Raw genomic sequence first — 118,611 nt, 5'->3', positions numbered from 1 at the left:
ACTGACATGCCGCAATTTATTTCCGCTCATGTTTTCACACGGAGAAATCGCGTCTGTGTGCATAGGATTGCGTTTTGTAATGCAATCCTATGCGGGCGGGCACGGGCGGAAATCCTCCGGGAAATCCGGCCGTGGAATTTCTGCCCGTGTGCAGATTTTCCGCCCGTGCCCGCCTGTATAGGATTGCGTAACAAAAGGCAATCCTATGCAGACGGCCGCGATTTGTCCACGTGAAAATACACACGGAAAACAAATCGCGGCATGTCCTATTGCTGTGCGGGTCTTGCAGAGGCCCGCACAGAAATGTCACTTCCGGCGCCCCGGCTCTGCTCTGCGCATGCGCTGGCTGGCAGCCGGGACATTAGAGAGCAGGAGCCGTGGGAGCAGGTGACAGACGCACCGCTCCCTGCAGGGGCTCAGGTCGGGTCCCGCTGCGAGAATTCTCGCAGGAGATCCGACCCGTCCGTCTGCAGGCGGCCTAAATCAGTAAAAAAAGCAGATTATAAAACCAATGAGTTACAATGGTTTCCTTCCCGTCTGCAATGTTTTCACTCATGCAATGTTGAGAGGCATGCTCTGTCTTTCTGTGTTTCGCCTTTTTTTAAATCTCCCATGTATCTCTATGGAGCCTGCGTTTTATCGCATCACAATGCAAGAACGCGTTGCGATGCGATTTTACCTTAAAAATTCCCATTGACTTTTGCACTTTAAAAACTGCGATTTTTATCGCGGCAGCAGCTATACGATGCAAAATTATTCTCTAAAAAAAAGCATCGCTGACGCTCAAAAATTGCAGCGAATAAAGACGCGATTTCGCTGCAATTTTCTCACTGAAAAAATGCGTAGTCCTGAGAATTAGCCCCGCCCCTGTCCCGCCTCTCCCCATTGCAAATAGTGCAGAGGGGCAGAGAGGGGGCGGTAGCTCAGTTCCTGCTCCTGGCTCTTCCATCCTCCCCCTCTGCAGATGAGGACGACGTATATCGGCTCGGCGTGAAAATCGAGCCGATATACGTTCGTGTGAATGCAGCCTGACAGCAGTGCTGCTCACGCTCTTCATTAGAGGAGTGGAGAGCTCTTTCACCTCCTTTCACAAATACAGAATCACTGAAAAAGGGAATATACAAAAAAAAAAAAGCACAGAAGGCGGCCGTGTACTCACTAGTGTACTAATACAAGAGGTCAGGTAGAAGCACCACATCCTTCAACATGCAGACAGCCAAACTACTAAATGGGGGGAGCATTGCACAGATGCGGGGTACTAATGAACAACCACTCACACACCTTCCTTCTGCTGAAGCTGCTTAGTACTATACTTGCACATAGATAAAAGATTCCAAAGGTGTCAGGCCAAATAGCATGTATAGTGCACCACATAGGCTTACAAGCAGAGGCGTAGCTTGAAGCTTCTGGGCCCCAATGCAAAATCTGTAACAGGGCCACCAATTATAATGCTTTATTCATAGTACTGGGATCCCTATATGGAGAAGAGAGGCATTGTGGGCCTCCTAAGGCCTCATGTCCACGGGCATAATTAAATTGCAGAATCCATGTGGGTCACCCGCATTTCAATATGTCCATAGACTATCATTTTTTTTGTCAGCGTGCGGATTGCATGCGGGGAAAAAACGCAGCATGCTCCATTATTCTGCGGATCCCGCAAGACGGCATCCATTGAAGTCAATGTAAGCCGTCCGGACTGCAGCACGCCCGCAGCTGACACTGCAGACGTGTCGCAGATCCGCAGGAGATTTTAAAGAAGGAAAAAGGCGTGGCGCATGTGCGCGGCATGCCAGCCGGCGTCCCGAGCGCATCCGCCATTGGTAAGTATATGGCTGCTCTCTGTGATTCCTTTCACAAATGCAGTCTTATATTATGGAAATCTACATAAGACCAGAACAGCGGCGCCTGAAACAATGTGACTAATTCACATAACTCCTTCTGTAAGACATGTAAAGTGGAGAGTATAGCACATAGAATAATATTGAGGTTCAATTATTAGTATAGTCAGTTCCAACATCCTTGAACTGCTTCAGAACTTCTTTCAGGGTATACTGTGTCCTTGACATGATGTCTACAAAGACAAAACATAAAACTTGTGATCCCTAAGATGTACCAACAGACCAGAAATCTATGGTACTGTCGGTACATCTTAGGGACCACAAGTTTTATGTACTATGGTGTGCACTTCACTGAGCACTGTACAAGTCGTGAGCACTTCAAATGCATTTATTATATAATATGTTACATATACTAACCTGGAGAAATCCTTCCAAGCTCTACGACACTGGTCTCAAATATACTAAACTGCTATTTATATGCTAGTAATGGGCTACTTGCAGTCCAGGGACCACATGTGGGACCTTGCTCCTATTTTCCATCCATGTATTGTAGAGTGTCTTTGCTGTGTTTAACCCTTTCCAATCCACTGTCTGACATCTGAAGACATTCTGATTGAAGGCTGTACATCTCCGATGTCAGAGGACGTCCGGCGGGGTATTCTTACTGTACATTACTGGTCTCTCTGTTGTCGGGGGCCTCTCCGGCATGTCACATATCGCAGTACTGGCTCTAGCCAGCAGGTGGCGCCACTGTATAATGGCAGAAAGAGAAAGCCCCCTAGGAAACCCTGAATCCAAAATTGGATTGCAAAGGGTTAAAAATATATACAGTCATTTTCTGACCCTAGAAGGTAACATTTTTAATTATCTGTCATGATTGTTTTAGCAACAGAACCTCCACCTATCCTCATATGCATAGTTACTTTGCTTGATAACATTCACACAACTGTTTCTGCATTTTCCATAGCTTTACATGGAGTTGGGAGCATGCATCTGTAGTCACTTCTCCAATGCAAGCAGGGGACAATGGCACATCTGAGGTGCCATACTGTACGTGATTTGCAAATTATTAAACATTCTTAACGGCCTGATTTATGATGATTTTTTCACGCCAACTAAAGAGTGCTGGGTGGTCAGCGCTCTCCTAACTGGCTTTATTACAAGTGCTGATTTATGTTTTTCATTGTTCACATTGTCGCTGCTAGGTGGGGGCATGCTAGAATCGGGTGGATGCTGGCTGAGGGGTAAAGAAGTTTTACTATACTGGCAGAAGCTCTTAGGCTAGGGCCAGCTAGCCAGTAAAAGCTGAAAACAAAGCTGTCTGCTGTCTCTTAAACTTGTTTTTTCTTCATAACTGCCGCACTCTCTTGGACCCTCCAGACTGACCACCACTAGCATAGGTAAACAAAAAATAGACCAGGTAGTCATTTGGTTTCATTCTTTTACTTGATTTCACTTTATGTTATAGCCACTTAAAGAGTAACCACCACCACCCCCTTTTTTTTTTTACAAACTTTTGACATGTCAGAAAGACATGTCAAAAGTCCTGATCAGTGGGGGTCCCGCTGCTGAGACCCTGCTGATCACTGAAGGCCTCTTTCACACGGGCTACAAAATCTCGCTACAAAGTGCATGCATGTGACATACATGCGTTTTGTAGTCCGTGTAAAAGAGGCCATACACTCTTGTCATTGCTTGCCGCCTCCTCTTGGCAACTGAAGGCAGGTTTATAGACATCTTCTGCAGATCTCTATGTTCTCATCTTCACCTGCTGAAAGGACACTTGAATGGGCATTGAGCTTGGGCGAGTATACAGTTCCCTCGATTCAGCGATCAATGGGGTCTCGGCAGCAGAACCCCCACCGATCGAAACTTTTGATATGTCACTCTGACATGTCAAAAGTTTGTATAACATGCAGTTACTCTTTAAGAATGTTTGTTTTTATCCAGCTCTTTGTAGCCAGGGTTGTGTGTAGCATTTGCAAGGCAAACGTCAGCAGATCAATCACAGCTGCACACTGGCACAGTATTTTACTCCCATACCATTAAGCTTTAATGTTAGCCTACCACCACTTGCCTGGCAGGAAGGCTGACTGTATGCCACCTTACTAAGTTCGGATTCACATGACCATATTTACTTTCTAGTGGTTCATTCACAAGTATGTATTTTGTGTGCACAATCCTGTTACGCAAAAAAATATACAGCCAGTTCTGTTTTCCTGTGTATTTGCGCAGGAAAATAGAATATATGAAGCAAATTACACTAATTGGTTGTGTATACAATGAAAAACGCAGAGGCGCACAAAAACACACTAGATGCGTAAATACAAGGGTAAATGCGCATATGCTAGTGTGAATCCGGTCTAAGGGCTCTTTCACACAAATGTAGCAATTTTCGTTCAGCCGTGTCACTGCAACGGTGCAACCGAAAATCATGTAAACGGGCGCACAAATCTGCTGTTTGTGCGCCCGATCAGACGACTTGGGTCTGGCGCACATACGCCGAGGCCATAATGCCGTCGGGCGGGAGGAGACAGTTTAGCTCTGCTAAACTGCTTCCTCTGTCCCACCCGCTCCCATTGCTGGCAACCGACGAGGGGTGGAAAGGGGGTGGGAGTTTAGCAGACACACGCTGCTAAACTCCGTCCCACCTCCCTTCTCCGCAGCTACCATAGACTTCCATAGGAGTCTATGGAAGCCGCCGCCATATTCAGGCCAGAAGATAGGCCAGAAGATAGTTTGTGAACTATTACCGTGGGAATATGCCCATCTGAACTGATGCATTGTAAACCGATGCATCGGATGGCCAGCATATTTCGTACGGGCGTGAAAGCACGGCCAATATATGCTAATGTGAATGAAGCCTGAGGGTGCTCAACCTGACCATATACAGTAGGAGTGGTGCTGCAGGAAAGGCCAAGGTAGAAACAATCTCAGGTCGGCTTCACACGGGCATCAAAATCTCACGAGATTTGTACTTTTTGAGATGCACAAATATGAATCCCATTCTTTTGAACGAGGTTATGCACATGAGCAATGTTGTACTGCATAGCATTGGGATGCTATGCGGGAAACAAATCGCAGCATGTTCTATCTGGCTGCATAATCTTGCATTGTAGCGCCCACTGTTCACTACGGGGCCGGCGGCAGCAGCGCCAGCCCTAATGAAAGCAATGGTAGAAACTCTGTGATCCTCGTGCTGCGGCTACAACATTTGTGTCCGAGGATCCCTGCATCCCCAAAGTGATTCAATGCTGTTTTGCCATGAAAATGTCTTGCATCCCTGGTGATTACACATGGTGGGGAGCGCTATATGGGGCGGGTTTACGGCCTCATATGGTGCTCGCCTGTGTGAAGTTACCCTAAGTGAATGGGGAAGAAGATATCTGTGGTGTGAGAGAGTGTAACCAGCAGGGCCTACTAAGAAGGAGAGACAGCAATTCTGAGTACAATGGAACGTGTCTTATATCTTGTTGGATACGTTTAGGCTTGAACTTTTTGTTTCTTTCCTTTTATGAGGCCGAACTAGAGGTTCAAATGTAAGGGATATACAGTATGTTTCTATTGAATTGGAACTCTTCACATTTAACTATACAGAAATAAGTAAAACATCTGACCTATGCTACAAGATTACAAACCGTAGCATCATCCCTCGGATCGGCCGTATACATTTGTCACGATGCTCTATTAGCTGCATAATTAATGTCAGTTCATTACTGAGAACCATCCACATGGAATTCATTCACACCTGTCTGCAGTATCCTTGGGAGCTCCATGTCCTCTAAGTCCACAATAACATCCATAATGATTAAACTCTTTCAGGGGTTCAATGTGAAGAATGGCACATTTGATTAAACCGTGGAACTGCCAGACTGCCTGATCGTGAGGAGAGGTACAGGCGCAGGGCACTAGGCAAAATCAAAACATGTCACTGAAGAAGTAAAAAGACTTTTCTTTGAGATTTTTTTTATTGCTAATGACTGCTAAAGCCGACACGATCCAGAGCTGGCAGAGATATTGCTATGAGGGCCAAATGTTGAAGCTACCCCAGGGCTCTAACTGATCATTTATCATTTGACATGGCCATTTAAAAATATATAAAGGAAAATTTCAAACATTGCCGTATTATAATCCTACAACATCACAAACAGATCACAGAAAGAGGGCACATCAATTTAAAGAAAAAACACTGACAGTGGCCATACAGCATTCAGACAGGCAAATTGCTATACAAAGTTGCTTGCACGGGTGCAAAATACTGATGAACAACCATTCATGCTGCTACTTCCACATAGATAAGGCATATACAGGGTGCCAGTCCCACCAATATGTTTAGGGCACTATAAAAGCTTACGGTCTATTAAAGGGGTTTTCTAGGCAGCGCTCACTGTCAGTGCCTGGATACACATGGGTTGGAGCGGAAGCCGCTGCTCTGACCCCTGGAGCTTTTAATTGCAGGTGCAGCTCTCAATGAAATCTATGGGAACTGCACCTGCAATTACAAGCTCAGGCCACTACACGGGGTTCGGAGCATCGGTTCCACTCTGGCCCCTGTGTAACCAACAGTGACAGTGGGCACTGCCTGGAAAACTCCTTTAATGACACGCCATACGATAAAGCACAGCAATTTGCTTGTCTGTATGCTGTTGGAAAGTGGTGCTATACCTGCTTTTGTATCTTTATATTAGTATACCGCTAACTATTGCCACTGGCAGTGATTTTTTTTTTTTGCACCTGTGTAAGGTCCTCCATATAGCAATTTTCCTGTCTGCATGCTGTTAGGAATTTGTGCTATACTACCCTTCAATCTTTGTCAGTACACCAATAAGTGCAGCAGCTGGCAGGGGTTTTGTTGGTTCTACAACATCATACAATTACTGTAGTTGTATGGTAGTTTAATGCCATCTGTTGGCCATAGTGTTACTCTTGTAGTTCTTACTAGAATGTATACTGTTGGGCTGGCTAAGGTGACTTTTTTCAGCTGAAATATTTTTGGGGTGACAAAATGATAGATTTCCCCCATAACATGCATGCATGTGGAATGGAGGAATGATTACAGATACCTCTAGTGCCACTAATGACCACCTAACTCATTATCCCCCAATATCTGTTAAAAGTCAGTCAGCCTTAGGGGTCTTTCACACAAGTGTTGCGATTTTCTGCCGCCTGCATCGCAGCCAAAAATAATAATAATCTTTATCTGTATAGCGTCAACTTATCCTGCAGCGCTTTCAAGCACAGACGAACACTGACAATACAACAATTACATGTGATATACCATCAATTTGAAACAAATGGGGTGAGGGTGATACAGGAGGTACAAGGATAGAGGGAGGGGGTGAGATGAGGCATGGGGGAACATAGGCGGTACAGGAATTACATGGGGAAATCAGTTATTAGGAAGCAAACGGGGTGGAGGCGGTAAGGAGGTGCAGGGGTAGAGGTCGTATGCAATAAGCAGGGTGGAAGGTGTGGGGAGCCATAGGGAGGGGCGGGGGACTAGGTCAGGAGATTTGGTATGCCTCCCTGAAGAGATGCGTTTTTAAGGCGCGTTTGAAATTTCGTGTATTGGGAATTGTCCGGATGCCTTGGGGTAGAGCGTTCCAGAGGATGGGTGCTGCTCTGGTAAAGTCCTGGAGGTGGGCATGTGAGGTTTGTGTTAGAGGGGTGTTTATTATGAGTGTGTTAGCAGATCGGAGTGAGCGGGCTGGGTGATGTACGGACAGGAGGGAGCCGATGTACGGTGGCACGGTGCCATGGAGAGCTTTGTGGGTGATGGTAAGGAGTTTAAATTTAGTGCTGCAGTGGATGGGCAGCCAATGCAGCGACTGGCATAGTGCAGAGGCGTCTGAGAAACGTCTGGATAGAAAAATGAGCCTAGCTGCCGCGTTTAGTATGGATTAATGAGAGAAAGCTCCCGTTTTCTCACCAATTCAGACGGCAGGGCTGCTAAAGTTTCTCCCGCTCCCATTGCTGGCTGACACGGCAATAGAAGCTCTCATAGAAGCCTATAGGTGTAGTTGGCAAAGGGATGGGGAGGGACTTTAGTAGAGCTGGTCATGCTAATTTCCCTACCCTCTCTCCCCAGCCTATGGGGGCTGCCTGCAAGGGGAGAGGGAGAGTAACAATGCGACCCGCTGCTAAACTCACTCCCTCCCCCTCCCCTCCTCTGACGGCTCCCATAGGGGTCTATGGGAATAGGCTACGTATTCCGGCAAAAGGTATGACAAGTCCTATCTTTTCCAGCCCCGCGTAAAAGCAGCCATCTGGCATGCGCACCACATGCGCCATTTTTTCCAGACGGCTGATTTTAAATGGTGGAATCCCGCCTCCTCTCATTGCAAATAGTGCAGAGGGGTGGAGAGGAGGCAGAGAGGGGGCGGGAGCTCAGTACACTACTCCCTGGCTCTTCCAGCCTCGTCTCGATGCAGAGAGGGACGCCGTATATCGGCAGGGCGTGAATACCCGGCCAATATACGGTCGTCTGAATAAGCCCTTAGGCCGGCTTCACACGGCAGAGAAAATCATGCAAGATTTGTACATTGCAAGGCGCACAAAATTAGCGCAAATATGAACCCCATTCTTTTGAATTGGATCATATACATGAGCGATGTTTTCCTGCATGACACCTTGATGCTATGCTGGAAACAAATCGCAGTGTGTTCTATCATGCTGTGTGATCTTGCATCGGAGCCCCATTGTTTTCATTGGGGCCAGTGGCAGCATCGCACCATGTGCAAAGTGCACCCGATGCGAGATCTCCCATTAAAAACAATGGGAGAAACTCCACGATCCACCACCGCGATGGGGGATTCTCTGCATCCCCAAAGTGATGTGAAGCTGTTTTCACATGAAAACACCTCACATCCTCAGGGATTTCACATGGATGGTGAGCACAATATGACGGCGGGATTCAAAGTTAGGCTGGATTCACACAATCGACTTTGCACACACAATACACACAATATTCTATTTTGCCGCACATTTGAAACCAATTAGAACTGCATAATGACTACCCTGCAAGGCCTTGCATAACTAAGGGTGCCAAATTTAACCCCCTTATGCTAGTGATATTGGCTTTTGCACATCCCAAAATATCCCATGAACACCCACCCTGGCCAGAGATTTTACATAAAAGAATCCCAGGGGAACAAATCCACTTACAAACGTTCCCTGCATCAAGACAATTACTGCAAGGACTTTCTCCCCGGTTGTTTAGCCGTTCCTCTATCTGGTGCTGCTTGTCCATCTTCGGCCCAAGGTCTTTAGGGCCCTATGCTGGTCTCTCCCTTTTGGCAGCTCCCCAGCATTGGAAAACTACCGGCAGCACTACTCTTGCGGTGCGGACGGTCTCCACCACTTCAACGCATCTGTTGCTGCTTCTAAGCTGTATGTCTTCCTCTCAGGTCCTCCTCTGTGCTGCAACCCTACTGTGACGCAGCACAGACCCTTTTTTAGCAGGCACCTAAGAATTTTCCCCGGTGTTTTGGTCTAGAGATAGGGCCTAGCTTTGTTACTCTGACCCTATTGAGGGCGGCACTTATCACCGCTGACTCGCTAGCCGCAGCTGACTGCACTATATGTTCTGGTTAAAAAACAAAAATGAAACTAACGGAATCAAACAGAAATAAATGGAAATATTTCCCTGTTTTTTGTTTTTTTTTAAAAGCCATTGAAAACAATGATGAAAAAACTGAAAGTGCAATTTTATTTTTATTTCCGTTTTTTCTGCTCCACAAATGGAACAGTAAAACATTAATGATTAATGGCGGCTAACGCCAGTGTAAACGAGCCCTAACTGTACCATCCAGACTAGAAATGGCAACATTTCTTCACAATGAGGGCAAAAACTAACTAGTTTAGGATTAACTATAGCAAACAAAGAACAATAACTGGATAATTCCCAGCTGGTCAGCTCTTCTGGTCTCCCTGGGTGGCTGGGTGGTTTGGTGTGCCCAAAGCATCAGTCACAGCCTTATAAGACTAGAGCTATGATAAAGCATCAAGTGCAAGACTACACCCATGGGTATACGTTGCTGTATGCTGCCCCTGAGGATATTAGTTGTTATTCTTTAGGAAGTCACTGCTGGATGATGAAACATCTTGTGCCGCAGCTGTCAGCAAAGGACCATTTATGGCCGCTCTACTGCCCCTGATGGATGCAAAGAAAGCAGCAGCAGGTGGAGGCAAGGGAAATCCCTCCTAGGCTGCACCTTTATTGCCTTTTTTCCTAGAAGAGAGAGCAACCCAGTGCAAAGTCACAATGAGCACTAAATCATTGCTGTCCAGCCGCTCACACAGGCACTATAGCCAGCACTAAATTCATTCTACCCCAGATCAGATGGAAGGTGTAAGATTTTGGAGGACAGGCCCACATTTATGCATTAGCGAACAGTAAATGAGTTGTTTGCTTTCAAATGACGGCCAATTATTTTTTTGTTGTTTTTCATCAGAAGTCATTCAGTCCATCGTTGGTCTGTCAGGAAAATCTGGGAATGCCGGGGAATGGCTGAATGATTGCCATTTACAAAAAATGACGGAAAAACAACAAATGATGAATTTTAGTGAATGGAGCAGAAAAGCGGAACCCCGAGCGCAGATATAAAACCACCCTAAATTGTCCTTGCTTCCCCTATGACATCTGAATCTGCTGCACCAAATAACAAAATGACACAAAGTAGCAATGCAAATTTTTCTACTTTTGCTTCTGATTATTCTGTCTAGAATGAGACTCTAGGTTTGTGTATGAGATTTTAGAGCAACTCTAGGGCAGCTGCAGTACACACACAGCTGAGAAAATCACGCGAGGTTTGTGCATTGTGAGAAGCACCAATCTCACACAAATATAAACCCCCATGCTTTTGAATGGGTCATACACATGAGCAATTATTTTTCCCCCTGTGCCTAGCCGGGCACAGGGTCGGATTCCGGTGTGGGATCCCGCATCCGGAATTTGATCCGTCCTAAAAGTGTAAAGACTGTGTGATTTGCTGCTGATCTGCTGCAAATAAATGCTGAATAACAGTTCTTACTAATATTCTGATCTGGACCTCTTTCTGTGCTACCACCCATCTGGTGGAGAAAAGATTGTGGTCCTATGAGCTCAATACCCCCAATTTATTATATTAGTATTTCAGATGCAGGCAAAGAAAGTGGAGCATAGAGATATCGGGAAGGAGTGACATCCTGTGGAGTGTGGAATGTGCTGTTTTTCACTGACAAAGCTACATGTGAAAACTGCTGTGGACTGCAGAGATTTAAAGGGCCAGAAACCCTACAATTGTTGGTGAAAGACAAGTCTGCATTTTGAATACTAGATGGTCGCTGCTGTGGAGTTATTATGGAGGAACTCCTCAGGCAGATGAATGCCAAGCACTGAGAAATGAATGTTCGCATAAAGGAGGATGATGAGAAATTCCAGACTTGGTTGGACTGTACTAGTTACCAGAGGTAACAAACACCAATAGTAGGTGGCTGTTGCAAATGTGCAAAGATACATTTGTTAGAGGTGCAACAAGGCAAATGAATGTGAGTGCCTTCTGGCCAGGAGGCCAGTAAAGTGAAGTTGGGGAAAAGGGACTGTGAGTTGCTGGTGGCTGGATTCTGAATGCTAGTAGAATTGGATCCAAACCAGGAGGTTTTCAGAATCATGCCTGAAGTACTACCATTCATCAAAACAGGTCCTGAGACAAGTAAGACTGTGCTTATCAACTTTGGAACTGTGTGGCGTGAGCTCATTTAAATGTGAAGAAGTAAAAGTTGAGTATATATTGGGAATACACTCATTATTTTTGGCAGTTGTGGGAAGAGGATGTTCATGTAAAGCCTCCTACAAAGTCTTCTGTACAGTTGCCTGCCTAATCGGGAGAGGCAGGAGAGCCAATGGTGGTTGGAGTTCCACTGTCTAGTATGAGATCTGTGTTCAAGAGAGTTCATCAGTGTGTCCTGAGGAGGGGTGAGATCATTACAGGGACTAGTAAAAGGGTGCCGCATGGACTCAAAGATTCTGATGAACTTAATTTTGTGGGATGTGTCTATTGCAAAAGTGTATACTGAAAATCACACAAAAGGAAAGCATGATAATGTTTAATGCAAGGTCATGTGATAGGCACATGCTTTCTTTGCAAGATGGTGTAGTGGAGTTGGCTTCTGAAGGAGAACCCTTTGTATTTCCCAGACTTATGAGCCATACTAGCAACTGCAACCGCCTATGGCTAAACCATTGATAGTGTAGTATATGTGCTTATTTCCGGAACTGTAGAGCAAAAAAAAGAACCACATTTTACACGTCATTTTTCAAAACTCCCAAGAGTGCAAACAAGTTCTTCCTCGTTTATAAAGCCCCCCCTTCAAGTTATACTGTAGATTACTGATGATACTGTAGATCTTCTCTCAATCCTAATAACATTTTTTTTAAGTTAAATGGTCCATTAATTGGTGAATCCCCCTTTGAAACATTTCTCCCATTTGCCAAATTGAGTATACTCCAATTGAAAGACACAACTATCAAAAGGCGACATTTGTAAAACTTCCGATAGACATTTTCAATGAAAATGGCCTGTAGACTTGAGGTTATTTTAGACTAACAGTATTCATTGTTATAATATGTATCCTGAATCATGTCTCACTTAAGGGAAATATACCAGAAGAGGAAGGAGGATTTAAATGAAGACAATGGAGCAAGAAAGAAGTTGGCCATCAACCATCTGCAGTTCATGGAGGACGATCAATGAATGGCTGAACAACAAAAAAAATATATATATTAAAAAACAGGAAGGGGTCAAAAAGTAATATGGAGCACCATATGGTACCGTTAAAACTTGTCCCACAAAACTATCACACCGTTGAGGCTGGGGAAAAAAATGTTAGGGATTTTGAATGTGACAATAAAAAAAAGACCTATCTCTTGTTGAAAAAAGGTGTGAGAATTTACTAAAATGTAGCATATTTATTTATTTTATTGACATAATTGTTCTGACCCGCAGAATGAATTTAACGTATTTATACCACACAGTGAACGCTGTAAGGCTTTATTCACACATAGGTATATCGACTGTGCTTTTACGCCAAGTCGATATACGCAGCCCATCTGATGCATTGGTTTACAATACATCAGTTCAGATGGGCGTATTCCCATGGCATAATAGTGCTCGGCCAGCCAAGATAGCGCATACAAGCGCATATTGGCCGGGCGCTTTTACATCGGCCAGGAAAGATTGTTCTTCCTGGCCAGAATACGGTGGCAGCTCCATAGACTCCTATGGGAGCCAATGGTAGCTGCCAGAGAAGGGAGGTGGGAGGGAGTTTAGCAGCGTGTTTGCTAAACTCCCACCCCTTCCTTCCTTCTCTCCGCCCCTTGCCGGCTGTTTGCAATGGGAAGGGGCGGGAGTTAGTTGCTAAGCTCCCACCCTGTCCCACCCCCTCCCATTGCTGGCAGCCGACAAGCAGCAGGGAGGAGGCTTAGCCCACTAGCTCTCGTCCCGTCCCCTTCCCTTGCCGAGAGCCAGCGAGGCAGTTTAGCAGGGCTAAACGGCAGATTTGTGCGCCCGTTCATACGACTTTCAGTCGCGTTGTGGCCGTGACACAGCCGATCGAAAATCACTACGTTCGTGTGATTGAACCTGGTTGTGCGCCTGTTCAGAAGGTCTGGGTCCGGTGCATATATGCCAAGCCCGGATTGCAGCCAGGTTGGGGAAGACAGTTCAGCTCTGCTAAACTGGCTCTCCCTTTCTGCCCCCTCGCAGGCTCTCTTTCCTGGCCAACGTAAAAGCGCCCAACTGAAATGCGCTATCTTGGCCAGCCGCACGCTTTTACGCCACAAGAATAGCCAATCTGAACTGATGCAATGTAAATCAATGCATCAGATAGGCAGCGTATATCAGCCGGGCGTGAAAGCGCGGCCAACATACGCTTTTGTGAATAAAGCCCAAAAGTGAGAGAATTGCAAATATTGTTAATCCTGCCTCTAGAAAACAAAATGAGGTGATCAAAATGTTCCCACAAATGAGAAATGAGGACTTGAGATCATCCTGCAAAAAAGACTCTGAAAAAGCTCCAATGAAGGAAAAATAAAAAATGTTATAACTCTTGGAATGCAGCGACACTAAGCAAATCTGTTTTCTTTAAGTGTTTTAAGTGTACAAAAAATAGCAAAACATAACCACCCCATCTGTATATCTGACACCTCAAATATTGTAGAATTGTAATTACATTTCTTCTTTCCACATTTCTGGTTGTATACATCCCAAGTTTACGTGCTACATTGTTCACCTTCTGAAGTTATTCACTTTTGCATTGCTTTGCTTGGTTATGTGTTTAGTGTTATATTACTTGTAACACTGTGGCCGCCTGCAGACGGGCGGAAATTCGCGGCAGGCTTTCCGCCGCTGGAAGCCTGCATAGGATTGCGTTAACAAACGCAATCCTATGCAGACGGCCGCGGTTTGGCCACGCGAAATCTCGCGCGGCAAACAAGCCACGGCATGCTATATTTCTGTGCGGGGCTCGCACAGAACCGTCACTCACCCGCCGCCGGCTCCATTCTGCGCATGCGCCGGCTGCCCGGCAGCCGGCCCATGAAAGAGCCAGGACCGCGGGGCGCGGGTGAGTACGCGCCGCTAACTGCAGGCGCTCGGGTCGGGTCCCGCGACGAGAATCCTCATTTACTGATCATTTACTTTCAGAGAGCCAGACTAGGCATCAGTGTAAAACACCAGTAAATCCTTTTCTGCACTGTAACTATTTTCACTCATCTCATGTTATAATGTCGTTGAAGAATGTCAAATCAATATTATGTTGTCAGAACCTTTTGTAGAAATGTAATGTTCAGGCTGCATGTACTTATTAACTTATCACAATATTTTATTTTTAGGTACCTGGCAATCAAATGAAGGATGAGCCATTTTACTGGGACATGCTCTGGGTATGCCCTGCGGTAGTGGAGTGATATGTAGTGGGTCCAGGAGCCGGGCCTGCTGCATAAACATAGGGTGCCGGCTGTCGTTGACAGCTGACACCCACTCCCAACACTCTAATCGCGTCTGTTAACCCTTCATATGCCACTGTCAATTCTGCAGCCTTTAAATGCCCCAATTGGAGTTCCAGGGTCCCAAATGACTCCCATGCAATGAGATTACAAGGTAATGTTCAGTTGTGATAGCAGCCCAGGGCCTTTTGAAGGCCCGCAGGGCTGCCATCTATTGCTGCCTATTAAGCCAGATTTATGGCCTGTATTAATACAATGTTAGTAGAAATACCATGTTCTGCAGTAGTATAAGTGATCAAATGTGAAAGATTTTTATTTGTGTAGAAAATCAAGGATATTAAAAGTTAAAAATTTATAGTAAATGAAAGCAAACAATATTTTTGGTATTGCTGTATCCATCGAAGTCTGATGTATCAAAATAATGCACTATTTATCGCACATGCTGAACATCTCTGGAAAAAAAACACAGTGCCAGAACTGCCTTTATACAACCCCATTTATAGAAATATAAAGTTAGGGCAGTCGAAAGATGGTGACAGATTTTTTTTTTTAAGTTTGGACAACATGGGGCCAGAGGATACTATACTATATGCATCTTTCACTGTTTAACAAATGTATGGTTTGATTGTTGCTGCCATTGACATGTATATGAATGCAAAAGTTAGTTGCAAGCAATTTCCATGAAAGATCTGTGGCGGGGCTATTCGCAATTATCGACAAAGCTATAAAGTGTTGTCGCTTCTTGCGAATTGTCGGTTGCAATGGCGACTATTTTGGTCACCATCTGGAGCCCTGCTTTAATAACTATACTTAATAGATATCCGTATAATTGAAAGGGGATGTATAGGTCTAATAGACTTTTGTAACTATAGATCCAGTTAAAACAACAAAACTATCAGTATTTACCCATCCTACCGATTCATGTGGGGACCTTCGAGACTTCTATTCTCCATATTGCAGGGGCTCCCAGCAGCAGTCAGAACTCCCATTCCCACCATCCAAAGGATAGGGGATAATAATTTTATATCTTGATACAAACCCTTTAACTTGTACGGGGGAAGGGGAGTATAGAGTAATTGGAAGAGTTTTTATGACTAAAATCAGGATAGACTCTACTATTTATATTGTAAATAACATGCCCAAAATAAAGGGCACAGGGCTTACGTTAGGTGTATAGTACACCAGATCTAAGTGTATACTTTGCTCCCATGAGAGATAAGACTGCCTGACAAGTCTGACAGCAGCTTATACCCCTCTCTCGTTTGTGAAGACCTATATGTTCGGGCAAGCATCTATTTTCACGTGGCAGTCAGGAGGAATTGATTGTTCAGATGACATTTTAAGTGTATGGCTGCTTTTATTGCAAACTGGCTTTAAGACCCTATTTCTTAACATCACTCTCTGAGCGATCATTTGATCACATTGTGTATGGTTAGCTGGAACTGGTTGTAGACTGGGACCTGTAGTGATGAGGTTGGGAAAATGTGGTACTTCACAACACCCAACGAAATCAACTCCACAATGGGATAAGCTCCTTCCTGTGGCTCCGTACCCCCTACTAACAGTCATCCTGAGAGGAGCTCCTGCTCTAGCGAAGCCTGCAGTGTTATTTTTCCATCCATAAAACGGAAATACTGCAGACAGGAAGATGTCATACAAAACAATCACTTTGCTTTGAAAGCATGGAAACTAAGGTCCTACTCAAGATGCTGACTCAATGAAGAGCCATACAGAACACTGTAGAGAAACAGGGAACTTTTGCAGTTAGGTAGCCAACATCCCTAAAATGTATGGCTAGTGCCTGAAGATATGTGAAGCAGTGGGTGTGGACCAATTGTGCTACAAACTAATTTGGCTTAGGGCGACTTCTAAATGCAGCATCGGGGGTCTCCTAGTATTCATCCTTTAACCCCATTAATCAGGATCTGATTCTTACTGCAGGAGCTCCCAATCTATTGCCCCAGAAATAGTTTAAGTATTGTAACAGCTGATAACATGGTCCAAAAACAAGCCGAGGTCAGGTAAGATGAAGTTAGGAAAACTGGGCAGAACAAGCATGGGTCAAAATAGAAGTTGATTAGAACAAGTGCACACCTTTTGTATACCAAATTGAACTAGTTGCTTAAAAGGGGTTTTCTCCCTTTTTTTTTTTTTTTACTATCGAGGACCTATCTTCCAGATAGATAAAATTGTGAACCCCACTGATCAGCAGATCCTCCAGCCTGCTGCCAGTGCAGCAGGCCGGACGTGTAATAGGCAGTTTTAGTGTTGGCGAAGCAGCTTATTACACTTCCGGCCCTGACCACTGATGTGGATGCCCAGCTCCGCTGGTCAGGTCTGTAAGTATAATAGACACCTTCATTCTCATTTATTTCAATGGGATTGAAGCCAGTTATGATGTAGTGAGAAATACAAGAGCTTTCATTCAATATTCAGTTCTTGATCCGATGGTCATATCAGCCATCTTTATATTAGATCACTCACATATCAGAACCTTTTCACTGAAGCTGTATGAAAAGTGCTCAAGAATAGTCTACACTCAATAAAAAATGGCTCATCTGACAGATCCCCTGGAACTTAAAAGTCTAGTTCAAAGCTCTAAACAATCCTTACATAATGGTGAACAGAATAAGACATATTATTACATTACATATAACACAACACAGCTAGTTCAATGAAAGCTTTCCTGTAAACGCAGGAAGCGTGCAAGCTCCAGGGTAAGCGATTACCAGCACTCAACTCCATTAGGCTGCAGGAAGTGGAAATCTGGTTTGTTCAAGCGAGCGGGCATAAGGAAATAGATTTTCTAGTATAGTGATGCAACTGACCATTATCTACTGAGCTGTAATATATTTCATGATGACAAGTTATAACTGACTTAGGTGCGTATTCTTCAATACATTATGCATCCTACACATTGCTGTGTAGCTCTCACCTGAGAATAAAACTGCAGTGTTTTGTTTTTTATGTCGAGGATAGAGATGAGCGAGCGTACTCGGCCATGCCCCTTCTTCGCCCGAGTACCGCGATTTTCGAGTACTTCCGTACTCGGGCGAAAAGATTCGGGGGGCGCCGTGGGTGAGTGGGGGGCTGCATCGGGGAGTGGGGGGGAGAGGGAGAGAGAGAGAGAGAGGGTTCCCCCCTATTCCCCGCTGCTACCCCCCGCACCGCCACGCCTCCCCCCTCCCCCCGCCGCCCCCCGAATCTTTTCACCCGAGTACTGAAGTACTCGAAAATAGCGGTACTCGATCGAGTAATTACTCGAAACGAGTACGTTCGCTCATCTCTAGTCGAGGACGATCTTTTCTCCAAAATGTTAGTACATGTCCTCGTCCTCTCCCGTCTAGACTACTGCAACATTCTCTCAGTGGCCTCCCTTACAATGTGCTTGTACCCCTCCAATCCATCCTCAACTCTTCTGCCCAACTTATTCACCTCTCCCCCTATTACTCTCCTGCCTCTCCCCTCTGCTAGTCCCTTCACTGGCCGCTTATTACCCAGAATATCCAGTTTACGTATTATCAGTGACCTACAAGGCTGTCCACAACATGTCCCCTCCTACATCTTTGACCTAATCTTCCAATACCTCGCCACTTGTAACCCCGGATCCTTGCAAGACCTCCTCCTCTACCCTCCCCTAGTGTGCTCCTCACATATTTGTCTCTAGTATTTCTCCCATACGTCACCTATACTCTGGAATTCGCTGCCGCAAAGCATGAGACTTTTTACCACCCGGGAAAGGTTGAAAAGAACCTGGTGCATGTAACGGCGGCATTAGTATGCTCCTATGAGCCTTTAACTTTAGCTTTTGGGGCTCATAGGAATCGGCAGACTAACTTTAAGTGAGAAGTAAGGAAAGGACGGTTATTGTTAAGGGCGTATGTACACGGTTGATTTCATGCGAGAAAGCTGCACACAAATCACACGTGAAAAGAACCAGGTATATTTACATGGGCGATTTTTCTCTTGCAGCATCGAGAAAAATCGCAGCATGTCCCATTTTGGGACAATTCTGTTCAAGAATTGCTCATTATTCCCTATGGGAACAAAAAAAAAAAAAATTGCATCACACTTGGATGTAAATGTAATTTTTATAAAAGTGCAATGCAATTTTTAATTTGTACTATTGGAACAAGGTGATCTTCGCACACGTGAAAACGGAAGTGAAAATCACAAACGCAGTAACGCTGCAATGTGTTTTATAAAAAATTGCAAAATATTGGTCCAAGTTGCTTGCTGTACATCCATTGACTTCGATGGGGAGCACCGCAGGAACAGAGGGCATCGGGCGGGTATGAAAAGCGGCTCCTCAAACTCCACCTTACCTAAACTATAAGTACTGTAACTTAGTTTACGGTGGGTGCCTATAGTTGGTGACAGTTTTTGCATTTAAACTAAATGTAGTTGTTACTCCTGTACAGTTAAGGGTAAGGTCCAGGATTGGACTGAGGGCTTAGTCACACGGGCGCCGATGCGCCTGTCTTCCTGCAGGATAAGACGGCCGCACTGCAGGTGCAGAGAAAGAGCACATGACTGGCTCATTTCTCGCTGACTAATGAATATACTTTGCATTTATTTGAGTGCTGGATTCTTTTTCTCATATTTTTATGGAGTGGGATCCTATCCATGTACCCCTGAGGCAGTGCCAATTCTGTACAGATGTTGTATTTATTTATGTTATGAAGTAGGTTCTGGTGCTGTATTTATGTTGAGCTTAGGCCTGGCTCACACGGGCACGCACGGATTCAGGTGCTGAATTCCACAGCCAAATCCGTGTATGCCCGCAGAAATAGAAATTTACAGGCAGCTTCTCACCTCTCTGGAACCAACATGGGTCTCCTCCATTGCGGTTAGATCTTCTTTCTTCAGCACGGCAGATGCGTCCGGGCACGCCAGCCGATGTGCCTGGGGGCATGCGCAGTGTCTTTGAAAAAAGAGCATGCTGCGATTTATTCCCACGCATGCCGGGAAAAAAAAAATCTCATCCGCATGCTAAAAAGCTGCTCTGCAGGGGCCTATGTATCCCTATGGGCAGCTTGATTAGCGGATCCCCCGTGCGGGTTCCACGAATCAAATCCGCCCCTGTGTGAGCCAGGCCTTAGTCGTGATGCTGTATTTGTTATGATGTTGGTTCTGGTGCTGTATTTATGTACCAAGCTGGACACTAGTACTGTATGTTATGAGTCTGCTTTTGGGACTGTATTTATGTTGTCAGCTTAGTTATGGTGCTGTATTTATGTTATGAGGTTGGTTCTGTTTTGTTTTTTTTATGTTGTGAACTTGGTTATAGTGCTTTGTTTATGTTATCAGATGGGTTCTGGTGCTGTATTTATATGCTAAGTTTGGCTCTGGTACTGTGAGTTTGGTTCTGGGGCTGTATTTATGTTAAGACCTAACTTGGTTCTGGGGCTGTATTTATGCTATGACATTGAATCATGAGGGAAAGAAGAGGAAGAATCAGGAGCCCCTCGTGTATTAGCTAGATATGTACATACAAATGCTATATTAGACAATAGTTTTTAGTGTTTTTGAGTAACTTTGTTTCAGTCTGCAAAAGTAAGATTAGCATACCATTATACTAGGATGATACACCACCAGTTTGGTATAGGTATGTTGGAATCACTTTGCACTTGCACTGGAAGGGTTTGCTTTCTTTTTTAATCTTTAAAAAATGATTTAGCAACCTACGAAAAGAAGGGGAAAAAAGAGTGTTTCATCTTCCTCCTCCTCGAATTTAATCCACTTTTTGTTTGAGATTTTACCCTACACTCTGTAATCACCGTCTGTGAGTGAACGGCTTTCAAACACCTACCACACATGGGGGGAAACTAATCAGCCAATACCTCATATTAATTATGACTTTTGCAGTGATGCTAGGAAAGTCCGGGGTGTCAGTCATCTGTGTGGTGCGATTAGAAGGTGCAGGACAGCCTGCCTAAACTAAAACATAGGTGTCACTAATGGACTGTAAACCTGCATGGTGCACTACATGTATCTGAGTGATAAGCCTTATTTGTGTGCAAGTCTAATGCTAGGTCGCCAACCCACACCCTGCAATGTGGTAGGTTTGTGAGTTGCTGTTCATCAGTATTTTGCACTTATGCTGTCTCTCCCATATAGCATTTTGCAAAGAGCCAATATTTTTCTATGAAGCTATATAAACATCAGTGTTTAGGCTTATTTAGATGAGCAGATATCGGCCGGCGTATTCACGGCCGGCTGATATACGCTACCATTTGAGCAGTCCCCCCCCCCCTCCTGGCTCTCTGCCCCTCTTCTCCACTCCAGCGTTTACAATGGGAGGGGCTAAGCTCTGCTCTGTTCCGCCCACTCCCATTGCTGGCTATGGACAAGGGGGCTGGAGCTCCGCCCACTCCCACTGCAAAACGCTAGGAGGGGAGGAGAGATGCAGAGAGCCGGTGAGGGGAAGTGGGGGACTGCTCAGATGGAAGTGTATATCGCCGGCCGATATACGCTTGTGTAAATAAGCCCTTTATGTGGATATAAACCAAATAGCCACTTTATTACAAACACCCACCTAGGCGCATGTTGGACCTTCTTTCATCTTCAAATCATCAGCAACTCTTCGTGACATAAGTTCCACTTGGTGTTGAAATCATTCAGCAGGAATTTTGGGACACGTGGACAAGATAATTTTTTGTAGGTATCACATATTAGAGGGTGGTACTAACATGCTCGGAACAGCAGGTACAATTCCTGTGGCTTGTGCCAATTTCTGACCCCCTATTATCATGGTGTAACAAAAATCTGGATTCATCTGCCTAGGCAATGGTTTTATACTGCTCAGTAATCCAAATTTTGCTTTCTTTTGCCCAGTGGAGACCTACCTTTCTGTTCTGTTAAGCAGAAATAGAATCCAAACTGATCATCTGCTGTTATAACCCATCCATGCTAAGGAACAATGAGTTTATGCTGTTCGCCAGGGTTATGTGTCCAACTTTCATATGGGGAAGCTCTGATCATAAAAGAGCTTTAACTCTCTGAACTGCAACTAAGAGCGAGGCCTTAAAGAAGTTATCCCACTTCTTGGTTTTGCTGGCTGAGACTCAGCCTGCAGTACCAACCCAGGCCACTGCACAAGTACAGAGCTGCTTGCTTCCTGAAGCAAAATAGCTAGAAGTGGCATAACCCCTTTAAAAGTGTATTTTACACAGGTCTATTAATTAGCAGAAATGTTCAGTTTCCCTGATTGGCCCATGTAAATGTGCAAATGATCAACCAACAAACTGGCAAGCACTTGTTTAGCAGCTGATCTGCATGTTCATGTGAGCACAAAAATGCTTCCTGGTTAATTGCACATCTCCCTTTGTCAATGGGGAGACGTGCAGCTGACCGATGATAGATGTACTAATGATGGTTTGTTCCTCATCTTATAGTTCTCTAGTCTAATGGAAAAGTTGTGATAAAAACACCTGCAGCCAAAGAACTTATGGAGTATAATATAAGCAATTTAAAAGGATTGTTCCATCAGGACAGCCTCTTTTCTAAATGCGGACCCTCTGGTTATCATCTGTTAAGGCCAGGGAATGCCGACGACTAAAGCACCTCCCCAATGCAAAAGGATAATCTAGCATCATAATCTATTAAAGTGAAAAGGCAGCCGTGTACGACACGGTCACATCAAGTCCTCTAAAGTAGAATGCTAACAGACAGAGTTCTGATCAGGGGGGCTCTCACTATGACCCTCATATATGAAAGAAAACCAATAAAAGCATTCCCTATGGTTTAATACACCCTAAATCTAAAATCTGAAAACCATGTACGACAAAGAACACAACGCAGAGTAAAAGTCATCATTTATTTTTTGTAACTATCTTAAAAAAAATTCCAGTTGCAGTAACAAACATTATTGCTTTGATCTTGCAATACAGCATTATACTTTTTCCCCTGTTCAAAATTAACTCTTTGGGCACAATTACACAATCTTTGCAGGAGGAGAGTTACAGGACACCAGCAATTTGGAATGCAATCTTATTGTTTCCTGCTTGAAGGAATGTACCGATATTTGAAGTATTTGAAGATACATGAAAGTATCCAAATTTTATATTCCTGCACATATGGTCAGGATAGATAAATATCAGACTCTGCCTAAATTACGTGGCTGAATCGACCAAGAGCAGATTAGCAGCACGATAACTTCTTTGTTTTCTTATATCCTGCCATTTAGTTTGGCTATATTAATAAAAATCCTCTGCAATGGTAAGATGTGTGGTACGGAAAGAGTTAATTTGTACTAAGGCTAATGCTGGGGCTCAGCGTTCTCCTGCACTGAATACACCCCAGCTTATTCCAGTGGACAGAACTCAGTTGTAGTAAAAAGTTTATAAAAAAAAAAACTGTCAATCCTTCCAGGTTTTGGGAAAATATTGCTAAAGTACGGACCCAAATTGGCGAAGGAGAAGCCGGGACCAGAGAAGACCTGGAGGTGGCAGAGCGATCAGTCTGCAATATTTACATATTTTACAGAGAAAAAAAATTCAACCCAGTTTTGAGAAAATTAAAATAATTTCTGTTCTACAAATAGTTTCTCATTTAGCAAAATATACATTTGTCTTGTTCTTGTGCATTGTCCACTCCATGTCATAAAAGCCGAAATTTACATAAAAAATATTTTTTTTTTTAGTTAAAAATAAACAAAACACATTCCCAGACAGCCGGACTTAAAATACTATCCCCTCCCTTCAGCATGTGGTATCAGAATTTCCCTGCATCCCACCAGAACAAAACTATCTAAAATCATGAGAAATGTTTTCCTGACATCTATCATGAAAACACAAACTAACAAAAAGAAGAGAAAAAACAAGACAGACATGAAATAAGAGAGAGAGAAAAAAATAAAAAAATAAATAAAATGTCCTGGGGAGAAGGGAAAGTTATGCAGGAGGCACCAGTTACTCCGCTTGAACACAAGGTGGCGTGTGGCCGTCTGACAATCTCAGAGGAGAGGGACAGAGTCACGGACATGAATAGCTTCCAAATTGGAACCTACAAACACAATATGACAATCCATTAGTTACCTGCATAATCATAATTATTTCTTAATGCCTATATTTTTGTGAGGACCTGTCACTGGATAGAATCAGTGGGGATGGCTGCAAGGCTCTGCTGACCCTTTTTTCTTTCCCATACTCTCCTTCAATTGCCTGGACGGGATCTTCTTAGGTCTGGCTCTCGACGCTATCAATGTGTCAAGTGCGCGGTCCTCACCTCTCATTCTCAATGGATGACATCAGACTGCCAATCGAAAGTGATGTCACTCATTGAGCGTTGGGGACCGCCTACTTATCACAATGAGAGAGCTGGGAGACAGAACTAAGAAAAGTCCATCTCAACAATGGTAAATGAGTATTAAAAAAAAATGTAGATGGGAGTTAAGGGGTCTTCAGCTGCAGAGCAATGCAGTTAACCCCTACTGACTTTATCCCAGGACAATAGTCCTTGTGGGGTACCATGATGGGGTCTATTTGACCCCAGACTTGTTCACTGCAGTCCTACACTTTGAAATTGGTACCACGTAAGAGTTAAATAGGCCCTAGGATAGCTTCACTGAGAGCAATGTGAATCGGCACTGCAGAATATGTTGGTAGTAAATGAGAAGTTACAAAAGACAAAAGTTTAAAGCTCTTACTAGAATGGAATTGTGGCCTGAAGCTGCAAGCTGCAAATCACGATGGCATCATTTTCTGAAATACACCGATTTGATTCTGCTTCTGTACACAGATCGCAGCGTTTGCTCGGGGACTACATGCTGCTTTATGTTGCATTTAGGAATAATGATAACAATTCCTATACATAGAAGAACACTACATCCACAGTCTTCTTTGCGGCTCTACTGAACCTTTAGATGTTTCTGATTTCATGCAGAGGTTTTATCTGTATGATTTCCTATAAATCCAACAGTAAAAAGACCGTACTCTAATAGGATGGCATATTATGGAGGCACCATACAGTTGGAAATGGGGTGCCTACAGAACGGTCGAGTATATGATGCCTATGGCAGTAACAGAATTTGGTACTCAACTCTGCCTTTACAACCCACAAATGTCTTGATTTCTGCACTAAGGAATAACTTTAAACATTTCAAATGTGGTACTTGTCTGTTACAAACTGTATAATTAGGGGGATATATATTATTTACTACAGTAAGGCACTGCTTACTTTTTGTCATCAGACTTATACATTCTTAGTATTTTCCGACATCATGCGGTTGCAGAGGGCATAGAGCGGGCAGAAGAGCCAAGACTGCTCCATACCCAGGGGATGCCGTCTGTGTTCGACAGCAGACAAAGGCTGCGATAAGAGCTAGCTCTTTAACCAAGCTGTTGACGGGAGAGAGGACACCCTTTGTTCCTCCATTGGCTCCCCTCAATTGTGGGGTACAGATGGGTTGCCATGACAGCCTACAGTCTAGTGAAGGCTCCTTGGCCTGCCATGGATTCCAGCCTATGGAGCCCTGCCTATTGCAGAGCTTAATAAGCAGCAGTCAAAAGTGCAATATACTGCAATACAGTAGTATCACAGTATATTGTATAAGCGATCAAGCCATCGCATGTCCCCTAAGAGGAGCTAAAAACATTTAAAAACTATAATAAATAAAAAAATATTAAGATCTAAAAAAAGCCCCTAAACAATAAAAAACACAATTGATATTAGTATGTCTATAGAAGTCCAAACTATTAAAACATTGCACTATTTACCCCAAGCTGTAATGATGAAATAGTTTCTTTGTCACCTCATTTCCCACATAAAACTGAATAAAAAGTAATCAAAAAGCTATATGCATCTCAAAACATCACCAATACAAAAAACACTAGTAAAGTTTAGTTCATTTTCCATTTAACCCAACATTTTTTAAAGTTTTTCAATACATTATATGGTACATTAAAGGGGTTATCTTACAAAAGATTTTTATGTTTGATGCAAGCACCCCAGATTAAGCTCTATTCTAAAGTGAGTGCAACTCTGGAATCCTTGGCGCTCTCATTGAAATTAATGGAGCGCAGTGCTTCCAGAACAGCTGGACCTGTGCTATCTTCATCTGGGGATCGACCGGGCAGCCGTTCTCGTGATCACTGGAGGTTCCAGTGGTCGGATCCCTACTAATCAGCTAGTTATCTCCTATCTCGTGAGACAATGTGGTGGAACTGCAATACCCCTTTAAGTTATGGCTGTTGAAAGAAAACGAATGAAAAAAACAAAAATGAAAAACCAAAAAATGGATGGTCTTGAAAGGGTTAAATGGAAAGCTGTTTACTGTATGCCACTGTATAGGAAAGTGCAGCAGATCATGCTTTTTATACAGTGGAAAAAAACACTATGCTGACATTTACTCTTTTGGCATCTGTTGGGTGAATGGGGCTCCATGGATATTTCAGGCCTGTGCACCGGGAGCTTTCTTGGCATATATGGTGTATGAAGTGTGAAAACATAAAATTAACAGAGCCTAAGCTGTGCTGATCTGTTCCTAAGTTACCAGCAGTTCCAAGTGGTTGTGAATGTTCTACAGAGTGCTTGCACTGCATAGGGAAACCAAAGGGATGGCTTATGTTTCACTGATGTGTGATACTAAATTGTTACAGTTGTCCCTGTTGCTCTCACCAAATATGCACAGAAATCTACTAAAGTTCTAGAAAAGTAACTAAAGTCTGAAATTAAAATTGCAAAAATTCGCTTCCAAGGTCAGGCAGCTTATTGTGTGGATTTCATAGAAAGTACTGGAGATGAATAAAACAAGGCAGTCTTCTTGGATTAGTTAAAGTGAACTTGTCATCATGTTGCGCTATTTGAGGGTGTCATAAAGTAGTAACAGGCAACCCGATTATAGTGGTGTGTCACTTACCTGTTTTCTTGCAGTTGTCTTTATAAAATCACTGTTTATCAGACAAACCAAGCGCCAAGTCCCCTTATTCATACGCAGCATGCTCCCCAACCTTCCCATGGTTGATTGACTGCATTATCCCTATACTGTGCATAGGGGGGAAACTGTCAATCAGTGACAGATGTACAGGGATGCTGGTAGCTCCCGACTATGAACGACTCCAGAGCGCACACATATTATTGAGAGGACTCCAGCACTTGCCTCTTGCTGCAGATGATGAACAGCGATTTTATGAAAACTGCTGCAAGAAAACAAGTGACACATCTCTATAATCAGGGTGTGTGTCACTACTTTATGCTGCCCTCAGATAGGGAATTCTATCTTTAGGTCCATGTTGACCTAAGGGACCTTTCACGGGGACATGAATATTCACCAGCAGCATTGCACAATATGCCTTCACTGAATTCCGCACAGATTTTGATGCGGAATTGCTGGCAGGATTCTGTTATTTTCAATTCTGCACCAAAATCTACATGTTAGCAGTGTGGATTTGGGGGCTGAATATTCTGCAGAAGAGCACAGTTGTGGAATATTCCATCCTATGGGAAAGGTCCCTTAAGCAGTAGCAGAACTTTAAACTAAATACTTCTACCAACCTCCACTGTGACCTGTGAATTCAGTGGTATCCATTAGTGAAAGCCGTGGCAATCAGAGGACCCTGAGAAAACAAAAGCCCTCGTTAATAAAGAAAAAGCAATTCTAGCACAGACTTGTACAAATGCTAGCAAGTACTTTCCTAAAATGTTGCTTTAAATAAAATGCACTTATTACTAGGTTTACTGAGGCTTCCGTTTCACATTTTAAGCATGCAATCCCAAGCTCCACCATGTTCACAGTCCAATTAAACGGTTTTGTTCTTTAGAGTGAAAACCAGTAGGAGGTTGTCAAAGTCAGTCCTCTAAATAGTACCAGCATGGTCTTGTTACAATATATCAGTATGAATCTTAATTAATATTCTGCAACCTTGAAAACACTTTGCTTTACTAATTGTGTCTTAGATTCACTTACCCCAAGGCTGTGTCCAAAGCCAGTGCTTGGTGCTGGACTTGCTGCACTGATGTAGCTGCTGACTGCAGATTCTTGATTGGCTGCTCCATATAGTTCTGCCATTGGCCCTGGGCTGCTAGTTCCCAGAAAACCCCCTGTGCGGGTTGGAGTGGAGCCTTGTTTACAAAGTAAAAAAGTAGATCTTACAGACAGCCCCCTACACTCTGTCCCCAGCTCTGCCCCTCCACCTGCAAATCTATACAAATCCTGCAAGCAATCAACACATCTTCTGTTCCCCCTCCATGTATTTCACCCCATTTGTACTGACACTTCTACTGAAAAGTTTTAGAACCCAAGGGTACATTCACATGGTGATATTAGTGTCAGATCCTCATCGGACTTTTCTGACGCAGATCGTGACACTATAACCCATGGTCGAAAGCCATGGAATTCTGCTGCAGATCTGGAAGCGGATTCAGCCCCAGTCAATGTGGCAAATATTTTGTGGGGGCACCTGACCAGCTTTATGCGTCAAAAAATTGACAAACCAATTTTTTTTCTGCAATGCAAATTTCAAAACCCGTTCCGTATGAGTTATGACACTGATTTCTATAAAATGGTGTGGATTCTGATGCAAGTTTTGGCATGGAATATGCACCAAAAATATGTCATGTGATCAGGGCTTAGACTACTTCTGGATCCGCATCAAAACTGCACCTAAAGCCACATCAGAAAATGCTGATTTTTAGCACTTAAAATCTGCAGTTTTAAAATCTACTAGTTTTTTTGAAATTTCATCCACACTACTGGTACTGTAAAATGTAGATTATCCGCAGCATTACCACTGCATGTAAACATACCCTTTTAGACTATGTGACAAGTGTCAGTACTATTTTATATAGCTGACTGTCCATTATATATGCTGTAACTGTTCTCAATACATTTATAATAGTCTAGTTACCTCTCACCACAGCTGCAGCTGCGGCCGCTACTGGTCCATATGCAGTCAGTGGAATTGCTGAAAAACACAAGACAACTACACTTAGAGTACAATATGTACGTTGTGGGTAATGAACGATCAGCAGAGCTAGAACCAACATCCATATGTAGGATAAGGATTTCTTCTTAAAGACATGCAAGACAAGATGATGCCACCACACTAATGAACACTGCTCTAGTCAGTAGATACTCATGGAGCATGCAGCACAACCACGGAAACAGACCCATGCTATGGAAACAAGGATTTCAGCACCAATAGAAACCAACTTTTGTAGAAAGAAAACCAAAAATATAAAGGTCTGATGTATTGTGGAGGGGGTGTTAATGTAATAGTAAGGCGCAGAGAGCACATCTATGTGTGACAACCTTCATGTCATAAAACAGGAAATCACCAGACCAAATAGAAAATTCAGTTTTGGATTTAGAATTCTCACAATTCTTACTGAGTGGGCCACCATTGGGATATTCAGGTGGCCCATCTTTCCTTTTGGTCCTCCCACTGGCTTACCATCAGCAGAAATGAGCATGTTATGTCTGAGTATGAGGACATACTATAGAGCTGGTTTAACCACTTGGCGCTAAAGGGTGTACATGTACGCACACTGGCAGAGGGGTTTGTATGGAACAACCCAGAGCAGAGTCCACTCCAAACACGCAGTGATGGCTGTCTTTGACAACTGAAACCTATCTGTAACAGCCACGATCAGCGTCCACGCTGATCGCAGCTGTTAACCCTTTAAATGCTGCGGTCAATTGTGACAGTGGTAATTAAAATCCCCAATGGGAGTTCAAGGGTCCCAACACAGTTCCCCGCAATGAGATTGTGAGGTGCTGTTCAGTTGTCATGGCAGTCCAGGGTCTTCAGAAGGCCCCATGGCTGCCACATAGTTCTACCTATCAAGACAGGCCTGTTGTCTGTCTTAGTAGAATGCTGGCCGAAATATCACGTACTGCTATACTGAAGTATTGCAGTATATGGTATAAGTGTTCAAAAGATGGCAAGTTCAAGTCCCCTATGGGAATAAAAAAATAAGTGAAAAGGTTTTTTTTTTATTATTTAAAAAAAAATGAAGGTTATTTAAAGTTAAACCTCCCTTTTCCTGCATTAACAATACAAACGAAAAACAAATATATTTAATATAACCGCATCTGTAAAAGTCCAATCAATTAAAATAAAGCATTATTTATTCTGCATAATTTCATCAGAAAAAAAAACTAAAACGTCAGGACTGCGCTCTTTGGTCACTCTGTCTCCAAGAGAAAAAAAAATAAAAACAGTCAAAAAGTTGTATATACTCCAAAATGAACCAATAGAAACCACAGGTCGCTTGCCAAAAAACAGCCCCCGATACAACTCCATCGACAAAAAGACACAAAAAAGTTATGGTGGCCAGAAGATGGCGACACAAAATATTTTTTCTAAGTATATTTTACTTTTTAAAAGTAGCACAAGAAAAAGAAAGAAACAAAATAACTGACCCAAAAAGTTACCATGTCATTTTTATAGCAGTGCGTACACCATAAAAACAGTACCCCATGAAGGATGTCAAAATTGCATTTTTTTTTGTTATTTCACTCCATTTAGAAATTTTTAAAAGTTTTTAAGTACATTATATGGTATATTAAATAGTAATATTGAATATACAACTTGAAAAATAAGCGCGTTATGATTTTTTGAAAGTGGGGAGGAGAAACCAAAAGAAAAAAAAGAAGGTTCGTGTCCTTAAGAGGCATTAAGCACTGAGACGGAGTACAAGGAGACAAATAAAAAGTACCACCAAAGCTGAATTTCTAGTTGCAGCATATTTTTTGCCTGTGTAAAGAGCCTGTCAGCAGTTATGCTGATGCAAAACTGCTGACAGTACCGGGTAGGGGGAGAAGAGTGGGGTGTAATCATACCTTTGGGTGGGCTTTTAGTATCAGCATCACTGAGAAAATTAAGTTTTAATTATTGTTGTGCCACCATTGCAAGTGGCAAGAAGGTGGGCCTTTTTTCTGAAGTGCCATCCGCTCTGTCCATTAACCCCTTAATAACTGCACATATGCCTTTTTACGACGGTTGTTGAGGAGCCTTATCCTAGCACATGCTCCTTTTTAAGGCTCTATAGCAGAAGCCTGACAGGTGAGCACTAGCTCTAACAGGGTACCGGAGAAACCACTGAGGTACCGGCTGTGTAACCCTTTATATGCTGCAGTCAATACAACCACAGCATGTAAAAGGCTGACCCATCAGAACTCCATGATGCGATCACGGGGTCCTAGTGGGTTGATATGGCACCTGCACCTCATAGACCAATATAATACAATGCTATACTGAAGGATAGCAGTGTATTATACCAACAATCAAATTCAAATGATTTAAACACTTAAACATTTCTGTGATGGGACAAATATAAAAAGCAAAAAATATATTTAAAAATGAACAAAAAACGTCAAGACCCCACCCTTTTCCCCTTAGTATGTAAAAAAACCTCACACAAAAAACCCCAAAACAAACTTGGTATCACTACATTCGTAATGAGGCTCGTAAAAAAGTTCATTTTTGAACCCATACGGTGCACACTGTGAGAAAAATACATATAAATAACATGGCGAAAATAACTAATTTTGCATATCTTGCCTTACAAAAAATAGTGACTGCTTTTTTTTACATTTTTCTTTATTGCATACCCCTAAAAAAAATTGTACAACACACTACGTGTACCCCAAAATTATGCCATTAAAAAATTTACACTTCTCCAATAAAAACAAGCCCTCATATGGCTATGGCGATGGAAAAATGAAAAAGTTATGGCTGTAGGAATATGACAATGAAAAAAACTGGAAAATTAGTTGTTCATTAAGGCTGGGTTTCCCACAGTGTGTATTCCCGCCGGAAATCTCGTGGCTTGGCCACAGCGAAAAGCAGCGAGATTTCCGCCAGGAAAGCGCTGCTTCAAAACCCGCGGCACTTAGCTGGCCGCATGCTTTTCCGTTCCAGCCGACGCTCCCATAGAGGAGAGTGAGGCCGCAACGGGAAAAAAATTGACATGCTGCGGCCCGGGGAATCCGCGCCGCAGCGCCGGCTTCCGCCGGCTTTGCCGCGATGGATTGGCTGTCCCGTGTAGACGAGATTTTTGACAAATCTTGTCCACATGGCTGGCTAAACTCAGGAATAGTGGCCGCAGGTTGATCTGCTGCAGCGAAGTTTTAAATGGAATTTCTGCGGCAAATCCACCCAGTGTGAACCCAGCCTAAGGAGCAAACAGGCTGCGGTACTAAGGATATCAGCAATATACAGCTCTGATTGACATCTGTAGCATCCAATCAGGAGACCTAAACATCTGTCAATCAGAGCTGTGGAGCAATTCAATGGAGACCGCGGAGGGCACTTCAGGCAGAAGGCCTGCCTTCATGACATTTGTAGCGGTACAATAGCATTTACACTTTGCTTTCTCGTTGGTGCCAATTTTCTAAAACCTTGCCCAAAGGTATGGCTACACCCTACTGCCCTGCCCCTAGCTAAGTCCACGGGCAGGTGTGATTTGCGGAATCCGTGCGGGTAGACCGTGTGGATAATCCACAAATCAAGTCGCCCATATGGATAAATGGGCATCCACAAATGCATTAAAGCAAATGTTTGCGGACCGAAAAACAAATCGCAGCATGCTCCATTTTCCTGCGGTTCCCGCATGGATGGCTTCCATTGAGGTCAATGGAAGCCATTCGATCTGCGGGCTGCCTGCAATTCAATTGCGGATGGGCCGCAAATATCGCAGGAAAGCAGAAGTTTAAAAAAAATGTTCTGGTCCAACACATGCATTTGCAGTGCAGAAGAAATAAAATACGGACAGGGACGGAGAAGACCCGTACAGGATCCGAACAGGTAAAAAAATGTCCTCTGCCGCGGACAGGGTCGGATCCTGCGGGCAAAATCCGACCCACCCGTGGACACGAGGCCTTACACTGTTAACTGTTTTGCAGCAGTAAAATTCAACAGAGTACCCTTAAGGGCTTATTCAGACGACCGTATATTGGCTGGGTTTTCACGCCCGGCCGATATACAGTGTCCCTCTCTGCAGGGGGAGGAGGCTGGAAGAGCCGGGAGCAGTGCACTGAGCTCCTGCCCCCTCTACACCCCCTCTTCGCTTCTCAGCACTATTTGCAATGGGAGGGGGCAGGACACTGTGGAGCTAAGTCCTGGAACTTAGCTCCACCCCCTATCATTGCAAATAGTGCCGAGGGGCGGAAAGGAGGTGGAGAGGGTACGGGAGCTCAGAGCACTGCTCCCGGCCTACCTCCCCTTGCAGAGAGGGACACCGTATATTGGCCGGACGTGAATACCCGGCCGATATACAGTGCACTGAGCTCCCACCCCCCTCTCCTCAATAAGCCCTAATGAGTATGTGCAGATGAAGTGTGAAAATCTGCAGCGTAAAATCCGCAGCGGACCCACTATATTTGGACATAGCCTAAATAACAAAATCTAACCACATTACATCGTTATTAACTGATTACTTATAGATTAATTCAGAAATAATAAAGAATACATAGGAAAAATGTAGAAAGTATATTACACCAAATGATTCCCCACAGATCAAGTAAAAGAAATGTTTTGCTAAACTATAGCTGGAGCCAGCTGCAAATATGTGCAGATGTCAGCTCCTGCAGGAGGAGGCGCAGCAGATGCAGAGAGGGGTGACCACAGACTAACACAGGGTCACAATGACAAAGTAGCAGCCTCCTTGTTTAAGAACGAAAATAACAAAAGAAGGAAAGTTATTCCACATGTCTCCCCACAAGTGTACATGGGGAGCCATATGTCAGCTACTCAACGACAAGACAAAGAAGAATACTATAGTGAGCACCTGTATGTTATATGGAGCATCTAATAAAAAGTCCTGGACAAGATGACACCTTATCCTGCTGAAAGTGAAGTGCCAGATGCAGTCCACATTACCCACAGAGCAGGGCTGGCACCAGCTCACACTCTGCTTATGCTGTTCTCCTCATTTGTGAGGTTTAGGAAGTTAATGGGACTGACCTGTTAGTTCTGGGAGGACGGGGGTGCCCGGGAGAGGGGTTCTCTCTACACGAAATTCTAAAACGAAACGTGAGACAGCTTAGGAATGGCTAGAAGCCCAGCCTACAAACGTGACTGGCAATGAGTATGGAATGTTTGACCAAAACCACCCAGTGCCAATGAAAAACCAGTCAATTTAAAACACTGCCAGTCCTTGGATGGACAAGCAGTGAAGCCTTTACACTAATCTGCCACCATTAGTCCACACAAGTCCTCAGCAGGGAAGCAACTTGCTCATTACAAAAAGAGTTAATACTATTTATGTAGTTAGATGTTACATTTGACTTACCTGGAAACTGGTAAGTATACCCTGGTGCAATGCCTGTGTAGCTGCGGCTTGCATAAGTAGCCGCTTGGAAACCAGGATATCCTAAAAACAAACAGAACATAGAAGAACCCTTTAGAAAACCTCATGGAGTCATGAGTATGTTATTTTATGATGCAGCTAATGTGCTATAGAAATGCTTATTAGTTTTACTCTTAGGGCCCATTCACTTCTGTGTTTGGGCTTTCAGTTTCTCTGTTCCGTTTTTGGAACAGAGAAACTGAAGTTAAACTGAATTTAAACAGATCCGTTTTTTTCCCCATTGAAATCAATGATAGAAGAAAACCCAGAAATGTTTACGTTGAATCTGTTCCGTTTGACTTCCCTTTCTTTTACAAAACCAAAAAGCACTATTGGTCCCGAAAAAAAAGGAAGTCAAACGGAACGGGTTCAAACAGAAACATTTCATTTCTTCTTTTCTATCATTCATTTCAACAGAAAAAAAAAAACAAATCAGTTTAAATTCATTATATCTTCCGTTTCTCCGTTCTAAAAACGGAACAGAGAAACAGAAAGCCCCAAATAAAGCCCAATGTACATCAAAAATACATATACGTAATAAATTAGCTTCCAGACAGCCTAGACTGTGACATTGGTGAGGTAGTTTCCTTGTGCATTATTTTATGTCCGTTGTATATATAGCGCTGCCAGGAAAGGCTTTCCGCAAACTACTATACATGTAACTCTGCTTAGGAAGTGGCAGGCTCAGAGGCTGATCCGAGCCATTTATTCCATTGTTGAGGTCTACTGTCCACCTATTGGTCCCAACTACATGATCGCGGGGCACCAACAGGTTGATATGATATATAGATTTTATAGAAATCTATAAAATGAAAAGATGAAATTGTACATATTTGGTGTTACCACATCTGTGATGGCCCAAACTATAGCACATCATTTAACCCACACAGTGCACGCTGTAAAACAAAAAAAGACAAGATTTAGCTTTTTCATCCTGCCTTTCGAAAAAATGAATAAAAAGTGATCAAAAAGTAAAAAATATACCAAAAAAATACTGTTCATCATAGATCTTTCGAATGAAAAATAAAAAATAAACACTATGGGTCTTTGAGTGAGGTGCCCTAAAAACAGTTTTCAGAGGTTTTTCCAAGAAAAAATAAGTTTTCAAAAGCGCTCAGTATTGTGTAAACACATAATGAAGGCTAGCTCCCCTCACCTAATCCTCCACCAGTCCAGTTTTCATGGTGCCAGTTCACTGCCGCTTTCTAGTTCCTGGCTGCTGCAGTGATGGCCAAGGCAAGCCAATAATTGGCTGCAGCAGTTACATGTCCCTGAGGGTGCCTACCCACTTGCGATTTTTTTTCCTGCGATGTTTTGCATTTTTTCTCAAGAGCAATTAGTATAGAATGTGTTCTTGTCCATCTGGGTTTTTTTTTCCGTTTCGTGGGTTTTTTTCACATAGGAACTGTTAGTTGCATATGTGTCCTTATTTTTCTCTTAATGCACCCATGATTGTCAATGGAGGGCTGCAAAAAACGCGCAAAAAACGTGCGAAAACGCAGCGTTTTTCACGCGCGAAAATCGGCAACGCAAGTGGGTAGGCGCCCTGAGTCAGAAAGTCATTGCTGCAGAGAGCAGAGCATGGCGAGGGACTGGGCACCATTGAAACAAGAGTGAAGAATCGGACGAGGTGAGCATGCCTTCCTTTATGTTTTTACACAATGCTGTGCACTTTTGGAAACTATTTTTTCTCCCAAAAACCTCTTTAAAGTGTTTTATTGAGTAAAAGCAGTAACCCTAAAAAACGGCATCAATTTGGTACTGCAGCAACTGTACAGTTGTCCAGAATAAAACTAACATGTTATTTATATTGAATGGTGAACACCATAAACATACCCAAAAAGTACAAAACAAAGCTAGAATTGCCTTTTTCTGTTAATCTCACAATGAAAAAAAAAAAGGAATAAAGTTATAAAAATGTCATATGTGCTAAAAAAATATGGTACCAATGAAAAGTACAACTTTGTCTGCAAACAGCAAGTGCTGATAGAACTCTGTCAAGGAAAGATTTAAAAATGTATGGACCCCAGAATATGGCAACATAAACAAGTGGGTTTTCCTACAAGGGATGCGATAGTGTGGTAAGTACTGGGGATCTATTAGGCTGCGTTCAGAACAGCGTATTTTACCTCCATATTTGATCCGTGTTATGTGGACCATAATATAGAGCTAATGTGATTCTATGTATCTGCTCACATGACACATTTCTCATGGTCGTTTTTTAAAAACACAGCATGACCTATTATTTCCATTTTTACCTCTGTATTGCTATTACTTTCTATTGGGCAAATACAGATCAGTATTTACCCAGTAGAAAATAAAAAACAATGAAACTTGGGCAAATACTGATGCCATAAGTAACACGTTCATAATATGGATCCGTATTAAGGACGCGCTACAATATGCTGATCTGAAGCCGGACTTTTTCTCAAAGCCCCCTGCTGCCTGTGAAAACACTGTAGTAATGGTACCGCACAACAAACCATAGGTGCTCTTCAGTCCCAATACAGGTACATAGAAAACCACCCTACACTTTCAGTGTAACAAAGAAATGTGATTTTTATTGCTTGTTACTTCATTTATTATTATGCTTGCCATCTTTGTTTCTATGGAGGGGAGAATTTTTTTCACAGACTTCAGGGGATCTTGAGAAAGAGTGTAGTAGCACCAAGGATCTACAGAGTCCATTGTAATAAAAAACACATTCACTTAGAGCAAACTACAATTCTTTACCAGAAAGTGGCCAACGTGTCATTTATACTGCACTGCAAACATCGTTAAGGCCAGTTTCACACGAGCATATAACATCTCTGAGTATCCCGATCGCAGGTCTAGTGACCTAAACTCAGAGCATAATAGTGATCCGCTCGTGTGAAACGGACCTTAAAAAAAATAAATTATTACTGGTAATATTTTTTAATTCCTCCTCGAAGAAAATAAAACTAATAACATTTGTTCAATACATTATGTGCACCCAAAAAAGTGACATAAAACATGCAAAAAAACCAACCCCCATATGGCTAATATCGACAGAAAAAGTTTAAAAAGTTATATCTTTTAAAAGGCAGGAATTAAACAGCAAAAAATATTATGTCTGAGGGTCACTACCCACTACAGTCTTTTCTCACTCCGAAATTCTGCAGGGGTCTATGGGACTTGTAATGTTAAAATTGAGATCGCGCAAAATCACAATTTACCGCAATTCCGCCATGTGAACATGCCATTATTGTGCATTAGTTGAAGGTTTTTCATTGCAGAATACCCACAGCGATTACACTTCTTGTGAAGGTGGCTTAAAAGATTAATCACATGTAAAGAATGATCATTTTAGAACTGATATTTTCAGGTCGTGTGCCTTTTTCCTGCCGATGTGCGAGTTCACATCTGGGCATTAACCCTTTGCAATCCAATTTTGGATTCAGGGTTTCCTAGGGGGTTTTCTCTTTCTGCCATTATACAATGTCGCCATCTGCTGGCTAGAGCCAGTAATGCGGTATGGGACATGCTGGAGAGGCCCCCGACAACAGAGCGGCCAGTAATATACAGTAAGAATACCCTGCCGGACGTCTTCCAACATTGGAGCTGTACAGGCTTCAATCAGAATGTCTTCAGACGTCAGGCAGTGGATTGGAAAGGGTTAACCACCTGTCTCAGTATTGTGCTGCCGATTATTGGGAAGTTATGACTTTATGGGGTTTAACGTTTTTATTTCAGCATGATGTAGCCATAATCTTAGAAGGTGGTTTGAAGCAAGCTGGATATGTATACCCCATAGTACTAGCAGCCAAAATTTCTAGTCTGTGAGGTGTAGTAAGCATTTGTGACTAGTTATATTCCCCATCAATTACCTAACATGCCAATTCCCAGCATGAAGGCATCCATTCCATATGGCATCACTCGAGATCGTCCCCGTACAGAGCCTGTTGGTGACATCACTTCCTTCGGTTGTGCCTTCTTACATTCAACCTAAAAATACAGTTGGTAATATAGCTTTACATAGCATACAAATAGTTAGCACAAGCCCTTGAGTTGTCCTAATGTATGAAGACTTTTAATATATCACTGCATTCAGCCACTTTTAGTTCTAGTGGTTTCTAGGGAGGCTGCGTGAAAAGGAATATGGCTGCTATTACAACTAGAGATGAGCGAGCATTGCCCTTAGCGAGTACCTGCCCGCTCGAGAGAAAAGGTTCGGTTGCCGGCACGGGGCGGGGAGAGCAGGGGGGAGAGCAGGGGGGAACGGAGGGGAGATCTCTCTCTTCCTCTCTCCCCCCGCTCTCCCCTGCTCCCCGCCGCAACTCACCTGTCACCCATGCCGGCAGCCGAACCTTTTCTTCCAAGCAGGGAGATACTCGCTAAGGACAATGCTCGATCGAGTAATTATCCTTGGCGAGTATGCTCGCTCATCTCTAGTTACAACCATTACACAAGAGTTATCGCTCAGCTTTCCCAGAATCCTTAGTGAAAAATCTGCCCATTTATGCAATGAACACCCATTGTTGCATGCCAGGTATGTTCCTCAGCTGACCTAAGCACATGGTCAGTCACATATGGTGGAGTAAATCCACACTAAAATCCATATGTTCATTTTCGCCACTGAATTCTCTCATTGCAGTGAACTGCTTGCACTTTGAAAATTTATAGCATTTCCACAATAAATAGAGAACGCTGCGAATATGACAATCCACAGCATGGTTATCTTCCACTGCTGATTTTTCACACTGTTAAGGCTCTTTCACAAGAGCATAGGCGTTTTTACGTTTTCACGTCCACGCCGTTTATTGGCGTGAATGGACATTTTTCCGTGATCTTGGCCAGCATTTGCTCGCCCATTCACACGACCGAAAGCATCGTTTTTAGCCAAAAAAGATGTTGCACCCCTGAAAACCCTCGCTATGCAAGAATCTTTGGGATGCCTTCCAATGCCTACATAAAGGCACCTGTAAGCTGTTCGCAGCACTGGACGCTGCTAAAATGCCTCACCCTCCCTTTCTTTGTTCAGCTCCCATAGGAGTCTATGGGAGTCGCTGACATATATCGAGCAAAAGATCGTTCCAGAACTATCTTTTTGCCCAGCGTATATGCGTCGGTCGCATATGTTCCATTTTTGACGGTTTAACGTTTTTACGCGGTGTATATTCGCCCATGTGAACTGATGCATTGGAAACCAAAGGCTCAGATGGTCATGTATATCGGCCGGGTGTAAAAACGTTGTCGTTTATGTGCTCATGTGAATGAAGCCTAAGGCTGCATGCACACAGACATTTTTTTGCTGTCGGATTTTCGGTCAAATCAGTCGGAAATAGGATCCATCCATTTGAATGGGTGTATGCACATAGACGAACAGTCCGAGTAAAAACAAAGCCTGTCCTATTCTTATTCGATTTTCGGAGGGGAATAGCGGTGTTTCACATATTGGACAGCATATAGATGGGATATCTGAGTGCTGTCCGATGCGAGTTGGTCCCAAGAATCTTGAACACAACTTTTAAACTGGCCTTGTGCAAGTAGTCCAAGTGAGCGGGGTTTGTTAACACTCCAATCGATTACATTGTACTGTACATTGCTGCAGAATTTCAGCTCACATTTCATAGCCACCATACTGCAGCAATTCTCCGATGTGCGAGAGTTGTGCGCATCATGAGACACATAACACTCGCATGAATATGAATCCATTCTTTTGAAAGGAGTCACATACATGAGCGATGGTTTCAATGGGACAGTAAAACACGTTGCACGCCATGCGATGTGCATGCGAGTGTGATGCGATGTTTCCCATTGAAAATAATGGGTAATACTTGCCAATCTTCTAAAGCGCCTGAAAGTTGCACCAGAGGATTGCTACTTCACAGAAGTGATAGGAGGCGTTTTTGCCAGAAAAACGCCTTTCTTCGTGTAAAAACACATATTGGCGAGTGGGTGTGTAGGTAGCCTAAGAGACCATAAACATTTAATGGATTTCCACTTACCATTTTATTGTTGATCTCATGGAAGTGAATTTCACAGACTTTCTCAACAATATCTTCTCCTTCAAAGGTCACAAATCCAAATCCTGGAAGCACAATCAGACATCAGAACAGATTTATTACTGTCTAGTCGAAAGAAAGCTATACAGTCTAACAGAGAAGTCAAGGATGGTGGAAAATGCACTTCAAGGTAAAAACAGTCAAAGTATAGCAAGAAGACTTTCCAGCAGACTGGCACATTGATTCTGTGGTCTCCACTATGTTATGTATTCTTGTAAGGGGTTGGATCATGGGTAGTTCTACCTAAAACTTAATTTTAATTGCTTGCTTTTGTTGGGAGTTACTTTTGACCCCATATTCTATTGTGCTACATACCTAGGCAGTGGTGTTCCCTAATTTCACTGACACTGGTATCACTAGTCATGGTCATAAAGTTTATATTACTAAATAATCCTCTACATCAGGATAACGGGTGTCAGAAATAACCCGCTGTGCTTGTAATTGCAGGCGCAACTCCCATTGATTTCCATTAAAACTGCACCTGTGTAGTGGCCAGAGCAGCAGCTTCCGCTGTGACCCCAGAGTATCCTAGCGCCGACAGCGGGCGCTGCCTGGAAAACCCCTTTAAAGGCTATAGACGCTTATGGGAGTATGATTTTTTTTCACCTCAATGTATGTATTTTGGGCTGAAAATCATTTTATTTAATAGGGATAATGAGCAATTTTGTCTTCTAGAGCTTCACTTTCACTTTGTATATAAACTGCAGTTTTAGGGCTCCTTCACACGGATGTATTTATGCGACCAATACGCAGTGAATAAAACCTAATGATTTCAATGGGTCTGTTCACATAAGCGTATTTTGGGTGGATGCGCAAAAAAAGATAGAACATGCTCTATCTTTCTGCACATTTTGCACTAAGGTTCCCATAGAAGTCAATGCTGCAGAAAACATTTGCAGCGTAAATGGATCCGTGGTGCGGATTACAAATCTGCAGCATGTCAATTTATGCGGAGGATTTCTTCAGCAAATTTTACCTCTTGAAATGAGGGTAAAATCAGTGTCAAAATCTGCATGCTACACTTGTTGATTTTGACGCAGATCAGCAAGAAACATCTAAGGCTGCATTCCCACGAACGTATATCGGCTCGGTTGTCACGCCGAGCCGATATACGTCGTCCTCATCTGCAGGGGGGGGGGAGGATGGAAGAGCCAGGAGCAGGAACTGAGCTCCCACCCCCCTCTGCCTCCTCTCCGCCCCTCTGCATTATTCGCAATGGGGAGAGGCGGAACGGGGGCTGGGCTAATTCTCGGAACGTAGAACGTGGAATAGATTGTCAAAAATCTCATCCACACGGGACAGCCAATCCGTCGCAGCAAAGCCGGCGCTGCGGTGTGGATTCCCTGGCCGCAGCATGTCTATTTTTTTTCCCGTTACGGCCACGCTCTTCTCTATGGGAGCACAGGCCGCAATGGAAAAGCATGCGGCCAAGCCGCTCCAAAACCTGCGGCTAAGTGTCGCGGGTTTTGAAGCTGTGCTTTCCCGGCAGAAATCTCACGTTTTTTCACTGCGGCAAAACCGTGAGATTTCCGGCGCGATTCCGCCGTGTGTGAACCCAGCCTAAAGGTTTTCTCTTAACTATGGTTCACAAATACAAGAGATGTGTAACGATGCAAATCTTTTGCTTTTCTGATTCTGTACTTATTTTCAGGGACAGTTTTAGAGTGTGTCCAACGTGACCCCCTTTCCTAAAGAAACTCTCTGGATCTACTGAAATTTACCATTTGCCTAGGACTACAAGACAACTTTGACCGCAACGGGAGTCACGCGACCATAACGCACTGTGTAACCCTGCAACCTCACATTGCCATGGAAGTAATGGAGTTGCAGGGTTGCCGCAACTCACAGGTTGCAAAAACACAGTCTCCTTGGATTTTTTTACAACCTGCAAGTTGCAGTCGTTGCAATCTGGAACGGTTGTGGCTCCATTGACTTCAATGGCAGTACAAGGTTGCAGGGCTACAAAGCGATATTTGGTCATCTGACCCCCTTTATGGCCAAAGTTGCTGTGTAGCACTAGCCTAATACCTTCATGAATTTAAAGTTAACTCCTTTACTGCCAAGGACCACAATGGTCAGAAGCAATTCATGGCACTCAATAGGTTGCAACTTGGTAATATCTTTTATTTTGATTGATGGCTTCAATATGAAATATTGCAGTCCTCCTGTACCTTATTCACTATATCACCCCTAAAAGCTTAATATGCTGCAGAGGAAGCTGAACCACAAAGTAATTAACCATTTCACTACTTTCAACCAGAGATTTAACTATCATAGCAGTATTATTTGGATACTGTATGGAGGCAACCTTAAAGCATAGTAAGGTGGCATTATATAGGCAGTGAATGGCTGGATGTGTTGTGTGGTATCTTACAGATTTCCCTCTACAAAAGGTTCTAAGTTAACAGAAGTTCAGAAGTGTAGTTGACATTTCAGCCTTTCTACATTCTTCCCTTACACCTAGGCTCAGTTCTCCGATATGGGCTCAGTGGATAATAGAGTAGCACAAGTATCATATATGATCAGACATCACTGTGCAGACTGGTCATTGTGACAAGCGCTCAGCATATGGGGCTGTCAGAACCTTCTGCTGTTACAAACAATGGCACCATTATACGCTTTAGTGGAGACACAACTCTCACTGAATTCAGAGCAGTGCCTAGTGCTCAGGTCCAGTGCCGAATATTTTATCTTGGAACATTTCATACATTCCTACATCTAAAAGAGGATTTCAAACTTTTCAACTATTTTCTACCTCAACGTGAGACATGGTTCACAAAAACAATTCACTAGTCAACTCTTGTTCCTGGCAGCTTTCCCAATCCCTAGCTTTAACAGTGCAGTTTTATAAACCACTATATAGCCGTGAATGAATGTAATCCACGCACTGACACTCAACATGTAGCAAACAAGGAATGGGGTGACTCTGGAAATGTATGATTAAATGAGAACTTAGGTGGTTTGATACGGCTAGGTCACTTTATCAGGTCTCCAGCTCCTCAACTATCTTCATTAATACAATGAGACATCTGTTTTATACTTTATATGCTAGCCGCAAAATAGTCATATTGCGGCTATTTGCAGTTTTATACCAGGCCCTGGCAACATATGAGCATGGACTAGCATTATGGGTCATGGCTGTACACAGTCTGCCATGTTTACTACAATTTATAGCGGAACTGGTGCAAAACACAGCTGAAACATATGCCAGCTCAGAGCTGGTGCAGGTTACAATCTGGTGCCACTTAAAACATATGCCACCCTTACATTGGCAAATAGTTGACTTAGATCTGCATATGAAACACTGGTCTACGTAAATATGCCACACTTTATACTTGACATAAAATCTATTTACAAACAACACATTGTTACTTTGTTTATTATGATTACAAATTATATCATGTACCATAGATATAGCATTATGAACTTGGAAGAATAGGCTTCCAGTATAGTTTTTAATATTCTTCTCATGGCTGATGTCATTTAACACAGGCTCTTGTTATAAAGTATATCTGTAGACATTTATACAAAATCTGCCCTGCATGGAAGTCCAACAGTATCCCAATGCTTATTTCATGATTAATATACAGATATTCAGTAACTGGGTACATTTTATTAAAATGAAGGAAATTTATAAAAAGCCCTTGGCACACAGCTTTCTATTTTCAGAAGCCCCTGGTTAAAGATATTCTAGACAAACTTTAGAAAAAAATGTTATATTAGTAACAGGATATTAAAGAGGACCCGTCAGCTCTCCTGACTTGTCCGTTTCAGCAAACACTTGTATTCTTTATTCACTAATCATTCTGAAGCATCTTTTCTTATAACTCTGTGTTGTATATCCAAGCGGTTGTATGCACCTTGTCAGAAAATGGCATGCTATATGGAGGGTGGGTTCCACCTTGATCACCCTAAAGTATCTAGAATGTAAGAGTCCAATGCACTAAGATGAATGATTACAGTTTTATTATGATGCACAAAAGCAATTAAATTGTGCATAAATTAAAAACAGTATAGGTATGCTCCATAATAAAGCAGTAATCATGTGGAGAGGATTCTTACGTTAAAGGGGATTTCCCCCCTAGTAAAAGTGATGGCCTATCCTCAAAATAGGTCATCAATATTTCATTGGTGTGGATATGCTACCTGTGACCCCCACAGATCAGCTGATTGGAGGGGCCACAGCATTCATAATTGTGCCATGGCCTCTTCAATTCTTACACGTGAGCCCTCACGTAGGAGAACAGTAACAGCTAGGAATCATTCGACTCGATTTTACTAAATATTCAGGAGGAATAAGATGAACAAGACAATACAGAGTTATAAAAGATGCTTCAGGATTGTTATTTCATAGGGGATAAATATACTAAAATAGACAAATCAGGAGAGCTGAGATGTTCTCTTTAGGTAATAGAGGGTAATCCCTTACTTGGGACCCCTACCCTCCTTGTTGTGGGAAAGTTGCAGATTAGGAGTTTTCCAAAGTGAATAACCCCTTAAAGTTATTAAAGGGAGTCTGTCAGCTCCTTTGAGCGCCATAAACAGAAATGCTGAGGTGGTAAGTACTATCCTCACATCCTCAGATTCAGAGTTTGCGCTCCTGTGAGTCCATAAGTTTAGTTTATGGGGCTCATAGGAGCTGACATATTCCCTTTAAGAGTAAATCCTCAAGCTCTATGGATTCGTACTGTATATATGTATGCTTCCAATTTCTTAGAAAGGCATATGAAGGTTTTTTTCTCAATGACTCAAATAAACTGCTCCCCAGGCTCTGCACCAGGCATAACTCGGTGTATAACCATTGCCCGTAGTGTTGCTTAATGGCATGCCTCCTAACCATCTGGGACTCTGCGGGACAGTCCTAGACTGAGGAGGTGAGGGAGTGGGGACCAATAAGTGGGACGAGGGGGAGGAATATTAAAAAATAAAACAAGTTTATTGCTGTCTTTGCCTCTGCAAAATGGTAAGTTCAACTTACTATAACTCCCAGCATGCCACCGGCCTGCAACTGTCAGGGCATACTGGGAATTATAGTTCCATCAAAATATAGCTCCTCTACCTGTAGAGATTTTGACAGAAGCACAACTTCCAGTATGGCCTGACAGTTCCAGACATTCAGGACATGTTGGGAATTGTAGTTTTATATGATCTTGTGAGACGATAAGGTCGGTGACACACTGCCGTATTTTGGCCTCCATTTTGCATCCTTAATACGGAAGTGCGTCTCAGCCTGACTGTGGATCTCCTGACCCAAACTCCAAGCATCATACATTCCTATGACGCACTGAGTTTGGGGCAGGAGATCCACAGTCAGGCTGGGATGCACTTTCGTATTAAGGATGCAAAATGAAGGCCAAAATATGGCAGCGTGTCACCAGCGTTAGGCTAAGGGCACACTGTCCAGCTGGCCACACAACCACAACAGCAGCCAATAGCCACATGATTACTGGCAAAATCACATGGCCATCGGCTGCTGTGGGACAAGTTGTAGTTTCCATTTGTACCATTTTAGGCTACATGTGGCTCTTTTTGATAACTTTTTATTGTATTTCTTTGTTTTCTTTTTTTTTACAATACGCACTATGTGGTATAAATGATGTGTTTACTTTATTCATTGGGTCAATATGATTATGGCAATACCAAATTTATATTTTTTCTTACTTTTTTTTAACTTCTTTTGCAGAATAAAATATATTTTTTTTAAATAAATTGTATTTTCATCATTGTATTCAACTACCAGTTGTGTTAGGTCTTGTTTATTGCAGGACGAGTTGTCAATTTCATTGGTACCATTGTATGCTACATGTGACTTTTTTCTTGTCCCTCAAATGGAATTGAAGATGTGATCATTCGATTACAAGTTTACTACACTGCACTACTTATGCATGCGTCCCAAACACCCTGGATTTGGTCATTATTACTGTGTGGGGGTCACTGTAGAGCACTATTATGGGATACAGAGAGCATGGCTTACAATAGAAGAGGTGTGGCCTGTCCTATGCACACCACTACTGCTATCCTTATCAGAACTCAAAAGTTGGGAGACATGGCTTAGTTGGCTGTAGGAGTAAAAAAAAGAACTAAAGGTGCAGCATGCTGCACTTGTAAGAGAGAATATGCAACATAATGCTCATTTCTTTTCACTTTCTGTCAGGCAATCTTATATTTTTTGGCAGATAGAATAGTGTAGTCTGCTATAATATTCTTGTTGTCAAAAATGCTGGAACCCACATTGACTCCAATTAGTCAATTAGACCTTATCAGTTTCAGGTTGACAGTCTTGCAATATCTCTACATAGGTAACACTTTCAGATACTAATACTGATTGGTTTGAAATCCTGTGGCTTAAAATGTCATGCTACAAGTTCAGGTGGTCATTCCCCCAGGATCATCCTTGCTGCTGACGAGATGGAAACTCCTTCCCCTCTCTCTCTAGAGAGAGGGGTGTCACTGTTGCTTAACAACTGCTCTTGCAACAAACAGATGTCTATTTTAAATGTACCTATTTGGGCACCTCCACTTACTGATGAGGCTTCTGATAACGAGTTTTACAGCATACCATTGTTCATATTATTCTTTGTATACACAGGTCAGTTATCATTCATTCTAAAATGGCTTTACACTAAGTTAACATGATAGTACCCTTTTTAAATTAGAAAGTGGAAGGATCAAGTCGTTGTTAGAAAAGTTTCCGTGTTTAAGAATAAGTGATTATCCAGTCAATCCATAGCAACCAATCACAGGATGGCTTTCGTTTCATTTTCATGTCTTGAAAAATAAAAGCTGCTCTTTGATTGGTTGCTATGGACAACAAAGACAGTTTTCTATTTCCATAAATCTCCCCCATATCCAACATACTAGAGAACAAACACATTACAGTGTAGCCAGACTTATGAAACTGTCCAAAAGAAAAATCTGTAGCAACCAATTACAGCACAGATTTTATTTCTCAAGAGCAGAATGCAAAATGAAAACTGAGCTGTGATTGGTTGCTTCGTGCAACAGACAGCATTACTTTTAGACACTTTCATTAATCTCTAGCGAAGGCGACTAAACCATATCCTATTACTAATGTATTATAAAGCTGTATATTGGAATTAGAAACAGTAATTGAAATGACTCACTTGCTGAGTATATATACATACACCTATCAGCTATTACATTAAAACCAGGTGACGTGAATAACGCTGATTAATTTGTCACAATGGCAATTGTGAAAGGGTGGCATATATTAGGCAGCGAGAGAGCAGTCAGCTCTTGCAGGTGATATCTTGGTAGCAGGCAAAAGGGCAAATGTAGGGATCTGAGCAACTATGATGAGGGCCACATTGTGATGGCTAGGCAACCGGGTCACATCATCTCTAAAGCAGCAGGTCTTGTAGGTTTTCCTGTCATGCAGGGACGAGGACCTACCAAAATTTGTCCAAAGAACAACAACTGGTGAACTGGTGACAGGGTCATGGGTGCCAAATATGCAATAAGTGGGGATGGGAGCAAAGGCTAGCCCATCTGATCTGTACTTACAGAAGAGCTTATGTACCATAAATGGCTGAAAAAGGCAATGTTGGCTATGATGGAAAGATGTCAGAACAAACAGTGCATCACAGCTTGGGCCACATAGCCACAGAATGGTGACAGTGCCCATGTTGACCCCTGTTCACTGTTAAAAGCATCTACAATGGGCATGTGGCTGTCAGAACTGACCACGGGGCAATGGAAGAAAGTGGCTTGTTCTGATTAATGACATTTTCTTTTACTTTGATGGCTAGGTGTGCGTTGCTTACCTGGGGAAGAGACAGCACCTAGATGCACTATGGAAAGAAGGCTATGTGATGTTCTGGGTAATATTCTGCTGGAAACCTTGGAACCTGACATTCACTGAATGTTACTTTGACACATACCACCTACGTAAGCATTGTGCAGACCAAGTACACCTTCATGGCAATAGTATTCCCTAATGGCATTGGCCTCTGTAAGCCAGATAATGCATCCTGCCACACTGCAAAAACTGTTCAAGAATGGTTTGAGGAACATGATAATGAGTTCAATGTGTAGACTTGGCCTCCAAATTCTCCAGGTCTCACTCCAATCAAACATATATAAATAGATATACCTACACATACATTTAGCTTTGTGCTTATGAGTGTATCTATAAATGTATGTATTTGTGTCCTGTTTTACTGTTTTGAGTCTTTTCTGGCCAAAATAGGAACGTATCTCGGAAGAATAAACATGGGAAAGCATTCCCAAAACATCCATTTACAAATGGTTTCTCTTCTTTTCTCCTCTGGGATCTGATCCCATTTTTAATAATAGACAAAAAAAATAACACAAAGAGAGATCCTTGTAACGCTAGTGAGAACTCAGTGTAGTAAAGAAAAGATAATTTGGCTGCTAAATGATTCTTGAAATGTCAAATAGGCTCAAGACAGAGCCCTGTTTAGAATAATATTAGAAATAAAATAAATTATAGGTAATGAAAGTGCGTGTGTGTGTATATATATATATTGAGATAAATATATAAATATATATATATATATATACATACACACACATATATACAATGGGGAGAGTTCTTCCTTGTCCTTTCTGCATATTACTAAATGGCCTTTATGTTTGGGCACACAATAGCTGCATAAGTACCCCTAATTCATCCCCTGCCCTAAGGGATCCATGTAAATGCGTTGCCTGCCTGATGACCTTCCTATGTGACCGATCAGATAAAGATCTGTATAATTTGGCTACAACCAATGACTGCATCAGTTAATGGCCCCACCACATGTGACAGTGTACCTAGAAAATCGGAGCTCATACTCCGTTATCATTAGAAGCAGTAGAAAGAGGATGGACAGGTATTCAGAGTCAGGAAGGGCGAGAACAATGAAGCTGTGTCCAGCTCTGCACCGACCACATGCTGAACACTCATCCCCAGGAACTTTACCATTTTTATACACGCACAAGCCTCTGCAAAGAGGATTATCACATCACAAGAAGCAGATCTGGGTAGACACATTTCTGTTACATGTCTAAAAGCACAGCCAGGAGACTTACCTCTGTGCCTGTTTGTTGTTTTATCAAACATTAACATAGCATCATCAACCTGTACGAGAGAACAGGAAGAGGGGGGTTAATCAGTCCCATGTAAACCTATTACATTTTGGCAGATGTGTCATAAATGACTATATAGGAGAAACAAAAAAGTTAAATGTGTAAAATCTAATTATTTCAATTCAGTGGACTGAAAATGATACAGGTGGATCACATAGAGGAAGCATGCAGGAAAGGGGGGCATTGAAACTCTGCATTGTGCAAAGAATAGGGGGTAAGGAGGCCTATAGTGAAGGGCAGGGAGCAAGCACAAGAAAAGAAGACGAAGGAGGCCACACAGGGACATCAGCATGAGGGAGAACACAGAGAAAAGAAATGTGTGAGGTACACAAGAAGCGGAGGGGAGAAAATGGAAGCTCCAAGGAACATTGCCGGTATGGGTTTTTGTGTATCCTGCTAGTTCCAGGCTCTAAGATCTATGAGATATTTATTTACTCATCAGGTCAAACAGTTTCTTGCCTTTCAAAGAAAACCGTTTGGTTCCCTGGAGAATCAGAGGCTCTGGGAGCCCTGTCCTGTTACTATGACTGCAGCTTAGTATGTCCTGAGCCGCAGGGGAGAGGGAAAGAGGCAAAAGCTTTTGTGTGCAACTGAAAAGATGGGGGGGGAGGGGGGAGGGCCCCATCAGATATCAGGGGGAGAGGGAGTATGAGATCCAAGGAAAGACAGAGATGTAGAAAGAAGAAACAAAGACAAAAGTGGGCAAGAAAAACAAAAGTAGCAAGAATGAAATTACAAGATACAATACACGATTATCAGGTATTACTTTTAAGCCAATGACGTAGTATTTCACTTTCTTTAGTAACCCGTATGTCTGGACAGGTGACCCATCCATTCACAGGCTATTAATACCTGCTACAATAAAAAGTGTTTCAGTCATATGTGTGTAATATACAGTCACCCCCACCCTGACTACACTGTGGCAGATAATCTGCAGGCGATGGGAGAGAAATCCGAGTCATCCAGTGATCTCTCCAACCTCCTAATTAAATGGGGATCTAATCGCCTTATAACAAGGCTTGCTCGTCAGTGTCTGTGAGGGGTTTATAATGGGGGAGGGCAATCCTCAGGTGTCAGGGACACTGGACAGAGAAGAGAAGCCATACTTTGGTAATCTGATTATCGCTGCAGAATTGCAACTTTTAATATACTTCTTGTATCTAGAAATTCCTCTCAACCAAAAAAAAAAAGAGGAAATGTGTGTTGCTCTATTCGCTTAATCCCCAAATCTACAGGCTTCCTTTGAAATCTCCCCACGTGCTGACCAGCGACTTACTGACGCGGATGAGAATGCTTTTCCCAGCTGTCATAGAGACTGCAGGCCAGAGGAGTAACTATGATAGGTGCAGGAGATGTAGTTGCACCCAGGGCCCTGGAGCTCTAGGGGGCCCATAAGGTCTTTCTTCCCCATATATGCAGGCCATTACTAAGAATGAAGCATTATAATTGGCGGCCCAGTTACAGATTTTGCATTGGGGCCCAACAGCTTCGAGTTGCCATAGGCCTGAATTAACATTAAGCTTCATCATGATGAAGCATAGTCAACTAATTACCAAGCAGTGCTGTCAATAATTTGTACCTGAAACTTTGTGATCGACTTCTCGTACATCACAAAAACATTGCTGCCCCTCCCTTCAATACAGACTCACCTTTCCAAACTGCTCAAAATATTGTTTTACATCCTCAACAGTCGTATTCACTGACAGTCCGCCCACAAAAATCTTCTTTGTCCTTGTCACCATCTGTAACAATTAAGAGTAGTTAGGTGACATGTGCGGACAAGAGACTGACCAAAGGACAAGAGGCAGACGTGAAAACAAGTCCTGCTTATGAATATGATGGAAGGGTTTATATTTTTTTCCTATCTCCCTGGAAGGTTATGCAAAGTGTAGAAAAGTATTCTACCTCTTATGAAAACTGCAGTCTTTGTTACAAGGAGAACCTAGTGAAATAAATCCCGTAAAGCACTTGCCAGGGTCTATATAAAGACATACATCACATAAAACCATCAGACAAGAACAATCACAGCAACTAATAAAATGAGCCTTGTTTGAGGGTCTCCCAGCTGCCCCTAATTACCCTGGCGCTAAGCTTCCTGGCTCTGACACCAAGATGCCGTCTGTCAACAAACTACTTAAGGGAATTAACCCAGTTCTGCCGGTGTTTGCAGGACCCAATTCTGATCCACCTGCTAGTTATTGGACATAAGCCGATTTCCTTCCAATAGCTACATCTCCCTCCTAAACCTCTCCCCTGCTGCTTTAACTGATTGTCCCCAACTATCTCCACTAGAGTGCTTCCAGGAATTCTGTAAGAAACTAATTTACTTGCTTTAATAATATCTGCCTATTGAAATATGTATACCGATGATCCTGAACTTACCTTGGGTTGAGCTCGGCGAGGAAAAGCTACTTTTGGGTCAATCTGAAAATGAAAATATGAAAACATTAAACTTTTGGACAACTGCGGGAAGTACAAAAAAACAAAGCCTACTGAGACGTAATATATGTATAAACATGACTAATGCCTAGAAAACTGAAGAGTAAGACACAAAGATATTAACACCCGCCGACTAACTCAAAAAGAATTGTAACCCCGTTGACTAATGACCAATTAGAAATACAACAGAGTATTAGATTGTAAGCAGATCCCAGTAAAATTTGCAAGATATGCTGGGAAATATCTACAGTCTATGAACACTTTAATACAGACATTGCAAAAAGCAAAACCAATCACTCAGCCATACTTTGCAAGCGTTCACCTAAGCACCTGTCAATTTTGCAAAAAAGTAAAGCCGTAAAAAGTATACGTGTGCGGCTAACCAGCCCAATAAAATAAAGTGCAAACAGAAATACAGCAAACTAGAATTTGACACCTGACGCACAGATTTACACTACATACATTATAAATGTATCGTTAATCAATTACTTTGATATTTGGTGCAGAAAATTCATAAAAACCTTGCAGTTCAGCTTATAATCATACTATATAATGCATGGCTGCCCGTTAGCACACTTTTTAGCCTGACTAAAGTGACGGACAAGTATAAGAAACCACAATTTTATTTTATTATGTGGTTCGAATAACTTCTTTTAAGTCACATTGAAAGCCATTTTGGGAAGGTTTGGTTAGTCAATGTATTATAACGGGATCTAAATAATTCCTACTTTAATAAAAGGAGAATATAACACATTGCAACTAACAACCAAAATAATACAGAAATATAAAAAGTGTAAACTTTTTGTAAGATCATCAATAGTTTGCAAAACAAAAGAAAACCTAGCATTGCCGGGTTATGAAGGCGGCAAGAATACACGTCACATTCGACCTAGTTTTTATAATAATTCTACTAAAATATATTTTAAAAATGCATCCAAAAAGCACATGAATTCTTTACCATCTGATAGATTCAGAAGCAAGTATTGGAGATAAAGGGGTGATAAGATCTCAGACATTTATGGCATATTCTCCACATACATCATAAACTTCTGAGATAGGATCACTTCTTTAATGTATGACAGTTCATACCAGTGTTTGTCATAGTTTTTTCATCAGAATGAATTAATTAAATTGTGTTTTTAGGCTAATTATTCAAGATATCAGCGTTTTTTTTTACTATTAATCACTCAGACCACAATCGATTATTATCTTCTATATCATTATTGTAGGTTAGACAATCAGGTAAAGCAAAAGAGTCCTCAAGAAGAGTTACAAAGTGTTCATCCGATGGATTCATGACATCACTTTATGCTGTTGTAAAAATATACATGCCCTAGGACACATGCCTTGTACAGATCCTCTATCGACTTACTGACACCCAGGTTGCCATGGTTACTGTAAACAGTCACTCCAGGAGCGCTGCTCATTTCATAATACTTTCTCAGAAGGAAAGAAAAAGCTCATACGGAAAGCTGAGGTCTTGAGGTTTACATGTCGAGTCACTGTAATTACTGGGTGACAGTAAATTTATTGGTCGGTTTACACATTCTTCCCAAACTATAGTTATATAATGACAATGCCGATGATGATACATTTGTATCATCACCCTTATCATAATAATAAGCCTTTATTTATATAGCGCATGCAAATTACGCAGCACTTTGCATCACTTGATAATGAGTTCTGTCCCCATGGGGTGGGGGGGGTGTCACCATTTATATGCACCTATCTGTATTGTAAGATTGTAAACTTGTCCATGCAACGCCTTTTAAGATATGATTATAGTTACCAAGACACCGGGTCTGCAGGGACAGTAGCGGCATACCAGGGTCAGGTCTGGCAGAGAGTCTACAGCCCTCACCGAATAGTCATGAACTGGGGAATGTTTGTGCTTCTGGGCATCAAGGGGAGAAATCAAAACAGGAGATAGAATATCCCAACAATACCCCTTTGTCATGACATTCCTCTGTGCTATGTCAGCAAAGGCCAGGAAGATGCTATTAACTGAGTAAGCTGCAGCTCAGAGCAGGAGGGAATGCACCAATTTCACATCACTAAACACAAGTCACTATTGTTACAGGTAAATGGCACAGACACCTGTAGCATTCAGTAGCAGGAGAAGAGACAGGAAGAGTACAGACAGACAGAGACGGCATTAGAGGGCATTCTGAACTTTAAAAGGACTTCATTCCCACATGGGTCCTGTTACATGCACATAGAAGGTAATGATCTACATGCAGCTTCAAAAACATAAAAAGTACAATTCACCAAAGCAACAGCCTTCAGATAACTGCCATCTACCCAATATCAAGTCCGGAGATAATTACGGCAGAATCGGCCATATTACATATACTCAACACTGAAGCAGTTGTGTACGGAGACAAGCAGTCTGTCAGCATTACAGGTATACAGATGGAAGGCAAGACAGCCCAGTAAAAAAGTGCCTATAACTATTGCTATTAAAATGAGTCCCACTGAAGATGTTTTATACTGATATACTGTCTATTGCAATGGATTAAAAGTGTAGATTTTTTTTATAAACACTGCAAATAAAAAAAATAATCCTTAAAATGTTTTAAAAATTGGCATAGGGATAAAAAAAAGTTTAGCAGTTGTTTCTGAAAAAAAAAATACTTGGTACAATACTTTATACTATCCATTGCAAAATCCTGAAAACCAAGCAACACATTAAAGAGTGTCAGAATACAATCTGATCAGTAGACGAGCAAGATTTGTAAGATACACACTAAAGTATGGCCTACACGATGCACGGAGCCATCTTGATTCGGTTCGGTCAACTTACTAATGATTGATTTATAATCTGATTATTGAAATTCAGCACAACATAAACAACTGATACAATAAAATAAAACCTCCGATATACCTCAATCACTCATCATGGTAGGCAGCTGAGCTATTAAACCTCAATTTAATTGACAATGAAAACTTTTATATCACAGTCCATGTTACCGCCTCATTTAAAATAACCTCCCCCAATTTTGCAAACATGACCCTATACAGCTCCCACCAAACCCTCTACTCCTCCAACCGCAGCTAAATTATAAAGTGTCTACATTTGCATCTCTTCTGTTTCCAACTGTTCTTTGTATGAAACACACACTTGTCCCCTCCCAGGTAACAAAAGAAACTTCCCATCCAAGAAGCTGGGGACAGCAGCATGAGCTGCACTACTCCCCCTCCCCCTGTGTCTGCAGAGACACAGTCCCCAGAGCCTCACAGCTCTGGCTGATAAACAAGAGCCCACCGACTGGGACGCACTGCACTGAGCTGAATGGAAAGTAACTGGGAGTGAACAGAATGGCTGCACAAGTTATGCATCTCCAGATAATTATCCATCGATAGAAAGTCGTAAAAAAGAAGACAATCATCAATTAAACGATCTTTCTTTTGAAGCTGGCCTATTTACAACCACAGAGCGCCTAGGTATATAGAATAGATCAGAACAATAAGATCTGTGATTTTATTATTTTTTTGATTTAAAGCAAAGGGTAACTGATGTGGCATCACTAGCATAAAATTATTTGTACAGCGTTGCAGTATATGTCAGCGCTATAATGGAAAATAAGCAATAAAATCAGTAGTCTTGATGTACACAGCAAATTGTTATGTACATACTGATATTTGCAAAAGCCCTGTGATCCCTGTGCACAGATTTGTACCAAATCCGCTGGGAAGACGTGCTAATGATAATGACAACCTGACGAAAGCTCCGCCTGCCACCTGAAACATTCTGTAAGGATTGCATGGTGAAATTCTCTTCTTCCCAGAGACTTGGATGCAATTCAAATCTTGCTCACCTCAACTGGCTAGGCTGATCAGCCTGCACCCCAACACTAGGATGGTCACTATTAGGGTGTGTTCACACTTCGCTGATTTGCTGCAGATCTGCACCAGATTTCCCCCTTTCAATTCAACTCAAATTGAAGTGGTGAAATCTGCTGCAGATCTGCAACAAAACATGCGACAAAATCTGCAACCACCAAAGTATCATTGAATAAATCTGAAATGTTTCCTGAAAATTGCATCCTTTATTTATTTTGCAATCCACCTGACACCTTTAGGTTATACGCTAATAAATAAATGAGTCTCTTGTGTTACATCAGTCATTGGCTTATGACAAGTCTGCTGTATCACAGATGATGCTCAGCCATATCGCTAGGTATCTTGGGAGTCGCGGTGTACAAGTGAGCTAGTCCATTTGTATTGCGAATACAACCTTCTTTATCAAACGGCAATCTTTAAAAATATATACCCATCAAAGTCAACAATGTTGTATAAAACATCTACAGCTGCTGACAGTATAGAAAACAAGTAAAAGAGCAAAACAAAAACTACAGTAAACTACTACTGAGAACTAAAGAAGATTTACAATAAACAATTGATTTCATGTCAGAAAAAAAGGTCAAAGAATCATAAGGCGAACACACAAACATATATATCTTAGAAGGACAAAATGAAAAAATAAATAACTAAAAATCTAAGAGACATTAATGGATATGTGACAAGAAAGCAGTTGTACAAACTGACGACCTTCTAAGATCTGGTCTCCAGTACTGAACACAGCAGTCTAACTAGGTTCTTTTTAGTGATCTAGTATGTGGCATCACTAATGGGAATGACACAACCTATACAACACGGTATCATACCTGCTTTCCCCCACATGCTGTCTAAATTGTTTGCCTGCTAAACAAAAAAGATACTTTATTTTTCACACAAATGACCAGCAAGTCCGTATTATCTGCAGCAGTTGACGCCACCGCGCCACTAAAGCTGGAGATCACCTATAAACTTTGCACTGGCTGAAAATCAGCTACAGTCTGCGCAAAGTGTTAACCATTGTACCCAAACTTCTACATAATCACTTTGTGAATATTGGGTAGTGGACCATAGGCCTCGGTGATTATCCACATTGTGAAATATTTTCCACAACGCCAATGCCTTCTTTTATGCATCAAATATACTTGGAATGACAAATCGCTACAACGTTCTTATGTAGACAATCCAAACCAAGTATTACTCCACACAGTCTCCCTATATAGGCTTTCGGTACTAAGTGAAGAAATCATAGATTCCATACCGTCTTTGAATCCAGTTCATGTCTTGATTGAGCAAGGACTTTGTCCACTCCGGCCTGGTCCATGAAAGTGACGAATCCAAAACCCCTAATGAATAGCAAAGAATGGGAAAATGAGACCAGTGATCTGCGTACACTTAGGAAACAGCACAGCGAATCACTATTAACACCGAACCTCACCTGGATCTCTTGGTTAATGGATCTCTCATGACAAGACACTCCTTCACATCCCCGAACTGACTGAAATACTCCCGCAGGCCCTCTAGAAACACAAGAGCAGCCTATCACAACCAAGTGAGGCAGACGGATCCCAGAATGCAACAGAAAATCCAATCACATCGTGTCCAAGCAAAGGGAGAGGGAGAGAACGCGATGGAGGGAGGGTGCATATATGAGGGAGAAAGAAAGAAAAGGGTGGAGAACACAAGGAAGAAAATAGGGGTAAAAAAAAAAAGTACAGGGGTACTACCGATTCAGAACCCATACATACTGCCTATCCCGCTCTCTGAATACACTACATTCCATGATCCCGCTCACCTTGTGTAGTCTGCCAGCTCAGTCCCCCGATGAACATTTTGCTGGAAGGACAAAAAGGAACACGAAGAAGCGTCAGGAAAGACAAACAAAAGGCGAACGCCAAGTCATAACTTATTTGTGCGAATACGTATAGAACACACTATGAAGAGCGGCAGGGAACATCTCACTGGATGCAGGCTTCAAGAGCAATGTCAAAAATACCTGAACGAAGAATATAATAACCAATCGAAACCCGGAGCAAGAACTGCAGATAAAACGAGAGGGCCTCGGCGATACTGCCACGCCAACCGGCCCGAAATATATGTGTCATATAGTGAAGGGCATCACATTCTAACAAAGACTCGCCAAAAAGATGGAAGCTGAAGCGCACAAGTAAACCTCTCCAAAAGTTTAGAAATCTGCGATATTTTTAAAAAGTGATTCAATGGCTTCAACCTTCTAGAAACACTTTCGACACTTCTCCATGACTGCCGCTTCAGCAAAGCTTCACCACACCCATCAAATATAAATATATATATATTACACACACTCAATCTATCATAGAACAAAGATAATAATAAAACTTCATAAACTACTGTATTGTTCTGGGACCACTAGGAGGGAGACAAACTTCAGGGGCAGCCTCCTTTCCCCCTGGTCGCTCAGTTATTATACCGCAGGGGGGATTACTAGGTGACCATGACATTTCACCTATCCTTCTCCACTTTGTGAATTTGCAGAATAAGGGCTGTAATAAGCTATAGGTTATAGCAGGAGATGCATGCTATAAAGTATGATCAGCACATTCTCAGGAAGGTAGAACAGGAGTGATGCACTGACTTTCATCCATGTTCAGCACCAAGGGTACAGGCCAGTGATGGGGAATACAACAGTAAGAACCACCATCCTAAAAGCTGATGAGCTGTGAGATTTAGTAGGTGGCATATAAAGGAGAGGACATGCCAGTCTCAGGGTACAGAGATCAAAGTGCCACTTAAACTTTGGCTGAACAGAAGACTCCAGAGAGCTGGCAGCCATAGTCACAAGTACTGCACTGTACATCACTCCTCCCGCACCCCCACAGGGTGACCCCACAACTACTACCATCCGTGTGGCCTCTTTTTACTCCCGTCCCTGACCCTGCACATAAGGTCCCCATGTACCCAGGTACCTCCCCCTGTGAGATGCCCTCCTGCAGACACCACAACACAGAGCCCAATGGCAAGACGACGGCACCGGGCATAGAGCTGCAGCGTGCTCCTTACCAAGGGTCGTGCGCAGAGTCCGGGGGCGACAGTCCGGGCTGGGGCGCTTCTGTCTCCATTCGGTCTCTGGCGGCTCCTGAGAACGGAGGCAGCTCCCGGGACAAGAGGATGGAAAGGGGCGTGGCGGCCCCGCCCATCACCAACCGACACCCCCCCTCTGGGCCAGAACCTAGCGGTTTAACCGAAAATAAAACTCCTCCCCGCGATTTAGACTCCGCCCCCAGTGTGGCGCTGCGCCCTGCCCCCTGTAATAAGCCCTCCCTGACACCTGCCCCCACCCCCCCTACTGAGCCAGCTTGCCACTGACTGTCCCTAAAGCCACTGGAAATGTGGTGGGGGTGGGGATGACATTCCTGCCGGACTACATATAAAGCAGTAACTAGGAATCACATGCCCTATAAAAAGTGCTTTCCAGTAACCTGTCACCATCCAGTGCCCAGCTGTGTTGGTGGTGACCTAGGACTGGCATCATCAGTGTGGCAGAGTAGATCATCATTTCATAAGCAGCATGATGTGTCCTAGCTTTACAATAAAAATCATCATCTCCATCCCCAGAGATGAGAAGTTTCCCCAGTCCTGCCAGTGTCCTTGCAGAGATACAGCAGGGCATCAGCTGAGCATTCATGACTGTACAGCAGAAGCCATATAGCCCAGCCATCCTATACAATGTATATATGCTGCATGTCATTAGATCCATCATAAGAGAGGCGTAGGGCGACTGAGGGGCAACAGGTGATGAAGCTCTTATATAGCCATCTAGAAGGATATGAAGACTTCTTGCCCCAATACATGCAAAGTTCTGATAATTCAATAGGCCTGAAGGTATATTTACCTAAGACGACTTATGTCCGGCTATGGAAGAAATAATTAAAAGGACATTGCCAGCCATCAATCATCTACTTTATGCTTATGTGACCTACAGAAAGGTATGTTTATGCATTTGATCTCCAACAGCAGCTTAGTAGGAGCTCATGTCAATTTTTCATTTTTGCCTATGTTAGATAATGGAGAAATTGATTGACCTATCTACCCGACTCATGGTTTGTAAAGTGCTGCAGAATATGTTTGCACTGTATAAATAAGGATTATTTAGTGAATCCTATGAGACAACAGTTCTTTAGAACCCGTTAGAGGTCAACCCCATACATTTTTCATTGTGATACAAAATAAATAGTCCGTATAGCTTGGGCCTTATCAGGACGATCCTTGGAGCTGGACGTTTTCACACTGATATACGTCAGTAGGCTGTGAACAAGATTGTTCCTCCTTTAGCAAAAAAAATAGCCTGGCATTCCCCACAGTGAGGTCTTTTGTAAAGGTACCTTTATAGGAGGTGATTATCACCTGAATGATCACTGGAAACAGGGAATTCGGTTGATAGTCCTACAGTGTACACACAGCCCCCGATAGGGCACTGAGCGAGAAAATGTTCGCTTGTCGGAGTCGCTTGGTTCTTAGCTCACCTAAAAAACAATCGACTACCAGCCGTGTAAACAGAAGTGGTTCAACAGAGGCGAACGGGCAGCCGGAAGAGATCTTTAGCGCATTCAACCACCATTCACTGAACAACTGTTGCTCCTGTGTTAAAGCATAGCAATAGTCACTGGGACTATCTGTCGTGTGCTCTATCTATCTATCTTTGGCTGCCTGCACATGACCGGATTGGATTCTGCATGTGGGGATCCCCCAGCGGAATCGGACCCTGTGCTCAGTCCGTGACCCTGCATACCTGTCCGGATTCTTCTTTATTCTGTACTGCGGATGTGCTGGCTATTGCACCGGCACACATGCGCAATACAGATTATGCCGCGCCCTCACTAGGCGATGACGCAGATCCTCGACCTTTCCACAATGATGATTGCTGAAGGGCCGCGGGTCGGATGGCTTTCATTGACTTCAACTTCAATCTCATATCTATCTATCTATCTATCTATCTATCTATCTATCTATCTATCTATCTATCTATCTATCTATCTATCTATCTCATATCTATCAATCTATCTCATATCTATCAATCTATCTCATATCTATCTATCAATCTCATATCTATCAATCTCATATCTATCAATCGCATATCTATCAATCGCATATCTATCAATCGCATATCTATCAATCGCATATCAATCGCATATCTATCTATCTATCTCATATCTATCTATCTATCTCTCTCATATCTATCTCTCTCATATCTATCTATCTCATATCTATCTATCTATCTATCTATCTATCTATCTATCTATCTATCTATCTATCTATCTCATATCTATCTATCTCATATCTATCTATCTATCTCATATCTATCTATCTATCTATCTATCTATCTATCTATCTATCTCATATCTATCTCTCTATCTCTCTATCTCTCTATCAATCTATCTATCTCATATCTATTTATCTCACATCTATCTATCTATCTATCTCACATCTATCTCATATATCTATCTATCTCCCATATTTATCTATCTCTCTCATATCTATCTATTTATTTCATATCCATCCATCTATCTATCTATCTTATGTCTAGCTATCTCAGCAGCATGGAATGACAAAATACTACTGGTATGTGTCATATGTAGGAACAGATAATATGACAAGCTGAGATAACCGTCAATGTTAAAGGGCGACTAGTGATTTTTTTAAATTAATTTATTATGTAGCTATCCCTCCAGTATATATAAATCAGCTAGTGTTACCTTGGTTAATTATTTCTCTCTTCCTGAAACTCCCATCCCCTTTTTTTTCAAATGGTCAGGTGATCTCAGTTCGGACCAGCTCAGATCTACTTGGGGTTACGTATTCATTTTCTAATCAAATTCTCAGTCTGTGTGATGCTATTACATGATCTCGATCACAGAAACTGTCTACAGCGGGCATAGGCACTCCTATCACAATTACAGATGATGATTAGAGGCTCCTGTCACACAGTTATAATAGAGGAGATCACAGCTCATCCTCCTGACTGTACACTTATGCTCTGTAGACTATGTGAAGATAGAAGGTAATGATAGTTAAACTGTCACTCCAAGCAGGCAAAAATGGTATAGTCTTAACTAATGCTGTGGTATCCAGCTCAAAATACTGGAAGAAAAAGCTTTTTTTTCCTCCCTCCAAAAGCCAGGCAGCTAGGCAGAAAGTAGACAAATCCCATAATAGTCAATGGGGTCTGTCCGCTGCTGTTCTGTTCCGTCCAGAGACTAAGCTGTTTGGCCGCGGGGATTCCACTTTCGTGTTCCCTGAATGGAGCAGGAAAGCTGAACCCCGTACACAGATGTGAAACCGCCCTCACATTTCAGTTACATCTGCAGCAATAATTAAAGGGGGTCTCCAAGTCTGTGCAACTAAAGTGAGCTCAAATCACCACTGGATGGGCACAAAGCTTATCATATATATTCTTTCCTGCAAGTAGATCTGAGGACAGTAGTATGCACACACCTATATCCAGGCCAAGGGATACAGGTATAAGATTCTGTAACCAAAAGTTTTTTGAGGTACTAATATAACATTCAGAACCCCAAAATGCTTTTAACCCAGACACCCAGGACCTGACATCCCATATGTTTGTGCAGAATACAGTTCTTAGGCCCCCTGTCCATGGCAGTGATTTAGCCGGCGGTAAACTACCGGCGAATCACACCGGCTGAAGCTTTCCATATGGAAAGCGCCGGCCCCGTGTCCACGAGCGGAGAATCATCGCGATTCTTCAGTCGTGGTGGGCAATTCGCAGCATCCTGCGAATTGCCCCGATTCTCCACGGTCAGCCTATCTATCAGATTAGGCTGACCGGCGGAGATTCGTATGCAGCTCATGCTCCCGGGCGGTGGAGCTCTGCCGCGGGATACCGCAACGCCCGTGGACAGGGTGCCTTAATGCTGTTATTGCACCACCATTTCTCCGTAATTCTGTTGAATCCACTTTAAATCAAATTTTGTTCATTTGCCTGAATTATTAAATGATGGTAAATAGGGTTTTATAATAGCACGGCTTTCAACAGAATGTTAAAGCGACCTTCTAGGCCTGAAGAAACAAAGATGGCCGAAACACTTCTCTGACTACCTGGCCTACTGGCCAGTGCATCTCACATGGACAGCACTAGTTAATCAAACCAGGGGTAGTGTCTTAGGCCGGTCTCACATGACCGGATTTGAATGGCAGATTCTCCACCCACCGTCCATGCGGAGGATCCGCGGTAAAATGCGGGCATTGAAAGGCATGTACTTATGATTTTTCCTTCACACTCGCGGATATGAATCACAGCATGCTCTATTTTGCTCTGGAATTCGCACGGATGACCTCTATTGAAGTCAATAGATACGTCTGCAGGTACCCACGTCATTGCTAAGCGATGGTGCAAGAAATACAAACAAAAAAAATGTACTGCGCATGACCGCCTGCAAGCCTACGCGGTCATCCACAATACCGTTTAATGAGATACGCAAGGTCACCATCCGGGCTCACAGCGGACCTCCTGCATACGGAATCCGACCTGTTCATGTGAGCCCGACCTAATGATGTATACTAATACACAACATGCATCTGGTAGTCAGAGTTGTTGGTGCGGCCATCTTTGTTTGTCCAGGACTGGAGGGTCACATCCCTCTTTGCATCGCTAGGCTTAGCTCCTAGGAATGACTTTTCACAAGAGTAGTGATGAAAGCTTTCCACACACCTTTTCACTATTATCAAAAGCTAGCAAACCATTTGGGATTTCCAAGAAATGTAAAATACATATAAGGGCTTTTTCACATGGGCGTAAGCGCATTTCAGTCACACAAATATGCCACGTTTGCTCAATCAAAAATCGCTTATGCCTGCATTTTTCATAGACTTTGGTGTGTTTGCACATACAAAATATTGATTTTGTGCATATATGCGCAGCGATTATGCAGATTTTCTGTGAATATTGTGCGTATTCAGGCATGCCTATTGATTTCAATGGGATTCCGTGGTGCGCACATGTGCATCAAGATAGGTTATGGTGTGTATTTTTTAACTCAATCGCAGGTCATGTGAAAAAATACACTAATGTGAACTAAAGCATTGAAATCAATGTGTTCTATTCACTGCATATTACGCACACAAAATACATTGTGCAAATATGCTCTTGTGAATGAGCCATAAAAGTAAAAATTTTGTTGGGTTTAGGGGCAACTTCAGACGATCATATGTGCACACTTCAGTGCAACAAGGTTTTGCGCATGCAGGGCTAGTTCACATGCGCAAGCCACACACATTTAGCCTAATGAGATCCAGATGTGTTCTTTTTTTTACGGAATTGCATGGCGTATTGCGCATTTGTGCACCTCCTGTAGACTTCTATGGGGCTTTTGGTGCGCAAATGTGCAGTAAAATAGAGAAGGTCTTATTATTTTCCTTGTGCACTAAATACATGCTCAAAACACATTCATGAGAGTGAACCCATTGACATAAAGGGGTTCTATTTTCTGTTCATTGCGCACACATACTTTAAGCATGCAGAAATGCATGCAAATATGGTCCTCTGAAGAAGAGTACTCATGTGACCACTTCTTTCCAATTAAAAGAAAAAACAGTATTCTTTAAGCCCCATCCCCCATGAGGCATACGTACGTTACCTACATCCATCTCTGCAACTGACTCATCTTTGCCATCTCAGCTCTAATCCCTCAGGAGTACATTCATCACTCCATTGTATGTCATATTGTATTGGTAAGTGTCCCCAAATAGATTCTACCCCTACAATTATAAATCTATCAGGGGGCTGCGGAGACCGGATGGCAGAGGACCTCTGGAAACTCAATGCGAGTAAGTAAAAGATGCAAGAAGAAAGGAAGGACATCAGCTATTCACATGCAGAAAAAGTAGTTGATGGAAATATAGTTAGGGTTGTTCAGATTTGCACTTATGGAAGCAGGACAACAGAATCCACCGGCTGAATGGATCCGTTTAATGATGGAACCGAATAGTGCCAAAGAAGCCCACTGACTATAATGGGGCACACTCAGCTTCCATCCGGCCGTCAGGCATGTTGCAGAGTGAAATACCACTGCATGCAGCGCTATGATGTCCTTAACAGAACTCAGCGACAGAGGCTCCAAACAGAGATCCAAATGCTGATGTGAACGAAGCTTAAGGACTAGAGATGAGCAAGCATACTCGATTAGGCAAACTACTTGAGCGAGTAGTGCTTTATTCGAGTACCTGCCCGCTCGTCTCTAAAGAGGGTACTAGCAGGGGGCTGAGAGTGGCGGGGGAGAGCGGGGAGGAATGGAGGGGAGATCTCTCCCTCCCCCCCCCTCGCTCCTCCCTGCTCACCGCCGCAACTTACCTGTCACCCGCGCCGGCAGCCGAATCTTTAGAGACGAGTGGGTAGGTACTCGAATAAGGCACTACTCGCTCGAGTAGTTTGCCTTATCGAGTATGCTCGCTCATCTCTATTAAGGACGCCTTTACACTGAGTGATAATTATTCAGCTTCTCGCTGGATTGTGGGAATCTGAACGATATCATTCAGTGTAAGGGCTTCTTCACACAACCGTATTTGAGCATGTTGTTGCGTACAGAAAATATACGCACAAAACACAGAGAGTAGAACCCTTTCATTTCAATGGGTTCCTTCTCATGAGCATGTTTCACACACGTGAAAAAAGTAGGAGCTCCTCTATCTTTCTGCGTTCTGCGCAGCAAAGGCCCTTGTAGAAATCTATGGAAGGAGCACAAATATGCAGGGGGATTTGTGAAACACTGCGCAAAACTGCGGAAAAAAGAACACACCTGCATCTCATTAGGCTAAATAGCCTTTTAATCCACAAAAGAGGTGTGTCACACACATGTGAACTGGCCCTGCATACTCAAAAAGTACAGTGCTATGCGCAGACACAAAGAAAAATCAACCTCAACAACCTCGTTTTTACACAAATACGTTGCATTGAGGCAAGCGTATTTGCGTACACGGTCGTGTGAAGCTGCCCAAAGGGTGGCTTCACATGGGTGTATTTGTGCGTGTATTTGCGTGCAATAAATTTATGACCACAATATGCAGAGAATAGAGTCCATTGATTTCAGTGGCTTCATTCTCACTTTCCAATTTTGTGTGTGCAAAATAATCAGACCTGCTATTTCTGCGCATTTGCATGCCAAAGGTACCTATAGAAGTCAACGGGGGTGCGTAAATGCACGAGATGCGCAACAGGATGCACAGTGCGCTGCGCAATACAGTGAAAAAAAGCACACATCTGGAACTCATTAAGCTAAATAGGCATTTTAATTGGGGTGTATTCGTCTGCGGCAGGCAAATAAACATGACCTGCGTGCGCAAAAAGAAACAGTGAAATACACCAATGCACATGAAATAAAGCCTCGTACATAGCGGAAGCGTGTGCAAAGACACATACACCAATGTAAAAGGGTCTAAATGCAGGCAGAATTCGTCATTCAGTTTCTGCAGTCATAAAAATGGAATGACCATCGGCCAGTATAAACAGGCAGTCGTTTATCTATGAACAACAGCCTGTTTACTGTGAATGGAGAATGGCAGCCAGTGTGATCTCCAGCTCTCTCCGCCTCCATTCACTGAGCGATCCTTGGTCCTGTGTAAAAGCACAGGAGCGATTATTGCTGGGACAACTGTCGGGCATAGAAGCGCCCAACAGTCATCCCATGTAAAAGGCCCTTACTGTACCAGACTTCTATGTGTACATGCTGTAAGGGGTGAGCATGTGTGAAAAAGCAAAAAGACCATACGATCAGGGTTGACTTTATAGAAAATAGAACCCTCAACAACAAGCAAAGTGAGGCCCCCACTTAAATTTTTGGACTGGTTTTCTCATAAATTCAACAAATATTATACTACCATATAGTGCCAAAATATCACATTTTTCAAATTAAACCCATCCCCAAGAGCCTACATCATATAGTTCACATATAATGCTACACTTTCATTCCCAAATAGTTCCATCCAATACTGGTAAATAGTACAGGGTGGTTTTAGATCGCATCGAGGGGTCTTGTCCTCAAGGGTTCCCTAAAAACAGGAATCCTGGGTAGTTGTCCAATTTGCCATCCCTTAAAATGTGCACTAGGTACAGCTATAGCTCAGAGATGTCAACTTGAGGGCCTAATTTAAATGGAATCCAGATGTGAATGTAAGGACTCAAAATACGTTAAAAATACGCACATAACATGCAACTCAAATTCGCCCATGTGAATGAGCCCTCATAGAACTTGCAGTTCTTAAATAAGAGCATGTTCACATGTACCGATAGTGGTGCAATAGAAAGCCATACCACTACTGCGCTGAAAACTTGTAAATGCATTTGTTTTTGGCCTGACTGAGGATGGCATTCTACTTAAAGGGCGCAACTCTAGGGAATACTTGTATAGTGTTTAAATATTGTTTTCAATACCATTAAAGGCAATGAAGAAAAACTGCAACAAATGTGACAAAAATGTGACAGCATACCCATAATGCACTCTACTGTATTAGCCACATTTTTAAAACCGTACTTACTATAATTGCATCTAATGTAAAATAAGGTAAATAAAATATAGACATGATGCTGATTGTAGTTTTATCGTTCAGTATAGACACATACTTGCAATGATCTGAATCATTTTATTCAAAAAAACATGCTTGGATCACTGGAGATATTGCTAAATGTATGCTCCTTTTAATAATAAGCATCCCTATAGTGAAAAATGCTGGCTGGATTACCTAGAATACCATTTCCCGCAAATTAAACTATACAAAAGCTTTTCTGGCTGTTTCCATTTATTAGCTTTAGGTACCTCACAAGCCACTGGCAATATAAGCATTTGCCTCAACTGAACAAGCATTGCTAAGCCATTAAAGTATATTGCAGATTATTTCAGCAGGTAAAAAGTAATGAATCTCTAAGGGTGAAATAAAACTAGAAATAACCATCGGCTAATCTGAATAGCACTTCTCACTCTCTGAGCTTTTTTCCCTCTAAGTCTCAAACTACAACTTGCTGAAACAAAAGCTGAAAATATGTCATAATACCGGAAATTGCAGTTATTTATGGCCCTTCAAATCTAGATGGATTTTAGTTTATTCATACAGGTTCAATAAAAGCTATCCATATTTATATCATAAATCTTATTCATAGTGCTGTATATAAACATACATAAAATGGATACAACTGTTTACTATCGAACAGGTGTAATGTTATGAAGAAACAGTAAAACATGTGAATGAAGGTCTACAGGAAACCCAAGTTGAATGGCTTGACATACTATGGTCTTATAGGTTTTATCTACAAAGTTTTACCATGTTGCATGAAGTGCTTTAAAGGTGATACAGACTATGTTACCTGTCCTCCTGGGAGGAGTCTCATTCTCTTACTACAGAGTCTATGTCACCTGCCCTCTTCAAAGCCATCTCATCCTCCTATTACATACAGATGTCTATGTGTTGGGAACTTATGGTTGGACAGATGTACTCTTTACTATGTGTCCTGCTAACAGGTCCCTTTCCAGTTCCCTCTTAGCTTAGCAAACTGAAATTAACTCGTGCCTCGCATAAGAATTCCAGAGGGTAAGAGGGACCTGCCGAGATTACAGGGAGGGCCTCAATAGAAGCTTTTATTCCAGACAACAAGAGCAGGGAGGGCTTTGTGAGCTCATGTGGGAAGCAGAGGCGCATTCATAAGAATTCATTGACTCACAGGTGGGGGAGCTGGGTCTAAAGTATCAGGATTTAGGATTTTTCTCATGAAGCTAACAAAACGTACTCTCTTAGAATATTCATTTTTAAGTGGCCTCTTAGAAATGTCGAATTACAGTATTTAAGACATCAGGGTTCTGTATTAACTATAGCCTATGACTATTTTCACCAATTAAAAATACAGATTGCTGTATACAATGTGAGATCTCCATATGAACTGCACTACAGCATGGCAGTAGCTCAAGGACTAAGGAGTCTATACCTGCAAGATCACCTGGTCAAGCACTGATGTTCTCCCACTTCCTCCTTCCCTCCCACATTGTCCTCCCCCTCTCCTCCACACACACTGTATTTCTGTATCACTATGTGCTGTTCTTGGTCCCCTCTGTTACAAGCTGTTTCCATCCATCTCATGGTGACCTATATACTCTGTTTGTGGAGATGCTGCATCGATTTAAGGTCAGTCCCCTCCTCCCAGTTGATGTAATCAGCTAAAGAAGGAGGCTGGAAATTGGATTGAAAAGCCCAGCGTTAGTGCAGGATGAAGAGGATCTGCAGGGATTGTTATGCTAATCAGCTGAGCTCAGCACTTCCAGTGTCCTTCAAGCTCAGGGAACATGCTGGAGCCCCCCAGAAAGCCTCCCCACAAAGACCCCAATCTTAGCACATCACATTACATCTCATTAGGAACTCTAAAAGAAAGACCCACATCAGCGCTGTTGGCAGCATTACTGCCCTGTACAGCTCGAATGTATTGTTCCATATATTCATCTTGCATCGTGAGGTGCCAGTCTTCAGCAGGCAATATATCATTAGGCACTAGTGCACTTATGGCTTGCCTTCTATGGATTCTAGTTTGTCTGCAACTGGACAGTGGGTAAATGGCACAGGTTGGTGCCCAAAAGGTGGGGGTTGTGGTGAAGTTATTGAGGGCAGCTGCAGCTTGGCAACATGATTCTGACAATGGGAGTACAGGAGGCGGAATGTTTCCACATGCCTGATCAATGGGAGCGGAGAGCAAACAGGAGCTGGGAAAGAGACCCACAGGCATAGCCCAGCGCCTCCCATCTATCACTCACTTGGTACAAACTGCAGAGGCCACTTCCAGGGAACTCTTATACCCTAGTCTGTCCACATCTTTCACCCACCCAGCCTCCAGAGGCGATACTCAAGACTTACTTCCCATGTCTTATCTAGGCAGAGAAGTCTAGAAGTCTATGGTTGTCACATTGTCATATTCCATTCACCTACTGATACCACTAGAGTGTGCAATATTTGCACCTACACCACTGCATGTCATGATGACTGTGATTGCCATTTAAGGGTTAAAAATTATTTTTATATATATATATTATATATATATATATATATATACACACATATACACAAACCCTCACACACAATATATATATATATATATATATAAATATATATATATATAGCGAGAGGTGAGCATTATGGAATATAATCTTTTTGTAGCAAATGCGCCAATGGATCAATAAGTATCTATTATTAGTTTCATGTGAAGTACAGTAGAGTTGTACCCGGACAAACCTCCCCCTCAGTTTCTGTCCTTTCCCCCCCACTGTGTTGCTCCTCCCCATAGGTCTGGCCTCTCTGAATCTAAACTGGGTCATGAGGTTTGAGTGAATACAGCCTTTTCTAAAAGGTGAAATAAATCTGCTTCTTCCAACAGAAGCTACGTCACTGTAATTCAGGTGTATAAATAACTCACTGTGACGGGGAGGAGGGCCTGTCCTGTCTGACCTGTAATTAGAAACTCTGCCACTCAATGGCACTTTATAGAGACAAAGAGTAGAGGAAGGAGGGACCTGTTCACAGACTCAACTATTTTGTTCCTAATAAATTATTCAGGATTTGGAAAGCTGATCCAAGCGCCCATCTGTTAGGAGCCAGCTCCATGTGAGCCAGGGGATCCCCATGGGCACTGCACCCAGATGTGGATAAGAAGGAGAGGGGCTGCCCTATGACAACTAGAACACGCACCCATTACTCTTCATACATGATTTCCAGAACTTATACAAAATAGCTGAAATATAAAGTTTAGGATAAAAACAAAATAATAGTATAAAACTTTTTTACAGAACAGCGACATAAGAAACAAGTTAAATATAAATTATCATAGCAGAGGAAACATGTAAAAACCATAAGAGATAGTTGATGCGTGGAGAAGAACAGTGACAAGTGTAAAGACAACAGAATCAGAGGGACATAAGAGGTAAATAATGAGAAGGTGACGGGCAGCCAGGTGCAGATGACAAGGCAGCAGGAGGCAGGTACCTGAAGAACCAGATTGCACAGCAATGAGTGAAGGATGCAGGCAGGTGCAGATAACAGTAAGAGACTAAACACATAAAGGTGAATGTGATAAACCACCGCTACAGCTAACGGATTATAAGGCCAACAGAATATAGACAACTAAAAGGAAACCATTAAATATACCAAACATGGGGTTAAATACATCTGCATTCAACAACACACAAGTATACGATAGGTTCACTTTCTACACGTATCAATTATGGTTACAGTTTGTACTGTTCAGTGTAAAAGTACAAAACAATCCGCAATGAAACTATAGGTTATTGTTGATTAAAATTGACTTTTCATATAAATCATCATTTGAAAAATTGTAAAATATAAATGCAACTTTAGTCACTTCAATGGAATAAAGCCTTACAGTATATAAAGAAAGCATACATTGATATAAGTGCAACCGCTTCCATTTTATGTACATAGCAACTACTGTTACAATCTAATCAAGAATTGCTAGATTTTAAGTGTCAAATTAAAGATTAGCAAATTAGTTTTACATAAACTGTTGTCGGGGACTCTGCACAGTAATAAATAGTTTATAAGACATATGTATAACACACTTATCACATCATGCTGTATATGTGTGGCCCAGTGGTGGCAGGAGTTTAGGAACTATGTCCATGTTATCATGGACATTCTAGGGATTGGTGGATGTCCCAGCAGTCGGACCTGCATTGATCTATCAGTTTTCACCTATCCAGTGGATGGGTGAAAACTTGAAAAAATGGCCAGTCCCCGGGATGCGCATTTACGTTTTTGGCCAGCATTGCAGGTATGCTAATGTTTAAAAGTGTGTCACTGAAAAAGGACATATCAAATCAAGAATCATTTCCATGCCATGCTTACTGATATACTGATACAAAGATACAAGGGCAGGTATACACCACTTCTCAACAGAATGCAGACAGAAAAAATTACTATATGGGGGAGATAGCACAGGTGCAAAATACTGATAAACCACACTCTATATGATAAAGTCCAGCAGCCTCTACTGCACCTCACAAGCGAACCACACTAGTAATGACAACCCAGGCTCCCACAGCACATTTAAAAGTGGCTATACACCTTTAATAGCTGACAGCCAAACAGTCATTTAAGCCCCATTTACACGCAACAATTATCGCTCAAAATTCGCTCAAACGATGTCTTTTGAGCGATAATCGTTCCATGCAATTGCTACCATCATTTACTTTTCAGCTAAACGATGATTTTAGTTGAGCTTAAAATCCATTGTTCGGCTGGAGAGCTGATAGCAGGGACTGCACGCTGTTTTTCTCCATAGGAACGCTGATAACATTGTATTCAGCTGCAGTCCTGTGGCAGAACAAAGAGCTGTATGCAGAGAACACTCCATCTGCTGTTCTCTGCACACAGTGCATGGAGGCTCATTTACATGCAAATTAAGCTAATAAGCTACTAATGGGCATTAGTGCCCATTAGCAGCTTATGTAAAATGATCGCTCAAACTGTCAATCATCCTATTTTTTGAATGAATTTTGAGCGATCATCTTTGCGTATAAATGGGCCTTTAGTCAACAGGTATTCCTCCTGACATCCCCATATACACTTGGTTCGACCAAGCATGTATGTGTTATCAGTAGGGAAAGAGAGGCTTATCTCCCTTGAGAAGAAAGCTTCAGGAATATTGAAATTCAACAAGCTTGATCCCTATTTCACCCAACATCTGCTGAACAAATGTCGGCCAAACATCTAATACATACTAGATGGACTGCCGATCCCACCACAATCATATGGCCAAATCAATGAATTGAGCATTTTAAACAATTATGTATATATTTAGGAAGTGTTGTACATTTTTATATGGACTGCAATACAAGAAAAGTACAGGGTAGGCAAGTTAGAACATGTTTGATGCGTTGGCCTTCCACGTGATGAACCAGTTAATGTGTTAGCTCATTAAAACCAAACATAATGCCTTCTAAAATCTGAAAGGGAATAGGAAATTTGTGCAAAGGGAAAATAACCCATCAATTGCACAAAAAACTCTGCAGCCATTCTATATTGATGAGAGCAGCTTACACACAATTGTACACCAAGTGTACATAGGATCCACAGCTCTCATAAGTTATGGAACTTTCCCCTATACATCCATCAACAGTATCACTAGTACTTTTCTGTTATGCAACATATAACATCAGTTTAGATGTCCTGTTCTTCATGCTGTATAAAACAAGAATACAACACTGAAGACACTTATGGCCCTTTTACACTGAACGATATCGTTCAAAAAATCCTTGGATTGTGCGAATTTGAAGGAATCTTTCAGTGTAAACATGGCCAACGATTGAACGATGAAGGAGAATTTGTCTGCTTCTCATTTCAGTGATGAAAGAATCGACAATAATGTCCCAGTGCTGACCATTCTCAGCATAGGGGAAATTGTGTCTCTGCCTCCTTGGGCTTCTACTTTGTAGTAATAGCACTACTAACAAGGTGAGTCAGGATGAAGAACTGATGTCGGATAAGAACAGTAACTGTAGCTATAGAGGTCAGTATTATACTGTAATTAGCAAATGATAGATGGGGATTAGTTTTGCTCACTTGCATTCTGTGACATTATGATAATTATATTATCTCTGAAACAAATTGAGATTGTCAAAAAATCAAACATTTACTGGTAAAATTTCCTGAGTCTTAAGTATTTAATCATGGTTTAGTGCTCAGACAATGACATAGGTAGAATAATAATAATCTTTATTTGTATAGCGCCAACATATTCCGCAGCGCTTACATAGACAGGGGGAATACAGAAAGACAAAAAATACAAAAATTACAGAACCACGGTTACATAGTAATCAGTTGACTGATACAATAGGGGTGAGGGTCCTGCTCCAACGAGCTAACATACTACAAGTAATGGGGGGATATAGAAGGTAAAGGGGATGTGCACGGTATGGCGGGGTAGAGAGTGAGAACTAGTCAAAAATAAGTACCTGGTTATCACATAGTAGAGGCAGCTGATATAAGTACACATCACAATTCATAGCCACGTCATAGTGAGGATGAAAGCTCACTGCATGAGACATCTACAAATAAGGGCAGGCTCATACGAGCGTAATTTAACAGCCAATAATACATGGTGATTGGAGTCAATGAAAGTACATTGATTTTCATTGATCCATTCACACTTGCGTATATACATTGCATATAATACACGTAGAAAAAAGAATGCAGCTAGAGATGAGCGAACGTACTTGTTAAGGGCGATGTCGCAATTGAGCATCGCTATTTTCGAGTACCTGGCTACTCGGGTGAAAAGATTCAGGGGGCGCCGGGGGGCGGGGGTGGCGTGGTGGAGCGGGTGATAGCAGTGGGGAACAGGGAGGAGCTCTCTCTCTCTTCCCCCCACTCCCCTCTGCAACCCGCCGCTAACCCCTGGCGCCCCCCGAATCTTTTCACTCGAGTAGTCAGGTACTCGAAAATAGTGATGCTCGATTGTGAAATCGCCCTTAACGAGTACGTCCGCTCATCTCTAAATGCAACATATTCTATTTTACGGCATATTATGCGTAGTAGAACCCTATTGTTCTCTATGGGTACGCAAAAACATTGTGTTTCTGTGGTGTTTATACGCAATGTCCCTAAGTGGCAGAGGTAAAATTAAACATAAGTCAGCCTGCGTATGACAGTGTACGTCAGATACGCTGTCATGCGCAGTGAAAAATCGCTGCCATACGCCAGTTCACACAGCGATAAAATGCTGCATTCTACACACTCGTGTGAGCCTGGCCTTACACTGATAACAAGTTGTAGTGAAATCCATTCAATCCAAAATGATAAATCGAACCAATATTTTCCAATATATTTTAATCAGTGGAGGATTCTGGGTCCTGTTACGTAACATAGTGATCAATCAAAAATGTAAAATATGTTGAATACATTTTTAATAGTGATTATTTGTTCTGGTACTGAACGTGTAGCAGGTATCATTAAGGGGTTTAGGCCTCCAATGCTTGATTGGGGAGGGTCTGACTTCTGGCACCCGGCCTATCAGCACAATGAAGTTGCAGGAGTGCCCTTTCCCATTCATTATTTATATTGGTACAGTGACTTATACATACAAGTAGCAACCCTTTTTAATTATTTTGCTCTGCGATTACAATGTCATAATGTCTATTTAGCTGGGAGGAAGGATACTGCTACCTGATACTTTGTCATTACTTTAGTCATTCATTTAGTTTCAATTATTTTTTTTATTGAGTAATGCACTACAGCCATACAGTGACACTAAAGTTGAAATTAATCAGAAATTACGTCTGTGAACACAGTACATTATATTGTTTAACACACTTTTAGAAACAGCATCTGCAAAAACTGAGACTTATTTCATGCGGAAATCTGAATTACCAAAATGCATTATTTGGTGAAAGAAGAGAAATCTGTAGCAGATAAGAGGTGGGATAAACTAACTGGTTAAAGGGTGAGTTTGAGGTGTAATAAACAAAATGTCAATAAACTTCCCATGGCTACCAGCAGCAGATATTTTCAGTAGATTGCCATGACTGTGAGTACTATAATATCCAACTCACTAATTCTGGGTCACTGATAGTTTATCAAAAGAGGGTCTGATACCAGCACCTACGACATACACACCATCATCCACTATGTTTTGGTCTTAGGCCAGCCAGCTAACATGTTGCTTTTCCCATCTAATGTTCTATGAGAAGGCAAGGTACTTATTCCAAAGACATAAAAAGCTCAGTGACAACATCAGAAGCACAGTATAACTAGTGATTCTATGCTGAATCCACTTTTAATTAAAAGTGTGGTGAGTAGCTTGGTTAGCTAAAGCTAACAACATGTATCCCATCAATGGTGACCCAGTTACACTGAGTACGGTGCTTGGTGATCCGATGGCATTGTTTCAGCAGCATTATGAGTTGTGCCCACAACCCTGGTAGTAAGTAGCATTGCGCCCATTTGTTTCTAGTGATTCAGTCATGCAGTGCTTTTGTTCCTGCTGATCTATTAACATATGTCCTATTATAATAACTATTAATTTTAAAGGGAACCTGTCATGTCCCCACAGCACCATAAACTAAATTAGGCCACATGGGCGTTTTTTCCCGCGATTTGTGCATGCGCATGCGTTCCACGTAGATATAGACCCAATGCTTCGCAATGGGATCGGTCACATGTCCGCTTTTTATGCGGATGTGCGATCAATTATAGGACACAGTGATTCGCAGAACGCGCCTATCTGCGTTTCGTTGTGTTCTATATATGCGCTCAATGGGGCCGGCGGCAGCAGCAGCGACCCCATTGAGAACATATACTAAAGATCCTTCTCCTCTGCCACAGCTGTAACAGCTGTGGCAGAGAAGAACAATGTTCGCCCATTGAATTCAATGGAGCCGGCAATACAGCCGGCTCCATTAAAAGCAATGGGCTGCCGGCGAACGCGGGATGAATTTTCGGGAAGGGCTTAAAAATATAAGCCCTTCCCTGAAAACCATCCTAAAATGTGTAAAAAAAAAAAAGTATACTCACCTTTTTCTTGCAGCCGGAGTTCAACCGTGTCTGGCCGGCAGTTCTCCTGAACTGCTCTGTGTAGTATTCAGCAGGCGGGGATTTAAAATCCCCGCCTGCTGAATGGGCTGCCTCTAATTGGTCACAGCCCTCACCAATCAGAGGCAGCTCTCACTCAGCCATTCATGAATTCATGAATGGGTGAGTGAGTGCTGCCTCTGATTGGCTGAGTGCAGGGACCAATTAGAGGCAGCTCTCAGCTATTGAATGGTACTGTGGGGACATGACAGGTTCCCTTTAAAACACCATTAATTCCATTGAGCTGTACGTAGATGAAAAATGGGGTTTAATTAGATTACATACAATAAAATCAAGTACAATTATGATTAACAAAATAACTGACAGACTGGTATATTGCTGAACCACTCGCCATAATTTTTGAAAATTCCTGGAGAACAGGAGAAGTCCCAGAAGACTGGAAAGGGGCAAATATTGTCCCTATCTTCAAAAAAGGGAAGAAGGTGGATCCCGGAAACTACAGGCCTGTGAGCCTGACTTCTATACCGGGAAAGATCTTTGAACAAATTATTAAACAGCATGTATGCAAGTACTTGGATAAAAATGGAGTAATTAACCAGAGCCAGCATGGGTTTGTAACAAACAAGTCATGCCAGACGAATCTAATTTCCTTCTATGATAGTATCACTGATTGGGTTGATCAGGGAAACGCGGTGGATATAGTTTTTCTTGACCTTAGTAAAGCATTTGACAAAGTATCTCATACTAAACTTATTGAACAAATGAACAAATATGGGATTGACAGGGCAACTGTTAGGTGGATTTAGAACTGGCTGAGTGATCCTACTCAAAGAGTGGTCATAAATGGCTGCACATCCAAGTGGAAGAATGTATCAAGTGGGGTACCACAAGGCTCTGTCCTGGGCCCAGTGTTGTTCAATATCTTTATAAATGATCTGGAGTAGGGAATTGATGGGAAACTGATCAAATTTGCTGATGACACAAAGCTAGGAGGGATAGCTAACACTAGGGAAAAGAGAGAGTATTCAAAAAGATCTAGAAAAGCTTGCACAGTGGGCAGCGACTAACAGAATGGTATTTAACAAGGAGAAATGCAAAGTCCTACATCTGGGCAAGAAAAGTGAAAAAAGCACATACTGAATGAGAGGAATTGAGCTAAGCAGCAGAACTTAGTATACTAATAGATCATAGACTGAACATGAGTCAACAATGTGATGCAGCAGCCAAAAAGGCAAACACAATTCTGGGATGTATTAAGAGAAGCATAGAGTCTAGATCACGTGAGGTAATTATAACCTTCTACTCTTCCTTAGTCAGACCTCATCTGGAATACTGTGTCCTGTTCTGGGCACCCCACTTTAAAAAAGACATAGACAAACTGGAGCAAGTTCAGAGAAGAGTTACCAAGATGGTGAGCGGTCTGCAAATCATGTCCTATGAAGAATGGTTAAAGGATCTGGGAATGTTTAGCTTGCAAAAAAAGAAGGCTGAGAGGAGACTTAATAGCTGTCTACAAATATCTGAAGGTCTGTCACAGTGCAGAAGGATCAGCCCTATTCTCATTTGCACAAGAAAAGACTAGAAGCAATGGTATGAAACTGAAAGGGAAGAGACACAAATTAAATATTAGAAAACACTTTCTGACAGTGAGGGTGATCAATGAGTGAAACAGGTTACCATGGGAGGTGGTGAGTTCTCCTTCAATGGAAGTGTTCAAACAAAGGCTGGACAAATATCTGTGTGAAATGATTTAGTTAATCTTGCACTGAGCAGAGGGTTGGACCCTATGACCCTGGAGGTCCCTTCCAACTTTACCATTCTATGATTCTATAGGGGGAGAGAGAACCGTGCCCACAAGGGCTTATAATCTACAAGGAAAGGTGGAAGGAGACAACAGGTGAGAGTCGAAGCTGTTAATATGATAATGTTGTGAGAGTGAGGTTATTATAGGCTTTTCTGAGGTGGTGGGTTTTCAGCAGAGGCGTAACTGGAAACTTCTGGGCCCTAATACAAAACGTGTAACAGGGCCCCAAACTATAATGCTTTATTAATAGTACTGGGCTCTCTATATGGAGAAGAGAGGTCTTATGGGCCCCCTAAGGCTCCTGGGCCTGGGTGCAACCGCATCCTCTGCATCCCCTATAGTTATGCCCATGGTTTTCAGGTTGGTTTAGAAGATTTCAATGGTAGGATATTGTCTGATTGTTTGGGGAAGTGAGTTGCACATGCGGTATGCTTAGGAGAAATATTGGAGATGGTTGTATGAGGAGCAAACAAGAACAGTGCAACCAGAGATTATGTGTGCCGAGGTATTGAGAGATTACGTTAGAGATGTATGGAGGGGACAGGTTGTGAATGGCCTTGTATCTCATTGCTAATATTTTTTAACTGAGTTCTCTTTACAGTGTGAAACCAGGAAAAAAAAATCAAAAAAAGAGACACAGAGGAATAACAAAAGGATAAGTGGATTAGCTGGGCAGCAAAGTTGAGGATGGATTGGAGAGGCACAAGAAAGAGTATTAGATAGAAGGCCACAGAGAAATATGTTGCAGTAATTTAGGCAGGAGATGATGAAAGCAAGGACTATCATGTTAGTTGGTTCATATTTAAGGAAAAATGCTATAGTATCCAATCGCTAATGCAATTTCATGTTACTCCAGTTTAATCCCCACTAAAGTTTAGCACTAGCTATGTTCCTTCTACAGGGAAAAGAACATTACAGCTTTGGATGAACAGAGCTCGTTTAACTGTAAACAACTGAAGCCCTGGTTCTATCAGTGCTACCAACAAGGTTTTGATGGCATTTTAAAGCCAAGAATGATGTCAATAGCACTGACAGAACCAGAGATACAGCCATTTGAAGTGGGGTCAGGAATACTGGATTTACAGCGGTCCTTTCAGTGCGGGTACACTGTACATAGTAGGCAAACAAGCAGGCAGCAGAAAAGATCTGTGATTCTTCCACCTCTCCCCTTGTCCCAGGCGAAGTGTAACATGAAATTTTGTTAATGTAGTCACCCTCCTTATCAATCAAAAACATGTTTGCTCTCTGATTGTAACATAAGGGGGTTCTTTTTTATCACAGAAAAGGAATAAGAAGATAAACACTTAGATGAACGTTCATCTAATCACTTCTCTATGTTGTTTAACCTTGCAGATTCCACAGGCACTTAAACATTTTTAGAGAAAAATAATTCAAAAAACGTTTCCTCCTCTCTTTACACAAAGCTTTAAATATTGTGAAAAAAGAGCAAAAAACCCTACACAAAATTGGTATCACAAAAGGAAAAATGATTTACTGGTTCTTTAAAAATGGACCTCAGACAGCTGAGTTCTGTGTCAAACATATTTGCATGAGAAATAATAAAAGTTGCATTTTCTGGAAGGTTTTTCAATTTTAATGTGACTGTTAGGGGCTTAATGATATTACTGATTTATTGTACTTCCCTGCTTTATTAAAAGTGATAAAATTTACATAGACTATTGATGAGCATCTATCCTCCTGGTTTTCTTAAGTTCTTGTAACATATTCTTTAACATAGAATAAAAATGCTTTAGTAGGTACATATGGAAAATCGAAATTTTATTGTGCTATAAGTCACATAGTTATAGTCAATAAAGTTGAAAAAAAAAGACACAGGTCCATCAAGTCTATTGTATAAATGTGGTTTCACATCTGCGTTGGAACCTCCAGTCGGAGGTTACCTCGCAGATCTGGCACAAAATACTGGAAGAAAAAGCAGTGCAGTTGAGCAGAAAGCAAATGGACCCCATTATAGTCAATGGAGTCTGTTCGGTGCTGTTTGGTTCCATGCTAAGATGAAGCCGTTTGGCCACAGGGCCCTTTCTTGCTTCCCGAATGGAGCAGTGCATTTAATGATTGACCAGAAGAACACACAGTCAAGTCCCATACTGGGCAAAAAAAACCTAAATCCATTTCTCTGCTTAAAAAGCTACATATTAGTGGGAAAGCATGGTGGCTCAGTGGTTAGCACTGTCAGATTGAAGTCCTGGGTTCAAATCCAACCATGGGCAACATTAGCATGGAGCTTGTATGTTCTTGTTTGTGCTTGTGTGGATTTCCTCCAGGTACCCCAATTTCCTTCATAAGCATACCAATAAGTGAATTTAGAGTGTGAGCCCCAAAGAAGACAGAAGCGAATGTGGGGTACACATAATGTATTGTTTAACTTTTAGATTTTTTTGGGGGGGAGGGGTAGAAAATGACGCCTGAATTTTTGCCATTGTTATTTGGGTTTCGTTTTTATGGCATTCAATTTATGGTATAAATAACTTGAAAATGTTATTCTCTGGATTAGCACTATTATGGATGTATCAAATACATATAGGTTTTTATACTTTACTACCTAAGCACAATAAATAGACTTTGTCTAAAAAAAATAGTTTTTCTGTCACTGCATTACAAGACTCATGAGATTTTTATTTTTCTGTTGACATCCGCATGAGGTCTTATGATTTGTTTAACTTGGAGAATTTTAAAACTAAACTTCATGTAACTTTTTTAACACTCTGTTTTAGTCCCATAAGGGGACTTGTATATGTGATCCTTCTATTACTGACATACTATAATTCACTATTTACAATTCTGTAAAAAAGTATGTGCCACCTTCCCAATTTCCTTTATTTTTACATATGTGCCATACTTGAATGTTTCAGATCATCAAACTTATTTTAATAATTGATAAAAATAACATAAGTAAACACAAAATGCTGTTTTTAAATGATGATTTCATTTATTGCAGGAAAAATTCTGTTCAGCCGTACATGGAGAAAGTAATTGCCCCCAGCTACTAAAACAACCAGTTAACTCAATTAACAATTGAGTTCAATTTCACTAGCCAGACCCTGCCAGACCTGTTGAATTTAAACATCATTTAAATAGAACATGTCTGGCAATGTGAAGCTGGCTCGAAGGTCTCAAAAAGCAGCACATGATGCCACGTTCTAAAAAGATTCAAATATAGAAGCAAAACAAAGTCAAGGAAATCTACAAGTCTGGAAAGGGTTACAAAGTTATTGTGAAAGCTCTGGGACTCCAGCAATCCACAATGAAAGCCATTATCTACAAATAGAGAAGATTTAACTAAGAGCGCATCGACAACTCATCCAGTAGGTCACAAAAGAACCGAGAACATCTAAAAGGACTGCAGGCCTCACTTGTCTCTGTTAACGTCACTGTGTATGATTCCACAATAAGAAAGACACTATACAAAAAGGTCACCCATGGGAGAGCTGCAAGAAACAAACTACTGCTGACCAAAAAGACTACAAAGTCTCTCCTCACATTTGTCAAAAAAACATCTGGATGACTCTCAGAGGTGGAAATTTATGGAAGACATGTTCCACAATAAGAACATCATGCCAACTATCAAACATGATGGTCATAGTGTGATGGCCTGAGGATTCTTTGCTTCTGCAGGACTTGGAGGACTTGTGCTAGCTGATGAAACCATGAATTCTGCTTTCTATCAGATAATCTCGAAGTAGAATGTCCGCCGTCAGTTCGTGACCTAAACCTCAAGCACAGTTGGGTTATGCAGCAGAATAGTGATCCAAAGAATACAGGCCATTCCACCTCTGAATGGCTAAAAAGAAACAAAATTAAGGTATTAGAGTGACCAGTTCAAAATCCTGAGTTGAGTTCCATTGAGATGCTGTGACAAGATCTTAAACAGGAAGTTCATACTAGAAAACCATCCAATGTAAGTGAATTAAAAATGCAAAGAAGAGTTGGCCAAAATGTCTCACTAGCAATATAAATGATTTATCGCAAATAATTGCAAGTGTTTCATGGCAGTTGTTACTGTCAAGGGTGGCATAACCAGTTATTAAAGTGGGGTGGCAATTACTTTTTCACGTGGGTGATACAAGTTTTGAATAAATCTTTATCTTCATTAAATGGAATGATGAAATGAAGTAAAATGAAATAAATGGAATAATGAAAATTAGTTGGATGATGTGAAACATTTAAATGTGACAAATTAGCAAAAATCCAAGAAATTGGGTGAGGGGCAAATAATTTTTCACAGCACTGTATGTAGTGCAGTGAAGCATGCCTATAACAGCAGCCCATTACATCCTGCTTTGTTAGGCCTCCATTTGTCATGGTAGCCCACTAGCACCCTGTGATTGCATTGCAGGGGAAATCATGGGTAGCCCATGACAGAGGAAGCCTCCTCCTTCTGTAAACCCCTTGGATGCTGCATTTAGCATTAACCGTGGCATCTAAATTACTAAACAGTGAGGATTGAAGGTATTTTTAATCTCAGCCATCAGAGGAACCGCCTAGCTGTCAAAACACAGCCAAGTTCCTGCTGTTTCTAGCACAAGGCTTTAGTACTATGTAAAACCTGCTGCACTGTAAAACAAAAAGGCACACCGTCAGGTTTAGAGCTTGTTGCGTCTAAACCGGATGCGCTGGATCCATAACTTGAAATACTACTGCAATTGCACACCCAATAGTGGTAAACAATAAAGACAACCACAACGAGGGAAATGCTCTCCCTAAAGAACCTACCCAGGGAAGGGACCTGCCTATACACAGGTAACCCGCCCTGAGAAGGGTGAACCTGACTGTTTACCCAGGTCACTAGCTCACCCTACGTAGAATAAGGGGATACCACAGCAAACAAGATGTAACAGATATAAACAGCTGTACTGAGCTTTACATAGACTCAGGTAAACAGGGAAACTAGCTCCAAGCTCTGGGTTCCTCCACAGCCAGTGGAAGACTGAAAATAAACCACACTCAAGCCAAGCACCAGGCCAGGCTAAATAGTCCTGACAAATTACCCACAGGTGAGGCCAAGCATATTTCACCTAATACCACTCCCACCAGAGCAAAAAGAAACACACACAAGACCTGCACCAGACTATCTAGAAAGGAAGCGATCCCAGTACCGCCACAACAGAGCGCATTACTGACCACTGTGAAAAGATGTATTGGTGATCAGTAACTTGGTAATTTCCCCTAAAGAAAATCAATAAAATGTATTTAATAAGTTATATGAACCACAAAATGGTCCAAATATAACCCTTTAAAAAACATACCACGTAGTATACTTTTAAAACGTAAGATTATATGGGTGATAGATGTATTGTTCATACATTAGGAGCTTTTTCCGGTGTATATGTCAAACAGAGGCCATAACATGATATGAACAGGATCAAAGAGAGATGACTAAACAGTAAAGGAAATAGTAATCTTCAGGGTGTTATGACATAATCCCCATATCAACATGCAATGTATCGGATGGCAACGCAGAAATATTAATTCCTTAGTGACATGTACAGTATATATACAACTAACTGATATACTCGGATTCGCCTGAGTTAATTTGGTACAGGTGTTTACCACTTGTTCGCACAGAAAATTTTATGAAGTCATGGTTACTTCAGAGGAACCAAGGAATAAAATATGTATACACATAGAGGAGCATTAGATTCTCCTCAGACTGCATGTACTGATGTCCCTCTGCAAAATGTGCCGCCCCTCCTATTCTCCTCACTTTTTACCCTTAAAGGTAACCCCCCTTTTCATTCAAACTTAACCGCAGACCCGAGATTGCAGCACCTTCTTAGCCTTAAAGGCATGCTCCATCCTTGCAGTTCATGGCTGCTTCCTAATGTACTTTACAGCCTTTTTGTATATGCACATAGAGGTCAGTTAGATTGTTCTCAATATATACATATAGAGGTCAGTTATATTCTCCTCAGTATATGTATACAGAGGTCATTTAGATTCTTCTCAGTATATACACACAGAGGTCAGTTAGATTCTCCTCAGTATATACACATAGAGGTGAGGTAGATTCTGCTCAGTATATACACATAGGGGAGCGTTAGATTCTCCTCAGTATATACACATAGAGGTGAGGTAGATTCTCCTCAGTATACAAATCATTTCCTTAGGCTTTATGGTTTCTGAGAAAAGAACTATCTCATGTATCGGGGATTTTCACGCTTAGAATTGAATAATAATAATCTTTATTTATATAGCACCAACATATTCCGCAGCCCCTACAAGACAGGGTATATAAAAACAAAACCATGGTTACATGAAGCAATTAATTGATGGAAACAGCAGGTGTGAGGGTCCTGCTGCAACGAGCTTACATACTACCAATAATGGGGTGATACAGAAGGTAAAGGGTCTGGAGATGTGCACGGTATGGCGAGATGGAGAGTGAGGGGTTTAGATGATATGGTATGCTTCCCTGAAGAGGTGCATTTTTAGAGCACGCCTGAAGTTTAATGCGTCAGTGATTGCCCAGATAGCTTTTAGTAGAGCATTCCAGAGGACTGGTGCTGCTCTGGAGAAGTCTTGGAGGCGAGAATGAGAGATTCGAAGTAAAGGGGCACTTAGTCTGATTTCGTTAGTAGAGCGGAGAGAGCGGGCTGGATGGTGAATTGAAATGAGGGAAGCAATGTAGGGTGGCGCAGTGCTGTGGAGGGCTTTGTGTGAATATTGAAGTTGCAACCCCTTTACTTTTCCTATTAAGACGTAAAGAATGGTCTTGGCAAATTTCATGTTTGTGTGGTTTAGATGTGTGTAATTAGTTTCATTACATGGGGGGTCACTTACTTTCGCGCTTAGAATTGAATAATCAAGTAATCAAGTTGTGACCCATTTACTTTTCTTATATAGCACCTAAAGAATGGTCATGCCAATATTCACATTTTTGCACTACAGATGTGTATTATTAGTTATATTACATAGGGTGTCACTTACTTTTGCACTTAGAATTAAATAATCAAGTTGTAACCCCTTTACTTTTACTATTTAGGACCTAAACAATGGTTGTGCCAAATTTCACGTTTGTACAACACTGGGAAGTTAGAGAATTAGATTGGGTATATAACATAGGGGTGCACTTACTTTTGTACTTAGTATTGAATAATCTAGTTGTGACCCCTTTACATTGCCTACTTAGGACCTAAAGAATGGTCCTGCTAAATTTCATGCTTGTACGTCAACAGGAAGTAAGAGAATTAGTGGCGAGTCACTCAGTCAGTGAGGGCTTTCGCCTTAATATATATAGATGATGCTGCTGCCAGATAGTTAACGTCAACTGCTATTCATGTGTGAGAGACCCTAAGGGGTTGTGAGGCCCTCAGGCAGGAGGTCTGATGGAGGGTCTGCAGGGTCTCAAGGGCCATCCGCATAAGTCCTAGGGGTCAGTGGTTACTTGGTGAAGTGGGCCCTATAACAAGGGTGCAGCAGTTTACAACTGGTGGCCAGTGATCAATGAAATCATTGACAGTCCATGCGCCTTCCATGCTGTCCAATTAACTTTATTGGCTGCTTGTTTTAACCTCCATATTGACAAGGGAGTAAGGCAGCGAAGTACATGCAGGCACCTCAGAGTCTTCTTCTCAAAGATGTTTAACTTAAAGGCACTTCTGGATGTAACAGTGGAAACCACCAAAGCATCACCACCAATATCTGTGTGATGGCACATACCTGTGTGGAAGTGCCTGATACAGGACTTCTTCCACATGCAACAGACTCCAGTGCCAAACTTCCAAATGAAATGAACCCAGATTGTTCAATGTGTCACACCCAGAATGCTTGTCTCCATTTCCTTCCCCCGTGACCGCTGGTGACCAAATTAACAATTAGAGAAACAGAACATAAGAATAAAACATAAGTGCAATAAGTGTAATTTTTCTACATGGCCACTGAGCACCAAGCACATACTTTAACTTAAAAAAACTATAAAGCTTTTAGTAACCACCAACACTACTCCACTAAGGAGTACAGAGTACTCTGCTAAACATGTACGGAACTGTGATGGCATCAGTAGTGGGTGTCAACAGTATATATTACTCTGATAACTCCAATCATGGCCATGTAACCCTCCCGGTGCAGCAGTCAATACTGATGGCAGCATCTAAGTAATTTTAACAAAGGGAAAAACAGCACTAAAGCCCCATTTACACGCAATGATTATCGGTCAAAAGCCATAGTTTGAGCGATAATCGTTGTGTGTAAATGCTCCCATCTTTCACTCTTCGATTCAACAATGATTTTTAGGATAGCATAAAATCCATAGTTTAGCTGGAGGGCTGATAGCAGGAACTGCATGCTGTGTTCTCCACGGGGAGCGCTGTATACATGGAGTCCATGTGTTATATGCAGCAGTAATTTATTTAGGGTGGATGACTGTGCTGCCTTTGGATTACCGGAAAAGAAAGTTTTATGGTAACATTTATTCTTCCTGATCATCCTACAGGCAGCACACAAAGGGACTTGAGATACAGTGAATTAGGTGAGGATACTGGAATTGCCTGTTTCAAGCATTGTCTTGCTAAATTCTGAATCTTGTGAAGTACTTATGTCCAGCCTACAATGTCTGATAAGGGTGAGTGGTGTCAACCATGTGGCAGCTTTACAGATTTGAGCCAATGAAATATTGCCTGACTGCATAGGAAGTTGCTGTAGCATGTTGAATGAGCTCTGATTTGTAAGTGTAATGAAAGACCCTCCGAAGAATATGCTTGTGCAATTGCTGTTCTTATCCCCCTAACCGGGGTGAGCTAACTGGTGTTTTTACAATTTTTGGGACCAGCGAACTGAATGAGCAGGAATTTTTCCTTTCTGAACAGTTCAACACGCTGAAGAGAAGTAAGAACAGCCTTTCTGACATCCAGCAAATGAACATTTCCATCTTGAGAATCTGAACAAAAGACTGGGAAAAAAAAAACCATTGACAGAGGAGAGACCTTTGGAAGAAAGTTTGCTACTGTTGTAAGGACCAGACAATCTGTGAAATCTCTACAGTATGGACTTTTGCAAGAGAGTGCTTATAGTTCAATCTTGCTGAAACTATAGCAACTAGGAAGGCAGTTTTACATGACGGGTATCCCAGATCTACTTCCTCTAAAGGCTTAAAGGGTGAAGACATTAAATGTTTCATGACTACTGCTGAATCCGAGAAAGGTAACGATAATTAGACCAAAGGCCTTAGATTTTTTTATGGCCTTAAAGGACCTTATGTTAAGAAGACTTCTAAAAAATATCCCCAAAAAAGCTGATGATTTTGCTGAAAAATGAACTGGGAGGGTGTTGAGCTTTAGACCATTGTTGAAACCCTTGTGAAGAAACTGTAAAATGTTAGGCACTTAAAGGGTAGCGATTGCTCTTGTCATGGAGTATCTGGAAAGAATATTTTGTACTCTCCTGTATACTTTTATAGTATTGGGCCACCTGGCAAAGAGAATTCTAATCACTTAACCAGAAAAACCTAAGTTTTCCTAGTTCCTCTTCTCATCTTCTAGGCAGTTAATTAGACCTGGATTGGGGTGTTGAAATCCTTCTTGGATTAGAATGTCGAATTGAACTAGCAGCTCCAGAAAATTACCTCTAGAAATTTCCGCAACAGAGAAAACCATGCCCTGCGGGACAAGAAAAGTGTGGTGAGAACTTCAATAGTTCTTTTCTTTTTTGATCCTCCTCACTGGAAGAAGGGGTAGAGAGGGAAAGAGATAAACAAACTGATAAATTCAGTTGAAAGAAAGCTTGTGTAGGACTTCTGAACGATTTTGAAAATGAAAGTAATAGAACCGAGGAAGCTGGGTGCTCCTTTTAGTCACTGGTAAATTTATTCGGTAGGGGGGTTCCCATTCTGGTTGTGACCCACTGAAATATCTTTTTGTTGAGGGTCCAATTCCTTGGTCTGATTGGATATTGGTTCAACCAGTCTGCTTTACAATTGGACATGTGCTTTGTGATACTGGTGGAATCCAACTGCCTGGAGAATATGAGCTGATCACAGTTTGAAATATTGGTAGGTGTCTACAGAGAAGTTGCTTGTGTGGTAAACACAATGTGGTAGGTAATCCATAACAGTACAAGAGCAGCCTGATAAAGCAAGTTCCCTGGGGCATGAGAAAGGAACTAGGCAGAAGAGCTTAATTACAATACTCAAGCAAGGTATAGGCTTCCTATGAAAATTTAAAAGGATGTTCCCATTTCAGTCAGTCGTGGCTGAGGTGAGAATACCTGTCCAAATGTCATGGCCATTGGTGGCTGGGATTATGGAAACAGCCGAGCTGACTGTTCTATGCGGTTTCCATAGCTCCCATTAACTTCTATTGGAGTTACAGAAACAGCACGCTATAAAGCAGCCAGCTCAGCTGTTTCCATAATCCCAGCCATCCCTGGCCACAGCACACACATACAGATGACTATTTTCCTGTCAGCCATGATTGACTCTGATCAGAATACCCCTTTAAATAGGTCCAAGCAAGAAGCAAAATGGCCACTGCAAGAAGCAATATTGGCCATCTTGGTTAAGGGCAAGTTTAAGGGAAAAATAGCAGCCTCCAGTGGTAAGGAGTGAAAGTGTAGCACAATACCTTAAAGTGTGAAACAGTGGCCACTAGTGGTTGATTCCTAGAAAGACAACAGAATCCTGGCAACGTGCCTTTCATGTGAACTGCGGTTAAGCTTCTGACAGTGTTCTCTGCCTATGCCATAATCTGGGTATGTTCTCTTGAAAACTAATTGCTTCTTGTACTTCCTTGTTTGTTTATGTAGAAAGATACCACAATGTTGTCCTTTTGAAATAGAACTTGCCGTCTTAGAAGGAGATTCTAAAATTCAACATTTCCTAAGGAACCATGCTAACATAGCATTTGTAAGGTCACATTTTGATGGTTTATGCGAAGGTCTCTCAAGGATGCTTTTATAAGCCAATCGTCCAGATAAGCATAAGGAAGATTCCCTTCAACTGCTGTCAGTTGTTTTTGGATAAAATTCTGTGGAACAGAAGAGATACCGAATGGAAGGCATGAAAACTGATACTGTAACACCTGACTAGAGAAATTAGGAAAAATAAAGATTCAGTGTGACCTCATAAATATATCAAATCTTTATTACAATAGGTGAAAAACACAAACAAACACCCATTATGCCATGACCCATAAAGACGTTTAAAAATGACCCTAAGCATCATATAGAACAAAGTAGGGTAACAATCATGATAAGCAGTAATACCCAAGTAACTGCTCCTCCTATATATAAATCTCATACTTTAGTAATAAGCCCCAGAACAGTCTGTAACATTCCTTGTTATACCTCGAATAACAAAGTTCAAAAAGTTCAATAGAAAGTGCTAAAAATATTATCATAGATAAAAAACAAGCCAAAAAGAATTCATGCACCTATCATGAAGAAGTAAGGCATATTAAGAACAAACCTATGGACCATAATCCAGCACAACTTGTATATGTAAATCCATATAGAAGAGAAAGGAGGAGAGTCCATAGCCTGGTAATGTAACACCTGGAACCCCAGAGTCAGGGGCGTAGCTAGAGGCTCATGGGCCCGGGTGCAAAAGTTTAGCTTGGGGCCCCCTTTCAGACCCCTCCAACCGCCACTCCTTTTCACGGATACTCCTTGTATATCACTTTTAGCTACATTACTGTTTTTTTTTAATGACCCATCAATGGATCATTAGTAATCAGGGGTTTTAGCAGATTTTTAAAACATCCAGAACACAAGCCTGCAGGCATGCTTTGCTTCCCCAAGAAAGAAAAAAATAATTCATATTATATATACATACACACACATTCATTGGAGACAGCATAATAGCAATATATACAATAGAGACAGCATAATAACAATATATACAATAGAGACAGCATAAGCTAACTTTTATAACATGTTGGGGCTCATGTCCACGACCAGGTTTTCACCACGTATTATGCGTGCATTGTGCACACACACGTGGTGCGCAGTGAACGGAGTGAGTGAAAGCCAATGGACTGCGTGTAGATATGCAAAAGAAATAAATCCCAGCATGCTTTCTTTCTCTGCATACCTAGCAACGTGAGTCCTGTACACTTGTATGATACACTGCCCATACGCAATACATTGTTTCCATACACATTGTCACTCTAAACAGAGTGGGGAATTAAAATAAAGAATCCCCCTGTGCATGCGCAGTGCCACACAAAGCCGTATGCGGTCCCTGCCGGCAGCGTGCATGGCTGGGAAATGTGTGAGATGCTGGTGGTCTCCCGCAGTGTTGTACGCTTACGGCTGTGGCATTGAGCCCTCAGTCACCAATACAGAGGCTCAGTTCTAGCATACCTCTAATAGTGAAGTCAGGTGCCGGCTCGCTGATAGTGATTACCGTGTAGTTACCTCCAGTGATCGCTGGTGACCGTTTTCATCTCTTTCAGTTTTCATCTCTAGCCGGCCCAGACCACCATTAGGGCTTTTTCCAGCCACCATTCGTCTCTGTAGAATCTGAAGACATGTTTAGCTACATGGTTTCCTAACACACAGCACGCTGCTAACAATTCCCTCCTTCTGCTCTTTAACCCATTAAAGGGGTTGTCCCGCGCCGAAACGGGTTTTTTTTTTTTCAATAGCCCCCCCGTTCGGCGCGAGACCAACCCGATGCAGGGGTAAAAAAAAAACCGTCCGGTACTTACCCGAATCCCGGCGCTGCTGCGACTTCGTACTTACCTTGCTAAGATGGCCGCCGGGATCTTCACCCTCGGTGGACCGCAGGTCTTCTGTGCGGTCCATTGCCGATTTCAGCCTCCTGATTGGCTGGAATCGGCACACGTGACGGGGCGGAGCTACGAGGAGCCGCTCTCCGGCACGAGCGGCCCCATTCAGAAGAAAGAAGACCGGACTGCGCAAGCGCGTCTAATCGGGAGATTAGACGCTGAAATTAGACGGCACCATGGAGACGAGGACGCCAGCAACGGAACAGGTAAGTGAATAACTTCTGTATGGCTCATAATTAATGCACAATGTACATTACAAAGTGCATTAATATGGCCATACAGAAGTGTATAACCCCACTTGCTTTCGCGGGACAACCCCTTTAAGGACACAACTTATTTTGGCTATAAGGATGCAATGATTTTTTTGGGTTTCACTTCTCCACTTTTCAAAAGCCATACCTTTTATATTTTTCCACCAACCTGGCGGTATTAGGACTTGTTTACTGCGGGGTGAGCTGTAGTTTTTATTGGTATCTTTTGTGTGTACATAAAATGTATTGTAAAACTTTTATTCACTTTTTTGACGCCTGGGAGAGAAAACATCAATTCTGCCATTTTTTTACGGCACTAATCATGCAGCATAAATGGCAATATACATTTTTCTGTGGGTCGGCATGAATACAACAATACCATCTCACAGAACGCTCCTCGTTGTTCTCCCCCCGCTCTCCATCACACAGATCGCCCCTCGTTCTCAACCACTCCACAGAACACCCCTTGTTTCCCCCACTCCCATTACACAGAACCCCCCCTGTCCCCCCTACACTCCCCATCGCATATTAGCATCTTCTGCTTAGGTTAAGCATGGTGCCAATTCCAGCCAATGAGGTGGCTGGAATCGGCACCAGGTGACTTCCATCGTGCACGCGGATTGCCTTCAGCAGCCGTGCACTACACACTACAGTTAAGCAGCCGTGCACTACACACTACACTTAAGCAGCACGGGGTTAGGTTTAGGGTTATGTTTAGGGTTAGGGTTACCTACACCTAACCCTAAACCTAACCCTAAAGCTAAACCCTAAACCTAACCCTAAACCTAACCCTAAACCTAAACCCTAAACCTAACCCTAAACCCTAACCCTAAACCCTAACCCCATGCTGCTTAAGTGTAGTGTGTAGTGCACGTCTTCTTAACTGTAGTGTGTAGTGCACGGCTGCTGAAGGCAATCCGCGTGCACGATGGGAAGTCACGTGGTGCCGATTCCAGCCACCTCATTGGCTGGAATCGGCACCATGCTTAACCTAAGCAGAAGATGCTAATATGCCTCCCCATCACACACAGAACACCCCTCGTTTCCCCCATTCTGCATCACACATAGAACACCCCTTGTTTCCCCCCAATCCCCATCACACACAGAACACCCCTCGTTTCCCCCCCACTTCCCATCACACACAGATTACCCCTCGTTTCCCCATCACACAGAACACCCCTCGTCCCCCCCCCTCCCCATCACACACAGAAGACCCCTCGTTTCCCCCCACTCCCCATCACACACAGAACACACCTCGTTTCCCCATCACACAGAACACCCCTCGCCCCCCCCCCCACTCCCCATCACACACAGAAAACCCCTTGTTTCCCCCCCACTCCCCATCACACACAGAAAACCCCTCATTTCCCCATCACACAGAACACCCCTCGTCGCCCCCCCCCCCACTCACCATCACACACAGAACACCCCTCGTTTCCCCATCACACAGAACACCCCTCGTTTCCCCCCCACTCCCCATCACACACAGAACACCCCTCGTTTCCCCATCACACAGAACACCCCTCGTTCCCGCCCCCCACTCCCCATCACACAGAACACCCCTCGTTTCCCCCACTCCCCGTCACACACAGAACACCCCTCGTTCCCCTCACTCCCCATCAAACACAGAACACCCCTCACTTCCCCCACTCTCCATCACCCACAGAACACCCCTCACTTCCCCCACTCCCCATCACACACAGAACACCCCTCACTTCCCCCACTCCCCCTTCACACACAGAACACCCTCCCTCATTTTCCCCCCCTCTCCCCTCTTAATCATACCGAACACTGCTCGTTCTCCTCCCCCATCACACAGGAGGACGTTACCTCTCACTGACTGCACTTACTTCCACTAATGTCTCTGCGCAGGCAGGCAGCTTCTCCTGCACATCGGCGCTTCCTCCCGGACCTCTGCTCAGACTCCTCCCCTCTGATGATCTCAGTGCTGGAGAACCAGATGGGAGAGGACTCTGAGCAGAGGTCCGGGAGGAAGCGCCGATGTGCAGGAGAAGCTGCCTGCCCGCGCAGAGACATTAGTGGAAGTAAGTGCAGTCAGTCACTGTGGTGGAAAGTAAGCCCCCTGGGCCCCCAGGGGCTTAGGGGCCGGGTCGCAATTGCACCCCCAGCGCCCCCTATATGTACGCCAGTGCCCAGAGTCACCATGATTCGGAGATATCATATGCGATTGTTGAGCTTTGGCATGTGGAGATAACATATGCACATCTCAAATCTATGTTAGCCATAAAGTAGTGCTTTATTAGTTTTTTTATGGATATATTGATTAAGAAACATGAAAACCACCACTAATCCTCCACTTCCTGCTAAGTGCAGGAGATCACTCCCAGATGTCTCTGATGGAAGGGTACTAATACAAACTCTTCTACAATCTGATACTGAACTGGACTGTCGGCATTCAGGAAGAACCTGTCTAGAGGAAAAGTTGTAAACTCTATGGAATAGCCTCTCATTATAAAGGAATTGACCCACAATTCGGATAATCTTTGGCTCCAAGCTTAATAGAAGCGAGTCAATCTTGAACTGACTTTGTAATTGTTCAGAGTTTTGTGGTCATCCCTGAAAGGACTTCTTAAAAGGGAGTGGACTGAGAGTTCAATTTATGCTTCAAGTGGTGCTGTCAGAGAACTAGGCAGAGGAGAGTTGCAAAATCTGAGAGTTTTTGAATTGCATACAAAAGGGCCTGAAGCCAAAATTCTTATTGGATCAAGGAATGGCAATTCCTTTACGTTCACTGACATTCTATAAAATTTCTTGCAGCCGGGGCACAAAGAAATTGCCTGGGTGTAAGGGTAGGAATCAAAAATGTTTTACTGATGGGGTGCCCCCTGACCATTGCTTAATCCAAACAGCCTTTTTGGCAGAATTGGTGATTGCTGAATTCTTTGAAGAAAAGTGAAAGTATCTATTGGAACATCACAGAAGAAGTCTACACCTGATTTGAGAATAGAAAAAAAGCTCCAATATGGTTTCTTATGGGATTTTTGGGGGATTCCCATTTTTGGAGGATCCAACTTATAAATGAACTTGGACCATGCCCCTATGTGAAAGCTCTATTTTGGCTTAGGACATACTTTTTGAAGAATTGCAGACTGGACTGAATGATCTGGCATCAATTTTCTTTTCTAGATTGGAAAGTAAAACAAACTGTTTCTTTGACATATTACATTCTTTGTTTAACTCTAGTTTTTCTTTGAGTGCTTTCATGAGCTTAGATGCTGAATCTTTATTGAAGATGTAACAGATCTCAGCATGAGAACTAGAGCTGTCAGATGATCTCTCCCCCTCTGATTGATCGGAAACTGAGTCAGAATCAAACAAAGTGAGTGATATTTTGCACCTATCCACCTTCTAGTTTCTAAGGCTACATACACACGCACAAATTTAAAGTTGTGCCCAAGATTCTTGGGACAACTCCTTCAGATAGCACATGGACACCCCGTCCGTGTACTTTCCGATGTGTGGGACACCGCACATGTACGGTACATGTATTATTCTTATCTGAAAATCGGATGAGAATAGGACACGCTGCGATTTTCTTTATTCGGACTATACATCCGAGTAAAAAAAGCCCATGTGAATACACCCATTCAAATGAATGGGTTCTATTTCTATTCGATTTTCGGACCGAATAATTAGTACGAAAATCGGACAGAAATAACGTGTGTTTGCATAACAGAGAAAGAATATACTTCCTGAAATGTTTCAGTCAACTGAGGCATAAACCATGCAAAAACATTCTTTGTCTCAGATCACAAAGATGATTCTTCTTCTCTTGAGTGACAGACAGGGCATACATCATAATCATCAGATAATTGCTGGTGACCTTGTAGACAATGCTGTGGTTAAGTCTTCTTGCACCTCTTCCTGCCCCCTCTATTTATACAATCAAGATCAAAAAGGTGCTCATAGTGCTGAAAGCCCGTGTACACAATCTTCAATATAACAGAAGTAGTGGTACCTTCTGCTGTTGTGCTGATGGCACAACAATGGTAAGCCTCCCAATAATGCTGCTGCCAGCCCCGATGGATCAGTAGTTTGTCTGTGACAAAGTGTAGAAGTCATGTTAAGAACAACAAGGGGAAAAGCACAGCTTAAAAGGAGAGCCACAGCAAGGAGGAGGAAACCAAACAGGTAGTTTTGAAGCTTTATTAGTGAAGCCTATGCCTTTCGTTGTCAGAATGGCACTTTCCTTGAGCCGTATAACCGATTTTATTCGGCTCACTGGTGATGCCATTCCGATGCCATAAGACCTGGCCATCAGTAGTAAAGTTGCAAAACCACTCGCCACCCGCTTGGTTTTCTCCTCCTTGTTGTGGCTCGTCTGTAAACCTGTACTGTTCCCCTTGTGGCTCCCATCTTGACTCCTGCCCTCTTTTTTTCTACATCTGGAGAGAGAGACAAGGTAAGTAAATATAATACAATAGACATAAATACCTCCAGCAGAGAGGTCCTTACCCTGCAGACCACAAGGTTCTATTGCCTGGTGCTGTGGGAACAAATGCACTATATAGCCTGCACCCACCCTTACCCTGCGCCCACCCTTAACTTTCCTGCCTCTGCTTTCATATGAATAATCATATGGTAGTAGAGGATAACGCGAGATTACCAAAATCCCATGCATGCACAGGAGGTGCCAGAACGAGGCAGACGTCAAAGCAGGGACATATACACCACATCCACGGCTTTAACCGGAGAACTTAACACACAGGGAAGCAACAGTCAACATAAGAGAGCAATGCATGTACAGAAAGGCTAGTGTAACTTTTTTAACCCATATCTTTGCAGATGCAGTATCAGGTGCAAGTGAAATGGGTGACAGGTGCGGAATATGGTGGCGTAAATTGAAAAGCTGTACACAGGTTTACTTTTAGCAAGCTGTACCATTTTCTATTACAGGTAAAAAAGAAAAAATAAATAAATATATATATATATATATTGTAGAGCAAAAAGTCTTCTAACAAGTGAGTACCAGAACTGGTACTGTAGGTGTTATATGATATAGTAATCACAAGCAATTGTACAGTTTAGTGGATTACTCTTCGGGGACAGTAATCCATTAACTCTGGAATAAAGAACTCCTTTAATCTGGAATAGAGAGCTCCGTCGAGCCCCGCACAGAAATAGAGCATACCACGATTTGTTTGCCGCGCGAGATTTCGCATGGCCAAATCGCGGCCATCTGCATAGGATTGCGTTTGTTAACGCAATCCTATGCAGGCTTCCAGTGGCGGAATTTCCGTTCGTGTGCAGGCACCCTACTACTACACTTAAAGGGGTTGTTGTTAGAAAAAAAAATTATACTTACTTATTCCTCCCCAGGTAGTCTTCTTACCAGATCTTCACCTCACCTATCTTCTCCTGGGTCCTCCAGTCCCCCGGGTCACCTCACCTCCAGCCGTCCGGATCCTCTACTTCTGGTGACAAAGCGTACATCGCCAGCATTCTGCTTCTTACAGGGCAATGTACTAGTGAGGTAGCGTTCACTGCCTAGCAGGGAATGCGGAAAACTTATCAGCCTGCTGCACATGCGCATGTCTTGTCCGCTATATGAAACATGGCAAGATATCGCGCATGCGCGGTGAAGCAGGCTGCCAATGTTTTGGCATTCCCTGCTACCCAGTGAAAGCTATGTCACTTGTAGAATTCACTGCCCTGCAGGAAGCGAACTGCAGCTAATGGACACTGCAAAGCAGGAAGAAGAGTTGATTTTTTTTTTATAATGACAGAACCCTTTTAACCGATGGTGGTCTGTGCAAGCTCATATTTGTGAACCGAAATAGGCTGTTTCAATGAGTAGTAGTCTCTATCCATAAACTGATATAATCACAGCACCTTTGACTGAAGGCTGATTCCCTGGGGTCACCCTCTGTCTAAGGAATTGAAGGTCTTAGGGCACAACATTACTCACAAATAACCGTCACTGAGATTCTTGACAAAATGCTTCCTTGGTTGGGGACTTCGGTTTCCACAGCCATTGTCACACTTAAATTGGTCTTGGTATCTCTTGTGTAGGTGTGCTTTGTTGGAAGATGTAATCCAGACCCACCCACAACACACTAGACGGTGGCACAGCCTATTCTTAACAGCTCCAGTTTCTCCTGTACAGTTCAGGGATGCTGACTTGATCACCCAAGGATCCTCCCTCTCAGGTAAGCAAGTCAAGCTGCGGTTCTGCTCTGCTGCAGCTCCAACTGACTAAGGCACACCAAAGTTTGGGCACAGGACCTCTCTTTTATACTTAGTCCTTCTGCCAATCAGAGTGAACCTAGTCATGTGACCTCTCTCTGAAGGTACAAGGTACAACAGCATTTTATATGTGTGTGTGTGTATATATATATATATATATATATATATATATATATATATATATATATATATATATAAATATATATATATATATTCATGGGCATTTAGCTTCTTACACAGGGACAGCAGCAACCTCCTATACAGCACCCTCCTTACCTACGAAATTGGAGATGGCATAGTGGAAGGACAGCGACCACTCTGTTTGCTACTGTAAAGTGAATGCATAGTCCATTAGGAATCCATAATTCAATATGGACAGAAGAAAAATGCATGTTCTCTGAGTGTCTCATGTCCTGTATAATGGGATCTTAAGTGGTTGATTACAAATTTGTATTGCTAATTAACTTTGTCTTCTGTCCAATAGGCAAGGAAATGAGTTTAATCCCTTGTGAGTTGCCTGTAGGATGACCAAAAAGTTGGCATTTTCACAGAGATATGTTGTACAGCATTAATATTGTGGTACTGTCTTAGGCCGAATGCCCATTGACGGATTATTGCTGCAGAATTCGTGGTCAGACACCTACCGTGAATTCCGCAGCAATGTCCATCCATAGACATATAATGTTAAACGATTCTCCCCTGCCCACGAGCGGAAATCAACTGTGATTTTCCGCTCTTAGGGGAGAATCGCAGCATGTTCTATTCTGTACGGAAATCGCACAGACAGCTTTCATTGCAGTTAATGGAAGCCATCTGTCCTGCGATACTTCCGCAGTGAGCACTGCAGAAGTACCGCGAGAATCCGCGTCACAGCCCAGTGCCGGCGCGTCATGCACTGTACCGCACACATGCGCTGGCTCGCTGGGTGAGATACTTGCGACCGATTGAGAGAAGTGAGTAAAGGCTCTCTCAGGAGCGCCGGGTCTGATTCCGCTGCGATATTTTGTAGGCGGAATCCAACAGGGCTGTGAGCGTGAGGCATTTGCAAAGAAAAAAAATCTGTGTTAGTAAATATTTTTGTATAATCACATGAGCATGTCGGAATTGTGCAGTATGCAAGTGCTATTTTGCTGCATATATACATACACGAGATAGAGCCCATTGTTCTCTATGAGCATGTATATATGTGCGCCCATACGCAATTACATGGCATATGGGTGCCATGTATACACATCGTCACAAAATATATATATTAAAAAAAAGCAGATGTACTGCGCATGACAGCGTGCGTGAGTTACGCCGTCATGCGCAGTACAATTTTGCCGCCATACGTGGCAGTACGCCGGGTCACCGCCGCCTCCAGAGCTGTAAAAAGCTGTGTAACTGCTGCAGCATTTTATGCTTACTGCCGTGTGAGCCCGGCCTTATAAATATGATACAGTATTAAATTGGCTAACCAGAAAAATGAACAAGCTTTAACATCTCCTACATGTTATGCTTTTTTTCTCTCAGTTACCCGCCTGATTATGGGGACTCTGCTCCAAAAGTTTACAAATATAATTGTTCTTTATAATACCTTTGTCTTTTATACACAAACGTATTTACCAACACACACAGATAGATGTATGGAATAATCCACACATATATATATACATATATATTATCAAATAACTGTATTTCCTGACCAAGGCAATAACCTGTACTCTATAGTCATGTCAGCAGGTACAGAGAACAAAAGGAAATCTTTCCAGTTTTCTGTTCAACCTTCCATCCACCTTTTCACAAATCCAGTGCACAGAGAAGCCTCTTAGAGCACCCCCTGCTAAGACTAGCTCCATCCTATGACCCTTTAATTACAAAGAAAGTGACCTATTCAGTCATGGCCCCTCCTGCAACACTCCTCTTTATTGAGCATTAACCCAAAATTGCCTTTCACAAGTCACATAACAAAAAAAGTATATTGCCATATTGTAACAAGACTTTGGTATAAGGAGGAATGATTAACTACAATGCATGAAATAATCAACAGAGCTAAGCTACAAAGATCAAAATGTACAAATCGCTAGAGCTTTAGGTTGCAAAAAAACACATGAAACGTGGTTTCACAGCCTCTAGATGACACATTTTTTTTTAGTTTTCACGCAATAGTCTTTTTTTGAGGCAAAAAAAATTCTTCTAAATCGCATCATGCTCTGAGTCTGGCAATTTTATAGTGTTTTCCAATAGGCTTCTCTATAGGCAAAACAGTTCCATGCTCTGCACAAGAAAAAACAGTAACAACACACACTTGGAGAAAAAACTACAAAGAAGGAATCCATGTGTGACTAAAAGGGTCAGTAAAAAGAAAACAGGCATCATTCAAAAGAATGCATGCGATTTTTGGCTGTTTTTCACTAAAACAAGAATTAAACACTAGAAAAAAAGACTGAAGGAAGACGTAGGGCTGCTTCACACACAGGTTTTTATGGCAAATGTTCATGTTTTTTGTTTTTTTTTGAGCCAAAGCCACAGATGAATCCAGCAAAAAGGAGAAGTATAAGTCCTTCCTTTATATGTCCCATTAATCGTATTTTGAGTCCAATTCTGGCTTTGGCTCAAAAAACTACCACAAAAACCCGTGCGTGAAACCACCTATAGGCTGGAAAAGCGCCACTGAACTCAGCGATTTTGGCAGGACTAGAAGACACTTGTAAGTGACGGGGCCTCCTGACTTACCCCTTGTCTGGGGAAAGAAGAATCGGACACCAAGTGTTCATGTGTGTAGGGGAGCCAATAAAATAGATATGGCTTGACCAACAACTATTGAAAATATTTGGGGACGTATTCCGGTGATATTAAATTATCCCGATCCACAATATAGGTGATAATTAACAGATTGGTGGGGTCTGACCACTGGGACCCCCACCAATTCTCAGAATGGGGGTGCCGTATGTCTCTGAGAGACTGTCAAAACGAATGGAGCAGCAGCACACTTCATTCATTTCAATGGGAGTGCTGAAAATAGCCAAATTCAAGTGCATGGCTGTCCCTGACACTCCCATTCACTTCAATGACAGCATTTGAGATCAGCAAGCGGCTATTTTCAACACTCATTGAAATCATTCATTTTGCCATTTTCTCAAGGGAAGAAAGGTCCAACCGTAAACTGGTAATCGGTGGGGGTCCCAGCTGTCAGACCCCCCAAAATCAGCTAGTTATGCCTTATCATGTGGATAGGGGATAACTTTATATCACCGGAATACACTTTTAAATCCTCAAATTGTACAGATTACCAGATTACTAAACCACCATTGCAAAAAGGGGCTGGCAAAATGTCAATGCCTATTTTGATGCAGTTATTTGAGCAAAAGTCATAAGTGGATCCAGCAGGAATGAGAAGTACTTCCTTTGTATTTCCTATTCCTTTCTAATACACTTCTGGATTTTGCTGAAAGGCTATTTAATAATAATAATCTTTATTTGTATCACACCAACTTATTCTGCAGCGCTTTTAAGGCACATGGTAAACCCAAACAATACAAAAATTACAGAAATTACAAAAGTTACATATAGTATTTAATTATTTGGAAACAGAGGGGATGAGGGTGATACAGAAGGTATAGGGGCAGGCGGACGAGCAAGGGGGAACCAGCAATGCGATGATAACGTGATATACAGTTTTTAGTACACAAACCGGGTGGAGGTAGTACAGGAGGTATTGGCAGGAAGGGTACATCATAGGCAAAAGTGAAAAGCCATAGGGAGGGGCAGGGGGCGTATTGAGGGAGTCTACATCAGGAGGTTTGGTATGCTTCTTTGAAGAGGTGCGTCTTTAAGGCACATCTGAAGTTCCTTGCTTTTGGCGTTGTCTGGATGTTTTGGGGTAGAGCATTCCAGAGCATCAGTGCTGCTCTAGAGAAGTCTTGGAGATGAGCATCTGAGGTTCGTATTAGAGGGGTGTTTAGTCTGAGTGTGTTAGCAGAGCGGAGCGTGTGGACTGGTTGATGTAGAAAACAACCACTAAAACTGTCTTTTTCAAAAAATAAGTGGTGTTTAGATGCAATACTGCAATGCTGTTTTCCTTGAGCAATTCTAATAACATTTCATGAAACAGTTTTAAAAAAAACACATATATATTAAAGTGACCCTCCAGTTTTGGGACAAAATGCTATTCCAGGACCAGAGGGTGGAGGTCGTATGTAACCTGCACTTGGTCTTCTCCTTTGTCTCTCCATTGCAACGGTTACGGGCGCGTTTTTGCGTGGCCATGATGGCCACTGCGATCTTTAGACTACCTAATAACCCACAGTGCATTGGTAGTGTCAGACTACTAATGCACTATACCTGCTCTATAATCAGACAGCCCTGCTCATGTGAGCAGTACTGCCAATCACAGAGCAGTGCAGAGTCCATTTAGAAAATGACGGCAGCCATTTTGGTCCTCTGAAAATGGGACCAGAATTGGTGCAACAGAGACTCAGAGGGGAAGATTGAGTGCAGGTAATACATGACTTCCACCCTTCTGTCCGGGGACAAAATACTTTTTTGTTCCAAAACCGGAGGGTCACTTTAAATACATTAATGTTTAACAAGTGAGGTCTCATGCACAACCACGTATTATGGCTTTGTTCTCTACAAAGCTGTAATAGGGCCACAATAGAGGTATAGGGGGTCTTCGCTGTTCTCCAATATGGAATATGGAGCTTTTATTCTGTCTGAATCAATCTGTTAGAAAAAAAATATTGTGACATGTCTCATCGGATGTTGTATGTATGGACAAAATAACTGTACACACGGCACTTGGTAAGACGTGTACTACAGCACGCAAAGGCAAGGCTTTATACAAAGGACAGCTTCAGACGACCGTATATGTGTGCAAAATGTGCGCGCAATACACAGAGAATAAAACCCATTGATTTCAATTGGTTCATTCTCATAAGTTTTTCTTGCGTGCGCATTTCACGCACTTGAAAAAAATGTAGCATGCTATATTTTTCACGCATTTACACACCAAAGTTCCTCATAGAAGTCTCAATACTGGCGCAGTTGAGCAACACGCTGCACAATTCCATGGGAAAAGAACACATCTGGAACTCATTATGGTAAATAGCCTTTAAAATCACGGCAGGGGTTGTCCCGCATCCGTGTGAACTGGCCCTCGGAGCGCAAAAACATGCACTAAAGCGTATCGTTCTTGACGCAAATTTGTTGCGCTCACATGAGCGTTTTTACGCATGCGCTCATGGGAAGGGACCTTAAGGAGCCATATAGCCTTCATGCACTGACTAGCATATGGGCTTTGTGTACAAGTAGATGCAGCTCGCCGTCAGCTGCTTGATGCATCCTATCTATCCTTTGTTGAGGCTAGTCAGAATAGCCATTCATACCCCCATATATACATAATAATATGTAAATCATTACACTGATAACAATAGAAGGATGTTGGTGGGACTTAGGGTAAATTTTAACATATATGACCATCTTCACCAAGTGAAAATGGAAAGAGAAGTTTAGCAGGCATAAAGGGCTTATCTGAGACTTGGATTTTGATGATCTTTCCATTGAATAGGTCATCAAAATTTGATTGTGGGGGTACAACTGCCGCCGATCCGCTGTTGGAAGGGGCTGCAGCACTGGGGCGAGTGCTGCAGCCACTTAGTTGCATACCGGACACAGCACATGGTATTGGATAGTAGCACTGTCTGCTATTGCAGCTAAAGCCCATTCACCTGAATGGGACTGAGCTGCAGAAAGGACATGTGAGCGATGAATTTGATATCACAGGCTTGAAGAAGAGGCAGCAGCGCTCTTATGAGCAACGTGGCCCCTTTAAACAGCTGGTTGGCAGGGGTGCTCAGAGTTGGGCCCTCACCAAACGTAGGCTCCTTTTACATGGAGCGCTAAATCGTTTGCATGAGCGAATCGTTTAGTCATTCACATTCACTGTACTAGTGGATGTGAACAATTAAATGATAGCTATTCACACGCAATGATGTGCGAGCGATTATTTTTTGCCTGCTTAAAATGAACAAGACGTGAATGAATTCTTGGTCGCTGTTTGTCGGCCATGTTTGCACTGAACGATTATTGTTCAGATTTGCACGATCCAACAATGATAATCGTGTAAAAGGGCCCTTATATTGATGACCAGTCCGGAGGTCGCCATACTTTCCAATTTGCTACTCCTCCCATAAGCCCAACTAACAATTATACTGATCCGTGCAGAGGTATCGCTACCTGGCTTTTTAAACCCAAGAAAATATAAATTGCCATTTTTCTAAGTTGCCTTGCATTTGACCTTGCGACTCTCAAGTTGCTGCAACTCAACAATCACCTAATGATGTTTTTGTGATTCTCAGGTGGTAACAACTTGGAAGCAGCGGTGTGACTGCATTCACGTGTAATAGCATGTGATGTAGTAGGTCTATAGTGCTATTTTCGCCCATGTGGCTTGTGTTGGGCCAATATATTAAGCCCTAGTGTAAACTTTGAGAAACAAGAAATTGGCAAATTTCTAACATTTGCTGATAAATATTTAACATCCGTTATGTAATCCGAACTGATACTATTTGGTGGTTAAGAAATCTCTGCAATAATGTCAATTGCCAGTACATATGCTAATAGCTCAGGACTCCCATGGTGAGCCACACAGCCAGGGGTTGTGTGCCGTATATGGCTCCCAAGCTACTGCTTTACACCGCCGGATCAACTAATCATCTGTAGAGTTTATTGCAATAGCAGGAGGTGATTTATGACATGATGGTTAGTTATGAAAGCACTCTAGGTAGTTCCTGTAATTGAATCATCTATGGATTAACAATCCTAAAGATGGAAGATGAGGAAACATCATTTACATTTATTTGTACAGTTGCAAAAGAAATTTATAAACATGTAAAACAAACAAGAGGCAGAATGATCATTTTCTGATAGCATTTTGAGTATTCATTGTGTCAGCTGTAAACTGAGATGTCTTTGAAATAAATGTCAGAAGCATCCTCCTGAAATACTGACTCCCAGTGGCAAATATAGGAACTGCAATCATTTGTCTTTGAGCCCTGCAGTGTACTATATCTATAAGAAAACAATGAAGCACATTGATCATTATAACTGGATTTGTTCGCCCACCTTAATTGTGAGATTTAACAAATAGATAACATTTCATGCAGTACTGTGTAAAAGTTTTAGGCCTCATGTCCACGGGCAAAATTGAACTGTGGAATCTGCGTGGATGACCCGCAGTTCAAAATGCCCATAGACACTCATTGGGCATCTGCAGGTAATTAAATACCTGCGGTTGTCATTTTTTGCCGACGTGCAGATCGCACGTGCGTGGAAAACTCCTGCAACATGCTCCATTTTCTGTGGTTTCTCGCACAGACAGCTTCCATTGAAGTCAATGGAAGCCGTCTGTACCGCGGATCCGCCGGAAAGCTAGAGATTTTTTTTTTTAAAAAGCATGGCGCATATGCGCAGTACACCACTCCGCGTGCCGAGCACATCTGTTGTGCAGAGGAAAAAATATTCAGCCACGACAGAGAAGACCCGCAGGCAGCCGGACAGGTAAGTAAATGTCTTTTTAGGCCTCATGTCTGCGGGCACAGGGGGAAACCACTGCGGGATTCCACACTTGGAAATTGTGCATACCTGTAGACATGAGGCCTTAGGCAGGTGTGAAAAAAATGCTGCAAAGTAAGAACTTTATTCAAAAATGGAAAGTGTCCGATTGACTCCAAATTTATTCTGCAACAGGACAACAACCCAAAATATACAGCCAAAGTCATTAAGGACTATCTTCAGCCTAAAGAAGAACAATGAGTCCTGGAAGATATGATATGGCCTCCACAGAGCCCTGATCTCAACATCATTAAGTCTACCTGGGATTACATGAAGAGACAAAAGGATTTGAGCAAGACTGCATCCACAGAAGATCTGTGGTTAGCTCTCCAAGATGTTTAGAAGAACCTTCCTGTCGAGTTCCTTCAAAAACAGTGTGCAAGTGTACCTAGAAGAATTGATGGTTTTGAAGGCAAAGGGTGATCGCCACACCAAATGTAGATTTGATTTAGATTCCTCTTTTGTTCAATCACTTTGCATTTTATTATCTGAATAAAAATAACTATTAACACAACATTCTTCCTTTGCAGCATTGTTTCCACAACTACCTACAACTTTTACACAGTCCTGTATGTTATAGAGACGATGTGGCTAAAATAAAATGCTAGCTTATTAAAGTTTTGCAGGCATAACTTATTTGGTACACTGCTGCAGGTGTTACAGTACTCATCTCTGGAATCCTTAGGCCTTATGTCCACGGGGAAAATCAGGCCCGCCGCGGATTCTTCATGGAGAATCCCGCAGCGGGTCCCTCCTTTCCAGCAGACATGATGCGAAAAAATAAGAATTTACTTACCTGTCCGGACGCTGCGGACCTGCCCTCCGTCACGGGCGAATCTTCTTTCTTCGGTCCGCGGATGTGCTCGGCACGCCGGGCACTCTTTTTTTAAACTTCTGCTCTCCCGCGCTCCCGCACGTGGAGAGCAGAAATTCAGGCGCGGGTGTACCGTGGATCCGGATGGCTTCCATAGGCTTCAATAGAAGCCTGCGGCAGCCGTGCCCGCAGGACACCTGCACTAAAATGGAGCATGTCGCGTTTTTCTCCCCGCACACGCAATCCGCGCCTGAAGGGGAAAATGATATCCGCAGGTATTTAACTACTTGCGTGTGGCCAATGCATCCCTATGGGGCGCGGATCCGCATGCAGGAAAAATGCTGCGGATTTTAAATGACAATTATCCCGTGGACATGAGGCCTTAGACTGGTTGTAAAGTGCTGTGCTCGATTAGTATGGAAAACTGTATCGTGTCATTATGGCCTATGATAACTGGGAGGTATGGAGGGTCATATGTGGATGCTCTTGTTAATTAGATATGTCAGGTCCAAGGAAAATGTATACTTATTTCTTTTTGCTTATCTAGTGCCAACATTTTCCAGAGCGCTGTACACAGACTGTTATCACAATCTAAATTCCCTTTTGCGCACACAAGGAATCAAATTTACTTCTCAGGATAGTTTTAGACTTGAGTAGGAGACGAGAGTAAACACAATCTCACCAGGGCCCCCCTCCGCAACTTCTTGTAATGCTGGTCAGGCAGTATATCCCAGCTACCATGGACTGGGTCAGTGGGTTTGGGTGATATGTCTGATTGGCTGCAAGTATACAATAGGTTCCAGTGCTAGTATATACTTATACACAGTGGTCTCTCAAGTTACAATATTAATTCATTTCAGGATAACCATTGTAAATTGAAATTAATGTAGCTTGAGACCAGAACTCTATGGAAATCTAGTAAATGGTTCTGAAGCCGCCAAAAATAAAAGCTATCAATAAAACAACAACCTTGTACACTGGGACTTATTAAATAAATATTAAAAGAATTTAAAAATACTTCCTTCTACAGTGCACTGAAATGCACACAGGAGTTGTGTAAGAAGCTTGGGAAGTGGAACCTCTCAGGATTTTTCAGGCCCCTTCCCGTACCACTCAGTATTAGCGCTCTCTAAATACAGTGAGATCTGCGGCATTGACTAAAAGAGTAGAGCTCAGTGTAGTAACACCATGGTGACCATCATTATCATCAATAATAATATCATGACCAATGATTATGTAGTATTACACTGAACACCACTCTTTAAGGCTACATTCACACGGGCGAATGGGAGCATTATTTCTAAAAGGGGGTATTATTTCTGAAATCTAAAAAAGGGTATTATTATTATTATTGAGTGGGGACATAAAGAAGGCATTATTGCGAAGTGTAATTGCAGCGCTATAAGCTGTTGCACAATCAGCTGATTGGTCGGGTCTAGAGATGAGCGAACCTACTCGGCCACGCCCCTTTTTCACCCGAGCGCCGCAATTTTTGAGTACTTCCGTACTCGGGCAAAAAGATTCGGGGGGCGCCGTGAGTGAGTGGGGGGTTGCAGCGGGGAGTGGGGGGGGAGAGGGAGAGAGAGAGGGCTCCCCCCTGTTCCCCGCTGCTACCCCTGCTCCGCCACGCCTCCTCCTGCCCCCCGGCACCCCCCGAATCTTTTCACCCGAGTACAGAAGTACTCGAAAATCGTGGTGCTCGATTGAGTAATTACTCATCTCTAGTCGGGTCCCAAGAGACGGACCCCAGCCGATCAACTATTGATGACCTATCCTGAGAATAGGTCATCAATATTGTTTTCCACGGAAACCCCTTTAAAGCGAGTAAGAGGTCATGTTACCCATAGCAACCACTCAGTATACTGCTAGAAAAAAATTACAACTGGGTAATGATTTCTGTAGTCAGCACCTCCATTTTGCTGCCAGGAAGAAGTAGGAGTTCTACTTATTTTAGGAGCGCTATATTAGCCCCTCAGTGACAAGACCAAGAAATTTTCATTTTTGCAGAGCAAGAGTCAGAACTCGTAGACAGATGTATGAGGGCTTGTTATTTTGAGGATGAGTTGTACTTTTTAATGGCAGCATTCTGGGGTACATATAATGTGTTGTATGACTTATTAAATTCTTTTCAGGAGATGGAAGAAATGTCCAAGAAATTCCACCACTGTTTTTGGCTTTTGTTTTTTTATGGCGTGCACCATTCAGTAACTTTCTTATCTGGATCAGCACGGTTACTGCAATGCCAAATTTATACCGATTTTTTCCTTTTTACTACTTTTGCACAATAAAAAAACACACTTTTAAATAAAAACAATTGAATCTGCATTGCTGCATTCTAAGTGCTTATTCCCACGAGTGTATATTGGACGGCGTTTTCAGTGCCGCCCTTCCCTCCCCCTCACCAGCTCTCTGCCTCTCTCATCCACTCCGGCTGTTTGCAATGGGAGGAGGTGGGATGGGGCGGAGCTAAGCTCCGCTCCATCTCACCCACTTCTATTGCTGGCTGTGGACAAGGAGTGGGGAGGGGGTGGGAGCTTAGCTCTGCCCCCGTCTCACCCACTCCCATTGCAAACAGCCAAAGGGCAGGAGAGAGTCGGTGAGGCGGAGGGAAGGGGGGGGGGGACTGCTCAGATGAAAGCATATATATGCTTGTGTAAATAAGCCCTAAGACTCATGACATTTCTATTTTCCCAGCAACGGAGCTATATGAGGTCTTGTTTTTTTGTGGGAAGAATTGCAATTTTCATTGATACCAATCTGAGTTATATGTGACTTTTCGGGCTTAGTCACACGGGCGCATCGGGGCCCGTTCACAGGCGCCGATGCGCCTGTGTGACTGAGCCCTTACTGCAGGAAGAAGACGGCCGTACTTCAGGACGGACGACTCCCCGCAGCGCCAAAGAAAGAACACATGGCAATGAAGAGAGAAGTCCGTCCTGAAGTGCGGCCATCTTCTTCCTGCAGTAACACGGGCGCCGATGCGCCGTGTGACTAAGACCTTCAACTGCTTTTAGTGTGTTTTTTTGGAGGCAAAGAAAACAAAAATACGAACTCTGGCATTATTTTTTTTAATGATTTTTTTCTTGTTCACTGTGCACAATAAATAACAAAATGTTTTCTTTGTTTGGGTCATTATGAACGCTGTAATATCTATCATATGTTTCTTTTTCAAGTATTTTTTCTGTATTTTATCCACCTAAAATGAGTTAAATGTGGCAAATGTGTATTTTTTTAATTGTTTTTTTCTTCTTTTATTTAAAATTTTGTTGAACCTTTGTTGCTGCTATTTTTTAGTCCCTGAAGGAGGCTTGAAGAATGAAGATGTGATTGTGCGATCACTTAAATAGTACACTGCGTTACTTGTGTAGAGCATTCTACTAAGCCAGTGACAGCAACCTATTAGATTTTACTGGAGGCGAGGCCTAATAGACTGAGTTATAAGGCAGGCATGGAGACCTTTGTCAAGCTTCCAGCTGCCATGGGAACACATTGGTACCTTACAATTGTACTGTGGGGTGCTGATGGGTGACAGAAAGAGCCCTTTACCTCTGTCATCTGCTTACATGCTACAGTTGCTTTTGATTGTAGCCTAAGAGCCTAAACTGCCAGGATCTGAGGTTTCTCCATTGGCAGTTAGAGCAGGAGCCTGGCTAGCAGAAGCCACTGCCTTAAAGGGATGTATATGCAGATTTTTTATATATATATGCAGATTTAAAGCCCATTATTGAGGTTAGTAAAAAAGGCCGCCGCTGTTTGGAGTATCAGATTAAATAGTTTTGTTGCAGATTTTCAGGCAGTTAGCATAGTGAACTTTTCTGCCATGGATGAGTTTAGCTGTGAGTTTCTGGTCGGTGAAGGAATTTAGTGCCTGACCTGTAATGGAATGAAATGTCTGGTTTTCTTTTCAGTATAAAGATGCACAGTATAGTCACTATGAAGAAAGTGGGAAATACCATACAAGACTTTAGTGAGAGGAACTTGTGTGGTTTGGATGTGTCTATTCAGTTAATGACTGTTTGGTCGGCATTGCTATTACTGCTGCTCTCGCTATGAGGCACTTCAATCTGGGAAGCTGTAGCATGATTAACACATGAAAGGACCCTTCTCCCATTCACAGTCCCAAAAAGTAAAGAAAGACAGGAGCTGAAAGGCAGCAGTTTTGTGTGTTTTGAGGCTGAGTGAGGGGCCCTGCTGAGGGGCAGGAGTGAACAGTAAACTTGCGGGGACACAAAACTTCAACAGAAAATAAGGACCGTTTGGAATTGTAAAGAGGGTTGTTTTGTTTTCCTAATTCATTCTGGATGTACAACATACATTTCACATCCCTAAAATCTTCCATCGTGTTGCTTTATATGTTTCCATATATCCACAGAAATGGATTACAATTTTGACCCATCAATTTAATGAAGATCTCATACATTTCACCTACAAATACACCATTTAAGGGGTATTTTTTAATAATTGTTTCTACCATGGTAAAACATAATAAAACATATATACTCACCTGCCCCGATTTCCTGCATGTCTTGCATGTCCCTGCCCAGTCCGTGTTTCCAATCTGCTGTCAGCGTGTGTACGGGACGTCACAGGCTGTTGTAGCCAATCACAGAGCTCAGCATTTGAGCATTTTGTTTCCCAAAAGTGTAAAAGTTACACTTAGGTTAGCTCCGCCCCATCCCACCCCTCCCATTGCAAACAGTGGCAGGGGGCGGGAGCTCAGTACACTAGCCCCATCCCGCCTCCTCCCCTTGCAGAGAGGGGTGGCGTATATTGGCCGGGCGTGAAAACCCGGCCGAAATACATCCATGTGAATTAGCCCTCAGCATGTGAGTGCTGATGCCAGGAGAACGGGCAGTTTTTCATTAGCTGCAGCGGTGACCTGATTTCCTGTGACATCATCTGTCACCGGAATCTCTGGGACCGCAGTGAGCTGCAGTGCTGGATTCCGGTGGCCACAGAGGGGTCAAATTGCAAAGGAGTTGTCCAGTAACTGGACAACCCATTTACAGCTAGAGTAATTTTGTTATACTTAGGATGTCCATTTATGGTTGCCAAGATAGGAGGAAGAACTGATACAAAGGTACAAAGGTAGGTGCACAAACCAGTTCCTAACAGCATGCAGAAGGTCAAATTCTATATAGGGCCCCCCTATACTAACCAGCCCCCAATGTGTTGCAAGTGAGTGAGTGATCGTTCATTAGTATTTTGCACCTGTGCTACATCCTCCATATAGTAATTTTTCCTTCTGCATGCTGTTGGGAACTGGTGCTTGTACCTGCCCTTTTATCTTTGTATCAGTAAGTATGGCCACTTTGATCCCTTTTCACAGTGATTTGCCAGATATGAGGAGGGATCTATAGTTTTTGTTTTGGTGCACAGATTTTTTTTATAGATCATGCTTGGGATGTGGTCTTGTATTTCATTAATGAACAGGCGGGGAAACTTTCACTTGGAAACCACATGTTTCTTTGCAGCCTCGCTCCTTGTGAGGTTCATATTTAAGCTTTGGGGGTTTATCAAGGAGTCCCATTATTATTATTATTATTAAAGAAATATTTTATTTAACTTCTCTCTGTTTGGGTCAAATGTTGCAAATGTTTTTTTCTCCTACTTTCACTAAAGTGATCCGCTTTAAATTTTGCATACATATTGAGCATTGATGATGATACAATATTTCAGCAATTTTGATGAAAATATTGAAACCCTGATGGAGGTGCCAAGTCAGCACAACTTACTACAGTGTGTAGTAGAAACCTATTACACACTGATGCGGGGCAACCCCCCCCCCCCCCCCCCTCCACCACCACCACCACCAAAACAGCTGTCTGTGTATGGTACTCTGGCTTGGCCTTCAATTCCCAGTCACTGTTACAAGGCTTGTATGAAGAGTATAACTTTGACTTGCAGAATGCTGCCTTCCACTAGGTGGCGCTGCAGAGGTATTGTTCCATCTCCCTTATTTGCATTTTACCCAGAGGAGCATGAATGGCCTTATAAGTCTCCTCACTCACTTACCTTCCAGGTGCTCTCCCTAAGGAGAAAAGATAGTGTTCTTGGAGCACAACTTAAGTGACAGCTCAAGAAAAGCAATATTCCTAAGCCCCCCGAAAAGACCGAACTATGTGTCAAAGTGATGAAATTTGATGAGGGTGACCAAGCTACAGGAGGTACTGTTGTATCTTGTCTCCACTGAAAGCTAAAGGCTGACCAGCCTTAGCTGCAGTTGACACACTCTGTCACGCTCCTAGCTTCCGATTGGCTGATAGTCTGTCTACTGTAGTCTAAGAGCAGTACGGCGAACAGAGGTTGCAGCAGTACACAGCGACGGAGATGTTATCCAGCAACATCAGGAAGACACTAAGTGGCGGCATTGCAGCACACAGCGTTTGCCACACTGACAGCGCAGGAGCGCCGATAGGAAAACACACAGCCCCGGGGTGAGTGACAGCTGTCGGACGGCCTTCACTGCGGCACTACAGCACAGCGGCAGGCATACTAACAGCGCAGGAGCACCGAGGTGAGCTGTCTCTAAATGGCAGTGTTCAGGGCCCGTCTGTGCTGGCTCGTTGGTGCTGCCGGCAACCCTGTCAATCTCTCCATTTTCCCTGCTTCAGGGCCAGCCCCGCTTCCAGTGCCATATGAGTGGGTCCTGGGAGGATCAGGCAGGAGGTCCAGCTGTGGTGGAGACAAGATACAACAGTAACGCTACAGGATAGTGTGCAAACATGTTTAAGAGATATGAAAAGCGTCCCTCAAAAAAACTGACTATGACTTCAACAATACGAGAGCTTGAAGGAATTTGCAGCGTTGTGTGAGTCATATTATGCAAGGCAGTACGAAGTAATAAGAAAGCATCCATGAGGATGCATACAAAGAACAGCCAACAATAAAATGCCTCATAACACTTGCAGACAAAACAAAGATAGTGACAATAAACACAGCCGCAGTGATATGTGTTGTGAACTTAGCTGCAGCGACTGATGTGGAAGGTTACTACTACAACCTACTGCTGCAGTATATGTCACACTGGAATGATGGGAGCTGCTGGGAGAGTTCAATAGCGCACAAGAACAATTCTAGCACGTGAAGAGCAACTCAAGGAAATGAGTGCACACATGGAATTTTACAGCGAAGGAGATAAACAGCTTGAGAATGCATTCAATCAAGTGCATGCATTTCAGATTCTTGAACAAGCGGAGCCAATTGAGTTGTAAGAAGAACCTCCACATCAGGCACCGGATGACGATCAATTCCAGATGGCACAGCAAGCCATGAATGCAGGACACAGAGAAATGTTCACAATGGTCATGCAAAGTATACAAAATCAAATGACCGATACTGACGAAAGTCTGAATATATTCTTCACTGGTGGGCAAGACATTGCTGTTGAACCTGCCAAGAAATCAAATCAACAGATGTAATGCGAAGGACGCAAAGTGTGTATATTAACTGGAGTTGCAGAACGTTGCCTGAGCAATTCAAACCCCCTTGAAGCTACCTGTCCAAACGGATGGCCAAATCGCTGGTATGTCACCACTGACCGGAAACTACTTACGAGTCATGTGATAATAATGGAGTCATAGAATTCATCCTAATCTTTGAAATATCTATGGTCTCTTACTAGAGATGAGCGAGCGTACTCGGAAAAGCACTACTCGCTCGAGTAATGTGCTTTATGAGAGTATCGCTGTGCTCGGGTCTGAAGATTCGGGTGCCGCTGCGGCTGACAGGTGAGTCGCAGCGGGGAGCAGGGGAGAGCGGGCGGGAGAGAGGGAGAGAAAGATCTTACCTCCGTTCCTCCCCGCTCTCCCCTGCAGCTCCCCGCTCCGTGCCGGCACCCGAATCTTCAGGGACGAGCACAGCGATACTCGAATAAAGCAAATTACTCGAGCGAGTAGTGCTTTTCCGAGTACGCTCGCTCATCTCTATCTCTTACCAGATGTTATTCGTGATTGTGTGAGTCCTCCAGTTGCAGGCACACAGCAGTCAGACTGCGCCAGTAAACCTGCAGAACCTCTGTGCGGAATACGCTGTAACAATACGTTCCTGTGAGAGCTCTCGCCCTGTGCCAAATTTCCTCTCACCCTCCAAAGTCCACATGGATCAGTCTAAGGAGCTGTTTGATCATTCTGTGTCATGCATGTCAATCGGACATTGGGGACCTTCTGGAGGGCAAATTAGTGAACCCAATTTTTACTCCCATTGACTATAATGCGAGTCTGAATCAAATGTCCTGATTCATAATGATTTTCATGAAATCAGCCCAATACCATCACAAATCAATTATTCCACTAATCACTCATCACTAATTATATTTACCGCAGAAATGGTACCAATAAAAACTACAGCTCGCCACACAAAAAATCAAGGCCTAATATGGCCATATTGACAGAAAAATAATTATGGCTTTTGAAATGTGGAGATGAAAATCCCTCTAAAATCATTGTGCATGTCACTAAGGCGGGGCTTGCACATATAATCACGGGAATTCAAATACATTGATTTTCGCTGTTTCACTTACACTTGCGTATATATTCATTGCATAAAATACGCATGTAAAAAGGACTGATCTATTTTACAGCATTTTACACCCAATAAAGCCCTATTGTTCTCTATGGGTTCATATGAAGACGCTGGACATATGCAATTACATTATCTATGTGCAGCAAATTTACACAATGTAGCTAAGAAACAATAGAAAGTAAAAAAAAAAAAAGAAACCAGGAAGCCAACTCTTGACAATGTACGTGAGATACGCTGTCATGCGCAGGCATACGCGATCAAAAAAACGGTCATACACAGCTCCAATCGCCGGTAAAACGCTGCGATTTTTACGCAGCGGTTTACCATGCGGTCGTGTGAGCCCAGCCTAAGGGGTTCGGCGCGAGACAACCCCGATGCAGGGGTTAAAAAAGAACACCGGACAGCGCTTACCTGAATCCCCGCGCTCCGGTGACTTCTTACTTACCTGCTGAAGATGGCCGCCGGCATCTTCTCCCTCGGTGGACCGCAGGGCTTCTGTGCGGTCCATTGCCGATTCGAGCCTCCTGATTGGCTGGAATCGGCACGTGATGGGGCGGAGCTACACGGAGCTCCATTGAGAAAAAGAGAAGACCCGGACTGCGCAAGCGCGTCTAATTTGGCCATTAGACGGCGAAAATTAGACGGCAACCATGGAGACGAGGACGCCAGCAACGGAACAGGTAAGTGAAAAACTTTTGATAACTTCTGTATGGCTCATAATTAATGCACAATGTAGATTACAAAGTGCATTAATATGGCCATACAGAAGTGTATAACCCCACTTGCTGCCGCGGGACAACCCCTTTAAATTAAAGAAATTATGTTCAAGAGACATAGAAGCTGAGCTCTGTGATGTATGTTTATGTGCTTTAGAGCAGGGGTAAATTCTGATAGAACAGTAAGAGCAGTGAGACTATGGAACTCACTAAAAGAGTTTGAGAGGGACCGGGACGCCTTGCTTGACTGTAACAACATTACATGTTGTAAGCACTAATTAGTTCAAAAGGGTTATTGATCCAGGGTTTATTCTGATTGCCAGACTTGGAGTGAGGAAGGACATTTTTCCCTAAAGTGAGTAAAATTGGCTTCTACCTTATTGTTTTTTTAAACTTCCTTTGGAAATGGCAGGATGGCACACACATGGGTATACAATGAGTCTGGACCCGTGTGTCACAGTCGGTCCCACTTCGTTGGATTCAATTATTGTATCCATATTCTTCAAGACACTATTAGAATTGATTATAGTAGAGATGTTACATGGAGCAAGAGAGCCTTATTAGCCTTCTTGCACAGCTGCTCGGTGTCTTCTCTGTGACGTAGGCTGTATGATGACATTATTGTACTACCTTTTTTAAGTCTAGTCAGACTGGATGAGTGTGTGAGAAGGTCTGGATATAAGTAATCTATACTGGGACAAGGGCTTCTTTTTTTATTCAGGGTACAGCACAGGGCATGCATCTATTCAGGGGACACAATGTGGGCATGTTTTTAATACTCAGGGGGCACAGTACAGACACTTTCTTAATCAGGAGGCATAGTGGGGGCATTTTTTTAATCATAGGACATAATGTGGTTATTTTCTTAATTAGGGGGCATAGCTGAGCATTTTTTATATCAAAAGCACAGGCAGTACACTGTGGAGTTATGTTAAGGGGGCACTATGAGATACTTTTATTTTCAGGGGCACAGCATATAGATGTACTGCAAAAGAGAGAAGTCTTCACATTGTATGGGATTCACCCCAATGTGTTATATTGCCATAGAGATCTAATGGGAGAGAAGCGCAAAATATTGCAACAAATTGTAGCACTCACCTAGACAACACTATGGGATTGCTCAGGTTTGTAGAAGTTGCAACTCCCGTGAATCAAACTGTAAGTAAGACCGGCCTCAGCAGAGACTTTGGTGTACACACCTTTAGAGATAGGGATAGTTAGCTAGAAGGCCTGCTGCAGCATCCAGTGATTACATTAGAAAAATCTTGATCTCCTGAGAATCGTCGGCATATATAAAGCTCTTTATTTCAGGGATGAGATATTTTATAGGGAGAAAGTAGAAGGACTACTGAAGAGGTGTATGAGCCCTAATTGAAATAAATGCTGTGTGTTATGTTCTGAACTGTGTATTCCTGTTAAAGCAGAGTGATATTAGTAAAGTATTGTGGATATCAGTACTGCATTTATAGTATTAGCTTGGTTCTGGTGCTATATTTATTATGGGCTTGGTTCTGGTACTGTATTAGTTATGAGCTTAGTTCTGGTTCTATATTTATGTTTTCAGCTTAGTTATGGTGTCATATGTACATTAGATATAAAAAGTCTACATACCCCTGTAAAAATGTTAGGCTGAAAAAAGAGATATGTCCATCTAGTTCAGCCTCTTACCACCCCCATGTTGATCCAGAGCAAGGCAAAATACGTCAATGAAGTAGAAGTAAATTTTCCTCATTTAAGGGAAAACAATTCCTTCCCGACACCAGGTCAGGTAATCGGAATCTTTTAGCAAATTTGCCATCATCAAGTCCTCAGTGGAGAGTTCCATAGTCTCACCGCTCTTACAATAAAGAACCTCCTTCTATGTTGGTGTAGAAACATTCTTTTTTCTAGATGTAGAGGATGCCCCCTTGTTGCAGTCCTTATAAATAGATCATGGGAGAGATTTCTGTACTGACCTCTGATATACCTGTATATAGTTATCAGATAGCCCTTCAGCCATCTTTTTTCTAAACTAAATAAACTTTCTGGGTATTGTAGTCCACCCATTCCATCTATTACTTTAGTTGCCCTTCTTTGAACCCGCTCAAGACCAGAAGAAAACTGACCCGGGAGGCGGCCAAGAGGCCTACAGCAACATTAAAGGAGCTGCAGGAATTTCTGGCAAGTCCTGGTTGTGTAGTGCATGTGATAACCATCTCCCATATTCTGAATATGTCTGGGCTGTGGGGTAGGGTGGCAAGACAGGAGCCTTTTCTAACAAAGAAAAACATCTATGCCCAGCTATGTTTTGCCAACACCTACCAAAAGTATGTGGGAGAACATGTCATGGTCTGATGAGACCAAGGATGAACTTTTGGCCATAATTCCAAAGGGCATGTTTGGTGCAAAGCCAACACTGTGCATCACCAAAAGAACACCATACTCACAGTGAAGCATGGTCGGGGCAGCATTATGCATTGGGGCTGTTTTTCTGCTGCTGGAAATGGGGCTTTCGTCAAGGTAAATGGAATTATGAACTGTTCCAATTTTAAGTCCAAATTGGCACAAAATCTTCAGGCCTCTGCTAAAAAGCTGAAGAGGAATTTTACCTTTCAGCACAGCAGCAACCCAAAACATACCTCCAAATCAACAATAGAATGGCTTCGCCAGAAGAAGATCAAAGTTTTGCAATGGCCGAGCCAGAGCCTAGACCTAAATCCCATTAAAGATCTATGAGTTGACCTGAAGGGGTCGGTACACACGAGATTCCCACACAACCTGACAGATTTGGAACACTTTTGCAAGGAATAGAGAGCAAAGATTGCCAAGTCAAGATGTGCCATGCTGATGGACACCTACCCAAAGAGACTGAATGCTGTTATAAAGTTAGAGGGTTCATCAACAAACTATTAGTTGAAAGGTGTGCATATTTATGGAACTAAATCCGAAATGATTAATCCTTGGCAGATTTTTTAATATGACAGAAACATGGCATTTTAACAGGGGTGTGTAGACTTTTTATATCCACTGTATGTTATGAGCTTAGTCATGGTGCTGTATTTATATACTGAGGTTATTTGTACGACGGCATGTATGTTCTGAGCTCGGTTCTGCAGCTGTATTCATGTTATGCACTTGGTTCTGATTCTGTATTTACATTACAATCTTGGTTCTGGTGCCGTACTTCTGTACTGAGGACATTTCTTGGGCTGTATTTTATTCTGAGCTTGGTTCTAGTACTTATGTACTTTATGTAATCAGCTTGGTTCTCATTCTGTATTGATGCACTGAAATTAGTTCTGCTGCTGTATATATGTAGCGTGGTTCATTTTGGTGTGATGTTATGGGTTCTGGTACTGTACCTGTACTTTTAACTTTTGTTTTGGGTATTTGAAGAAGGTGGAAGCTGGAAGATTTGCCTTGGCATGTGTCACACAATTCTCCCTTCTTTAAAGGGGTTGTCCCACTTTCTACTATTGATGACCTATCCTGAGACTGGTTCCTCAATAGTAGATCTGTGGGGGGGGGGGGGGGGGGTCTGCCACTTGTGACCCCTGGTGATCAGGTGTTTTCCTGGAATAGTCACTGTGTACGGAGCAGCTCTGTACATTGCGGAGTTGCCCAACTGGTATTGCATGCGGAGTCTCATTCACTTCAACAGGACTCAGTTTGTACTACTGCACAATGTATGGGTAGGTTATCGATAGTAAGACATAGGACAACCCACTTCTTTCTAGAGTGCCAATCTGGAGCCAAGGTACCCCATTCTCCTGAAATATGGGGATTCAGAAATGGTAACACAGTGTACCAATAGTATATGTTTATCCTTGCTCCTGTGCAGAATGCTACATTCTCCTAAAAAGACATGGAAAATACATGTAAGCAGCAACACA

The 118,611-nt window shown here is 42.5% G+C and overlaps 1 protein-coding gene across 4 annotated transcripts; it reads right to left on the bottom strand.

Moving 5' to 3' along the window:
- Positions 1-22,639: 22,639 nt before the first annotated feature.
- MSI1 (musashi RNA binding protein 1) lies at positions 22,640-58,659 on the bottom strand. 4 transcript variants are annotated; one of them, XM_066603647.1, is made up of 15 exons: positions 58,566-58,659; positions 57,322-57,362; positions 56,965-57,046; positions 56,788-56,872; positions 51,633-51,674; positions 50,900-50,992; positions 49,194-49,242; positions 40,086-40,168; positions 37,965-38,082; positions 34,060-34,140; positions 33,732-33,788; positions 28,671-28,727; positions 27,731-27,885; positions 27,319-27,380; positions 22,640-23,829 (listed from the first exon to the last, which is right to left on the bottom strand). In XM_066603647.1, the coding sequence occupies exons 1-14, from the start codon at positions 58,622-58,624 to the stop codon at positions 27,339-27,341; spliced, it is 1,044 nt and encodes a 347-aa protein (XP_066459744.1). In that variant the 5' UTR covers positions 58,625-58,659; the 3' UTR covers positions 22,640-23,829; positions 27,319-27,338. The 4 variants fall into 4 exon arrangements, with proteins under 4 accessions (XP_066459744.1, XP_066459745.1, XP_066459746.1 ...); XM_066603648.1 differs by having other exon boundaries at positions 27,731-27,864; XM_066603649.1 differs by lacking the exon at positions 33,732-33,788.
- Positions 58,660-118,611: the final 59,952 nt, after the last annotated feature.

The sequence above is a fragment of the Eleutherodactylus coqui genome, chromosome 5 (genome assembly GCF_035609145.1).
Source record: "Eleutherodactylus coqui strain aEleCoq1 chromosome 5, aEleCoq1.hap1, whole genome shotgun sequence".
Taxonomy (NCBI): Eukaryota; Metazoa; Chordata; class Amphibia; order Anura; family Eleutherodactylidae; genus Eleutherodactylus; species Eleutherodactylus coqui.
The sequence above is the reverse complement of the archived record's forward strand: the minus strand, read 5'-3'. Positions and strand labels throughout refer to the sequence as shown.

Coding starts and splice junctions, on each gene's coding strand:
- MSI1 (XM_066603647.1), bottom strand. CDS start 58,624: ATGGAGACAGAAGCGCCCCAGCCCGGACTGTCGCCCCCGGACTCTGCG. Junction 27,886..28,670: donor AGCTGCAGCTGTGGTGAGAG/GTAACTAGACTA, acceptor TTTGTAAACAAG/GCTCCACTCCAACCCGCACA. Junction 27,381..27,730: donor GCTTTGGACACAGCCTTGGG/GTAAGTGAATCT, acceptor TTGTTTTCTCAG/GGTCCTCTGATTGCCACGGC.